The 111,782-nt window shown below is 49.9% G+C and overlaps 8 protein-coding genes across 20 annotated transcripts in view; 4 read left to right on the top strand and 4 right to left on the bottom strand.

Moving 5' to 3' along the window:
- Positions 1-880: 880 nt before the first annotated feature.
- Positions 881-18,435, top strand: Tlcd3b (TLC domain containing 3B). 3 transcript variants are annotated; one of them, XM_059266694.1, is made up of 7 exons: positions 881-1,140; positions 5,105-5,241; positions 8,433-8,563; positions 12,809-12,892; positions 15,348-15,582; positions 16,806-16,901; positions 17,417-18,435. In XM_059266694.1, exons 3-7 carry the CDS (start codon positions 8,439-8,441, stop codon positions 17,702-17,704), a joined length of 828 nt encoding a protein of 275 aa, XP_059122677.1. In that variant the 5' UTR covers positions 881-1,140; positions 5,105-5,241; positions 8,433-8,438; the 3' UTR covers positions 17,705-18,435. The 3 variants fall into 3 exon arrangements, with proteins under 3 accessions (XP_059122677.1, XP_059122685.1, XP_059122693.1); XM_059266702.1 differs by lacking the exons at positions 881-1,140; positions 5,105-5,241 and having other exon boundaries at positions 8,470-8,576; XM_059266710.1 differs by lacking the exons at positions 881-1,140; positions 5,105-5,241; positions 8,433-8,563 and adding an exon at positions 11,518-11,954.
- On the bottom strand, positions 18,184-20,659 carry C1H16orf92 (chromosome 1 C16orf92 homolog). 2 transcript variants are annotated; one of them, XM_059266727.1, is made up of 4 exons: positions 20,551-20,659; positions 19,052-19,210; positions 18,894-18,981; positions 18,184-18,804 (listed from the first exon to the last, which is right to left on the bottom strand). In XM_059266727.1, the coding sequence occupies exons 1-4, from the start codon at positions 20,585-20,587 to the stop codon at positions 18,783-18,785; spliced, it is 306 nt and encodes a 101-aa protein (XP_059122710.1). In that variant the 5' UTR covers positions 20,588-20,659; the 3' UTR covers positions 18,184-18,782. The 2 variants fall into 2 exon arrangements, with proteins under 2 accessions (XP_059122710.1, XP_059122705.1); XM_059266722.1 differs by lacking the exon at positions 20,551-20,659 and adding an exon at positions 19,695-19,782.
- Positions 20,660-27,773: 7,114 nt separating this feature from the next.
- Positions 27,774-32,411, top strand: Doc2a (double C2 domain alpha). Its single transcript, XM_059266672.1, has 10 exons — positions 27,774-28,096; positions 28,532-28,611; positions 28,777-28,851; positions 28,965-29,074; positions 30,408-30,534; positions 30,613-30,672; positions 30,752-30,915; positions 31,001-31,082; positions 31,173-31,269; positions 31,359-32,411. The coding sequence occupies exons 1-10, from the start codon at positions 27,829-27,831 to the stop codon at positions 31,493-31,495; spliced, it is 1,200 nt and encodes a 399-aa protein (XP_059122655.1). The 5' UTR covers positions 27,774-27,828; the 3' UTR covers positions 31,496-32,411.
- Ino80e (INO80 complex subunit E) lies at positions 32,341-41,822 on the bottom strand. Its single transcript, XM_059266683.1, has 8 exons — positions 41,635-41,822; positions 41,406-41,476; positions 41,160-41,212; positions 37,405-37,483; positions 37,205-37,316; positions 36,754-36,870; positions 32,962-33,053; positions 32,341-32,453 (listed from the first exon to the last, which is right to left on the bottom strand). Exons 1-7 carry the CDS (start codon positions 41,713-41,715, stop codon positions 32,982-32,984), a joined length of 585 nt encoding a protein of 194 aa, XP_059122666.1. The 5' UTR covers positions 41,716-41,822; the 3' UTR covers positions 32,341-32,453; positions 32,962-32,981.
- A 29-nt stretch (positions 41,823-41,851) lies between these two features.
- On the top strand, positions 41,852-44,760 carry Hirip3 (HIRA interacting protein 3). 2 transcript variants are annotated; one of them, XM_059266655.1, is made up of 6 exons: positions 41,852-42,624; positions 42,725-42,833; positions 43,061-43,938; positions 44,010-44,175; positions 44,253-44,351; positions 44,423-44,760. In XM_059266655.1, the coding sequence occupies exons 1-6, from the start codon at positions 42,619-42,621 to the stop codon at positions 44,584-44,586; spliced, it is 1,422 nt and encodes a 473-aa protein (XP_059122638.1). In that variant the 5' UTR covers positions 41,852-42,618; the 3' UTR covers positions 44,587-44,760. The 2 variants fall into 2 exon arrangements, with proteins under 2 accessions (XP_059122638.1, XP_059122646.1); XM_059266663.1 differs by having other exon boundaries at positions 42,181-42,373.
- A 778-nt stretch (positions 44,761-45,538) lies between these two features.
- Positions 45,539-64,488, bottom strand: Taok2 (TAO kinase 2). 6 transcript variants are annotated; one of them, XR_009380062.1, is made up of 20 exons: positions 63,479-64,485; positions 60,262-60,428; positions 59,999-60,070; positions 59,807-59,908; positions 59,147-59,192; positions 58,939-59,035; positions 58,706-58,819; positions 58,509-58,600; positions 55,913-56,006; positions 55,734-55,815; positions 54,569-54,736; positions 54,165-54,449; positions 53,814-53,972; positions 51,951-52,316; positions 51,657-51,860; positions 51,067-51,306; positions 47,812-48,024; positions 47,009-47,115; positions 46,691-46,873; positions 46,495-46,608 (listed from the first exon to the last, which is right to left on the bottom strand). XR_009380062.1 is itself a non-coding variant. In XM_059266642.1 (19 exons), exons 2-19 carry the CDS (start codon positions 60,391-60,393, stop codon positions 46,090-46,092), a joined length of 3,150 nt encoding a protein of 1,049 aa, XP_059122625.1. In that variant the 5' UTR covers positions 60,394-60,428; positions 63,479-64,488; the 3' UTR covers positions 45,539-46,089. The 6 variants fall into 6 exon arrangements, 5 of the variants coding, with proteins under 5 accessions (XP_059122625.1, XP_059122623.1, XP_059122634.1 ...); XM_059266642.1 differs by lacking the exon at positions 47,009-47,115 and having other exon boundaries at positions 45,539-46,608; positions 54,165-54,431; positions 63,479-64,488; XM_059266640.1 differs by lacking the exon at positions 47,009-47,115 and having other exon boundaries at positions 45,539-46,608; positions 63,479-64,487.
- Positions 64,489-65,678: 1,190 nt separating this feature from the next.
- Positions 65,679-75,902, bottom strand: Tmem219 (transmembrane protein 219). 4 transcript variants are annotated; one of them, XM_059266637.1, is made up of 6 exons: positions 75,805-75,902; positions 74,610-74,811; positions 74,335-74,524; positions 71,069-71,298; positions 69,065-69,234; positions 65,679-65,829 (listed from the first exon to the last, which is right to left on the bottom strand). In XM_059266637.1, exons 2-5 carry the CDS (start codon positions 74,772-74,774, stop codon positions 69,097-69,099), a joined length of 723 nt encoding a protein of 240 aa, XP_059122620.1. In that variant the 5' UTR covers positions 74,775-74,811; positions 75,805-75,902; the 3' UTR covers positions 65,679-65,829; positions 69,065-69,096. The 4 variants fall into 4 exon arrangements, with proteins under 4 accessions (XP_059122620.1, XP_059122619.1, XP_059122617.1 ...); XM_059266636.1 differs by having other exon boundaries at positions 74,610-74,808; positions 75,805-75,892; XM_059266634.1 differs by lacking the exon at positions 75,805-75,902 and having other exon boundaries at positions 74,610-75,798.
- Positions 75,903-104,277: 28,375 nt separating this feature from the next.
- Kctd13 (potassium channel tetramerization domain containing 13) overlaps positions 104,278-111,782 on the top strand; it is a 17,567-nt gene continuing 10,062 nt past the window's right edge. Inside the window, exons 1-2 of the mRNA XM_059266633.1 lie at positions 104,278-104,688; positions 106,238-106,407. Coding sequence (XP_059122616.1) covers positions 104,445-104,688; positions 106,238-106,407 — 414 coding nt within the window. The 5' untranslated portion in view covers positions 104,278-104,444. The remainder of the gene's footprint in view (positions 104,689-106,237; positions 106,408-111,782) is intronic.

Raw genomic sequence — 111,782 nt, 5'->3', positions numbered from 1 at the left:
CTCACAGGTCTGCAAGGGTGGGAGAGCCGTGCAGGGGTGGGAGACTTCCCTGGTGAGCCAGGCTGATGCAGGGAAGGACAGTTAGAAAAGTCACCTGAGGACCGACCACACAGCCTCTTCACAGGCTATGTCCAGTGGCTAAAAACCTTCCTGGTTGCAGTCCCAGGCTGGTGGCTGCTCCCAGAGACTTCTAGAACATGTGGACTGCAGCAGTGGGTGGAGGGTACCCCATCTTGAGTTTATGTTAGGTGGCATGCCAGTTCAGCAAGAACATACACACATACACTCCAAGACACACACACACACCCACACACCCACACACCCACACCCCACACACACGAAGACACACATTCCAAGACACACATGCCTGTTCAAATATAATATTTTTCTCCCAGTCTCCTTTCTATACTTTTGCTTGTTTAGGCCCTTTAAAAAAACAAAACAAAAAAACCCCCCACGTTATTGTTACCATGTAAGTGTATGATTTGTGTGCGTCAGTCAGTACAGGTGCGTGAGTAAAGGCAGAGGACTACTTCGGGGGGTCGATGCTCTTCCTTCACCTCGGTGTGGGATCTGGTGAGCAGGCAGTAGCTTCAGCAGCGAGCGCTTTCACCCACTGTGTGTCTCCCTGTCCTCTCCTTTCTTCTTGTTTTGAGACAGGGTCTTGCTATGTAGCCCGGAATGGTTTTGAATCCACACTGATCTTGTTCACTCAGCCTACCAAATGCTGGGGTTACAGGTGTGAGCCACCACACTGGCCCCTTTCCACACTTCTGCTGTAGCCAGGAAGAAGTTCCCCTTTTGTAGAGGAAAAATTAGTAGAATCATTGTATCTAGGGTAAACATTGGAATGAAATAGTTGTTTACACTGTATCCAGGGTAAACATCAGAATGAACAGTTGTTTCTTAGAAGTACTTTGACCTTAAAGAAATCATTGTAGAAAACGGATTGTTTTCTGTTATCTGTAGAGTTGTTTTTCTGAGGGAGTTTTACAGCCTTTGCATGACTTTGGTCACAGGACGATGAGGGCACCCCCGAGGGCACACCCGGAGGTCTTGCCTTGTCATCGGGCATTGCCAGCAGGACACAGTGAGGACTAAGGTTGCAGGGGTGTGATGTCTTCCTCCACAAACATACAGGTCAGCTCAGGGGCTTCGGTATGAGGACCTTGTTTTACCCCAAAACAACTTGTGTAATAGTCAATAAATACACCTTTGCACGCCCATTTGCAGTTCCGTTCATAGAAACTGTTCTCTGCTTCTGCCAGAGAGCCTAAAATCCATCTTAGAGTGACCCTCTTTCCTTGACCTCAGCAGCACCCTTTTACTGCCAGATCCAGATCCAGATCCAGATCCAGATCCAGATCCAGATCCAGATCCAGCCCCTTATCTTTTTTTTTTTTTTTTTTTTGGTTTTTCGAGACAGGGTTTCACTGTGTAGCCCTAGCTGTCCTGAAACTCACTCTGTAGACCAGGCTGGCCTCGAACTTGGAGATCTGCCTGCCTCTGCCTCCCAAATGCTGGGATTAAAGGTGTGCACCACCACTGCCCGGCTGTTTTCTTTTCTTTAGCTTCCAGATTAGAAAGTGCAGTGATGGGCTCTGGCCAGGACAGTCAAGTCCTGTCACTTACAATGTTTTTTTTTTTTGTTTTGTTTTTGGAACAGGGATTTTCTGTGTAGCCTTGGCTGTTCTGGAAATCTCTCTGTATACCAGGCTGGCCTTTAATTCATTTTTATGGTGTGGGTATTTTGCCCACATGTCTAATACTGCCTGGTACCCAGAGCCTGTGGAGGCCAGAAGAGGGAACGGGGTCCTTTGGAACTGCGGTTACAGGCAGTTGTAAGCTGCCACCGTGCAGATGTTGGGAACCAGGCCCTCTGAAGAGCAGCCAGTGCTCTAACCGCTGAGCCATCTCTCCAGCCTGTCATTCCATTTCACCAGGGTTAAAGCTTTCTCTTTGGAGGTTACAAGATGGTACTCTGGAATCCACAGCCTGAGGCTCAAGCTCCAGCTGTGAAGGCAGACCTGCTGGCACCCACGAGAGAGATCTGGAATTTACTAAATAGCAAGTTCAAGGCCAATCACAGACAGTTGCAACTTTGTCTCAAGGAAGAAAATGGTGGGGGTTCTGTTCCCAACCCCAGCATGGTGGCTCACAACCCCCCGTAACTGCAGTTCCCAGGGGTCTGGTGCCCTGTTCTGGCATCTATGGGCTCCCGCATGCACACATTCATGTGGTGCATAAAGACTTGCGCAGCGCGTGCGCACACACACACATACAATTTTTTTTATTTATTTATTTTTTTAAAAAGATTTTATTTATTTATTATGTATACAGTGTTCTGTCTGCACATATCCCTGCAGGCCAGAAGAGGGCGCCAGATCTCATTACAGATGGTTGTGAGCCATCATGTGGTTGCTGGGAATTGAACTCAGGACCTTTGGAAGAGCAAGCAGTGCTCTTAACCTCTGAGCCATCTCTCCAGCCCTTTTTTTTTTTTTTTTTTTTTTTGGAGACAGAGTTTCTCTGTGTAACAGCTCTGGCTGTCCTGGAACTCATTCTATAGATCAAGCTGGCCTCGAAGCCTGCCTCTCCCTCCCAAGAAATGTTTCTTTTTTAAATTATTTATTTATTTTATTTTTATTTTATGTGCATTGGTGTTTTGCCTGCATGTCTGTGTGAGGATGCCAAATCCCCTAGAACTGGAGTTACACACAGTTGTAAGCTGTCTTGTGAGTGCTGGGAATTGAACCCGGTTCCTCAGGAAGAGCAGCCAGTGCTCTTAACCACTGAGCCATCTCTCCAGCACCCACACAAATAAATCTTAAAAACAAAACAAAACAAAACAAAACAAACAAATAAAAAACAAAGACGGAGTGGTAAGTGTGGTAGTACATACTTTCAATCCCCCGGCACTGGGAAGCTGAGATGAGGCAGACTTCTATGAATTCCAGGCAGGAATTGTCTTAAAACAAAACAAAAATGAACAACCTCACCCAAACAAACAATAAATCCCAGCTATGCCAGGAACTACTTACTAGTAACAAACACACAACCTGGAGCACCTCACACAGCTTTTCTGTGCAGAGGATGGGGGGAGCATCTCTCTGGGGGAATTGTGAGGACAGTGGATACATATTTAAGAATTTTTTTAAAATTTGCATTGCTATTTTGCCTGCATGTATGTCTGTGTGAGGGTGTCAGATCTTGAGTTGGAGATAGTTATTAGCTGCCATGTGGGTGCTGGGAGTTGAATCCAGTCCTCTGGAAATGCAGTCAGTGCTCTTAACTACTGAGCCATCTCTCCAGCTCCCATTTTTTTTTTTTTTTTTCGAGACAGGGTTTCTCTGTGTAGTTTTGCGCCTTTCCTGGAACTCGCTTTGGAGACCAGGCTGGCCTCGAACTCACAGAGATCCGCCTGCCTCTGCCTCCCAAGTGCTGGGATTAAAGGCGTGCGCCACCACCGCCCGGCCAGCTCCCATATTTAAGAATTTAGATTATGCCTGGCATCCAGTAAAGGTTAAAAAGAGAGGGAGGAATAAAGCAAGTAAGCAAACAAACATCTTGGGTCCTGAGCCCTGGGATTAAAGTTGTGTGTTATTGCTCATTTCTTTGTTATTTACTTAGGAAGAGGACAGAGTCTCAATCTGCAGCACAGACTGACCTGGATCCCACTATGTCTCAAACAGAGGCCTGAAACTCATGACAATCCTCTTTCGTCAGCCTCCCCTGTGCTGGGGATATAAGCCACCCAGCTTGAACTGATATGGTCAGGACCATGTGTGGCTCAGAACCCGAGCGTCATGGTGGTGTCCTGTGTGTTTCAGTGGGCAGCACTGTCTCCGTGAAAAGGCACTGGTTTTTTACCGGCATGTACTCACTGTAGGTAGTGATGGGTTTCACAGGTATCTTCATGTCACTTAGAATATTTGGTCATATTCACCCTCGTTTACTCTCCCCCTTCCCCCTCCCTCTCTAGCTATTTTCTTTAGGTTCTTTTGTTGTTTTGTTTTGTTTTTTTTGGTTTTTTCCAGACAGGGTTTCTCTGTGTAGTTTTGGTGTCTGTCCTGGATCTCGCTCTGTAGACCAGGCTGGCCTTAAACTCACAGAGATTCACCTGCCTCTGCCTCCTGAGTGCTGGAATTAAAGGCGTGCGCCACCACCCAGTAGGTTCTTTTTAACAAATTTGCTTTTATTCATTATTACTGTGGACACTCATGCCATGGTGGCATCAGGGGACAACACTATGGGGTTACTTCTTTTCTTCTATTTAAATTGGTTCTGAGGATCAAATAAGGTCACGAGGTTTTCATGGCAAAACCGTTTTATCCACTGGGCCATCTCACTGGCCCTTGTTTCTGAGACAAGTTCTCACTATGTAACCCAGACTGGTATCAACCTTCCAATGCTCCTGTCTCAGTCTTCTGAGTGTTCCAAACTACAGTGATGAACCACCACACTCGGTGAAACTTGATTCTTAGTGTACAAAACAGCCTATTTAATCTTTTTTGAAGTACACACATACATATAAACAGATATACAATATACATATGCTTTTAAATTTTCCATGGGGCTGGAGAGATGGCTCAGCGGTTAAGAGCACTGGCTGCTCTTCTAAAGGACCCAGGTTCAATTCCCAGCACCCACATGGCAGTTCACAACTGTCTGAAACTCCAGTGACAGGGGCTCTGACACCCTCACACAGACACACATGCAGGCAAACACCCAGTGTACAGTAAATAAATAAGTCTTTTTAACAAATTTCCTTATAGGTATAGATTAGGGGAAAGTATGACAGGCGCCTTAGGGGTGTAGTTATGAAAAAGAAATGTTGAGGATTGCAATAAACCCAGATTTTCCTAAGTGGGTCATTACCCACTGGTAGGTTGCAAAATCATGAACTGTATTTGGCAAGGACTGTAGGAAAAAAAAAATCCCAGTACACTGCACAGAAGGGACATCAGTACTGTGAGAAAGTTAACTGGGTTGGGGGTAATTTGGCAGCAGAGCACATGGGTAGAGAACTGCATCATGAAACCTGTTTCTGTGGGTCACTGACACTGTAGTGAGCTTTTGTGTTCCCCTGTCTTTCACATCTCAGACACCGCTGTGCACCTGTGGGCTGTTCAGTGAAGACAAGAAGACTCTGACAATGAAAGAAAGAACTGTAGAAGAGTCTAGAAGGTTCCAGTGAAACTCAAGTTCTGACCATCCCAGCTTCTGGCCCCACATTTCAGGGTAAGCTACATGTCCGGAAGAAAACAGCTGTCCCAGGGCACTGAGACGGCCCTGTCGTGGGTTCAATCACCAGGACCCAAACATCAAAAACAAGCCAGCAAACAAAACCCCTTCCCATTCCTTCAGGACTCTGTCTTCTGCATCTGAGTAATATTATAGAAACCAACAAATCACTGGCTGTGGGGGAGCTCACCTTTAACCCCAGCACTTGGGAGGCTGAGGCAGGTGGATCTCTGTGAGTTCCAGGCCAGCCAGAGCTACATAGTGAGACTGTGTCTTGAAAAATCAGAAACAAACAAACAACAAAATGTTTAGTAGTGTCTAATCATACACCCACATGTACCCACTGCATTCCCACACTTCAGAGGGTTCTCTGGGATCTCCTATTCACACCTTTCCCCAAGCTAAATGCTCTTGTGGGTTTTACTCAGTTACATCACAATGACGAAGCCATGCAGCAGGCTGCTTACTACCTCCCCCTAACCCCCAACCCTGGTTGGTCTGGTTTGGCTTGAGGTTTTAGGGGGCAGGGTTACTCCGTAGCACAGGCTAGCCTAGAATTTGTGATCCGCTGCTTCAGCGCTCCAAGTTTTGGAACTACAGCAGTTGCAAGTGTTTTATTTGTTGGTTTTCTCCTTTGGTAGAGAGAACATAGAGTCTTACGAATGTTAGGAAGGGTTCTACCACTGAGTCACGTTCCCAGATCCTACTTTTACTTTGAGAGACAGGGTCTTGAGCATTGGAGATGTAGTTCAGTCATAACGTGCTTCGCCAGGCATGCGTTAAGCCCTGGGTTCTATGCCACCGCTGAATAAGGCCAGGTATAGTAATGTCCTTCGGTAATCTTAGCACTTGGGAGGTGGAAGCAAGAGGATCAGGAGTTCAAGGCCAGCTGGGTGGTGGTGGTTCAGGCCTTTAATCCCAGCACTCCGGAAGCAGAGACAGGCGGATCTCTGTGAGTTCTAGGCCAGCCTGGTCTACAGAGTGAGTTCCAGGACAGGTTCCAAAGCTATAGTGAGACTCTGTCTAGAAAAACAAAAACAAAAACAAAAACAAAACAAAACAAAAAAAAGTTCAAGTTTATCCTTAGCTATACAATGAGTTCGAGGCCAACCTGGGCTACATGAGCAACCATGTCTCAAAAAAAAAAAAAAATTGTGAGTATATGGGACTTGGGGCACACCACTCCACCACGTTACACATTTCTCTGATTACCTGTAGCATCTGATTTTGAGATGCAAACCCTCCCAACCCTGAAATTGTCAACTTTATCATGTGTTGCGGCTTTCCAAATTGGTGACTTACCTGGACCGGTCTCTGCTCTTGCTTTCTTGCTCCGCCCCTGAAATGTAACTGTCTATGAACTCATTAACAAATTCTAATTGATCAGTTCTACTTAAGGCACCAGAACGCTTCACCCCTTTCCTCAAGAACAGAAACAAATGATAGGGCACTGTGTCCGGAGACTGGCCAATGGAAGGGCCACAGAGGGACCAGCCCACCAATGGGAGGCTGTGTTCCTGCCTGGCTAATGGCCTCTGTGGGGCAATCTCGCACCTTCCTGCTGTGGTGGGAAGGAAGGTCCCTTAGAAGCCACTCAAAGGGTGCAGGATGGCAGGCTACAACGCCCTCCATGGCTCCCGGGCCTCCCCGACTCCTCTCCTCCTTGGAGTGGATGGGAGGAGAGGCATTTTCAGGCAAAAATAATATATAAAGATGTGCATTCCAGGGTTTCTGCTTCCTTTTTTATTTTTATGGGATAATAATCTTTCAAATTTTCTTTCTTTTCGTGTTGTTTTAAAATTTCAAGTATTTTGACAATCTGAACACCCCCTCCCTTCCTCTTTCCAAGCTTGTTGCTGAGGAGAAACATCAGCCTCTCCCCTGCCCTCCCACCTTCGTCCCAGAGAGGAGAGAGAGAGAGAGAGAGAGAGAGAGAGAGAGAGAGAGAGAGAGAGAGAGAGAGAGGGAGGGAGGGAGAGAGAGCACAGAACTGGGTGTGTATCTGCAGAGGCTGTGTTGGGCTAGAGCTGAGAAACGCGTGTACCGTTAGGATGAAGGGAAAGAGGGATTTGGTTGTAGAGTTTTCTTTTTCTTTTTTTCTTTTCCTTCCCTGCCTCACTTCCCACTTCCTCTCTGCTCTCCCCCTGTGTGTGTGTCCAAAAGATTGAACCTAGGGCTTCACACATGCTACATGCTAGACAAGTTCCCATTTTTTTTTTTTTAAGATTTATTAGCCAACCACCATAGTGGTGTAGGCCTTTAATCCGAGCACTGGGAGGCAGAGGCAGGTGGATCTCTGCGTAATTTCGAGGCCAGCCTGGTCTATGTAGTAAGTTCCAGGACATTTTATGTATTTGGGTGTGTTTTGCTTGCATGTACATGCAGTGCCCAAGGAGGCCAGAATAGGTCCCTTGTAACTGGAATTATAGCTGTTGTGAGCCACCAAATGGGTGCTGGGAATCAAACCCAGGTCCTGTGCAAGAGCAGCCAGTGCTCTTAACCACAACCATCTCTCTGGCCCTCTGTTTTGTTTCTGGGAACAGGGTCTTGCTGTGTAGGCCATGATGCTCCCCAACTTGTGATTCTTCTTCCTCAGCCCCCCACCCCACGAGTTCTGGGATTGCTGCTCTGTGTTACCATGAAAAGCTAAAATGTGATAAGTTCTGGGAGTATACACCAACTCCAGGGTTATAGGAAAAACTGAAATAATCTGAACTGGGCTTAAAGCAGTAAGGTGTGTTGATGCACACCTTAACGACAGCATCGAGGAGGTGGATGTGGAGTACAAGGAGTTCAAGACCAGCTTGGACTACATAGCAATTTCAGGGCTAGCCTGAGCTACACGAGACCCTATCTCCAAGGAACAAACACACAAATCAAACACGTAGTAGGTCCAGTTGCCCTGGATAAATGTGAAAGTACAGTAAAGGCCAAGAGTGGTGGCATAGATCTTAGGTAGCTGAGACAGGATGATCAGGAGTTCAAAGTCAGCCTACATGGAAAATCTTAGATAAAACAAAAAGTACACTAAGGGTCCAAAAGAAATTAGACTACAGGTATGCCTGGTGATTTAGTGACTACAGAGGAGCTCGACTCATGGGCCATTGTGTCTCTGCAGTGACCGTAGTTGGGGGGTCGGGGGACGTGTCTGGAGTATTGTTTTCATGGCCATATTTTCTGTCCTGCAGACAGGCATGGCTCTGCTCTTCCTGCTGGGGTGTGCTTTCTTCCCGCTGTGCTTTGCTGGCCTCTGTTGGGGGCTTCAGAACCAAACCAACTTTCAGATGGAGAGGCCAGAGGCTGTTTTGGTGGCGTCAAAGTAAGATGGGAAGGTGGGCTACCTTTCCTGGGGTCACCTCAGGGAGCTGGAGTGGACTCAGAGGAGGGTGCACGGAGTGTGGGTGGGGCCGGGTTAACGGACTCTTTTGCAATCACTGACTCTCCGAGGTTCAGGTCCCTCATTTGGAAATGGGTTTAACAACAGTTCTTTTTTCCACGGAGACATACCTGGATCATGTGAATGAGAGTCTAGGGGCCATGGACTCACAGGACACCCAGTGAAATCACAAGTGGCCTGGTTCCAGCAAAGCGTCACAGAGCCAACATGTGAGTCCAAGCCAGGCAGGAACCTGTGTGGGCCAGGCAGGCTCTACTGCCTGACTGCATCCCAGTCTTTTCTCCCTGAGATGTAGCTTCGCTTTGTAGCCCAACCCAGCCTCAGACCAGGGGTTTTCCTGTCTCCGTCTCCCAAGTGCTAGCAACCGAGTGTTTATGTGAAATCAGCTAATAGTTTTTATCTTCAGAGTTGTTTCCATTTAGTTGGAGGGGGTGCACACGCCACGGCTCATATGTGGAGGTCAGAGGACACCTTGCAGGATTTGGTTCTGTCCTTCCTCCATGTGGCTTCCAGGGACTGAACTCGGTCATCAAGCTTGACAACAAGCACCTTTACGTGCTGAGCCATCTCGCTGGGCTGAAATGGGTTGCCTTTTCACTGACAATTCATACTACAATTTAAGGAGATATTGTCTTCTGCCGGCAACACCATACTGGGCAAACGTGTTTGTGGGCTCAGGCTAGGCTAGGTCCATCTCTCATCTGACAGGATCTCCCTATGTAGCCCTGGCTAGCCTGGAAGCTGCTATATAGACCAGGTTGGCCTGGAACTCCCAGGCACCTGCCTGCCGCTGCCTCCTGTGTGCCGCTGTCTGTCTCTTCCTGGAGTGGAGCAAACAGAGGCTAGAAATCCCGCTTTACTAATGGGCAGAGCTGTGTCATCTTGGCAAGTTTGTTTTAAACTTCTAGGCTTTGGTTTCTCCTTCCTCAAGCCTAGAAGATCAAAGGAGCATGGACATAAATCTCCTTGTTCTGTGCCCAGACTGTAAAACCCAGGAGGGCGAGCCTCTTTCTCTTAGAGGAAATCTCCAGGTCTACACTTGTTTCAGACCCGGACTCCTCCGATGGCTGCCTGCCCCAAGACGTCCCTCAGCCATTCCCACAAACTGCCACTAGAGGGAAGCACAAAATAGCAAATCAGCCCTTCCTCTGGGGAGCACAGGGAGTAGGCTGTGGGCTAGGGAGGTCAGTTGTCAGTACTCAGGGCCAGCTGGAAACCCAAACTACAGTGTTGGGATGTCAGGCCCCATACTATACAAGTCTGAAGGACTGTTGGGTTTGGGAAAGGCAGAGCTCCAAGAAGGCCACGTATGAGTGAGGAGCAGCTGTGGGCTTAGGCCTAAGCTACCCTGGCCAAAGCGCTGGCTGTGCTTCCCCTTGGATTAAAGAGGGGGTTGAATCAACCAACTCCCAGGCTCTTCCTCACTCATAAGCAAGACTGTTCTGAGGAGTGGCCGAGGAAAGGGAGCCAAGGCAACAGGAGAAGAGAATCCAGGAGGCCATGCCGCCCAGTGAAGGGCGCCAGCTTCCGTGGAGCCACGTGGGTTTTCAAGGCAGCATCCTCTTCTTGAGGCCCTCTCTCCTTCCGCTGTCCCCGAGGTTGGCACTTCCTCTGTAGCCCAAGCTGGGCTTCCACATGTGACCCTCCTGCTTTCCATCTGCTGCCCGCCAGGACTCCACGATGAGCCACTGTGCCTTTTAGCCCAGGGCCAGTGCTCAAGCCCACGCTGTCAGGGGCTCTGACAGTGATCCTTCTTCCCCTGAGCCCTCGTACTATCATTCCTTAACTTTCTGACCCTGGGGATATCGGCTCACACCTCAGGACCATTTCCTGACCTCTAGAAAGTGGACGGTCATAGATGCTGTCACACGGCGAGGCAAGGACACAGGGCAGAGTGAGGTGGCGCTCATGGGAGGTGCCTGGTGCCTGTTAGTTTCCACTCCTCCTGACTGGTGAGGGGGGGGCCTCTGGGTCTGAAGGACACTGTGGGACGGTTTTGTTCCTATCCACACCTTCAGTGTTCCCTCCAGGGAAAGCAAGAGGCACCACCCACCGGGGCTGCCTTCCCCAGGGAATCTTCTCAGCTGGAGTGGGCACCCCTGAGCTGAGGTCCCTGCAGGCCACTGAGGGACACACATTAATGTTTATAAGCACTGGCAGAAGGAAATGCCAGACATTTTCAAAGTGCTCATGGGAAAGGGGGCTCAGAACCCCCTGTCAGCGGAAGGAGCCCCGGGGCTATTCTCCTTCCCAAGAGAAGAGCCGTCCCTCCCCTAGCCCTTGTCCCCAGCAGCCCCCCCCCCCCCGCGCTGCAGCTGCTGTCTCTTTAAGGGCCTCCCCCTCCCTCTTTCCCTGTCCCCCCCCATCTCTGTCGCAGCCGCTGCTGTGGCTCAGAGCTGCATGGGAGACAAAGCTGCTGCAGGTCCGGTTTCTTGGTGTCTGGTCCGTGCCATCATTTCCCTCCCCCTCTCCCACCCTCCCTAAGCTGGCGGCTTCCCCTCCCCCTCCCCCTCCTCACAGAGGGGGCAGGGGGCTGGGCACCAACTCTATAATGCCATGTGCAGTGTCTGCACAGGGCATCGGGGCTGTGGCAGCAGCAAGAGGAGGCGGTGGTGGCCTGTGGCGGCAGGAGGGCAGCGTTGACTGGTGACCTCTTGCCCAGCTGCTCCTCGGCTCGCCTCGGTCCTTCCCTCCCTCCCTTTCTTCAGGGCTGGCACCACCGTCCCCCACCCCGCCTCCTTGGGCCCTCCCAGCCTCTCCACGTAAGCCCCCCCACCTGCCGCGGCTCTCCCTCCCCTCCCCCAACTGCATCCTCCTCCTCCTCCTCCTCCTCCTCCTCCTCCTCCTCCTCCTCCTCCTCCTGCTGTCCCCTCTCCTTCTTGGTCCTCTCACACCAGGTCCTTCCTTGGTCATCCTTCCCATCCCTCTCACTGACGTTCTCCCCCCTCCCCTCTACTCTGCCTAGCTGGCTTTTCTTTCTGTGTCTCCAGCCTCATTGAAGTCCCTTTCTCCCTTGCCCTGGACTGGCCCCCGGTCCCATCCTGTCCCCGCCCTGGCCCCTTTGTGCCTCCCCTTCCCTCTCTCTCTCCTCCTCTGGCTTGGTATCCCTTCCCCACCTCTAACTCCCTCACTTTGGCCTTCTTGTCCTTTCTGGCCCCTCCGGTCTCCCTGCCTGGGTCCAAGTCACCATGCTCACCCCAATGGTGGCTGGGGGGGTGGTGTTCCCCGGACTCTTCCTCCTGTCCAAGAACACGCTCCAGAGGCTGCCCCAGCTGCGCTGGGAGGAGGCCGACGCAGTCATTGTCTCCGCCAGGTAAATGGCATGCCTTCCCTGAGTTCAGTCCCTCTCTCCCCAACAGGCTTCATGAGGAAGGGACCCCAGCACCTCCCTGGGCTCTGTAGCAGTGGGGAGGTGTATAATAAGCAAGCTTCCTTCCCTCCTTGGACCTCACCTTCCCCGGAGACCTCATTGAAACCCAGCCATCTGGTCTACTACTCAGCTTGATCTTCTTGCTTCCCCTTGTCACCCTCCCACCCTCTCGAGCAGGCCAGCATGTGACTAAACAGTCCCACAAGATGCCAGGGAGCAAGTCAGGGGCGAGAGCACGGTTTTCAGGGCCGGTGTTTGTATGCATGTCAAGGCCCAGAGAAATAGGTGGTGAGACTTGTGTATCCCTAGAATAGGGCCATCAGGAAGAGGTCTGTGGTGACAGCCAAGAAAACAGTGGGAAAATGGCGGGGGGAGCTTGGGGTCACCGTGGGGCCAGTTACTGTAGGTGTGAGCAGCATAGTGACTGGGTAGCCAAGGGTGCAGGAGCAACTGGGGACTCCCTTGGCCCTCGTGGGTCCCTTTCCTCCCTCCCCAGAGAAAGACCTCACTGTCAGCCATTCCCAGGACTGGCTCACCTCAGAATGGTCTCCCTGGTGTCCTGGAAGGAAGGAGACTCAACTGTCACAAACTAGGAAGGAAGGCTTGGAGAGGCAGGAACTGAGGGAATCGCAGCTAAGCCTGGCTTAGCTGAGAGCGGCAGTGGGGAAGCATGGCTTGGGCGGAAGCTGATGAGGAATGGTCCTCAGGAGTACAGGATCCAAAGCACAGTGACTGTAGTAGTAAGAAGAGAAATGGAGGTCCACACCTTATTTTCACCCCTTCCTCTCTCTCCCTAGGCTGGTGTCCTCTGTCCAAGCCATCATGGCCTCCACAGCTGGCTACATAGTCTCCACCTCCTGCAAGCACATCATTGATGACCAGTAAGTGTCCCAGGGCCATCTCTGCCCAGGCCCCAGCAGTGGGTGTGTGGGACCCAGGATCCCCCAGACCTGTAGTGGTCCCTGGACTTGGACCCAAGCAAGTTCATGTGATTACTGCAACTCAATACCAGGGATAAATTTATCCTACCCTGTCCTAAAGGTCAGAAGCAAGGGAGCAGGGGTGGGCCTCAAAGAAACGCCGCGGAGTGATTCCCGGTCAGCTTCCTGGCCTCTTGTCATGGGTTCTGAATGTCAACCAACTCTTGCAACCCTCAGACTCTGTTTCCATCCAGTACCTTGCTGAGTGTCTCCTCACCATGCCAGGCTCACCTCTCAACTCCTTCTGGAATCCAAGTGTCTAGCCTCAGCTTTTTGTCCAGGGGAGAGGGGACGACAAACAAGGCCACTGAGGGTCAAGCAGTGGGGGGTGTTGGTGAAGAGGCCAAAGTTTGGCACTGGCAGCCACTGCAGTGTTTGGTGCTTGCCAAAAAGGCCCAGGCCGGAGAGGTGGGGCAGGAGGCAGAGGGAGGGAACCCTGGCCCTGTCCGTGGTGCTGATCAGCCGGTGTTAGGCTGGCTGGGGGCTGCTGCAAGTTTGCTGTGTGCCCAGAGCACCCTTCACTCACAGCCTCTGGCTCTCCTGCCCTTGTGTGGTGTCCTTTGAGCCTCAGGGGACATTGTCTGGGTGACCCTGCTCTCCATCTGCCTTCTGCTGTCTATTTGTCTCTTCTTTTCCCGTAGTGAGTTCTCGCCTCCTAGGACCTAGAGTGAGGTCACATCCTTCCCCCCGAAGGGCTTCTGCATGGAGGGATTGAGTGTGTTAAGTGCCTAGGATGGGGTTCTTGACTCCATGAGGCAGGGATTTAATTCTCAGGATCCTTCTCCATGACCTGACTGCCCCTTGCCCTCTCTCAACCCCTTCCCTAGTCAGAGGGTCCAAAAGGAGCCTGGGCACCAGGCATTTCCTCCTTAACTAATCTTACCTTGAGGCCACCTTTTGGCTCTTGGATTCCCACCCCCTAGTCCGGTCTTGACCCTGTTCCCCCATTTAATCCTCAGGTAAGGTGGGAGGGTCAGGGCTAATCTGGGGGCAACAGCTGTTCTTGCTTCTGAGCACCTAATTGCTGACAGAATAGAGATGGGATCTGATACCTCGCTCGTCAGTCCAGGGGCCTGAGTTCCTCTGGTTCCCCCATGGCCCAGAGTCCTATGGGTACCATTCTTCCACCAAATCCCTAGGCAGATTCTGAGCCTTCTTTGAGGGTGGATGGGTCCTGTCTGTGTTTCTTTTCGCCATCTCTAGCCAGTGCCTCTCCCCTGTCCCTTCCTTTCTGAGTCCGGGCCACATCCCCTTACACCACTGCAATGTGGATCCCTTTGAGAGTGGGCTGCTTCTCCCCTTCCAGGCCAGTCAGCCTGGGAAAGCTGCTGCTGTCTCTGTGCTCACCCCATCCCCAGCTGGCCTGTACCCCCAGTTCTCCCCCCTCCCCTCCCCAGCACCCACACTGGTGTATGGTGGCCAGCTGGGTTGGCTTTTGCTCTGTTCCTTCTGGGCTTTTCTGTCTCCCACCCCCACCTCAGGCCTGCCTGAGGAGGATTCCTGGACTTGAGAAAGCCTCTCTGCTGACTCAGGGAAAAAAGCGCAGTGTGGCGTGTTCTGGTGCTTCCCGTATTTGTTTACTCCAAGTCTGCAGAACTTTCTCTGCTCTTGGCATCTTTGCTCAGCATTTTCTCTTTCCTGCTGGCCATACCTGAGCTAACAATAGACGCGCCACCTCAGAGCGAAGGCCAGCTGCAGTGACAGCCCCTCCACTTCACTGGGGACTGGCTCGAACCTTCTTGAGACAGTGGGGCTGATGGCAAGGACTTGTGTGGTTATTCCTTGACCACACTACTTAGCCTCTCCATGACACAGGGATTCATGGGAAGGGCACAAGTTGCTGCTGGGTGAAGAGTTAAGTAGCCCCATAGTGCCTGGCATGTGATGAGCTGTCACATCCACTGGTGCTGGGCCGCAGGACCTCTACAGTGCTTGGAAGTTCCTCACTGGTGCCTAACGGGGGGTGTCTTGGTACCCCTCCGCAGCTCACTTCCATCGCTGTTCATGATCTGCAGCGTTCTGGTCTCCTCTCCCTACAAGGGAGGATGGAGGGGTGGTTGGAGGGATGGGTGGCTGGAGGGGTGAGAGGTAGAGACACTTAGGGAGACAGAGACACTGTAGGTTGTGAGGTTTGCCTGGCTTGAATCCAGCCCCAAACCTCAGAAGCTGTGAGACTGTCTGGCCTTGGGTGGTTCCTCACACGCCACCCTTCAATTCTGGCATCCAAAACTCAAGACACAGGGTTGTTATGAGAGCCCCCTTGGGACCTAACTCATTCCCCTGGAGCATCCTGGCCTGGGGGCTGCTCGCCTAGGACCTGTCCACATCCTCCTTCTCCTCTCTCCCTTCCCTACAGGCACTGGCTCTCCTCGGCCTACACACAGTTTGCAGTTCCCTACTTCATCTATGACATCTACGCCATGTTCCTCTGCCACTGGCACAAGCACCAGGTTAAAGGGCATGGAGGGGAAGACGGGATGCCCAGAGCCCTGGGCGGCACCTGGGCCGTGGTGCGTGGCTACCTGCACAAGGAGTTCCTCATGGTACTCCACCATGCGGCCATGGTGCTGGTGTGCTTCCCGCTCTCAGTGGTGAGTCCTCCCTCCTGGAGTCAGGAGGGCGAGGGGTGGGTATGAAAAGCGGCTTCTCCCCAGCAAGCCAGCACTGCAGTGCGGAGGTCCTGGGCAGCGGGTCTTGGGGTGGGTTTCCAGAGCAGCATTCTACCCAAGAGGTACAAGTCAGTCTGGGGTGCTTTAGAGCACGGGGCATGTGTCTCTAGGCTGTCCTTCCTCTATAGTGTGAGGCATGCCTTCTTAATCTGAGGGACTGTAAAAGAGGCAGTACTCCTCTTTGGTGTCATGAGTACTCGGAACCCAGGACTAAGTGTGTCTCTGGTCAGAGGGTGTAGCTCAGCTGGTAGAATGTTTCCCCAGCATGTGTGGAGCCCTGGGTTTAATCCTCAGCACTTTGTAAGGCCAGAATGGTAGCACATTTGTAATCCTAGCACTTGAGATGGAAGCCAGAAGATATGAGGGTTAAAAATCATCCTCTGCTACACAGTGGGTTTGAAGCCAGTCTGGGTACATGAGACTCTTGTCTTTAAGAAAGGGGAAGGGGGAGGAAAAGCCGGGCAGTGGTGGTGCACACCTTAAATCACAGCTTAAATCCCAGCACTCGGGAGGTAGAGCAGGTAGATCTCTGAGTTCGAGGCCAGCCTGGTCTACATATTGAGTTCCAGTACAGTCTCTGGCTACACAGAGAAACCCTGTCTCAAAAAGGGGAGGGGGGTTGGGAATAGGGCCGGGGAGATGGCTCAGTTGATACAGTGCCTGGGAATAGGGCTGAGGAGATGGCTCAGTTGATACAGTGAGTGGGAATAGGGCCGGGGAGATGGCTCAGTTGATACAGTGACTGGGAATAGGGCTGAGGAGATGGCTCAGTTGATACAGTGCCTGGGAATAGGGTCGGAGAGACAGCTCAGTTGATACAGTAATTGCTCTGTAAGCACAAGTGCCTGGGTCTTCTTGAAAAGCTGGGCTGGGTGGTGTGTGCTTAATCCCAGCTCTGGGGAAGTGAAAGTAGAATTCCTGGGGCTCTCTGGCCAGTGCAGCCAAATGAGTGAGCTCCAGGTCAGTGAGAGATCCCGCCTAAAACCAATAAGATCAAGAGCAATTGAGGAAATTGACCTCTGGCCTTTACATGCACACACACACACACACACACACACACAGGGGTGGGGAGAGAAAACATCTCTGAAGGTGATGTGAGCAAGGCATGCAGACACAGCTCCTTAGGCTCTTGCCTTTTCCCTTAGGTGTGGCGACAGGGCAAGGGAGATTTCTTTCTAGGCTGCATGTTGATGGCCGAGGTCAGCACTCCCTTCGTCTGCCTGGGCAAGATCCTCATCCAGGTGAGAGTAGATCTGAGGGTCGACGGGCGTGTGGAAGTGGGGCAGACATGTCTGGGGCCTTTTGGGAATTCTTTAAAGACCATGCAACCTTTCAGCATGGTGGTGTGTGCCTAAAACACTAGCCCTGGGAAGGCTGAGGCAGGAGGATCAGGATTTTGAGACTAGCCTGGGCTACGTAGTGAGAATCTGTCACAAAAAGCAAGAATAAGGCCAGGTGGTGGTGGTGAACGCCTCTAATCCCAGCACTCGGGAGGCAGAAGCAGGCGGGTCTCTGTGAGTTCAAGGCCAGCCTGGTCTACAGAGTGAGTTTCAGGACAGCCAGGACTGTTGACACAGAGAAGCCCTGTCTCAAAAACAAAACAAAACAAAAAAGCAAAAATAAGAGAAAGAGCACTGGCCAGGTGCAGTGGTAGGTGTGGGAGGAACCACAGGCCGGGTGGCGGGCGGGGAGGCAGTTGTGGGAACCTGCGAGTCCCCGGGCCTGCCCCTGGCCTGCCACGCTGCTCTGTCCACAGTACAAGCAGCAGCACACGTTGCTGCACAAGGTGAACGGCGCCCTGATGCTGCTCAGCTTCCTCTGCTGCCGGGTGCTGCTCTTCCCCTACCTGTACTGGGCCTATGGGCGCCACGCTGGCCTGCCCCTGCTCTCAGTGCCCCTGGCCATCCCGGCCCACGTCAACCTGGGCGCCGCGCTGCTCCTGGCACCCCAGCTCTACTGGTTCTTCCTCATTTGCCGCGGGGCCTGCCGCCTCTTCCGACCCCGAGGTTCCCCACCGCCCTCTCCTTGTCAGACTCAGGACTGAGGCTGGGGCCTGGGAACCCCCCCTCCCCAGCCCCCGTGGAGACAGAGCTTTGGGGCCGGTGGGTGGGGGGTGAGAGCCAGGAGTCCCTTGCCTTGACAGCCCCAAGACAGAAGGACTCAGAACAGGGAGCAGCTAAACACCCTCAGGAGCTGAAGTCGGATGACTGGAAGGGCAGGGAGAGAGGGGACCCGGATGAAGAGCCTCTCCCGGCCTCTGTGCTAACAAAATGAAGGGAAGAGAGTGTGTCTGTCAGTGTGCTGAGGTCTGGAGAGCTGGGCTCAGTGGGACCAAGGAGTCGAGGGACACGGGGGTGGCCCTGCTGCCAAGGACATCCCAGCTCTGCTGCTGCAAGCCCCTCTCTGCTCCCCATCACCTGGGAGAAGGAAGACACCCTAACTCATCCCGTGTGGTTCATGAGAAGGCAGGTGACCCCCACAGCTCCTTCCTGTGGAGACCAATCTGAGGAACCTTATTTATTTATTTATTCGCCTATCTCTAATTTGTTGGGGTGTGGGGAGGGAGGTGATTGCTCCCCTACAACCCTCCCAGTGCTGAGCAACCCTGGGGGCAGGCACAGGCGCCAACCCCTTCTGTTAGGCTGCACATTTTGCCCTCGGGCCCTGGCTTGTCCCTGGTGCTACAGACCTCTCACGGCTTCCTCCAGTCTGGGGTCACAGACCCTGGGAGGTGCTTTTACAGACCGCTAATAAAGACGATCTTCGTGAACACCAGTGAGACCCTTGGGTCCAGTTTTTTGGGGGCTGGGAAGGGAGGAGGTAAGGGGATGGATGATTACATAGAGAGCCACTGAGCAGTGTGGGAGGAAGGGGGAGATGGGGGTGTGGGGTGGATGGCCACACAGAGGATCACTGGGCAGCCTAGGAGGAAGGGGAGGTGTGAATGGCCACACATAAGAGGGTCACTGGGCAGTCAAGGAAGGAGGAGGTGGTAGGGGGTGGATGGCCACATTGAGGGCCACTATGCAGTCAGGAAGGACGCAGGCACCGCGTTTTTTTCTCAACAGAAGACGTGGTAGATGTGTGGCACACAGCAGGGTCCAGGGCTCCTGTCCGGCTCCTTAGGCTCCTTTCTGGAAGCTCCTGAGGAGTGTGGAAATCAAATGAGGAAGGCCTATAGGAGACTTGGGTCCTCTGGAAGGGGCGGGGTAGCACATGGGGATGGGACTCACACGTGCATGCAGAACTGGAAAAGGAAGAGGAAAAAAGCCACCACCAATGCGCCCACTAGGATGTGCTGGAAGAGCCCAGGGCCAGAACCTGCCGGACAAGAGAACATTTCTTCCAGGCCCTGCCACGAGGGAGGTCCCTCCATCAAGCTGGTTCATACCTGTCTTAACAAAGGTCACAGGTTTCTCTCCAATAAACTGGGCCACAGCAGAAAGGCTAGCTTGGTCTGAGTCTGGGTAATCAAAGAAGTCAGGCCTGTCTACGAAGAGCCGGGAGTTGACTCCTGGTTTCGAGGCCTGGATGCCGTCTCTTCTGGGTGCTAGGAGCCAAAGTAAAGTGTGACCCAGAGCCCTGCTGACCCATTGCGCCCTCCCCAAGAGGCTGAGCAAACTCAGGGCTTGTTTTGTCCCCTAGGCTGGCTGAGCTGTCTGAGACAGGGAGGCTAGGACACGGAGGCAGAATGAGAGAGAAAGGCCAGCCAAAGTGCCTTGGCTCTAATTCTATCCCTTGGGAAGCGAAGGGTGCAAGTTTGAAGTCCGTTTGGGCTGCATAGTGAGCTTTCGTCAGCCTGGGTGACAGAGTGAGTGAAGCTTTGCCTGAAAACAATACAGTAAAATGAAATGGAGGGGAGGGAGGGAAGGGAAAAAGGAAAGGAGGTAAAAAGAGGGAGGGGAGGGGGATGAAGGGGAGAGGAGAGGAGGGGAGAAAGGTCTGGGGCTGGGCTGGCCTCCTGGTCACAGCCAAGCTTCCTCTTTGTTCTCAAGCGTCTTTTATTCCTACCATTCCTGAGCCCAGCTTCCCACCTGTTTCTATGGTCCCCAACCCAGCCATCCACATCCACACCCATACAGGCACCCACTGCCCCAGCTTCATAACCCCTTCGCTACTATGAATGTGTAGGATTCTATGATGTCACAGGCCAGAGCCATTCCGGGAGCCTGCCTGTGGGGGGTTTCCAGTTCCTGACACAGAAGAGGCCACTGAGCCCCATCCTCAGGGATGACACTGAAAATAACAGCAATAGTGGTGGGGTTCTAGGGGTGTAGCCCAGGGGTAGAGCTTTTGCTCAACATACACAAGGCCTTGGGTTCCGTCGATTGACCATTGTGTCCCAGAACGTAGCTGGGACTATGCGACAGTGCATTTGTGCAGCAGCTATATTTAGGAGGTGAAGTGGGCTACACATCTCCAGTTGTCCTTTGGCTCAACCACAACTGCTGTTTATTGAATGCTTATTAAAATGCCAAGAAATTTGCACAGATTGGCTTATGGAGTTTGCAGAAGCTCTAAGAGGGAGGAGCAACAATGTGCAGGGGGAGAGGTGCCCTGAGGCTCTCCACTTCCCAGGGGTGTGCATCTTTCCATCTGGGACTTCCCTTTGCACTCTGTCCCCAGATTCAGGGGTCTGCCTCCATCCATCTCCAGACTTGGTCTTTAGCAGAGACACGGAGCACGGAGAGGAGGAACAAGAGAAATAGCAGTCTTTTCCCACCAGGTGGCAGCAGTGTTCGTCCGACCGCGCCATCATCTCTCCCACAGGTCACACCGGGTGCGGCAGGCAGGCTCCTCTCTGGGGACTGGCGGTCGGGAGTCGTAGGAACTCCCCCAGCTTATTCCAAGGCTAGTCTTTGGGCCATTTAAAAAACCTAGTTTACTCACCGTAACTCAGTTTCGCCTTTGGGGGCACTGGTGGCATGTGTGCGCACCCAACACCACGCCACACCCCCACATCCCTGTCTCTCCCCTCTAGTTCCCACAGTCCTCCTGGTGTCACTTCCTAATTGCGACTTGCACTACACAGGCCCTATCTCGAGTTGTAAGAGGTAGCTCGCCTCTGATTGGCAGTTAGGCCTGTCTATCACAAATGTATTCCAGCCCACCCGGGCCAAGGACACTTCAGGGTCTCCTCGATTGCGCCGGTGCCTGCGCTTGTTATACAGACTCCTAGCTACTCTGTTACTCCGCTTGCCCCCTAGGTGGCACCTCCTTAAAGGATTCTCTCTTTCCCGCATCAACCCACCTGTTACCCACATAACAACAACCTTGCCACAATCGGCGTTTCTTTTCTTTCCTTTTTTATTTTTTATTTTATTTTATTTTGAGGCAGGGTCTCACCATGTAGCCCTGGCTGTCCTGGAACTCTCTCTGTAGACCAGACTGGCCTCGAACTCACAGAGATCCGCCTCTCAATGCCTCCTGAGTGCTGGGATTAAAGGTGTGTGCCACTACATCTGGCTCAGCTTTTATTTTCTGAACAAAAACACCTAGAGAACTAGGCAGGGGATGTACACCTCGAAATCCCAGGGCTCTGGAGGCTAGAGCAGGAGGGATACGGAGCAAGATCCCATCTGAAATAAACAAAACACGTATGAAAGGCTCTGCTTCAACAAAACCAGGCAGAAAATACCCTCTGGGTGTGGCTAGCACCCACACCTGGGCATATTTTTACCTCTGAGATTCTTCTTTGAGAAGCTCAAATACTCAGGTGTGTCCTTCTGCATTCTATTAAAACAGCTTTACCAACCCCCAACTCTGCTTAAGAAAGACAAGAAGCCAAAGGGAAGTCCTGAGGAAATGTACCTGTGGCCTCTATGCATGAGGCCCCACAAATATGTACACCCCACCCACATATACACAGAAAAATAACCAACAACAAAACTCACCCCTGGGGCTGGAGAGATGGCTCAGTGGTTAAGAGCACTGACTGCTCTTACAGAGGATCTGGGTTCAACTCCTAGGACCCACATGACAGCTCACAACTGTCTCTAACTCCAAGATCTGACACCCTCACACAGACATACATGCAGGCAAAATACCAATGCAGAAACAAAACAAAACAGAAAATGAAAAACCCACCCGCATTCTACCAGCCAACAGAGTAAGGCAGATGAGACCCTTTCCCCCTCAAGATCTCCCGTTCTTTCATCTGATATTAGAAAATGTATAGAGCTCCTGCTGTGTGCTGCATCAGACTCTGTTTATGGCTTAGATAGAGCATGATTTCCAGGATGTGGATAGAGCTAGGGGTGGGCTGAGTATTTGCGTAGCAGAAGGGTGAGGACCTGAATTCAAATACTCAGAACCACTGGGCATGGTAGCACACACCTTGGGGATAAAATCCCAGCACTCAGGAGGCAGAGGCAGAGGCAGATGGATCTCTGTGAGTTCCAGGACAGCCAGGGATACATAGTAAGACAATGCCTATCTCAAAAAACAAAACTAGCTGGGTGGTGGCGGCACAAGCCTTTAGTCCCAGCACTCAGGAGGCAGAAGCAGGAGGATCTCTGTGAGTTCGAGGCTAGCCTAGTCTACAGAGAGTTCCAGGACAGCCAAGGATACACAGAGAAACCCTGTCTCAAAAAAACAAACCAAGTCCCTAGAACCCATACAAAGCTGCACATGTGTAACCCAGCTCTCCTACTTGGAGATGAGAGGTGGAGATGAGAGGTGGGGACAGAAGACTTCTTGGAAGCTCTCTGGCCAACTGGGGAAAAATAAAGAAAGAGACCTTGTCTCAAGGCAGAAGGTGAGGAAGATCCATGAGGCTGCCCTTCCACATGCATCCCATGGCATACATGAACTCGTGCAGAGGGAGGAAGGGAGAGGAGAAGGGACAGAGGGAGGGGGGAGAGGAGGGAGGAAGAGAAGGAAGGAGGGAGGGAAGGAAGGACGGATGGATGGGTAATCTCTGCCTTCTGGGATCATGAGAAACAGCTCACAGGTGCGTGGTGGTTGGGAAGAGAGACATTGACAGGAGCCTGCACCTGCTGCCTGCACTCCCACAGCCCTCTGAGGGGCTTTGTCCCCTCCACTCTCCTCACTAGAGTCCCTTTGGTGATGTCCACCAGTGGGAGTTACTTCTTTTTCATTTGTGTCTCAGCAGGGTGCCCTGTCCCTCACTCCAACACCCCCCCCTCCCCAGTTTTCCAGACTCCTTGTTGCCTGGGCCTTGGCCTTCTCTTCTCATATATATTCCCTCTCCCTAGGTGATCTCATCCATTCTCGTGGCTTTAAATACCATCTATATGCTGATGACTCACAAATGTATATTTCTAGCCCAGACCTCTCCTCAGAGCTCCAGACTCCTATACCCAACTTCCTGCTTGATGTCTCCACGTCCAAAAACGTCTCCAGAGCAATAACCCTACAGGAAGCTCTCTGTTCTCTTACCCCAAACCTGCTCCCCCTCTTCATCTCACCCAATGCTTCCATGATTTTCCTAGATGTTCTACCAGGAACCTGAGGATCATCTCAGGTCTTTCTTCTTACCTGACAGTCCCCAAGTGAACATCTGCTGGTGCCATTTCCAACAGAAAGCTCGTCTGTCTGGATGTGGTACACAACTGTAATCCAAGTACAGTAGAGGCTGAGAATCAAGGATCCCAGTCAGCCTGGGATGTATACCAAGATCCTGTCTCAAAGAAGACAGGGAGGAGGATGAAGAGGAAGGGAAAGGAGGAGGGCGAGGTGAGGCAGAAATCTCAAGTGTGATCCCCTACCTCCCTCTCTAGGTTTCCCTCCTGTTCAAGCCAAGGCCCTTCATCTGTTGACTGCCACAGACTTTGGTCTGGTTGAGCCACACTGATTCCTGTCTCCTAAGACCCAGCTTCAGTCATTCAGCAAGAACCATTCAGACCCAACGACCTACATGAAAGCCTTCTGTATGAGAGCTCCCCGGCCAGCCTGTCTACCCTGCTCATCCCATTTCCCGTCCTCCAAGCTTTTAGCCACACTGGTTTCAGACCACTCTTCGTATTCTAGGTTCTTATCAATTGATTAATTTTTCTGAGATAGGATTATGTTTCCTAGCCCAGGCTGGCTTCAGGCTTGGGATCCTGCCTTTGCCTCCTGAGTGCGGGGATCACAGGCATGCCCTCCGTTCATACTGTTTATAAGGCTTTCTCAAGGTCCTGACTGCCTCCCAGATGCTCTCAGACCTTGCCTGAGCCGCTCCAGCTCCACTCTAGGCCCAGTTAATGCCTCATCTTGGCAATGTCAGTGAGAGACACGTTTCTTGTAGGAAGGGAGCCGTGAGGCACCCAGGCTGTGGGCCGTTCTTCACTCTCCCCGCCACCTCACTGCTGGAATCATCTGTGTGTCTGTCTTCCTACGGGGCCGTGAGGCTGGAGGTTGTTGCCTAGAAGGTACTCAAGAAATGATGGGGTAATGGGACGTAAGTATGTTGGGTATAGAGCTTTTCCCACTCTGAATTGGGAAGGCTTTGCAAGGCATGCTGGGATGGGTCCAAGCTGTGCACCATGAGAAGCCAGAAGAGGGGCATCCACAGATCACACTGCTCCCTTTACTGCCTCCCCCTGTTTCCAGGCCAACAGCACCCTTGCTCTGTAGTTCTGGTTGGTCTGGAACTTACTATGCAGGACAAGCTGGCCTAGAACTCACGGACAATCTTTCTGCCTCTGCCTCTGAAGTACTGGGATTGCAGGCATGTGCCAGCAGGCCTGGCTTCTTGCTTCCTTCCTTACCCCGGAGAGTTATGAAAGGAGCCTCATGGCTGCTTGAAAAACTTCCTGCTTTAGGCTGGGGGCTACGGCTCAGTGGAAGGATGCACACTTAGTCTATACAAGTCTGGTCTTGCACACACAAATGGACAAATTTAAAACTTTAATATGGCCGGGTGGTGGTGGTGGCGCACGCCTTTAATCCCAGCACTCGGGAGGCAGAGCCAGGTGGATCTCTGTGAGTTCGAGGCCAGCCTGGGCTACCAAGTGAGTTCCAGGAAAAGGCACAAAGCTATACAGAGAAACCCTGTCTCGAAAAACCAAAAAACAAAACAAACAAACAAACAAAAAAACAAAAAAAAAAAACCACAAAAAACACTTTAATATGTATTGATTTGTGTCTGTATGTACCAGCATGTGCCATGGCCCATGTGCAGAGGTCAGAGGACAACTGAAGAATTCTCTCCTTCCTTCAGCCTTGTGGGCTCCTGGAAGCAAACGCAAGCTTGTGTGGCGAATGCCATCATCACCTGAGTTATCGCACTCCCTCAAATGCATAAGATTTTAACTTTCTCTTTGGAAGAGGTGACATGCATGTGGCACGATTTAGAAGCATTCAGATGGCACATACTTTTAATCCCAGTGCTTGGAGGCAGAGGCAGACAGATATCTGAGGCCAGCCTGGTCTGCATAGTGAGTTCCAGGCCAGCCAGGGCTACATAGTGAGACCCTGACTCAACAAGAAAAAACACGCAGAAGGTTGCATGTTGGGGCTAAGTCTTTCCTGTGCTTGCCCTTCCCTGCTCCTCAGCAGCCTCACTCTCCAGCAGTCACCATAGTTACCACTTTCTTGTGCAGTCTTCTGGAAATAATATATGCCCAAATAAACATGTGTAAGGTCTTTCCCTCATTCAAATGGCAGCGTTCCATTGTGCTGCTCTGACTCTGCATCTTGGTCTAAGTAGGAATGAGACTGCGAAGATGATTCTGTATGTATATATGTATGTATGTGTCTATTTCTATCTATCTGTCTACCTAAAGCCTCCTTTTTCACGGCTGCATACTATTTTGATATGAGAAATTATGCCATAGCTGATTAATCAGTCTTTCTTGCATAGACATTTCATTTGTTTCCTTTTTAGAAGTTGTAGGTAAGAATTTTGTATGTCACCTGGTATATGTATAGGATAAAGTCAGAGAGCTGGGATTTCAGGGTCAAAGAATATGTGTATCCATTGGCATCCAGTGTCAGACCAGCTGCAGCAGACTGTCACTAATTTATTCACCCATAGTCTTAGTGTGCTAAGTGTGCTGACACTTTGAACTTTGCCCATTTGGTAGGTGACAGGTGTTGTGTTATATAATTTGACTTTATAGTACTCTTACTTTTAAAAAGTTTTAAAATACAAACACAACATTTCCAGATAGCATTTACCATGTTATCTTTTTTATTCGGTGCTGGGGAATCAAAGCCATTGCATGCTAAGCACACACTGTACCAGGGCCCCCAGCCCTTGACTGTCTTAATCAGTGTTCAGCATAGTCACATGTTGGGCAGCAGAATTTCTCTGTTGAGTCCCAATATTTAGGGAGGCTGATTTAATGTCAGGCCCAGTCTGGGGCACTTGGGACTCAGAGATGAATCAGCCCCTTTTCACTGCGACAATTCCCAGGCTGATAGGAGACAGAATGTAAACAGGCTGACACAACTGTCATCAGAGCTGAGTCTGAGGGATCTTCGGGCTAAAGGGATAAGGGGAAGGTAGTTGTCGGGGGTGCTCCCGAAGACTGCTAGGAACGGGTGACTTGGAATGACCTGGGAAGAGCAGTTCTCAGGAGCAGAGGACCTGAGCAAAGGCCCAGAGGCCTAGAGGTGGAGGCGAACTCTGAAACTGCAGATTAAGTGTTACCTTCCTGCGGTGGGCAGGGAGTCCCTGGCTCGAAGGGTCTCTCTGAGGATTTGGTCTTTCCCGGAGGTAAGTTTAGGACACAAGAAGATCAAAGGTTAGGGCTGAAGCCTCCAGCATCTCCAGTCTGTAATCCCAGTGAGGCAGGAGGTCCAAGAGTTCAAGGCCAATATGAGCTGCCCACCTAGACCTCATTCAAATAGTAAAAAACAAGACGGAGGCTACTGGGAAGCAGTGCGGCGCAGACTCTTCATGACTGCAGGTTCAAGCCCTGAGGTCCTCCCCCGCCTGAGGGACAGAACGGGGAACGGCAGAGGGTGGCAGGAGGTGTGGGTCTGGTAAAGAGACCCAGGTTCCGGGGGCTGGTTTGGGTCACAAGAAGGAAAGGGGTTTGGGGAAGCCATTCTCCTTCGAATGAGGTTCCTCGGAGCAGCAGGGGCCGCAAGCAGGTCCCTCCTTTGCTGGCGGGTCCCTAGGTCACTGCGGATCTCTAAGCCACGCCCACGGACACCGAGGGGTAGGACAGCTGCCCTCTTTCCTTCCCCCTTGGGTGCTTTGTGGGTTGGGGGGTGAGCGTGAGCACCAGCGTCGCTATGGCAACTAGGCCGGGTGGTCGGGCCCTGGAGCCCTGGGAGCCAGGGAAGGCGAGAGGCGGGGCAGCGGGAGGCGCCAGGGCTGCGCGGCGGGGCGGGGGCCTGGGTCTCCCGGGAGGAGCTGGGGAACACCGGGCGCCTCTCGCGGAGGTGCACGCCAAGTTCTCGGGTGAGTGTGCACGCGTGTGAGCCGGCCCGAGGAGCACGGGCGGGTGTGAGGGCGAGCACACGTGTCGGGTGTGCACTCGCGTGCGCTCTGGGGCCCTTGCCTGGCCCTCTGCGCCCCGCGCCCCTCCCGGCCGCCCGCGGCAGCTCCCGCCACTCCCGCCCCGCGCCGCCCGCCTCTCGCTCGGTCCTCGCCCGCCACGCCGCAGTCGCCGCCGCCGCCCAGCCTGCGCCCGCGGGCCGCCCGTGCCGGGCACCTGTTGGAGGCCCAGGGACAGGTGCGGGGGCCGGGCCGGCCAGGGGAGCGCGGGTGAGGGCGAGAGGAGGAGACAACCGAGGCAGGGGGTTCCCACTTTGGTAGAGCGATCGGCCCGGGTTAGGGACTAGGTAGGCAGGCAGAAGCTTGGGCTGAGTGAAGAGAAGCCTGGAGGGGTGGCTGACACCCTGGCCAGCCCCCGCGCCTGATGGAGAAGATGGCCAGAGCCCCAGAGCAGCAACGGAGGGGAGCTGTGGGGTCCCTGGAGGTTTGAGGGGATGGGAACAGAGGGGGAACCCAGGATGAGAGGAAAGTCCTGGAAAGGTGACAGAGGAACAGTGTACAGGCAGTGGGCAGGGTTAAGGGGAGTCACGACCTGTCTGCCAGGACTGATCTGGCAACTCAGCCAGCCCCTTGCGAAGCCAGGCCTCCTGTCTGCCCACCAGCTAGCACAGATCACCTCTCCCTTGACACCCAGGAAGGCAGGGCAGTGAGGTTCCTTCAGACCCCAGCCAGCCACTCCAGCTCTACATCCGTCTCCCAGCCAGAGGTGCTGCATGAGGGGCCGTAGGGGCGATCGCATGACCATCAACATCCAGGAGCACATGGCCATCAACGTGTGTCCTGGACCCATCAGGCCCATTCGCCAGATCTCGGACTACTTCCCTCGCAGGGGGCCAGGACCGGAGGCTGCTGGCGGCAGGGGCTGCGGGGAAGCCCCAGCTCATCTGGCCCCTCTGGCTCTGGCCCCCCCTGCGGCTCTCCTTGGGGCCACCACACCCGACGATGGAGCTGAGGTAGACAGCTACGACTCAGATGATACCAGTGAGTCTGGGGGCTCAGTGGGCTTGTGGGAGGGAGCAGCCTCCCGAGTGTGTGTGTGTGTGTGTGTGTGTGTGTGTGTGTGTGTGTGTGTGGAGGAGGGTGGGGAGGAGAGAGGACAGTCCTGCCACCACAGCTGCAGTCTGGGTGCAGATTACAGCTTCAGCAAGGCTCAATATTCAATATTTCTGCTGAGACACTCCACCACCCACACAGTCAGTTGCGGCCGAGCCAGGGACCTAGACGCAGACATGCACACAGCTGCTCAGCCTCTTGCACACACACACACACACACACACACACACACACACACACACACACACACACTGGCAGGCCAGTAGAGATGTGGACGCATTCTTCTAGCCACTAGGTCTCACATACTTGACTTGGACCAAAGACTCACTCTACCTTTTCCCTCTTCTCTTGCCTTTTCTGCAGCTGCCCTGGGCACGCTGGAATTTGACCTTCTCTATGATCAGGCTTCCTGCACTCTGCACTGTAGAATCCTCAGGGCCAAGGTGCATCCCTCCTTCCTGGGCTGCTACCCTAGGGTGGGGGCTCCATCGTCCCCCAACCAGAGAAGACTCCTGCATCTCTGGAACTGTACTCTGTGGGGCTCTAGTCCTGCAGGAGGAGGGAGGAAGGCTTGGGAGTCTAAAGCCCCCTTTGCACCTCTCCTCCAGGGCCTCAAGCCCATGGATTTCAATGGCCTGGCTGACCCCTACGTAAAGCTGCACCTCCTCCCTGGAGCCTGCAAGGTATGTCTCCTTCCAGGATTGGCTTGTCTTATGGGTCGTCCCTCCCAGCCCCCACCTTCAGCCTTTGGGGCCCCAGGGTCCATGCATCAGAGCCCTTTGTCCCCATGCCCCAGGCCAATAAGCTAAAAACTAAGACTCAGAGGAACACACTGAACCCTGTGTGGAACGAGGAGCTGACGTACAGCGGAATCACGGATGATGACATCACTCACAAGGTGCTCAGGTGAGGGCTTTTCCTCCAGCCCAGCACCTCTGGGATAGCTGTCATTGCAACCTTTGGCTGGTCCTTCTCCCTATGTCCCATTAAACCTGTTTAGCAACACTCCACAGGAGTCAGTGACTGCCAAGCCCTCTCAGCAGCAGGGCCAAACGTCCCCACTGGTCTTTAGCAGAGGACTATTGGTTTGGCAGCTGAAGGCCTTATCAGGGGTGCCGAATGTGCTCTTGGCTTCTTCTGCCCACCTCAATCTTTGATCGCAGGCTCAGCCCCAAACCTGCCTCTGGAAAGGTTTCTCTGCTCTCCAAGACCCCTCCTCAGAGCTGTTGCCTTCGGTTGTATCTACACACCTCAGGCTGCCCATCCTGTTCCATATCTACCTATCTTCTCCGAGGAGAAAAGTCTTCCCAGTCAGGGAACCTGCCCCGTCACCCTAGGTGTGAGAAGTACCCCCAAAAGGAATGCGGCCACTGAGTTCAGGTCCGGAGAGACCTCGTCCTTTGTTCTTGGGTAATAGGGAGCCACAGAGGGTTTCTTATCACAGGAGAAGTGTGGTTGTCAGAGCTGTGCTACAGAGCTCACCTTGGTGTCAGAGGTGGGAGACCAAGGCAGAAGCAGCAAAGTGGCCTCATGTTCCTCAGGGTAGACAATGAAGCCTCAGGGTTGCAGAGGGCAGTTTTTGTTTTGACAGGGGCAGCCCAGGCTAGCCTTGAACTCAGATCCTTCTGCCTCAGCCTTCTTAGCGCTAGGCCCACAGTGTGCCACCATAGCCTGTTATTAGGGAGCATTTCTTTGCTTTACCTCATGAGAGCTTTAGAAGGTGGATATGCTCTCACTTTGCAGATGGGCAGTTAGGTGACTTGCCCGAAGTCACACAGGTAATAGGCAGGGCTGGAATTTCAACACATCTTCATACCATAGCTACTCACCCCTTAACCCTGTACCACTGCGTCTGGACAGGCTGGCTCCCTGCTCCAGCAGGAAAGAACGGGGCACCCAAGTCAACCAGGAGTCCTTGGCTGTGTAAAGCAGCTAAACGCCCACTGGGGACTACCACTGTGTCTGTGGCCACACCCAGCCAGCCAGTCACACCTGTGGGGTTCAGTTGGCACCTGTCCCCAGGTGGGGAATGGAGTTCCAGAGCTGTGAGGGCCTCCTGTGCAGCTGGGTAATTCCTGATGGCTACAGGGCAGATCTAATAGCACTTCTCAAGCTTCCACCCCTTTACAGATGAGGTGGCAAATTTAGGGCAGAGCTGGGACTGGTCCGAGGACCTTTTTCTCCCTCCGGAGTGGGGCTCAGATACCCCAGGGGCCCTGACCCTGCAGTTCCCTGCCAGGATCTCTGTCTGTGATGAGGACAAGCTGAGCCACAATGAGTTTATCGGGGAGATCCGCGTGCCCCTTCGCCGCCTCAAGCCTTCACAGAAGAAGCATTTTAACATCTGCCTTGAGCGCCAGGTCCCGGTCCGTGTGTGGCTGATGGGTATGGGGGGAGGGGATCTGGAGAGGTCAGCTTGCCAGAACCTTTTCTTTGCCCCTCAGCTTCCTTCACCCTCTTCGATGTCTGCAGCGCTGAGGGGCATTTCCTGTTACCTGAAGGAGGTGAGGCACATCCTGAGAACTCTGTCTGGGTGGGAGAGGCCCTACACCGACCTCTGACCCCTGCATCCTTTTCTGGCAGCTAGAGCAGGCAGAGCAGGGACCTGGGCTGCTGGAAGAGCGCGGGCGCATCCTGCTGAGCCTCAGCTACAGCTCTAGGCGGCGTGGGCTGCTGGTGGGCATTGTTCGCTGTGCACACCTGGCTGCCATGGACGTTAACGGCTACTCTGACCCTTATGTGAAGACGTGAGCCCTTACCCAAGCCTGACCCCAGCCTAATTGCTCTGGGGCTTAGCCTGTGCCTAACTTCACGGTTCCCCTTCCTCCATAGGTACTTGAGACCAGATGTGGATAAGAAATCCAAGCATAAAACATGTGTAAAGAAGAAGACTTTAAACCCAGAATTTAATGAGGTAAACATGACAGGGAGCAGAAATAAAGATGGGCTGGGGACAGCCATGTGGTTAGAAGGCCTGACAAGGCACCATCTGCCTTGTTCTCAGGAATTCTTCTATGAGATGGAACTCTCCACTCTGGCAACCAAGACCCTGGAAGTCACAGTCTGGGACTACGACATTGGCAAATCCAATGACTTCATAGGCGAGTGGAGGGGCCCACCAGGTGCTGGGAGGGAAGTGAGGCAGGAGAATGGGCATTGATGGGCTCTGCCTGACTTGGGTGTTCTTCAGGTGGTGTGTCTCTGGGGCCAGGAGCCCGGGGAGAGGCGCAGAAGCACTGGAGTGACTGTCTCCATCAGCCGGACACAGCCCTGGAGCGCTGGCATACCCTGACCAGTGAGCTGCCCGGGGCTTTCCCTCTGGCCTGAGTAGACAGCAGCTGCCCAGCACAGGCCCTTTGGGCCGGGTCCAGTACCCAACCTTCGCACGAGTGTGTTGCACGTTTACATGGGGTGGGCTGCCCCCTGCCCCACACTACCTGTCTTATTTTTGTGAGTCTGTGACGTGGGTCTGTCTTCTTGTGAGGACTGTGGAGAGCTATATTCACATATGCAAACTTTCTCCTGCCTGACTTGCTGTTACCTGCAAATATGCAACCACCCCATGCACAGGACCATGTGGGAGTCTCCTGCCAGTGCCCCTACCCCACCCTGCTACTCCTCTCTTGGCCTCTCCAGGCTGCCCGACCCCCTGCTCCATAGGGAGAGGTCGGATTAGGGGAGATTAGAGGAGGACATTTCCAAAAGAGGAAAGGACAAGGAAAGAAAGAGCCAACCCTTTAATACAGAGCCTTCGTTAAAAAGTCCCAGCCCTGCTCAGCTGCTCTCCTAAAGGAGTGGCCTCCACAGGGTCTCTGCCTCCCTAAGGTGTGGCAGATCCTCTTGGCCACTCATTTAAATAACTGTCCCCTGGATGGGGCTGGGATGTGAGGGCAGGCCCCTGCCACCTTCCTCGGGGACATTTGTGCATGTTTACGCCTTTTCTGATTGTGTCAGTGGCCGAAGCATGGCAACTGGGCATCAATAAACATCTCTTGAGGAAGTGGGCTCCAGTGTGCTGGCATGGCAGGAACACCGTGCAGGCTTGGCTGGTAGCACTGGGTGGCTACTCTGGGATGTCGATTACCAGGTCATCGTCTCCGTCCAGGGCATCATCCCCGCTGCCTGTATCGCTGAACATCTGCTGAGGGACGGTGCTCAGGATCGTGTGTGGGGGCATCTTGGGAGGAGGCAGGGGGGTCAGGGCTGCCCCAACACTGGCCCCAGAACCCCTGGCAGGGAAGGCCAGTGGCCCACCCACAGGGCAGTCAGGGGGTCCTACAGCCATCTGCAGTGGGGGAGAAACACAAGGAGGCCTGTCAGATGCACTGGCACTAGGCACTTGCACAACGCCCACTGAAAGGCAGTTCAAGGGGTGGGGGAAGCCCCACCGCAGCCCCTCAGTCTCAAGCCATGAAGTGCCTGGGGTGAGGGGCAGTGATGGAGGCATGATGGGGATGGGGTGAGGGGAGGCTGACGGGAACCTGACAGAAAAGTTGGGCTCTTCCCTCGCTAGCAAGGCACCCTGGTTGCTCTGTGCCAGCTGTTAAAGCCACATTCAGGACTAGCTCAGAGTACTTTCGTCTTGCCTCTGGGCACCTTGGGTATCACCTGCCACCACCGGTCGGCTCTCCCTCCTCCTGTGGGATTCACTAGTTCATGGTAGGCATCACAGGCCATCTGAGCCAGAAGCCTCAGCAGCAGCTTTAGTCCCCAGCTTCTATGGCATTGTGGATGAGCCCCTCCTTGGGACCCCAGCAGCCACCAGCCTGGGCTAGGCCCTCCTCTCAGCTCACCTGGTCTAGGTACCAGCCTCCTAACTGGACTCCCTGCCTTCAGCCTCTCCCAGCTCCAGCTCCTCCTCCACACTGCGGCCAGAGTGGTCACTCTAGAATACAAACCTGAGCATGTCACTCCTCTGCCTGAGGGTCTGGGCCTGGCTGCCCTCAGGATGGTCAGTGCAATGTGCCTAACAGGCCAGCTCTAGTCGGCAAGGCCATGCTTTGTCCTCTGAGCTGACACATGGCCTCTGCTCTGCCAGGGCCTCACACATCCTCCCTCAGACTGCTCTCTGGGTACCATGACAACTCATGTGCCGTGGGCACAAACTGAACACCTACTATGGCCCAGGTAACTTCTACCAATAATCTCTACTTTATAGGACTATCCGTGTGGGAACGGAAGTTAAAGGAATCGAATGCTAGTCCTCACTGGGCAGCCCCCAAGGTGCCCCGGGACTGGGTCAGCAAACAACATCGATGTGTGTTTCCACCTGCTGGTCGCTTCTATGCCTGGCCCTGTGGCCTGCTCTCTGCTTCTCAAGGAGTCCCACCCTTACCTCTGCTTGCGCGGTGATGTGAGGGTGCGAGGGGAGGCAAAGCCTCAGGAAACATGGATGGCAGACTGGAGGATCAGCTCTGGGAAGAACCAGGACCCCTGTGCTGGTCTGAATGAGAATGCCCACCCCCACAGGCTCTTATGTTTGAATACTTGGTCCCCAGCTGGCCGAACTATAGATTTAAGAAGTCGGCCTTGTTGGAGGAGGTGTGTCACTGGGGTGGGCTCTGACTTTCCAGAACCCTTCACTCTTCTCAGATGCTCTCCTTCTCCCCACCTCTGCCTCATGGACGCTAGCCCTCTCAAATCATAAGCTCCAAATAAACACTAGATCGCCCTTGGTCCTAGTGTCACGGCAACAGAAAGGTAACCGAGACAACTCCCATGTGCACGGAGAAGCAGATGCATGCGCACATGACTAAGGAGGGCAGCTCCATGAGGACTAGGCCTCTGCTGGCTCCCCCTGCATCACCACCCTGCTCACTAGGAACTACCGTAACCAGGATTTCCTCAGTATGACCAAAACCAACCAATGTGGCTCTATAAGCTGCCAGGGCCCAGGCACTGGCTAGGCGATGTTCTCCATCCCTCACTCATTTTAGCCTCTCATGCCCTCCATGACTGAGACAGAGTTCAGTGACATGCCCAAGGTCACATGGTGAGTATGGGAAAGAGCTGGGATTCACACCCAGCTGAGGCTAAAGCTCCAGCATTTGTGTGCCTTGGCCTTCAATATCTTACCTCTGTTCCCACTTGCCACCCCCTGTATTTCCCACCAAGGACACCTGGATTCAGGCCCTTCAGTGGTGGGTGCCTTCTGACTAAGTCTGTGTCATCTGCCATCAGTGTCATACTGCAGCTTACCTCCCCATGTTCCTCTTTCCCCTCCCACTGCCACCTCAGCTGGGACTAGCCTGATCTTACTGACCCTGTGCTCTAACATTAGCCCTTCCCTGATCCTCCCCATGCCCCACCTAAAGCAGTTGACTCTAGTCTTTCTCTACTAACCCAGTCACCACGTCTAAACATGCCAAACCTCTTACCTGTCCTAAAGGCTAGAAGCAAAATCTCTCAGGAAAGACCCGTGTGTTCTACTGCTTCCCCTAGTGCTAGGGGTCAAACTTAGGGCCTTGAAAATGCCAGGCAAGAACTACTACTGAGCCACATGCCTAGTCCCCGGAGTTCATAATTAATCCCCAGGAGCTGGAGTACAGGAGGCTGTGAGCTGTTTGATGTGAGCTACTTAACTTGGGTCCCCTGGAAGAGCAGCAAACAATCTTAACCACTGGGTCTTTTCTCTAATCCCTGGAATTCATTCATTCATTCATTCACCCTTTCATTTATTTATTTTTTCTCTCCTTCCCCATCCCCTCTTTCTTTGAGGATATAGCCCTGGATGGCCTAGAACTTACTATGTAGACCAGGATAGCCTCAGACTCAGAGAGAGTCATCTGCCTCTGCCTCCAAGAGTTGGATTAAAGGTGTGCGCCACTATGCCAGCAGAAGTCACACTCCTAGCCACTCTAAGTACAATCTCTGACTCTGCTTGTGGTGTCAGAGTGCCCAGAGCTCTCAGCCTGGTCCCTACTCAACCTTGCTTCCCACCTGACGGTCATTCCCATCTTCTTTCATCTTTGGCTCACTTCTCACCACTCCTGGGGCTTCATGTTCAGCCTTCTTCCCTTCTCCAGCTGTGCAGTCCCACGAAGCCTCAGCTCACACGGCCCACTGTCTAGTTAGCACTTCCAAATGACCTCTTAACAAGTCCAAGGCCACTTCTCATCTCTCTTCTAAAATCAGCTTCTCCCATCATCCTCATCTCCAAAAAACTGCCACTCCACTTCTTCACAGCTCAGGGAACAGGCCTGGAATCCTCCTGGGTTCCCTCCTCCCTCTCACAGCCAAACTGGGTCTCTGAGGAGACGCTGCAGCCCGTCTTAGACATGGATCCCTGGGGCTCGCTACTGGGTTCCTGTAGTCACTTCCTTCCCACCATCCTGACTCCTCCAGCCCCTCTACCCAGGCCTGTCTACACAGTCATGTTGCCCATGTGTCTAAAATGCAAGCTGAACTAGACCCTGCCCTGCTCACCTTGCCCAAGTGGCTCTCACTCCATTCCAGAATAAGCCCTAGTCTCCTGTACCTTAAAGCCCTAAGTGCTTCCCTCAGTGGCTGAGATAAAGGGCAGCCAGCATGCTCTGTTCCTCCTTGTCTTTCAACAAGCATGCTACTAGACTGAAACTCTTTCCCAAACACCTCATGGCTTGCTTCCTGTATCCAGTCAACAGCACCCTAGATTATCCACCTCAAAAAATTCCATCACTCTCGCCGGGCGGTGGTGGCGCACGCCTTTAATCCCAGCACTCGGGAGGCAGAGCCAGGCAGATCTCTGTGAGTTCGAGTCCAGCCTGGTCTACAGAGTGAGATTCAAGGCAGGCACCAAAGCTACACAGAGAAACCCTGTCTATAAAATACAAACAAACAAACAAAAAACCCAACAAAAAAAATTCCATCACTCTCTTCATTTTCTCTACTAGGGTCAATCCATCTGATTTATCTTCTGCCAATTTTGCTAGAACAGGAGCTCTGTACAGGGTTTAGCTGCCTGTTTGTTATGAGCTGCAGCACTCCAGGTAGGTTCTCAACACAGGAGGTGTTGGTTTTACCCGGTCTGGTCACTTTAGGATACTTTCTCGAGGTCACACTGTTCTGAACTGGGGGAGCCTTGACTCCACACCACAGTCCCACCCCAATAGTACCCAGGACCTGCACCAACACGCTTCATTCCAGCCACGCTGCAGGGCCTGGTTGTAGAGCCAGGTTGTGAGGCATGACCTCAAGCAGCCTAACTTGGGAAGCCTTCCAAGACTGACTCTGCCACTGCCAGTGACCTTCCGTGCCCAGCCTTGGGCTGAGTCTTCTCATTTCAAACCAACCCTTCCAACTGTGGTATCGGCTGGGGATGCAGCCCAGCTGGTAGGGCGCTTGCCCAACAACACGCACGAAGTACCGGCCCCAACCCTCAGCACTGCGTAGAGCAGATGTGGTGGGCACGTGCCTGTAATCCTGGCACTTGGAGAGTGGAGGCAGGAGAACCAAGAGTTCAAGGTCATCCTACTAGCTCGTGCTACAAGAGGCCCTTTCTCTAACAGAACAAAACACCCAGTCTCTGTGCAGGCCTCATCTTAAGCTTCCTTTAGATGGATGTTCTGCCTTTGTGGCCCCTCCCTACAGTCCCCACATCAGGGTACCTTGAGTTTCCGGGGTAGGCGGGGCCGTTTCTCCAGCTTGGGCCTCAGGGGGCTGGGCTCAGGCAGCTGCAGGGCCAGGTAGTCAGAAGGGAATGGGGGGTAAGGGGGAGAAGCCAGCTGCAGGTAGGAGTAGGAAGATGGAGATGGGAAATGGAGCAGGTAAGGCGAGGGGTGAAGGGAAGAAATGCACACGGGAGAATGGAGAACAAAAGAGATGCTGATGAGTGTGGTTCCCAGGGCCCCTGAGAACGGGGAGGGGACAGCAGCAGGACTGTGTCCTGGGTCTGCCCCCAGCCTACACAGGACAGAAGCAGGCACCTGACTCACACCCTCCAAAGGCTGCTGGCTGCCACATGTGGACACGCTCTGAGACCTGCCCCTTCGCCCAAAGGATACCCACTGTATTCCCAGGCACGGAGCGCACTGCTTCCTGGTCTTGATCCCAACTCACCGAGCTCAGATATGGGGAGGGAGCTCCAGAGGGCTGCAGGGGAAATCCTGTTGAAGGAGGCAAGGAGAGGCTGGAAGGGGATGGGGTACCCCCCATTGGAGGGCTTCTCTTCCTAGAGAAGGGATAGGGAGAAGGGTCAGAGGCAGCTGGAAAGCCCAGATCTCCCACCCCTGCCCTGGAAAATGATGGCTCCTTCTTACCTCTTGGGGGCTGGTGTGTCAGACAACTTGGGTGTGCCCTCTGTCTCACTGTTATCTGAAGATGCAGTGGCATCTGAATCTGTGGGGAGGGCTGGTCAGTGGGGTTGTAGAGTCTCCCAGTCCACCTCAGAGGACTGTAAGCTCAACACTCCAGGAGGGTACTGGGGAAGGAGCCTTCCCAGTTGGCACACATGCAAGCATGTGATTCTGGGAAGTCCTTCGGTTCTCACACCTACTTCCTACTTAGGTACCTATGTCCATGGCACACGTGCCAACACATGCCATATGCCAGGCTCCTATACGTACTCCTGGTCTTTTTAAGCACAGAAAGGGGAAGGGATACACATCACCTCTGCTTTCCAGATGGCCTCACCACGCTCAGAAGGTATGTATGGAACCTGAACTCAGGTCTGTGGTTCTTTGACCATCTTAGGCCACTCCTTAATGTGCCTCTAAGTAACTTTCAGCTTCTCCTCCATTTCCCTCATTCAGGGACCCACTAAAACACACCTTAAAACTCTTACTTTCTTCCTCTCCTCCAGATGTCAACTGCCCCAAGTTCAGGCCACTAACATGTCAAAACCACCTGCTCACCCATCTCTGCACTGTCTACCAACTACTGTTCAACCCCGTGTACTAACTGTCCGCAGGCTTTAGCAGTGCTTCCTCCCTGTCTTCAGTCCACCTTAAGGAAGACTAAGGAAGGACTGGCCCCAGGGCCTCCCGCACTCTGGCTAATTGTGCACCTCAGAACTGCAATCATGGCCTCCAAGAGTACTCTTCACAGCAGCAGGCCCTCATTCTTCCAAAAGGAGATCTATTTCCTAGCTCAGTGTTCTTCCTAAGGCTTGCCTTTCACTTAGCAATCACTATATTACTCAAATCCTTGTTTTATATTTGAGACACAGTCTCAATATATGTCTATCCCTGGCTGGCCTCGAACTCAAGAGAGATCTTCCTGCTATTGTTTCCCTAATATAATACTTCTTTATTTAGGTGTTTGTGTGTGAGTGTATGTATGTGCACCATGTTCATGCCCAAGCCTGAGGGAGCCAGAAGAAGGCACTCAACCCCCTGGAATAGAGTGAGGTAGTTGTAAGCTGCCATGTAGGTGCTAGGAACCGAACCTAGGTCTTTTCCAAGAGCAGTAGGTGCTCTAAACCACAGAGCCATCTCTTTAGCTCTTTGGTTGCAATTTAAAGTTACTTGCTAAAAAATATTTAAGCTGGGCCGGGCACTGGTGGCGCACACCTTTAATCCCAGCACTCAGGAAGCAGAGGCAGGTGGATCTCTGAGTTTGAGGCCAGCCTGGTCTACAGAGTGAGTACTAGGACAGCAAGGACTACACAGAGAAACCCTGTCTTGAGAGAAAAAAAATGTTAAATTGGAAAAATAGTAACCCATGCTTCTTTCTGTCCCTTTGTGCACACCAGCCTGGAATAATCTCATCACATTTTCACCTAGAAAGCTCCAGCTCCTTCTTCCCAGGTCAACTGTTGCTTCAGTTCCTAAAAAGCCCTTAAAATGGCTTTTTTTCTCATTCTTACACAATCTAGACACTACATGCTTCTGTGTGATTTACAAGCTAGAATGACTTTAACACTTGGCTCGTTGTTATTTTTAGTCAGGATGTCTGTAATCCTGGATGGTCTGGAACTCGGTATGCAGACTAGGCTGGCTTCTAAATTGGTGATTCTCCTGCCTCAGCCTCCTAAATGCAAAAATACAGGCATGTTCCACTATGCCCAACTGGCTTTCATTTATTTGTTTTTTTGAGACAGAGTTTTACTTTGCAGCTCAAGTTGGCTTGGAACTTAGAGCTATCCTCCTGCCTCATCCTCACAGTGCTGAGATTATAGGTACAGGGCACCATGCCCAGGCGGCTTTTGCATTTGTAGCTTCTTACTTTTACTTATTTAGAAATGGGTATTATGTAGCTGAGGTTGGCCTTGAACTTCTGGTCCTCCTTCCTCTACCTCCCAAGGAGAGCTGGGATTAAAGGCCTGTACTACCACGTCTTGCTTTTCAACACCCCACACACTCGCCATTTTTGAAACATGGTCTCATTATATAGCCAGGTTGGAACTCATTTATCTTTTTTTTAAATTACACTTACTTATTTGTGTGTACATGGCGCACACAGGCAGAGAACAGCCTAAGGGAGCCATTCTCTCCTCCAGTGTGGGTCCTGGGGATCGACTCAAGTAATCAGGTTCAGTAGCAAGTGTCTTTGCTCAACAGGCCATCTCAAAAGACGCTGGGTGAGGGGTTGGAGGAAAGGCTCAATAGTTAAGAGCACTGGCTTCTCTTCCAAGTACTCCCCTCACTGACCACAAGCAATTATAGTTCCTTTTAAGAGAGCCAATGCCCTCTTCTGGCCTCCAGAGGGACTGCATGTACATGGTACACAGAGGTAGATGCAGGCAAAACACCCATACCCATAAAAATAAACGTCTTTTAAAAAACAAAGGAAGCTGCAGGGGCGTGGTGGTGCTGTGTGTGGGGGTCCAAGCACGGAATCCCAGCACTGGAGAGGATGAGGGGAAGAACTGTGAGTCTGGGGCCACTAAGTACAAAGGAAGAACACATTTCAAAAAAATGTGCAAACAATGAAGGCTATGAAACTATATAGAATTCAAAACGTAATGCTCACAAATAATGCTCTAATAAACACAGCCATTTGTTTATTAATATGCTGGCTATGGCTATTTTCACACGAGCAATGCAGTTTGCTTCAAAGATAGTATCTTACAAAACCAAAAACATTGACCCTTTGCAAAGGAAATTTATCAACTCCTGTTATACTATAATTACTACCATTTAATCCTGTTTAAAATTTCATCAAACTCTCAATATCACTTAGAATTCTAGTTTGTTTCTTAAAAAAAAGTTCAAGTGATTTTATTACATCACTGTTAGTGTTCGTGCATTGTTAGTGTGTTTGTGCGGATGCCCACAGGCTAGGGTAAGGGGTGTGAGCTTAGAGTTTTCTTCCTCCTTTGTAGGTTTTTTGTTTGTTTTTGTTTTTGTTTTTTGATTTTTCGAGACTGAGTTTCTCTGTGTAGTTTTTGGTGCCTGTCCTGGATCTCGCTCTGCAGATCAGCCTGGCCTTGAACTCACAGAGATCCGCCTGGCTCTGCCTCCAGAGTGCTGAGATCAAAGGTGTACGCCACCGCCCGGCTGTAGGTTTGTTTTTAAAGACCAGGTCTCACTCATGGACCTTATGCTTCTGCCTCTTGAGTGCTGGGATTACAGGCATGGGGTAGTACGCCTTTCTAGTTTATTTTTTTCACTTATTACACATTACAGGGATATAAATGACAAAAGGCCAGGGCTTCCTCCATTCTGCCAGCCTGTGCCAAGCACAGGGCCTGGGACACAGTGGATAAATAAATACTTAAGACTCTCTGGGCATGGTGGCATGTGCCTTTGATCCCAGTACTTGGGAGGCAGAGGCAGGTGGATTTCTGAGTTCGAGGCCAGCCTGGTCTACAGAGTGAATTCCAGGAAGTCCAGGGGTACACAGAGAATAGAAAGGAAAAAAAGAGGGGGTGGGGAAGTAAGGAGAGAGAGAGAAAGGAAGACAGGCAGACAAGCAGGCAGGGGCGGGCCGGTGAAGGCAAGCAACAAGGCTTAAGAACTATTGGAGGGGCTGCACCAGCATCCACATCCCAAGAGGATGGATGGACCCAGGAACGATTGTTTAAAGTGCCAGTATCTCATGTCTTCCTGCAAATGTTCATGACTTTGCTCACCGGAAGAATCTTCATCCACGTTCTCATACTGCAGAAGTCGATCTAGAAGGAAACTGGGAGAAGCGGGGAAACAGAATGATTATTCTCATTTTAGCAATGTTCTCTGTCTAGATATCTATCTAGTTCCTCCTAGAAGGCCCACTGGATCCTCCTAGGAGTGCATGCATTTGTGGTCCTATTCCAGGATGGAGAGAGAAGGAGGATTCCCTAGGTGTAGCATCGCCCGTGTCCCTCAACAAACCTTACCTCTTGTCCCGGGAAACCTTCAGCAATTTCCTCTGCGCCTTCCTGAGCTCCTCCTGGAAGCACTCGTGTTCCTGTATCGGACAGGGAGGGTGCTGAGCCAGGAGCAATCCGTAAAAGGCCCAGAACCCGGAGACATCTCTCCCTACCTACCCCCTTTACCACATGGGTAAACTGAGGTCCTCTCAGCTCTAGGCCTCACACTCCACAACTTCCCCACACCAGCACTCACGTAAATGAGGAACTTGAGTTTCCGCTTCAGATTCCTGTATTTCTTTTTGTAGTCCACTTCGCCGTCCGCTGGTCCGTTCATGACCCGCCTGGGAATATCGCCCCAGAGCACAGTCCCGCTACCCAGAGCCAAGTCGGCCCGGCCTCTTACACTTCCACTTCCGGAGACTTGGCAACGCCGTACGAAGCGGACTACAACTCCCGGCGTGCTCCGCGCGCAGGGAGCGTCTGCCGCCGCCCGCCTCCAGGGGCAGACCTGAAAGGAACGCTGCTTCCAGCGGCTTCGCGGTCCGTTGAGGTCACAGAGGAGCCGGACGCTGAAGGGCGGGCGCAGTTACTGGTTCTAAACTTACTTGGAGTCTTAAAAGAACCAGAAATTCAGTGTTGGCGAGGATTCGCTTCCCCTTCTGCCTTTCGAAACAACGGAGCCCTAACTTGGTGATCCTGACTACAGAGCAGTGTGAGGAGTTGATTACGTTACACCCAGAGATTTCCAGGGCGAGTCGGCTTCTAATGAGACTTTTAATAAGTAGTTTTAAGAGAGAGCAGAAACCTCGAGACCCACCAGCTGCTTAGGGGAAGCAAGATCTGGCCAAGTTCGCTGTCCAGGGCTCCAAGTCGGTGGCCCAACGGCCCCGCCCCTCCCAAAGCCGCCTCACTGCGCGTGCGCACTGAAGGCGGCCCGGAAGAAAAAAAGGCGGGAGCCACCAATCCCCGGCGGCGCAAAATGGCGCCGGGAGGTGAGATGCCTGAGTTCGGGCGCAGCTTCTTCCGAGGTTGCCCTGGCCTCAGGTGCATCGGGTGTTAGAGTCTGGGTTGGAAAGGGCAGGGGTTGGGCTGGGACTCTTGTCTTGGCACGTGTCTTTGTAGCACGGTTACGCACTCCATTGTGCGACTTAAATTTTTGAACCACGTGGGCCGGGATCACCCTGAACCTGAGGAGAAGCAGGCGTCGAAGCGGCTGGTAGAGGAAGAGCTGCTGAAGATGCAGGTGTGGGCGTGTGCCTGGGCCAGGCGAGACAGGGTTTGTTGCTGAGGGGTTGGGACAGGTCCCAACCTTGGTTCGGTTTGCCCTCATGCTGCACCCACAGGCGGATGCTGGCACCAGGGAAGGAAAGCTAGACTTTATCAAAGTGAAGAGGTCCCCTGCTCCCTGCAGTGACCCAGAGAGAAAAAGGTTCCGCTTCAATTCAGAGTCAGGTCAGTGCCTCCTCCCCTTCTCTGTGTGGTTGGTTTATTCAAAAGGCAGTGCGCATGTATTGCATTGCCAGGCAGTCGATGGGCCGGCACCGAGTCAGGAACCAGGTGGAGCCACAGCTCTGGGGCTTCCTGCTTTCCTTCACTCTTAGCTAGAGCAGAGCTAGCAGTACCCTATCCCCAATGTCAGGAACAGGAGCACCTAGCCCAGCCCCGTCCCCATGTTCCAGACTCCAGCTCTACACCACCCAGTCCAGACTGCTCAGGACCCCCAACGAAGAACAGCACAACCAAGAAGTCATGTTCCAGGAGAGCCCTAAAGAAAGCCGCTGAGAGCACAGATGAAGAGCGGCAGACAGACCGGGTTGCCAAGATGGGATTAGAGGGGAGCAGTGAGGAGGAAGGGGAGGGTCCTGTCAGAACAAGTAAGGTCCGGAAGGGAGAGAACACTGAGGAAGAGGATGCTGTGAAGAAAGCACAGAAGGGCAGGGCTAAAAAGCAAGCCGGGGCCAAGAACAAGCAAGCCCCTGGCAGAGTGGCAGCCAGGAAGCTGCAGGTCAGGGAAGAAAGTGAAAGCAGTGAGGAAGAGGCTGTGCAGGGGAGAGCCACGGCGGGGGGAGGCCCGGGTGCCGAACGCCACAGCGAAAGTGAAGACAGCGACGAGGAGCCCCTAGCCAAGAAGAGGGGGCCCCGGGAACCCAGACCGAGGGGCAGCCACGGGCAGAGGGTGAGCTACAAGCAGAAAACGGGAGGCTCGGGAGACAGTGAGGATGAGAAGCAGCGGGGGGCGGAAAGTAATGGGGACAGCAGTGGGGAGGAAGAAGGGAGCTCCCCCAGGAAAAGGAGCCAGGACAGGCCCCAGACTGCCAGCGGGAGAAGGCAGAGTGCGAGCAGTGAGGATGGGGGAAGCAGCCCACGGGAGCTAGCGGCTGCTCAAGGAACTACTAAGACAGGCACAGCAGACAGCGTTAACGGCGAGAGTGACGGCCAGGCAGGAGAGAGCACCAAAGAGAGGAAGAACCGCTCTTCCAAGAAGAGCTCCAAGAAAGGCAAGGCACGGAGTTCCTCTTCCTCATCAGATTCCAGTCCAGAGCCCACCAGCCAGAAGGTGAGAGGGCACGCCAGGTGGGTGGCCTCCTGGTGAAGAGGCTGGACCTTGAGCCGCACGTTCCTTCTTAGGCTGGGTCTCGTCGTGCAGAAGACCATCCAGCTGTGCTGAGACTAAAGCGTTATATTCGGGCTTGTGGTGCCCATCGAAACTACAAGAAGCTGCTGGGCTCCTGTCGCTCCCACAAGGAGCGCCTGAGTGTCCTCAGGGCTGAGCTGGAAGCGCTGGGCATGAGGGGTGAGACTGGTATGCCTGAGAGCTGCTGGAGGGCCTGGGCACTGGGGAAGAGAAGCTCACCAGCCACTTCTCTCCAGGCAGTCCTTCCCTGGAGAAGTGTCGGGCCCTGAAGGAGCAGCGAGAAGAGGCAGCTGAGGTGGCTTCCTTGGATGTTGCCAATATTATCAGCAGTTCAGGTAAGGAATTTCCTCTTCAGGAAAGGAAGAGGCCGGGGTCAGATAACTAATTTTCTTTCCCCACCTCCCAGGCCGATCACGAAGAAGTAATGCCTGGAACCCTTCAGGGGAAGGAATCCCTCCAGGGGAGCTTTATCGCCGAACCCTGGACTCAGAAGAGGAGCGACCACGCCAAGCACCTCCAGACTGGTCCCATATGCGGGGCATCATCAGCAGTGATGGTGAGAGCAGCTGAACTCCATGCCCCAAGGTGGACCTTGCCCTGTTATACAGAGAGCCTGTGGCCCTGAAGCAGCTTTTGAAGAGAGCTAAGTTGTTGGCACAGTACTCAATTTCTTGTTCTCTAAGGTTGCTTTGGGGGTTGGTTTTTTGTTTTGTTTAAGAGTTAATAAAGTAATGTTTGTAATTACTTCATCGCACCTGGTCCTCAACTCTCATGCCCTGTCCTTTGGGGCCAAGAAATCAGGAAGTTGCTCTTGCTACCAGCTGGTAGTCTAACTCTTTCTTATAGAGTCCCAGTAGCCCCAGTCCCTGGCCCGCCATCCAGTCCTCACCAGGCTGTGTCAGAGGACATGACTGTTCCTTCCAGTGTGACCAGGTGGTTTCTCTATCTAGTCAAACTGGCCTGAACAACGTGAAGCTTGAGACGGCTCCCCACCCCCCACCCCCATGCCCAGCTCAGCTCATCTTCCTAACCCACAGCCTCCAAAAGGTAGGTATAGTAGACCTGACTGACCAATCCGGGCATGGCGACTCTGCAGAATTCAGTGTCCAGGCAGGCGTCCAGTAAGATAAGACACGGGCTGCTGGGGAGTTTGCACCAAGGCTTTCTGAGAAGCTTCAAACCCAAAGCAAAGCAGAATTTGAGGGATCAACAAGCTGGTGACCTCCCAGTCATACATGCAGTAACTAAAATTACTAGGATTTTTCATCACATGACCCAGTGATCTACAAGGAACACTATGGCTTGCTCCTCGTCAATCCTTCACACACACCTTACACAGAAAGGGAGAAGTCCCGGGGTCTGTTAGAATAACCAACAGTTTATTCAAAGCTTGCCCTAGGGCTCTGTGCCAGCCCCGTAGCTGACAGGGGCTCCCACGGCTGCTCCCAGGCTTGGCAGCAACCCTTTCCAAGGTCCTTCCCTTGTCCCCCGCCCCAGCCCTGACCCCAATTTAAAAAAAAAAAAAAAAAAAAAAATGACAAGACGGCACAGGACGTCAGACAGAACAGGAGATTGGTGAAACCCAGGCGTCCTGACTTCAAGAGCCCCAGTCCTTCTGGAGGAAGGCCTCCTCCCATTCTTCTTGCCTTGGGCACCAGACCTGCTCTGCCATATCCAGATCTGGGGACCCTGTTGTCCCCAGATCACGGCCCCATCACAAGGGTTGTATAGTTCTCTGAATATAATATATCTAGACCCACCCTTCCCCTCCCCCAGGGGACCAGATGAATATTTGACACTCACAGTTCCCACCTTTTGTAGGTGGTGATGGAGAGAGACCCTGGCACCATGGTGGGGAGGCAGGGCTCCTGGTCAGCCTTGGGGCACCAATGCCCAAGCTGGCCTGGGCTCACTGGCCAGCCCCAAGAAGCTCATGAGATGTGGAGGTCTGATGGGGGAGCTGGAGACAACATCCTGTCCCGCCACCACTGGGTAGGCTTCAGCACACTGCCTGTAGGCTCCGGCACCACCCACTCCCACCTTGCCCTATTCCTCTGCTCACCACCCTACACTTCAGGAATAGAAGTGGGAGGAGCCGTTGAGGATGTGGGACGCAACACTGGTGCTTCGGCTCAGCGGCCCTGCTACTGCAGCAGGTGGGCCCACGTTCTCACTGCTGCTGCCCCCGGATGCCGCCCGCCTCAGGGGTTGAGGGCTGTTTCTTAGCAACAGCAGAGCCCCTCCACGGGGTGTTCCACTTTGTGTTGGGGGCCCTAGCCAATTTGGAGGCCCCGGGGGAGCCAACAGAGCTGGCTGACGCCAAGCTGGTGGGGGCATGCCTGGTGGAGGAGGGCCATGGCTCCAGTGGGCCCCTGAACGGGGAACTGGACGGGAGGGCCAGGCAGGGGCTGGGGGTGGAGCTGGATAGCCCTGGGCAGCAGCTTCGGCTGGAATGCCCCCTAGAGCCATGCTGGAGAAGCCCAGCCTCATGCTCTCAGCATCAAAGGCCTCAATCTCACGGGCCTGCCGCTCAAGCAAACTCCGGATTCGCTCAGAACGCCCCGTCTGCAGGGCCAGCAGCTCTTCTTCCACCTGGGACACCCAAAGCAGGGGTGAGAGTCCTGGAATGGAGACCCCTCTTTCCCTTTCCCATCTTGGGGGGCAAGCCCCTTACCCGTTGTTCTAGCAGTGCCCGCCTCAGTGCTACTCTCTGTTCCAGCTCCCTCAGCTCCCGTTCGTGCTGACTTTCCGTGCGGATCTTGATCTTGCTCTGGTAAGCATTGAGGAGCTCCAGCTCCTGCTGGAGCTGCTGCCGTAGGGCCTGAAACTCTGCCTCTTGGGTCTCATCAAGCCGGAGCTGGAGGACAGGGAGGAGAGGGTTTAGGGACCTCCTCCTCTATCCCCACCATCCTCCCCTGCCCCAGTAGGCCTGGGCCCTAAGGTGGCAAGGAGCGGCAGTCTCAACCTCTACCAGAATGGAAGATGGTCATACCCTGTGGTACAGCAATTACACTTGCAGGAATCTATCCCCCAGGTATACTTGCACATGTGCGCGAAGTGTTCACGGAAGCGTTGTGATAGCAAAATGCTGGAAACAACCTAAATGTCCACCAATAAGGGATGGGTTAAATAAATCACGGTACAGCCATTCCATGGAAAATTCTATACTGTATAAAAATGAGATGTGATATGTATACTGACATGGAATGATGTCCAAGAAATAACTGGGTGGAAAAGGAATGTCAGAAAACTATGTCAAGTCTGATTCTTTTGTGTTTAAAATGTTTACGTAATTTTCCAGATACTACAAAAGTTCATCACTACAAAATTACCTCTGAGAGGTGGCACTGAGTGGGAATGGGGCCCTCTAGCTCTGTGGACTCAATGTGCATTTGAAGCGGCCCACTCCAGTGCTGTGTACAGTTTCCCTAAGAGCAACCTTCCAGATTCCTGAAGTCTGAGTAAAAGGCCTGAGAGCCACTCACTGTAATCTGCTCCCCTGCTCCCTGTTCACACAAAGTAAACTCAGGTCCAGAAAAAAATGTTACAGCCATTATTTTCCTTGGTGTTTCTTGGCAGAGCAGGCAGGATGACTTTGTTAAGACATTAGGAAAATAGTAAGAGAAATAAGAAGACCACTGAGAAGAATATGAAATAAAACCACTAGGAAGTAAAAGAACACCCGAGTGTCCTAAGTCCAAAAGTTCTGTTCACACCTCCCACCTTCCTTTGCCACGACAAAGTTTAAAGCAAAGACCAGCCTCCATAGTCTCCCTCCCAGACCCCAGGCCTCACCGCCTGTGAGCTGAGCATCTCTGAAATGGACTGGTCGTACTGCTCGGCCAGGATCGCCAGCTTGCGCGTCTGTTCCTCCTTGAGCCGCTTAAGGAGGCTCTTGTGCTGAGCTTTGGGCGTGGTCTCCAGCAAGTGTGCTCGAAGAGCCTTGTATTGCCGCGTCTGGATCTTACACGTTTCCTGGAACTGCTTCTTGATCTGCAGCTCCTTTGACTGTGCAGTGAACGGATCGAGGGGAAATGGGGCAGGGGAGGAGGAGGAGGAGGAAGAGGAACAACGAGGGGAAGGAAGAAAAGGAGGAAGGAGACAGAAGCAGAGACAGGGAGAGGGAGAGAAACAGAAAACATGTTAGACAGAGGGGGCGGGGGGAGCTGTACACAGACAGACACGGAGAGATGGAGCTGTTGAGAGATCAAGAACATCTCCAGGGGCAAGGGAGGCGGAGAAACAAGAGGTTCTGAGAGTACGTCAGAGTTGCATGGATGTCACAGACAGGGAGCTGAGAATCTTCACAGAGGACTGCGTACACAAAAGCTCTGATCATGCAGAGGGAGGGAGAGAATAACACCCTGGGATAGAAGCATGTGATCAAATGTTTAGGAATGTCAAGACTGAGTGAGAGACCGAGGAACACACAACATTGACGAAAGGGCAATACAACTAAGGGCAGGCAGAGGAAGGCCTAGGTCCAGCACCTCAGGAAGGCAGGAAGAAGCACTGTGCTGAGGGATGGGTAAGAGGTCACCTCAATTAGGTCACAGAAGGGGAAGGGCAGCAGGGGTTGGCCAGAAAAGGTCTGAGAAGTTCCACTGGGAGCAGCTGCCACCCTGACAAGATCCACATATTAGCCCAGCCCAACATACTTCGTCCCCACTCCAAGTCCACAGCAATCCCAGGCCTCTAGTCTGCACATTCTACCTGGTCCCAACTCACCACCCTTGACTGTAGAGGGTCTGCTGTCCCAGCCCCCGACCCTGTAGACTAATGCCTGCCCCAGGTGACAGACGCAGCTCCAAATCATGTCGGCAATGGATTCACAGTAAAGGAAGGGCAAAGAAACCAACAGACTTTACCCTACGTATTGTCTGCACGGGTCTCACAATCGAGAACTGTGAGATCAGGAAGTTCTGTGGACGCTCACGGGCTCACAGCCCAGAGCTGGCTGTGGTCATGGTGCAATGACACTATGAAGGCAGAGGATGAGGCTGAGGAGTGAAAGGTGTGAAGACAACGGAGATGGGGTGAAGAGGTCATGGAGCTGAGGGCCAAGGGTCCAGATTCGGGGCAAACCAGGAGGCTAGGCGGCAGACAAAGCAGACAGAGGCAGCCTGGGCCAAAAGTATAGTTCCGCTCAGATATTTTATTTGTGTTTTTCTTTTCTTTTTTCTTTTTTTTCTTTTGGTGGAAGGGGAAGGGGACAGGTTGGAAGGGAGACAGAAAAACAAAATCAAAGAGGGGAAAAAAACCCATGACTTCCCTCCCTGCCACCCCTGGCCCCAGGCCTGAGCCAATGAGGGTGAGGATGAGCACACACACAGCGGGGAACAGCAATAACTTAGGGGACTGGGGGAACACAGAGTGTCATTTCTGGACTCCACAGTAGAGGAGGCTGCCTGTCTCGAGATCTCTGGGGCTGGGACTGGACCTGGGGAAACATACTGAGGAAGAAAGGTCAGGGGAGGAGAGACTGGGGGACTGGAGAAGCTTCACTGAGTCGTGGGAGATAAAGTGCTCAATGCCCTATATTTGGGTGGAGGGTGGAACTGGTTACCTCCAGGGAGGCAGGGCCCTGCGGGTCTGAGCTCTCCGCCCAGCCACAGTCCCTGGTGGTAGCTGTCGGGAAGCAGAGAGCCCAAGACGGCGCTGGCTGCGTGGTAGCAGCCGAGGGATACGACTGGGCCGTTCGCCTTTAAGCAGGCCCCAGCTGGCTAGTGTGTGAATAGCCCAGGGGGGTAAGCAAGAGGCTAATCTGTGGCTAGCCCGTGCTAGGCGCCAGTTCCAGCCCTTGCACAGAGCCCAAACTCTTGCCAACAGAGCTAGTGGGTGTTGAGTAGTGCGAGGATTTCCCTGACGGGGCCAAGGGACAGGTAGTCGGCTTTTAAAACCGTTCTTGTTGGTCTTAGGATACAGCGCAAACAACCCCCGGTCTCCCACGGCCCCACAGCCCTGTAGGGCCCGAAAGGCCATGGGTGACAGGCGTAGCAGAACCCGCAACCAAAGTCGAGAGATGCCTCGACGCATCTGGGGGCCTTGCTGCCGCACCCATTTGCCCCCAGCTGCCATAGCTGCCAGAGGTAGAGCCAGGCTGGGCCAAGCTAGGAGCCAGGCAGCCCCCAGGCCCAGAGGCACACCCAGAAGGCCTCGGCGCCAGCTCAGGCTAAGGACAGCTCCTAGTGCAGTGCCCTGAGCCAGGAGAAGGAAGAGGCTGGGGGGCAGGTGGAGGGCTGTACAAAGGAACAGGTAGGAGGCCCCCAGGCCCACTAGTCCTACCTCAAGGGCCAGCAGCGCTGCCTGCAGGCCGCCCCCACCCTGGGCTGCCAGCAGTGGGAGGAGCAGCAGCAGCAGGAGGGGCAGAAGGCCAGAGGAAGACCCCACTGCAAAGGAGAGGCCAGCCAGGAGGCCATGAGAAAGGAGTCCAGGGAGTTGGCTAGCAGGGCACTGTCTCAGATGTGATGGAGGTGGCTCTGGGGGGATATCTGGGGAAGGACAGCCATCTCCAGGGTCCCTGGGGGTTCCAATTGGAGCCCCTCCCTCCTCCTCCTCCTCCTCCTCCTCCTCCTCCTCCTCCTCCTCCTCAGGGACCGGAGTCAGAACAGGACCCTGGACCCAGTCAAGCTTGAACTCCACATCCACAAGGTTCCTACCCTCTTTCTTCCACAAACTCCATGCCCCAGCCTCTTCCTGGCCAATAATACTTCTCTCCTGGGATGCCGGTGATGGGACTCTAATCTCCTTCATCTCCTCAGATATATCCCAATCTTCCTCATTAACCAGACTCCTATGTTTTTGTGGGCTGGAACTAAAGGTTCCCATTTCTTCCCCCAGAATCCTCTGCTCCTCTGGCTCCAAGATGGTCCCTTCCTCTCCCAAAATCCTTCTCTCTGGCACTGCTTCCTCCTCCTCTCCCAGCATCCTTTGGTCCAGGACTGCCTCCTGGCCAGATGAGCAGGGCTGCTCTTCACTAGGGGTGCCTGTGCTGAGTGGTCCCAGAGCCCCAGTAGCAGGGAGGCCCATGGGTAGCTGGCCTGCACGTACTTTGAGGCTCTTGGGCTGCTGGCGAACCTGGGCCGCATGCTTCTGCCGCAGCTCCTGCTCCCGCCGCTTGTTGTACTCCAGCTGGTTGCCTAGCTCTGTCTGGTGCTGGAGGCGGGTGAGCTCAGCACGTGTGCGCTGGACAGCTTGCAGCTGCCGTAGCTCCAACTCTCGGGTGGCCTCATGTTGCCGCAACAGCAGAGCACACTCCAAGTCCTTCTGTGTCTGTTTCTTGTTCAAGTCCTGAGTCAGAAAAGAGGTGGGACCCACGGCCCAGTCAGGGAGCCTTCTTGGTATTGAAGAATTAAGAGTACAAGATTCCTCAGCCAAGAGTAGGGGAGGTGAGGAGTGTAAGCTCTTGGTTGGCCTAGGGAAGGGACACCTAAGGATATCCTAGCAGGGTCCAGTAGGGAGGAGAGCAGGGAGAATGCTGAAAAGAAGCCAAACCAAAACACTACAAGAGCAGAGGAGGAAGGGGACATTAGGGAGGTAAACGAGAGAAGGGAGGTGCTAGATCCCGGGCGGGGAGGAGGGCGGGCGGGGGGCGGGGAGGAGGGCGGGGGGGGGGGGGGGGGGGGCGGGGGCCAGCCCACCTCTCGAAGCAGGTCCTGGTCCAGGCTGTGTCGGGCCAGCAGCATCTTGCGCTTGTACTGGCGACACTGCAGTTCAAAGTACTGTCTCTGCCTCCGCAGCAGCCCGGCCTCCTCTTCCGCCTGGCACTGCTGCAGCTGCTCCTTCTGCCTCAGCAACCACTCGGCCTTCTCTCGTTTCGGTGTGCTAGGGTTCTCCTGGAGCTCCTGGCAGGGCAGTGGGGGAACGGGTCAGGGTCTGCCACTCTCTTGCCTACCTGATGGCCCTTGGCTCACCCAGGGAAGATGTGGCCAAACCTCCTTCAACTGCTCCTTCCGAAGCTTATAGGTTCGCTTCTGCGCCTCCAGCAGGGCAGCCAGCTCCTTCTTCTGCTGCCCCAGGATGTGCTGCTGGAACTTGCGCTCCTCGGCCTGAGCAGCCCGGGCCTCCTTTTCACCAATGGCCTGGTGCCTCCGGGCCAGCTTCTCAGCCTCAGTCCCAAAGCCAGCCCGTTGTGCCTCAAGTTCCCGCTGCAGCCGTCCACTGTGCTCCTCACGTTCACCCCTCAGACGGGACTCCAGGGCCAGCAGCTGCTTCTGGTGCTGACGCCGCATCCGCTTGTAGCCACTCAGTTGCTCCCGCAGAGCCGAGTCCTGCTCATGCTCCTGGATCTGACGGCTGACCTAGAGCAGCAGAAAGGATAAACAGTGGGACTCAGCCCTAGCCCCCATTTTACTTACACAGATATGGCGAAGAACGAGGTCCCCAGACTCGTGGTTTCATTGTTATTAGCTATCTTCCTTACACTTGAGCCCTCTGAATAATTATCTGCTTCGTGGGTCAGTTTAGTAGACTGAGATGGTAAACAGTGGTAAGTACAGGTTCAGGTACAAAAGTAGGTACAACTCAGATCAGTGCAAATCAGAAACACCTGGGCTCAGATCCCAGCTCTGCCCATTATTATTACTTAATCTCAGCCAGTTAACCCCTTAAACCACCACCTCTCATCTGTGACACAGGCCACCAACACCACTGCACAGACAAGTGTGATACACATAGAAAACAAGCCAGTGAGTGCTGGCTAGCACCCTCCCTTCAGCAAACACTGCTGAGGGTCTACCATGTTCCAGGAACTAAACTAGGGTCTGAGTCCTGATATGTTAGATCAAGATCTCTGGCTGCAACCTCTGGTCTCAACTGTTCTATCAGTGGCTCTTAGGCTCGTCCAGGTCGCCAAGGCCCAGAAAAATCAGCTCTCTCCACACAGTGTGACAAAGCAGCACCAGTAGCTTAAGAGTGCTCCTAGCAAACTCCAGAGCCACAGGCGAAAGCTTGAAAACACACCAGTGGCCTCTAGGGGAATTGTTGGTATGCAAATACAGCCCAAACTGGAATGTCACTTAAAGTTCTATCAAGAGCACGATCAGAAAGCTGTTTCATGAGAAGCCTGAACTTGCTGGGCATGGTAACACATGCCTATAAACCCCAGGACTTGGGAGTCTCATGCAGGAGGATCACAAGTTCAAGGCTGAGCTACTGCCAGAACCCATCTCAATAAGCAAACACACACTTTCCCCATGAATTGAGAAAAGTGAGATTGTAGAAGACTTAAGATCCTATTTACAGGAACAGAACCGCACCCAAAGGTGCCTGGGCAAGTATGTTGGGCAAACAGCCTCCCTAAGTCATAGGAGCCTCGATTTTTAAATGGGATCCAACGCTTTCCCTCCCAGGGAAAAGCAGGAAAGATTAGACCTAATCATGTGTGTGGGGGCCTGATAAGTCACTGACGTGAGGCAGATCCCTGAACCCCATCCCTGCCCTCGGAAGGAAGCACTAGATCCGGCAAACCTGCACATGTACCACAGCAGGGTAGACATGCCTGTCCAGACAGGTAAAGCACCTCAACAGTCAGAGGAGCCTGGGAAAGTCTCCACAAGCTGTTATTTCAACAAGGCCTTGAACACAGTTTGCTAGGCTGGGAATACCCAGATTAGGCAATGTGACTAAAACAGTCTGTTGAGAGAGGGGAGCAGGCAGAGACAGTAGTAAAGTGAGGGTAGAATCTTGACTTAAATCATGTGTCACAGGGAGAAAGTCATTTCTGGACTTCTGTCTGATGTATCCAGGTAACAGAGAAAAAAGACTATAAAAAGCTGAGTAACGATGGTCACACTTACCAGGGAGGCAGTACGGATGGTAGCAAAGTGGTCCCGGTTGCGGCAATAAGCCCGGCGGCGAGCAGAAGAGGTGGTGGAGGTAGGAGGGGCTGCAGGTGGTTGGAGTGGACCTGGGGTCATCTCTGGCTGGTAGGGATCATCATATAGGTTGTCTGAGCCCTAGAAAAAGGGAAGAAGGAAGGGATGCCCAAGGTTCAGGTGCCAGTGGACCCAAGGGAGTTACCTAAGGACTCGTCCAGGCTGAAATGAGGCGCAGTCACACCGGAGGAGAGCAGGGATCTAGGCAGTCCCTCGCAAATCAGCTCAGGCTTGGTCTCTTGTCTACTAAGCTGCTCAAGGAGCGTTGCATACCGGCAGTCTGTGGATGATGGAGCTGTGGGAAGTGACTGTATGCTCCCCCTCCTGCATCATGGCCATTTCTCGGGCTTCAGGGCCTTCTTCCTCCTCCTCTTCCTCCTCCTCTTCCTCTTCTTCCTCCTCCTCCTCATTGTCTGAGGCATCTGCTAGGCTGTTGACTGAGCTGCTTTGGCTGGAGGCGCTGATGGACATGCTGGGCACTGAGTGGCTACTCTCTAGACTGGTCAGTGTCCCTGCTCGGTGCATGTAGGGTTCTGCTTCCTGCGAACAGGGTGTGAGCTGTTGGGCAGGGAAAGGGAAGGACAAGGCTATAGAGCAGCACAAGGAAAGAAGTTGAAGACAGGTGGGGAAGAAGGGCCAAGCCCAGTATGGGGAGGTGTGAGGGAAAGCTAGGTTACCTCCTCCTCCTCTGGGGCCTCCGCACCAGGGCCATTGGGTGCTTCTTGGAACAGTATCTTCTTCATCTTCCGGTACTGCAGGTTATCCAGTTCCCGTACAGCATCCTTGGTCCTCTGGATTAGGTCCATGATGACTGTGGGTGGCCGCTCCCGGAGCACAAAGCGGTGCTAGGGAAGCACAACACCTGAGCTCTGCTGTCAGCTCTCCCCTATCCCCTCTAGACCCCATGCCTCTCAGTATCTCCTGGCCTGAGGCCCATGCCCACCACAGCTGGATGCTCACCTTTATCTTATCCCTGTTTCTCACAATAACTGTCTTTACTACCCAGACAGCCTCATTTCTTCAGGCATCGCTGATAGGTAAGGATTTCAGGAGATGCCAATCCAGCTTTGCTTAGCAAAGGCTAAGTGCTTTCGGATGTATCACTAGACCTTTTCAGGCCCTCAAAAGTTACCCTTTAAAAACCAGGAGGTCTGCCGGGCGGTGGTGGCGCACGCCTTTAATCCCAGCACTCGGGAGGCAGAGCCAGGCGGATCTCTGTGAGTTTGAGGCCAGCCTGGTCTCCAAAGTGAGTTCCAGGAAAGGCACAAAGCTACACAGAGAAACACTGTCTCGAAAAACCAAAAAAAAAAAAAAAAAAAAAAAAACCCAGGAGGTTGGCTGGGCGGCAGTGGCACACACCTTTAATCCCAGCACTTGGGGAGGCAGAGCCAGGCGGATCTCTGTGAGTTCGAGGCCAGCCTGGTCTATAAAGAAGATCCAGGATAGGCACCAAAACTACAAGGAGAAACCCTGTCTCAAAAAAAAAAAAAAAATCCAGGAGGTCAATCTAGCAGTCTGTTAGTCCCAACTAGGGCTTCTTAGAGTACATTTTGGGTCTGTGAAGGGAATGAGGTTCCCCAGTTTGGAAAACTTAAAAACATCTCAGGGAGATCATAGTTTATCCATGATCTTTGACTAAGAAAAATGTGAAAACAAATTACTACTTAAATTAAGATAGTATGGCAGATAAAATTTAGCAAAACACTGAGGCAGTGAGGCATCAGGGCCCAGGGCAAAATTCATAAAGGAAGCTTCCTGGATGAAGAATTGGAGATCACTGATCTGAATTTTCTGTGGCTCTACCAGCTACAGTTCTAGACCACTAGGCCAGAGAGTACTCACCTTCAGAAGAACCTCTGAGGTTGGTCTATCTTGAGGGATTTTCTGAAGACAGGAGTCAACAAAATTCCGGAAGTACTCAGACCTGACGTCCCAGGAAGTATGAGACAGAAGGAGAAGGCATGAGCCAGGCAGCTAGGCCCCATGACCTAACCCCTTGACCCAAGAAGCCCAGTCCTCACCAGTGTCCTGACTGGAGCGCAGGGGACTCATTCTGTGCAATGTGGTATAAGGCACTCATTGCATTCATGTTAAACAGTGGTGGCTTCCGCTCAGCTACAGAAAGGACAAAGAAAGAAGGTGAGAAGAGGTAGATGATCAGAAACTAGAAGGGAACTCAAAATAGCTTGAGTTCAAATCCCATATCCCTGGATTCCCGATCCTGCTGAGTCTTAATTTCCTCTCAGTAAAATGTAGTGCCCATTCTATTTGCTACACGTGGGCAGAGTAGGCATTAAAGAAAATGGCAAAAAGGCATAAGAAGCACTCTCAAGTCATCGGTTCAACTAGTACTCATGAGAGCCAAATGAGACCAAACCTGCCAGTGTGGGAAAGACAAAAACAGAAACAAAAAACAAGAAACATGTTCTGTGTTCAAGAAACTTCTTTCTGGTCTAAAATGAACTAAACTAAATAAGTAACATTAGACAGAGCTGGGGATGTGGCTTAGTGGTAGATACTTGCTTAGCATGTGCCGGACTTAGATTTGATCCCCAATACCATCAAAACAAAACCAGTGACACAAGTTCAAGTTGTTAATTGGGGTAAGAGGGGAACAGGTAAATGGCTAGGAAACTAAGGAGAGGTTGTTTCGAAAAGAGAACGCTGGCGGGAGCTCTAAGAGTGTTGAGCCAGAAACTCCTGGTGGCTCAGAGAAATGTTTTTTGAGACAGGGTTTCTCTGTGTAGCCCTGGCTATCCTAGAACTAGCTCTGTAGACCAGGCTGGCCTCAAAATCAGATATGGTAAAATGGAGTCTCTATTCCTATATAACAATGAGCGGGAACTATACAACAGTGGTCCCTACAGTAACGGTGGCCTCCAGCTCGCCCTGCCTTCCCCGAACACTGATCCCCTCACATGGAGTACTGGCTGCCATTTCTTTTCTTTCTTTTTTTTAATAATTTGTTTTTATTTTATGTGCATTGGTGTTTTGCCTGCATATATGTCTGTGTGAGGATGCCAGATCCTCTGGAGCAGGAGTTACAGGACAGTTGTGAGCTACCATGTGGTTGCTGGGAATTGAATCTGGGCCTCTGGAAGAGCAGCCAGTGCTCTTAACCAGTGAGCCATCCCTCCAGCCCCATTGTCTGCCAGTCTGATTGTCTAATCAGGCTTTCCCATAGTGGAGAACTACTGGAAACTTTGTCTGTGCATCCAGATCCCTACAAAATTTAGGAATACAATAGACAGCTCTTGTCTATGTCCTGCTCCATACATTTGACCACCTGTCTGGCCATGGCCTCAGATGGGAAATGCAGTACATATGGAGACAGAGGGCAAGAATACAACTAACTCTCTGATAGCAGGCACAGGCCCCTAACAGCTCCACATGGGCAGAGCCCATGACGGAAAGAGGAAGCAGAGGCTCGAGCCTGCTCTAAGACAGCTTTGGTTTAGAAGGCAACAGGAAGACCGCGATGGCTCTGAGCCGGTAGTAAAATGACTGCACCGAGCTTAGGCAGACCCCTCTGGCATGAGTACATCAGAGAGACCATAAAGAAGAGAATGGTTGCCAGTTGGTGGTGGCACACACCTCTGACCTCTGAGTGTGAGGTCAGCCTGGGGTGGGGTGGGGGTGGACGAATATTAGAGGAAAGGTCTCTGCAGGAAGCTGTCAGTAAGACCATTTACTCCATGCCTGGTGATGTGCTGGAGGTCTTACAAGCACTACCGCATTAGACAACTGCTTCAGTAGTACAGACTGGCAGAGAGAGCACCAACATGGCTCCCAGGCCTCAGGAACTCACTTGGGCCTGGCTTTTGGGACTTGTCAATTCACTCCTCTGCATCAAACATGTAGTTCCAAAAGCTAGTGTCAGGTCCTCAGGTCTGCTCTTAACCTCTAAACTCCTGCAGTGCTGCTTTCTGTCTGGAATGGTCTACCCCGCGTCTTTCTAGCAGCTCTTTGTCTTGCAGGTTTGTTTAAACATCTCCATTACACACAGGGCTTCCTTAGCCCCTAAACTAGGTCAAGTTCAGCTCTGCGCCACTCCCAGAGCCTCTCCACTCCTAGCCCATTGATGGAAAACATGCCTAACTCCCCCACTTAAATGCAGTTTTAATGAAGGCAGGAATTTTACCACTGTACCCCCAGAACCTAGCACACTGGGCACATAAAACAGATCTGAAACCCAGGTAACGGACAAGAAACAATAACTGCTATAAAATCTTTAGGTATAAGAATTGAGAAAAAAAAAGAAAAAAGAAAAAAGGGGTTGGGGATTTAGCTCAGGGGTAGAGGGCTTGCCTAGCAAGCACAAGGCCTTGGGTTCAGTGTGGTGGTGCACACACCAGGAGGCGGCAGAGGGAGGTGGATCTCTGAGTCTGAGACCAGTCTGATCGACAGGGCCAGTTCCAGAACAGCCAGGGTTACACAGAAAAACCTTTTCTCTAAAAACAACAGCAAAAAGGTAGGGTTTGACAATTGATTGTATAAAAAAAGCTCCGGGGTAGTCAAAATGGACAGGAACTCTGAGGCCTACAGTTCATGGGATGGGATGGGGAGAGGGACAGACACAGGGGAGAATAATCGGAGGAGGCAGAGGGGACATCTTACCCAACTCAATACAGGTTATCCCCAAGGACCAGACATCCACTTTGCCATCATACTGCCCCTCATCCATGGCTAAGATCACCTCTGGAGCCATCCTGGGAGGACAGTAGGAAAGAAATGCTAACCACTGAACCCAGGCCCACACTTCTTTCCAACATCTTGGGAATCTCTTCACCTACCACCTCTCCTCTCCTACTCACCAGTATGGAGTGCCCACAAAGGAGTTGGCAGGTGCCATGATAGATGCGGAGCCAAAGTCCCCCAATTTTACCAAGCCTGGTTCAGACAGCAAGATGTTTCCAGCCTTTACATCCCTGACAGGCAAAGGGGAAAGATAAAAAATACATCTCAGAAAAGATGTGTAGGGGCTTTAGCAAAACAAGGACTGGTATAAAATGCACCCCACTCTCAGCCACAGCTGGTACCATCATACCTATGGATCATGTTGTGTGAGTGTAGATATGCCAGGCCCTGAAGCGCCCCATGGGTCACAGCTGCAATCTCCACCTCCTGAAGGGGCTTCTTGTGCACTGCGGGGGGAGGCAAAGTAACAAACTGAGGCAGCCACAGGGGTGGAGTAAGTTACTTCCTCCTACAGCTTTCCTGCTTATCTTCCTCACCCCATTTTCTGATGTACTTACCTTCTAAAAGATCAGAAGCTGAGCCCAGGCAATACTCCATCACCAGCTAAGGAAGGGTCAAGTGTTAGAGATCAGCAGATTCTGGCCACCCCTGGCCCAGCTCCCTTGAGCAGAAACTCAAAACAGAACTTTCTTGTTTATCTTCCACTCAGGCAATGCCAAAAGGGTAATGACAGAGAGGAAGGACAGCTAGAGAAAACAAGAGGTGGTAGGAGAGTCTCTGGATTCAAGGCCTCCCTGAGAATGATTCCAAGCCGCCTACCATCGCCCCATCCAGATCCCTTTAAAGTCCCCTTCAATCATCTCCTCCTAAAGAACACAGGTCCCTGCAACTTGTTAATTGTCTAGGTCACTCTGGGTCAGCCTCTCCTGTACCTATACAAATGCTTATATTTTTGTTTGTTTTTCTTTTTGATACAGGATCTCACTGTGTAGCCCTAGCTGGCCCAGAACTCAGTATGTAGACCAGGCTGGCCTTAAATTCACAGAGCTCTACCTGTGCTTGTCTCCTCAGTGCTGGGATTAGAGGTGTGTGCCACCATGCCTGGCTCATGGGGTTTTCTGAGGACTAATGTGGTCAGGAGAGACTGCCCACTTAGGAGGCTGGACTAGGAAAAGATGGATCTGAGTAAAACTTGTGGCAGTTGTGGGACAACTCACCCAAGCTGTGTGCTCCCTCAGGTAACAGCCCCGGTACTGAATGGTATTGGGATGTCGTAGCTTCTGTAAGAACCGCACCTCCTTGATGATGTCCTGCCATTTCTAGGAGGTCAAGAGAAGAGGAATTACCCACCTCTGTTGAGACTAAGGCCCTCTGCCCTCCACAACCTCATCTTAAGGAACCTGACTCACCTCATTTGACTGCTTCCCACTGTAGGACATCTTCTTGATGGCCACCACTTCACTGCTTCGGACATCCCGGGCCTAGAGGGCCAGATCGGAAGGTGGGAAAGACTACTTTGGGCATGGGGTGGAGGAGGAGCCGCTGAGCCAGGAGGAGAAGGTGGGAAGGGCTACTGTGGCGGAGCGGTGCCAAAGGCCTGAATGGAGACCCACAGGTCTAAACAGACCCCACCCACCCTTGCTTGCTTTACCCTCTTTACGACCCAACTCACAAAGTACACAGCGCCAAAGCTGCCATGGCCAATTTCCCGGAGGTCAGAGAAAAGCTTCTCAGGGTCATCCTTGAAGAAGAGCTCAGCTACATCAGGGTCCTTCAGGCTCCCTGCCCGGCCCCCAGCTGGCATGATGGCCCCTGGGGGCCCTGAGATTGGGACCTTGCCTGGGAAAAGTAGATAGGACTATTAGAGCAAGGACAGTGTCCTGAGGGAGTTAAAGGGCCTCCCTCAAGTTTCTGCCGTCTCCTCCCCTCACATACTGATGAGAGGGAAGCACAGCTGAGGAAGGGCAGGGACTATTAGTTAACAACATCAAAGCTGTAAAAAAAAGTTACCCTGGGTGTGTGTGGGGTGTCCCTGAGTCCTTCAAATTGCCAGGAAGACAATCCTGGGAAGCTAAGCATCCTCAAGTCCCTCAGCCTTCAACAATTTCCCAGTTCCCTATACACAGCCATTCCCTTCCAGCAGAAGTTTCTGCCTCCCAGCCAGAGCTTCATATCCCACATGTCCTGTCCCACAAGTTCTCATAGTCCAGTGATTTCCAGGCACCTTCCTGTCCCCCTTGGTGTTGAGGCTACCTCCTCCTTCAAGCTCTCACACACTGGATGAGAACAGGAAACAGTGAGGCCGGATGTGGTGGAAATCCGGCCATTGTTACAAGTGGGTACTGGCCTAAAGGGACCAGGAGACTCATTTTCAAAAAACATAGGGACACTGTGGCAGGGAGGACATCTAGAATGGGAACAGCAGGGACTGGCACCTGACTCTGAGGACCTGTGTTCTGGGTTGTCTTACTTATTCAGTCAACTGCTAAGCAGCATACCTGAGCATGAAATGTTGTGGGTCACAAATAACATTCATTGAGCATGGACATTTGAGCATCTCACATGCGTCACCTCTCATTGGGCTCCTACAACCTTATGGATAAACAATATTGTCACCTTTATCCTTTATAGATAAGTAAACAGGCTCAGAAAGGTCAAATGATCTGCCCAAAGCTACTTTGACACCACTAGGCATCCAGAATCACCATTTTCCAGACAGAGTCACTGAGGCCGAGAGGAAAAAGGGCTTTCTTCCCAAGGTCACAGAACAGGACCTTTCCTGTCTGGTCAGGACAGCATTGTTAGGGGGGCAACTAAGCCTAGCCTCCCGTTAGAGAAAACCACTCAGGTCATTCTAGCCCCTAGGGGGTGGGGCACTCCAGGCCAAATTCAGAGAGAAAGTTGCCAAAAGGTACCGGAACCAGAACACACAGGGACTCTAAGATAGGCCTTTTTAAGGACTAGTGGGGGAATGTAGACACAAAGAGCCCTCAGCAGAGTTGGACTCCCAAGGCAGAGTTCTAGTTACTTAGAAGTACCTAACAATCTCAGCATATAATTATATTCTGTGGTGCATTGTTTCCTGTCCATGTTGTTAATTTTGTCTCCTCAGCTCCACTGGAAGCTGGAGGGCAGGGAGGGAGCCTGAGTCTTTGGTGGGCCCCCAGGGTGTGAAAGGCTCAGAATAGCTTGTGAGATTGATTGATTGATTGATTGATTGCCCTCAGCAACTCCAAGTCTGCTCACGGCAGGCTGATTCTCCTGGAGCAACAGTGGAACCCCCCTTCACCACATCCACATCCCACACAAGGGCAGGTGCTCACAACCTGCCAAGGGAACCGTCATGACTTCTGCACCGCTAACAAGCCCAAGATTGCCAACCTAGAACCTCAGGCCACATGAAAGAAGGCCAGCCATTAGAAAACATTATACAGGCCCCCTTCTTTACAATAACATTTGAGCAATTACCAAGGTCTGGGCTAAAGCATAATCACCTTCTAAAATCCATGTTTCAAAAGAGTCCCTAAATTATCTTACCAGTACATCCCATCTGCAACATATAGCAACAGAGCTTCAGGGAAGTTCCTGATACTTCTCTTTGGTTAAATGGATTACAGAATGAGACTCTGAGATCTCACACTCAGAACACTTTGTAGACACTAAACAAACGGCTTTTCCTCTCCGGTTCTAGGGTTGCCACAAGGCTTAATCCTGGGGGTTGGAGTAGCGAGGGGCTCATTCTAACTCAACAGCTAAGAGAAGCCACTACAGCCATCATGTGTCAGAAGAGAGAGCTCTGTCTGGAACCCAGGCCAAAATCTGGGATCAGGGTAAAAATGAAGGTCACATTAGAAAGACCCATGAAGCAGAAACACAAGCAGAGCTTCCTCTCAGGAAAAGCTCAAGTATAACCTTTCTTGAAAGGAAGATCATTACACCCTAATTTTTACATCTCATCCTGATAGTCTCCTGTCGATCCCTGATCAAACCCAGGCTCAGAAGAAATGGATGGCAAGAAAAAGGTACAAGTCAGGGACAAGACTTGGGTTAAAATCCTGATTCTGCCACTTGGTGACCTTGAACAACCTCTCTGGGCATCAATGTTCTCAACTGTAAAATGGGAAGACAATAATAAAAGAATTCCCATGGGTTGAGCAGGTCTGAGTGTGGCATGAGAAAAATGTATGCTAAAGTACTTTGTAAAGGGTAGGTCACTTGGCAAATGTATGAGATTATTTACACCGTCACAGCAAGAGACAGGTGGGTAAATGCAGCTGGAGGAAAATATTACCAAGTGTATACACACACACACACACACAGAGCTTTGAAAGGACAAAAATTCCAACTAGACCAAGCCAGAAAAGAATATAAAGCAGCCAGTGTGGTGCCTTGCACCTCTAGCCAAAGCAGTGGAGAGGTTAAGGCAGGGCTGCCTCCAGTTTAAGAACTGATCGACCAGCCAGGGCTACAGAAAGGCTGTCTCAACCAAAATAAATAAATTAATAAAAAGATAAGCCCATGTACATGGGAATCAACACCCTAGAGCAGTCCAGAAAGAAAAGAGTATAATAAAATCATGTAGAAGAGGTGGTTATGAGGGCAAACATAATAAGGCAGAAGACTAGAGGTGGAAACCCTTTTGATTAGCTAAGCATCCTAGGGCGTGACCCTTAGTGACATGACAGGCCCTGTCACCTGAGGTCCCCCTTCAACCAGACACAATGAAGGGAAGAGGAAGGGAGAAAGAAGTGGCAACAGAAGGCAAGGCTGGCCAGAAACTGACCATGGGCCCAGCAGGGCTTCCCCATCCTGAGGAGAGGGCTTGTCCAGCCCCAGCTTCTCAGAAAGGAACTGGCCACAGGGACTCATGCCATGCACCCGTGTCTCACCTGGTAGGGGTCACTATGGTGCCCCAGCGCCTCCGCTTCCGCCTGGGGTACTCCAGTTGCTCTGACAAGCAGGGAGAGGGGCAAGGAGATCTTCCCCCTTGCCACCTCTTCCTCAGCTTTCGCCCTTTCTGAGGGGCGGGCCCGGGAAGCCTCCCCTGGAGGGGAGGGGGTGACAACCTGATCTGACCTCGCGGTCCAGTCCTCCCCCAACTCGAGGGCGACAGTTGCTGAATCCCGGATTTCCGATTGTGGGGTCTGAGCCCCGTATATTTGCAAGGACCAAAAATGAATCCGATATTTGGACGCCTGGAGAATGAACCCCGGATACTGGTGCACGAAAGAGACGGAATCCCAGGTATTTTAAATTGTATAAAACAGAGACCCAGGTTGGTAAAGGTTGGGACTCGAGTCCCAGATATCTGATATATGAGGGCTCGATACCAGGGTATTTAAGAAACGAGGGACCAAGCCCCAAAATTTGGGACCCAGGGGCCTGAGCCCCAGGTCTTCGGCCACCGACACGGGGCCCACCCCGAGGACGCCCGGCTGCACGGCCCCTCTCAGGCTGGGGTCCGAGAGTTGACAGCCCCCACTCCAGCCCTGGCCTCCTCCCTTTCCCGTCCTCTCTCTCCGGAACAGCTGAAAGACTGTAGCTGAGGCGCTGCTGATCGTCCCTGCGCCCTCACTCCCTTTCCTCTTCGTCTCAGCTGCTCACCGCACCACAGCCCTGCTCTCGTCCCGGCCTCCCTCTCCCTCTTCCTCCCAATTCCAAGATGGAGACCGGGCGGGAGCGCGCAGGCGCCGTAGGGACGCCAGGCCAAAGGGGGTGGGGCCCCAAAGGAAATAGCCCCGCCCCTCGCCTCTAGCTGCCGCGGCCGAGAAGAGACGCTGCCCTCGAGCCCCAGTGCGCGCGCGCCCCGCCACGCGGATCCTGGGTGGGAAGAGGAGAGGAGAAAGGCTGGGCTTGCTTGGGGAGGAGCCCAAGCGCGCTGTCCGAGGACTGCCGGTGGAGAGAGCTGTGGCGCATGCGCCCGCCCAGCTTTCGCGCTGCGACTGAGCTTGTTGCTAGGGGAAGCTCTGAGGGGGCGCGCAAGGAAGGAAAGCTGTGGTCTGCGCCTGCGTGCAGGATAAAGGCTGAGCAGAGTAAAGCAAGGGTGCTAGCAGCTGCGCGGAAAAGGCGGGAAAACGGGCCATTAAGATGTTCCTAAGTCTCTAAACTAGACCTTGGCTCCCAAGTGCGAGGATGATGTACCAGAGTTGGGGAAACCCGTCCAGTACAGTTGTATGACTTGACAGAAGTCATGATGCATTTCTGTCAAGGCATTTCCACTATCTGAAAGCCCCTACCTAAACAGAACCAGCAATTTAAGTTGCTGGGAGAAAACAAGCGATCAAGTATGTTTTGGGGAGTCACAGTACGCCTAAAAGGTATAGTGGCGGCTTAATTCCAGCACTCAGCGGGCTGTCTGAAGCCGGAGAATACAAGTTCCACAGCAGCCTGTAACCTAACGGAATCACGCTATCAAAAAACAAAACAAAAAACCAAGTTGGGCGTGGAGGCCTCGCTTTTGACCCCAGCACTTAGGAGGCAGTGGCAGGCAGAGCTCTGTGAGTTGGAGGCTAGCCTGGTCTACAAATCGAGTTCCAGGACAGCCAGGGCTGTTACACAGAGAAACACTGTCTCGGAAAAAAACAAACAAACAAACAAACCCACAAATAAGAAAATAAAGCAAGCAGCAGGATGGCTCAGGTGTTTCATCCCAGCACCTGGAAGGCAGAGGCAGGCCGATCTGGGAGTTTGAGGACAGCCTGGTCTACAGAGTGAGTTCCAGGCTAAGCAGGGCTATATAGTGAGATCCTGTCTCAAAAAAAAAAAAAATAAATAAATAAAATAAAATAAAATAAAACCAGGCTGGAGATATAGTTTAGTGAGAGCGTAGCATGCTTGCCTAGCATATCTGAGGCCCTATGTTCAATCCACAGCACCACAAAACGGACAGGATCAAAACAGCTAAAGCTGGTGCTTGCTGTGAAAGTCTGGCAACCTGAGTTCAATCCCCTGAACCCACAGAAGGGCTGAAGAAGAGAACACAAGCATCGTTCTTGTGATCTCCACCTATATGCCATGGCACACACATACATCACGAGTGTGTGCACACACAATAAGAAAAGGAAAATCCTTTAAGTCAACAAGGAAAAGTACCCCCAAAAGGCAAACTTTAATCCAATCCCCAGTAAGTACCTTACACAACAGTGGTCAAAAAGCCATTTATTTCCCCACATTCCAGTTCTTTGTTTTTTTGTAACAGGTCTTCTAAACTCAGAAGTAGGCCCAAGAGTTTGATCTTCACCTGGAGAAAAAGAAAAACAGAACAGGTAAGAAAGCCCCTGGAAGAAGCTCTGCATGGATGCAGAAACTGAAGAAGGAACAGCGGGAGGGACATCTTGAGACAGGTTCTGGCACTTAATCCCACAGGGGTAGCCTCGAAACCGTAGGATCAACCGGTGGGCAAAAAGCTGAAAGCCTTTTCCTACTCCTGAATTTAACGAGCTCCACTGTTTCCTATTCTAATTCTAGAAGGTGGGACAGTGAGATCTAGCTTAAGGAAAATTAACAAAGTTATCTGGGGCTTCCGGTTCCTCTGGGCTGGAGCAGTTCCCCACTCCAGGCTGTTTCCACTCTCCCACAGTACTTTCCTAGTCCACAAAGGCCAGAAAAACCTAGGGAAGGCTTAAGAGCTGGATACCTAACACTTTCAGATGGAATGGAACCCTCCCAACAAGGTGAAGATCTCTTTTGGGTTGTTTTTTTCACTCAATCAAAGAACATGAATTAGTGGTATTAATAGTAGTCGGCCATCCTTTGCTACATTTGCCAAGCTCATTCCCTCCAAAAATCTAGTTAGCAGAGAAAACTACTTTCTAAATGCAATGAAGAAGACAACATATATACATTGCTTGGGTAGAGTATATGTCCAGTTAATAGGCATCACCATTAATTAGATTCTTTGGAGCTGTCTGAGTAGAATTCCAGGAGGGACAGCAAGATGGCTTTGTCACCAGCCTAACAACTTGAGTTTGATTCCTAGGACCCACAGGATGAAAAAAGAGAACAAGCCGGGCGGTGGTGGCACACGCCTTTAGTCCCAGCACGCGGGAGGCAGAGGCAGGCGGACCTTTGTGAGTTCGAGGCCAGCCTGGTCTACAGCGCGAGATCCAGGAAAGGCACAAAGCTACACAGAGAAACCCTGTCTCCAAAAAACAAAACAAAAAAAAAAAAAACAGAAAAAAGAGAACAGACTGCTGGACACTGTCCCCTGACCTCCATATGGACATTGTTGCATGCACACATATATGTGGCTCCCCTAAAGTAAATAAATATCATAATTTAAAAAAATAATAATTTTGCCAGGCGGCGGTGGCACACACCTTTAATCCCAGCACTTGGGAGGCAGAGGCAGGCAGATCTCAGTGAGTTCAAGAACAGCCTGGTCTACAAAGCGAGTTCCAGGACAGCCAGGACTGTTACACAGAGAAACCCTGTTTTGAAACAACAACAACAACAATAATAATAATTTTGCCAGGGATAGTGGTATATGCCTTTAATCCCAGCACTCAGAAGGCTGAGGCAGGTGAATCTCTGTGACTCTGGGTCCAGTCTGGCTTACACAGCAAGATTCTGGTCATCCAGGGCTACATAGTGAGATCTTATATCAAAATGAATAAATAAATATTAAATAAATTTCAGGAAAAAAGCAAGACTATATATTTAAAACAGATCATCAAACTTGAACCCTCTTAATTCATCAACACTGCCGTAGGGTAGGTGTGAAGTGCAGCTCCAGTAAGTCTTACAATCAGAACATTTCTTGGAAGACAGAAGTCACAGAGGATATGTACGAAAGCATATCAGGTTAAAAAATAAGGCTCCAGTGTGGCATAAGTCTTTAACCCCAGCACTCAGAAGGCAGAGGCAGGTGGATCTCTGTGAATTTGAGGCCAACCTGGTGGTCTACTTAGTGAGTACCAAACCAGCCAGAGCTACTCAGTGAGGTTTTTATCTCAAAAACAAACAAGAAAACACCTTTAATCTCAGCACTCAGGAGACAAAGGCAGGCAGATCTCTGTTAGTTTGAGGCTAGCCTGGGCTAACAGTATGTGTCAGATGGCTGGAGCTACCAATGACCCTGTCTCAAAACAAACAAAAAAAGTAAAATAAGGGGCTGGTGGCTCAGTGATTAAGAGCACTTACTGCTCTTAAAGAGAACTGGGGTTTGGTTCCCAGCACCCACATTTAGCAGCTCAAAACTACTTGTATCTCCAGCTCCAGGGGATCCGCCACCCTTTCTGGCCTCCTTGAGATCCTGTGTACATATGCGCATAAACTCATGCGGGCACACATATATACACATAAATAAAAACAAATAAATAAATTTTTAAACGTAAGGGTAGGGCCTTAGGGGGTTAAAATAAATAAATAAATAAAATCAAACCACATCCACACCTGGGGAAAGTTTTCATTTAAATAACCACACCTCCAAAAACCTTCACCGGCTGCAATCCTGTCACTCACTAATCACACACTTGGAACGCATCACTGTATAAAACTGGAAAACATTATAGCAGGGGCTTGCTTATAGGGAGAGCGAGAGCAACGTCAGGAAGGAAGCGGAGGAGGAGGGGTCTTTTTTTTTTAAAGACAAGAGTTCTCTGTTTAGCCCTGGCTGTCCTGGAACTCACTCTGTAGACCAGGCTGGCCTCCAACTCACAGAGATCTGCCTGCCTCTGCCTCCTAAGTGCTGGGATTAAAGGCGTGCGATGCCACTGCCACTACCCAGCTTAGGGGAGGCATCTGAATTGCTGCTGATAATAGTCTTTCTCCCAGGGTGGTATTTACAACTGTCCACTTTATAATAATTTGTCAAAATGTACTTTCATGGTTTTTCTTTTTACATGAAAGTTACTTATTTCACAGTAAAAACATGGTTAAGCAAGATGTCTCAGCAGGTAAAGGATCTTGCCATGAAAGCAAGCCTGTGACCTGAGTTTAGTTCTCTTGACCCTATATAACTGTGGAGGGAGAGAATCAACTCCACAAGGTGGTTCTCTGACCTCCACATGCACACCATGGCATATGCATGGCCACACACACACACACACACACACACACACACACACACACACACACAAAGAAAAAACTAGAAATAATAAAAACATTGTATGTTTATGGAGAAAACAGTTCTCAGTTCTCATAAGGAGATAGCTGAATAGGACTCTCTGGGGCACACAGGAAGCAGTATTTAAGGATGGATTCTTTTTTCCCCCCTTTTTCTTTTTAAAGACTTATATATTTATTATGTATACAGCATGTATGACTGCAGGCCAGAAGAGGGCACCAGATCTCATTACAGATGGTTGGGAGACACCATGTGGTTGCTGGGAATTGAACTCAGGACCTCTGGAAGAGCATCCAGTGTGCTTAACCTCTGAGCCATCTCTCCAGCTCCTTGAGGATAGATTCTAAGGGTCAACTTTACCAAGGTACAACTGCCATCCCTTCCCCACCCCATTCCCCCAGAATCTCACCTGAGAAGAGAGTAAGGAGCAGGCTGGTGCCCTCAAAGCCTTGTTCTAGACCAGTGGAACTCTGGGCGCGGATGGAAACACACAGCCGTGACACAGCAGAGAAAAGCACAGAAGAGAAGCAGGACCGAGCCCAGGACCAGCAGTCTGGTGCCACACAGAGCTAGCTCCTCCTAGTGGTAGGGACAGGGAGGGAAGGGAGATGACAGACAGGGTTGGGAACCTTCCAGTGGGAAGATATCTTGTCCCATACCCTGAAAAACAGAGACAAGCCTCCATGAGGCAGAGTCCTCCTGACACCTAGGAAGCAGCTCTGAGGCATCAGCTGAAAGATACCATTTGTCCTAATGGGTTCCAGACTGCTTCCTTGCCCGATCATCCACTGAACTCCCAGAATGACTCCCCAGGAGTCACTATTCTTGACATTCCACCAATCTTTCTTTTTCTTTTTCATGAAACAAGGTCTTATTATGCAGCTCAGGCTGGCCTCAACCCTCTTGTTCCTCCTGCCTTGAGCCTTCTGAGTGCTGGGGTGATAGGTGTTTACCATCACATCCAGGCATGGTCCTTTTTAGATATTTTTATATGTATGTTTGTATTATGGGTGTTTTGTCTGCATACGTATCTGTGCACCACTTGCATGTAGTCCTGCAGAGTCCAGAAGAGGGTACCAGGTCTCCTCGAACTAAGGTCATAAATAGTTGTAAACTATTATGTGGGTGCTGGGAATTGAACCCAGGTACTCTGGAGGGGCAGCCTGTGCTCTTAACCTCTGTGCCACCTCTCCAGTCAGCCATAAAACTTTTGTTGCCAGCAGGGTAGTGATGTTGGTGCATACCTTTAATCCCAGCACTCAGGAGGCAGTCAGGCAAATCTCTGTGAGTTCGAGGCCAGCCTGGTCTACAGAGTGAGTTCCAGGACAGGCTCCAAAGCTACACAGAGAAACCCTGTCTCGAAAAAACCAAAACCAAACCAAAACAAACTTTTATTGCCAGCAAATGGCTTTACCTGCTTAAAGACTGTACAATTAGAGGCAGATTCTGCTTCCCCTAATGGCCTTTTTTGTTTGTTGAGACAGGGTTTTTCTGTGTAGCCCTGGCTGTCCTGGAACTCGCTCAGTAGATCAGACTAGCCTCTGCCTCCTGACTGTTGGAATTAAAGGCGTGGGACACCACTGCCTGGCACAAACAACCTTTTTAAATATGGGGCATGAGAGTGTAGCAGCCCTTTACCCACTCTCCTCCCACTCAGTCCAGCTCCTCCACCCTGCAGAGTGAGAGCCTCTTTCTGTTCCCAAAGAGCTCTAGATGGCTCCTACTTCAGAGTCAAACTATAACATTTAGCCTAACATTCACAGCAACTCAGGAATCGGCTGAGACTGAGATTTCTCCTTCTTCCTTCTATATCATTCCTAAGCACCTCATGTGAATCCCAAAAGGCTGGGCTGCACTCATTTCTTCCTTGAAGGATCATTTTACCAGGGAAAAGGGGCTGGACCCCTACTAGGTCTCACCAGCTAGTCCTGGTTGTTCTAGAACTTCCTACCTAAGCAAACAGCAAATGGCTGCTGTCCCTGACCAAATCTGCTTCGTCAGGTACTGTGCTGAGTACTTTACGGTCATCTTACTCAGTCCTTAGGTACTGGAATTTGTAGATAACATCACAGTTATCTTTTGCAGATGAGAAAGCTGAGTCTTAGAGAGGTTCCGATGCTTGCCCTAGACCACACTGTCTCTAACCTCTAACCTAAGGCGGGGTTATAAAAACCTATGCTTGTTCACACTTGCTCTTCTTTCTTAATGAACTGTCATTATGAAGTCCAGACTGGCCTTGATCTTTCCATCCTCCAGCCTCAGACCCTGGAGTACCAGGGTTGGAAGACAGCATGGCACCACACCCGATCAAGCCCATTCCTCCTCTGCTAGGTGACGCTGCCTCCTTAACCCTTCCAGGCAGTGTTCCACGTGACAATCTAGGAAGCCTTGGAGATCAGCCTGAGGCACTCACCGAAGTCAGGAGCTTGGTGAGCACAAAGCGTTCGTGGATCCAAACCCTGACGCACTCTTCACCCATCACAGGGCTCAGGGTAGCATTTCCAGCTCCCTCCTCGGAGCAGGATATAGGTGGCTGGCTAGAGGGCAGGATTTCTGGATCAGCACTGAAATAGAGGCAGGTCTCTGGAATCTTTCCTGAGGCCACTCTGGCTGTGACAAGGATAGACTCTCCTGCAGCGGACCCTGCAAGAGGCACAAGACAAGAGGTAGAAAACTGAGTGGACAGCCAGAGAGACAGCCAGCAGCAAAGAGCACTCACAGGCTGTTCTTCCAGAGGACCTAAGTTAAGTTCCCAGCACCCACTGCTAGAGGCTTCTAACTGCCTGCAAGTCCAGCTCCAAGGGATCTGATCCCCTCTGCAGGTCTCCTCTGGTAAACAAACAAACACACACACATACACACATGCAAACCAGGCGTGGTTAATCCCACCATTCAGGAGGCAGAGGCAGGTGGAGTTCTGAGTTTGAATTCAGCCTGGTCTACAGAGCAAGTTCCAGGACAGCCAGGGCTACACAGAGAAACCAAGCCAAATTAAAAACAAAAACACAAACAAACAAAGAACAAAGAACCAAAAATTAAATCTTTGCAATAAATAAATATTGAAAAGTTAACTTCTCCTTTTAAAGAAAGCCGTTATCCACTGGGCACCAAAATCCATGAAAGGTCCACACCCTATTTCAAATGACTGGATAAAGATGGCTTACTCAGTAAGTAGCTTTGGGGCCATTTTCATCAGAAAAAATAGAGTTAGACTGTCATCTCACTGTATAGGTAGCCCAGATGTAGTAAAGAACATACCAACCAAGGAAAGCTTTCAGAAGGGATTAAAGAAAATACAGGTTATATTCCAGTGTTGAAGGCATTTCTACAAGACACAAAACCAAAATTGTGTTGTTTGCTTGGAGCCCAGAGTAGCCCAGTAACCCTTATCTAGCCACGTTGGCCTAGAACTCATGGCGATCCTCCTACTCAACCTCCCAGCTGTTGGGATTATAGACATCAGCTATCATCCAACTTCTATCATCAGTTTAGACGAGCAGAAAGGATGCTCACCAAACTGTTGGTGAGCTTACATTCGCTCTGTCTAGCTGTGTGGTCTGAATTTCTCCATGGCTGGGGATGCAGCCCCGTCGGTAAAGCGCCTGTGGCCCACGAAGCGGCAGAGATTAAGAGTGGTACCACAATCTGTAATCCCACCACGGGGATGGTGGAAGCAAGCAGGCAGACAGATCACGAGTTCAACGCCATTTCTGGCAACACAGTGAGTTTGAGGCTAACCTTGGCTAAATGAGACCCTGTCACAAACTAACCAACACCAAAAAAGCAAATGTACAGTATTAAAGAAGGAAGAAAGGGGACAGATAAGATGGCTCTGCCTCGAAAAGTCCTTGCCTTGTAAGTCTGAGGACTGACATTTGGTACCCAGAAGCCAGGTAAAGGTGGAAGGAAAGAACTAACTACACAAAGGTGTCCTGACTACCCCCTTACACCAATAATAAATTAAAATGAACTTTAAAAAAAAGAAAGAAAAGGGGTTGGGGATTTAGCTCAGTGGTAGAGCGCTTACTTAGCAAGCGCAAGGCCCTGGGTTTGGTCCTCAGCTCCGGAAATTAAAAAAAAAAAAAGAAAAGAAAAGAAAAAGGCCTACATCCTTTGATTCATTTATATTACTGATAGAAACTAATGCTAAGGAAAGGACTTTAAGAAAATGCAAGTATGTTAAGAGCTAGGGGTGTCGCTCAATGGCAGAGCATATGCATAGTATATATGAAACCCTTGGGCTCATTCTTTTGTTTTTTTTCACGGTTTCTCTGTGTAGTTTTGGTGCCTGTCCTGCATCTCACTCTGTAGACCAGGCTGGCCTCAAACTCACAGAGATCCACCTGGCTCTGGCTTCCAAGTGCTGAAATTAAAGGCATGCCCTACCCTACCCCACCCCACCCAACCCCGGGTTTTGGGCTCATTCTTAAGCAGCAGCAAAAGAAAAAACACAAACAACATACATTAAGATGTTTGCTTTGCTTTTATCAAGTACAAAAAATTTGGAAACAACAGTGTTATTTACTGGAGAAAACAAAAAATGATGGCTTAATCATTTAATGGATCAATTTACAGCAATCAAAATAATAGACCAGGGCCAGGCAGTGGCGGTGGTGGTGGTGGTGGTGGTGGTGGTGGGCCTTTGATCCCAGCACTCGGGAGGCAGAGGCAGGCAGGTCTCTGTGAGTTCGAGGCCAGCCTGGTCTACAGAGTGAGATCCAGGAAAGGCGCAAAGCTACACAGAGAAACCCTGTCTCGAAAAACCAAAACAAAATAAGATTAACCACAGGGATACCCTATATTCCACTTGTGCCCTGTACTCTCCATAGTACTAAAATGCATGTCCACACGGAAACTAGTGCTTAAGAACAGCATAAGTTCTTCCTTCCTTTTTTTTTTTTTTTTTTTTTTTTGACAGGTTCTCATTATGTAGCCTTGGCTGGCCTGGAGCTTGCTACGTAGATTAGGCTGGCCCAGAATTTGTAGAGATCTGCCTGCCCACCTTGTTCTCCCCAATGCAGAGATTAAAAGTATGCAGCGCCATGAAGAACCTTAAAAATCTTAAGTCACAAAGGACTGCATGTTGTAACAAAGTCCAGAAGAGGCAGACCACCAGAGACAGAAAGTAGACTTGTGGGGGCCTGGGAACCCGGAGGAAAGGGGACAAGGACAGCCAAGGTACAGATCCACTCATGATTAAAGAAAAAAAAAAAGATCTAAAATGGATTTCAAGGTACTCCACAGCTGTGTAAACAGACTAAAAGTAACTCGCTTGTATACTTTAAATGGGTGAACTACACATTGGCATGTGACTCATACTTCAAAGCTGTCATATATATGCATGTGAGGTGGTTTCAGAACTCACTATGTAACCCAGGCAGAACAGGCATGCATGAGCTCTGTCTCCATCTCTCTCTACATATACCTAGTGGGGAGGAGTATTTGGTTTTAAACCTAAGGCTCCTGGGGCATTCTAGGACAGAACTGAAGAAATTTGGAACTGGAACAGCAAAGCCAAAACACAGAGCCTATACTGTGGACAACATTCACTGCGAGTATCTTATCCTATCTAGTTGTATTACAGTAGGAGTAACTAAGAGGCACAGATGTGCCCACGGTCACCAGTCTGGCCCAACCCTAAGTGTTCTGATGCTGGACCCTATGCTCCCCAGATCTCACCTTTCAATCCTATCTGACTACCATGGATCTTGGCTTGGAATGTTTGGGTTTTGTTCCTATCTGGACCATCTCCGAAGTTCAAAGTAGTCAGCAAGCCCACGACGTGAGGCTCTCGCCACTTCCCTGTGACTGTCCCATTCACGGGGCACAGGCTGAGCTGGCCAAAAGACCTCAGGAAGGAAACCCAATCCTGTGTGCAAAGGAGAATGAGAGAGAAGTGAGATTAGCAGCGGGGGGCAGGCACACACCAGAAGGGTGAGCACCCGGGTACTTACCTGGGGAATGTCAGGGCTACGTAGGCCAGATGTATGGGTGAGGAGGAAGCCGCCAAGGCCCAGGCCGGAGAGGCCAAGGAGCAGCAGGATCAAAGTGGCACAGACCAGAGGTGGGTGATGAGCCAGGCAGAGATGCAGGTTGTGCCCTGCCTGGCAGCTGCCCATGGGGAGCAGAGGGGTCTGGGCCTCCGTGGAGTGCCTGCTGGAGGACAGTGAGGGAGAACTGGACAAGAGCCTGCAGGTCAGAAGGCCCTCACCCATGTTATGCAAAGGCAAGCCAAAGCTAGAAGACAATAAATTTGCTCAAGGCCACACATTAGGTGGCAAAGCCGGGACCAAAATCCAAGATTCTGTACTCAAAACGTGCATCTCCTTAGAGCATGTAAGAAATGCTTGCTCTATTTCGTTTCTGAAATAACCAAGGGAGAAGCAGGGAACAGCATTCTGTACTAGCAAAGGGGATGTGAAAAGAATTCTCAGCTGGAAAAGAGGAAGTAGTTGATCTGGGGCTAGGAGTTTGGCAGACAAACAGTCCAACCAGAATCCAGACCGGAAGCGTCTGGGTTCAAAGTTCCTACTGTGGAGCTAAACTAACCAGTTAGGTAGGAATGAATCTCTCTCGCTGCTCACTAAGTGAAGTTAAGATGTGAAATGGGAGTTCTAAGAACACCAAGTAATGAGGATTCGAAGGGGCAGCAGTTTGCTCGGTAAACATGACCATGCAGGAATTCAACAGACGTCCATCTCCTTTCTTTTTATTGGTGTCATACTGATCCTTAAGACCAGAAGAAGCCAGTAGACGAAATACTGTGGCTCAGGGACTTTTTAACACAGACGTGGTAGGGCTAAGGTTTGAAATCCGCCTCCAACTTCCGAGTACCCTATTCCAGGCAAGAAGCGATAGACTGATGAAAATAAACATCTGGAAGGCAGGAGATCAGCATGAGGAGTGGGAGGAGAGAGTGGAAGCCACCGAGAAAACGCAGGTGTCACATATGCTCGGTCCCTGCGCGGCCCCACGTCCCGGCTTTTCTGCAAGGGGTAGGGTAGGAGGAGGGCGGGCAGAGTCTGAAGGGCAGTAGCGGCTGGTGCATCTCGACCTCCCGTCCTCCCCAAAGCCCCCTCCAGAAGGATCTCGACACCCGCATCCCTTCCCGATCCAGCGGCTTCAGGTCCGACCGCCGATAGCTCTCACCGCTTGCAGCCGGGCGGAGGCCGGCGCCCCGTGACGTCAGGGACGGCGCGGCGGAGGGGCGGGGCCCATGCTGACCGACACCCGCTCCGGCCCCTCCCCAACTCCGTCCGGACGCGCTTGCGCGGTGGCCACGCGGGCTCTTGCGGGCTTCTCCCCGGACTGGGTCAGGCCAAACCAAAAGGAAATTTGCACTAGGGGCCAAGTAAAGGAAATAACTCGCGGGGAGGTGAGGAAACCAGAAACAGGCTAGGGAGTCCGTGCTAGCCGTCGTGGACACCTCAGGTTTCCCTCCCGAGGAGGGTTTCGGCGGAACCTCACCAAAGTCACTTTTCTGTTGCTTGCCCGCGACCTGTGCCATTCGCACAGCCCGGCCGCGCCCAAGTTTCCGGGAAGGATTTGGGGTCCTCTGGGAAGGACGGGGGCGGGGCTCCACTCCTCCGCTCTACGAGTGGTAGTTTGCTTCTGCTCTTCTCTGCCCTCGCGGATACCTAAGGTCTGCACCTTGGCTTGGCCTTTGGCTCTTAGTGGCTCCTAAATGCACAGGACCCTAGACTTGCAAGTCTGCTCGACAGGGAGAGTCTCACCTCACTCTGCACGCCTTTTAGAGGGGGAGATCGTCTTACCTCAAACAGCATAAGACGGAGCCGGGAATTCAGGTTCAAATCCTCACTCTGGCCGGTGTGGCGGCGCAGTCCCGTAACCCCAGCACTCGAGGTGGAGGCTGGAGGGTCAGGAGTTAAAGGTCAGTTGAGTGCAGCCTAGGATCCCCCTAAAACTAAACCCAAATAACAAAATGAATAATTCTGCATAAGCCACAATAATCATGTCCCGGGGATAAGATTGTCCCCCCCCCCATTTTTTTCTTTTCTTTTCTTTTCTTTTCTTTTCTTTTCTTTTCTTTTTTTTTTTTTTTTTGTTGTTGTTGTTGTTGTTGTTGTTGTTTCCAGACAGGGTTTCTCTGTGTAGCTTTGCACTTTTCCTGGAACTCGCTTTGTAGACCAGGCCGGCCTCGAACTCACAGAGATCCGCCTGCCTCTGCCTCCTGAGTGCTGGGATTAAAGGCGTGTGCTACCACCTACCGGCTTTATGGGCTTTTAAGACATGGTCTTGTGTAGTACAGGGTGGCTTCAAATTTGTTATGAGGTTGGCCTTGAACTCTTGATCTTCCTGCCCCTGCAGGCACCAAAACTACACGGAGAAACCCTGTTTGGGGGGGTGGGGAGGAGAAAGAAAGAGAGAGAGAGAAAGAAAAACATAAAACAGTTGGGGGTGGTGCACGCCTTTAATCCCAGCACTCAGGAGGCAGAGGCAGGCGGATCTCTGTGAGTTCGAGGCCAGCCTGATCAACAGCTCGATTTCCAGGACAAGCTCCAAAGATACACAGTAAAGCCTTGTCTCGAAAAACAAAACAAAAGAAACATAGAACAAAAATTGCTGTTGAGAGATGACTCAGTAGTTAAAAATACAAGCTTGAGTGCTATCCCCAGAACCCATGCTGGAAGGAGAGAACAGACTTCTGAAAGTTGTCCTCTGAGCTCCACAGCACACATGGACCTGCACACACACACACACACACACACACACACACACACACACACCACACTAAATAAAGATTTAGAAAAGAAAAGAACAAAGTTATGATATTTTCAGGAAAATAAATACAGCTAGTGATAATCATATTTAGTGAATTAAGTCAGCCTTAGAAAGATAAATATGTGTTTGGTTCTAGGATTTTATATAGATACAGGAAATTGAGAGAGAGAGTGTGTGTATATGCACACATAAAAAACCACACACACACACACACACACACACACACACACAAAATAGAAGTAGAACTGACTCACCCAAAATAGTGTAATCCAGGGACTCATGGGAAGGGTGAGAGTGAGAACAGACGGGAAGGAAGTTTGGGAGGGAAATTATAGGTGTATTTATTTATCCACACATACTAAGGGACATTTAGTTATAGGTGTATTTATCCACACATACTAAGGGACATTTAGTTATAGGTGTATTTATCCACACATACTAAGGGACATTTAGTTATAGGAGGTGTATTTATCCACATATACTTAGGGACATTTAGTTATAGGTGTATTTATCCACACATACTAAGGGACATTTAGTGTATTGTATAACCATACTAAGGTATATTTAGTTTCAAATTTTCAAAATAATTTTTTTAATTGAAAGATAATAGTTTTCTGTTGCCAAAAAGCATTTTGCCATAGGAAAAATATAACCTGCCATAAAAGGAACCCTCCAGAGTTAGGGCTGGGGCAAAGTTTTGGTTTTATCTTTCCAGGAGAATAAAAGCATCCAACTAAAGAATCCAGAGACCACTGGACAAATGAAACATCTGAAGAAAAAGGGTGAATCAAGAGAACATGTCCTAAGAAGAAGAGTCAGTTGGCCAAATGGTATCACCCACCTCCAGCTGACCGACCTCAAATCCTGGCTCGGAGCCCAGACTAGCACACATGCCACCGTCTTGCCCAAGTGGCTGCCCCTTCCCACTGGACAACCACCTAATGATTCCAGGTAACCGAGATGCACAAGAAAATAGCATGTCATCCCACTTATATGAGGTAAACAAGACAATAGCATATTCTAGCAAAATGAGATGCACCAGAAAATGTTGAATTATTCCACCGATATGAAATGCAAAAGATAACATGTAAATTACACCTCTGTGAGATTCACAATACAACAGCCTGTGATTCTGTGGACATGAACTGCATACAGTGATAATGTATGGTTCCACCTGTATGAAATACACAGGCAGTAGTATGTGATTGCAGCAAAAGAAGATGCACAAGAAAACAGCAGATGATTCCACCCCCATGAGTCACAAAGACAGTAGGAAATGACTGTACCTGTAAGCAATAGAAAAGAAAACAGCATATGACTCCAGTGACATAAGATGCACAAAACAATAGAGAATGATTCCTCCTATAAGAGACACAGAAAACAAGTGATTCCACCTAGTGAGATGCACTAGAAAACAGCATATGATTCCACCGTTATGAGAGACAGAAGACAATAGAAAATTGCACGTGTGTCCAACATGTCTTGCACAACATAACAGCATATTATCTCACTGTCGTGAGATGCAGACCAGCTCAGAGACAGAAAATGATAGCTGCCAGGGACTGGAAAGAGCAGAAGATAGGGAATGGTTGTTTAATGGATTCAAAGTTATGTGTTTGCCGGGCAGAGGCAAAGGCAGGTGAATGTCTGTGTTTTTGAGGCCAGTCTGGTCTACATAGCAAGTTCCAGGCCAGCCAAGGCAATATGCCAAGGCCTTGTCTCAAAATAAAATAAAGAAAAAACAAAAGTTTTCGTTTTGCACAGTGAAACATCTTGAACATGGGTGGTGGAACTGTCTATGATCACCAGCAAGTGAATGCCCTTAATACTCCTGGATGGTACACTTAAAGTGGTGAAAGCAATATTTTGGGTGAGTTGGTGTGTGCCTTTAGGCTTAGCCTCTGGAGGTTGAGGCAGGAGGGTTGCACAAGTTCAGAGCCAAGCCTGAGCTACATAGCAAGATCCTGTCTCAAAAAGGGGTGGGGGGAGTATGGCTAGAGAGATGGCTCAGGGGTTTAAGTGCATGTACTGCTCCTCCTGAGGACCTGAATTTGATTCCAGCACCCACATCAGGCACCTCACAACCTCCTGTAATTTCAGTTATAAGGGATCTGACACCTTTGCCCTCTGTGGCCCCTCACCTACAAAAACCCACACAGAGACACAGACACACACACACATACACATAATTAAAAACAATTAAAAATATATAACAGTAATAATTTTTGTGTATATTTTATTACAATATTAAATTATTGTATGTGTGGATAAATACACCTATAACTAAATGTATCTTAGTATCTAATATTAAAAATAATAGGGCTGGAGAGATGGCTCAGCCATCAAGAGGACTTGTTGCTCTTGCAGAGAACCTGGGTTCAGTTCCAAGCACCCACATGGCAGCTCACACTCACCTGCAAGTTCCAGGCCAGCCACAGCTACATAGTGAGGCTCTGGTCTCAAAAGTGGGGTGGCTGGAGGGACGGCTTAGTGGTTAAGAGCATTTGGTTCCTACACAGTGGTTCAAAACTTTTCTAACTCAAGTTCCAGGGGATCTGAAGCTTTTTTCTGGCCTCCATGGATGCCAGGCATGAAAAACACTCATAGGTATAAAATAAAAATAAATCTGAAAAAATATTTCAAGGAGCTATTGAAAAATCTGCATCAGTCAACAGACAGTTTGGGGATGCCTGCTGTGTGCCATGCATTGCTCATGTTGGGGTCTCAAGGTGGAACATGATGGCTGGATCTCTGACTTCAATGTTCCTCCTCTTGTCAACACTTCATGTTTAGAACAGAGCTGATGGTATGACACTGTAAAGGGCAGAGTGGGAACCCTCTACAGCCTTTCTCCCCAGCTCTGCATAGAAAACTCTAAGAATCAATTCATCAGAGCTCTAGAAGTCTGCAGCAATAAAAGTACCCGAGGAAGCACAAGATTTGGGGCTCTGGGTTTACCAAACAAAAACTTAAAATCAACTACTTATAATGTCCTTGAAAAAATAAAGGAAATCACAGACAAAGAAGTGAAAGAAACCGGAAGAACAGTGTCTCAATCATTGAGAAGGCTGGGAATGTACTCCAGTTGGCAGAAGGAAATCATAGCACCACAGAATCTGGACATGGGGCACAACCCTGTAATCCCAGCTCTTGAGTTGGAAGCAAGATCAGCAGTTTTGGATGGTGTTTGTTTTGAGACAAGGTTTCACTATATAGCTCTGGCTGTCCTAGAACTCACTATTAACCAGGCTGGCCTCAAACTCAGAGACCTACCTGCCTCTGCCTCCTGAGTGCTGGGATTAAAGACATGTGTCACCATGCCCAGTCTAGGAGCAGGTGTTTAAGGTCATCCTCAGCTATATATCAAGGCCAGTTTGGAGTATATGAGACCCTTTCTCACAAATTAATTAATTAATTAACTAATTAAATAAAAGTTATAGAAAGAACCAAAGATGGGCTTGCTAGCATACAGTCCCCACATCCACACACACATGGAGGGAGGGAGGGATAGAGAAAAAATTCTCAGCAAAATACAAAGAAACAAAGCAGTGTATTAAAGAGATTGCAAACCATGGCATAACAGACTCCTTTAATCCTAGCAATTGGGAGGCAGAGCCAGGCTGATCTCCATGAGTTCCAGGCCAGCCTGGTCTACATACTGAGTTCTAGGCCATCAAGGCTACATCATGAGATCCTGTCTCAAAAACAGCAACAACAACAACAACAAAAATCAACGCATGCAATACAGCAGATTACTAGAATGAAGGAGAAGAAACAATCATTTCAGTTAATGAAAAAAATCTTTGCTGGATATAGATGTGGTGGCACAAACCTGTAACCCCAGCCAGCATCAGAAGCTGCTGGTTGGAGGGTCAGGTGTTCAAGGCCAGCTCCAGGGGATCCAACATTCTCCTCTGACTTCCACGGTCAGCAGGCAAACACATGGTACACATACATGCATGCAGGCAAAACACATAACATTTTAAAAAATAATAAAAATTGATGAAGGAGAAGAAAGGCCTTTATAAGGGGCTGGAGAGACAGCTCAGAGGTTAAAAGCACTGATTGCTATTCCAGATGACCCAGGTTCAGTTCCCAGCACCCAAACAGTGGCTTACAAGATCTTTCACTCTCGTTTCAGGGACCAGATGCCCTCTTCTGGCATCTTCGGGTACTGCATGCATGTAGTACACAGACATACCTGCAGACAAAACACTCATACACATACCAAAAAAAGAAAGGGGGGAAAAAGCCCTTTTCATGATAAAATTCTCAATAACCTAGAAATGGAAGAGAACTTTCTCAAAGAAATAAAGACCACTAATGAGAACCTCACAGCCACACACCCAATAGTGAGGGAATGAAAACATAGCACCAAAGGGTTCATACATTATCCATATATGAAGAAACCCAGCAAGTGAAGTACGAAGCAAAGCCTTTACCAAGTGGCCGCCAAAGAACATATACTGGTCTGAACTGATGTTCCCAGGGAAAGCCACACCTATGTTAAAGATTCTGCATGGCTGATTAACATAATTTTGCGATTATGGAGAGTTGGCATGGGGCAGATCCACAGGCAAATTCTCTTGGGCTGTCTTTAGTCCCCTTAATAGCCAATATTTGTCCACCTCTGTATCTGGCCTTACATCCTTCTGTTTGTCATGTAAAACTTTCGGGACATATTACCTAAACAGACTCAGCTTCCACCAACCCCCAGAGCTAAGGTAACATCCAGTGTTGACACTGGAGCCAAACTCCGCAGACATAGAGACTGTACAATACCTTTAGCGATGCTTCATACTCCTTAGCATCAGAGAATCCATAGGAAAGAAGACCTATAAAGGTGAAGAATATGCAAGGCCTTTAATCAAATCCCAGTCCTTCTTGAGGCTCAGGAAATTCAATTTAGTAGGAGCTTGTGTGTGGAATTCTCTGGGGTGGTGGAGTGGGGAGCTCATTCAAGTGTGCAGACCTGAGAAGAGCAGGGATCTGGACTGAAGAACAGGATACAAACGTAGAGAAGAGAAAAATCTCTGCTCAGCCCCTGCTCAAGGCACCAGGGGGATGGGATGCATTTTCCCCCAGATGGTGGCAAAACCCTGAACTGTTGTTGCTCATCACTTATTGGCCTTCTTTAGCTGATGTTGTGGAGAAAATACTCCAACCTAGGAATCAGAGTGGCTCAGTTGACTTGTCTCAGAAAGGCTAGAGATTTGTTAGGAATTCAAGTGTATTCCGTCACTACACTGTTAAAAATCTCATGAGGCACAACCCTTAGGTCACCATGTCAGAATCTCGGCTGTTTCCACAATGCTCTTAGGCTGGAAAACTGCATTTAGATTAAGGGAAAGCCTTAAAGGTTTAAGTAAATAACAATGCTGGTTAGAAGTGGGAGGAGAGCCGGGCAGTGGTAGCGCAAGCCTTTAATCCCAGAGTTCAGGAGGCAGAGGCAGGCGGATCTCTGTGAGTTTGAGGCCAGCTTGGTCTACAGAGGGAGTTCCAGAACAGCCAAGGCTACACAGAGAAACCCTGTCTCAAAAAACCAACAAAACAACGGGGCTGGAGAGATGGCCCAGTGGTTGAGAGCACTGTCTTCTTTTCCAGAGGACCTAGGTTCAATTCCCAGCACCCACATGGCAGCTCACAACTGTCTGTGACTCCAGTTCAAGGGGATCTAACATTCTCATGAATACAGGCAAAACATCAATGCACATGAAATAAAAATAGTTAAACAACAAAAACAAAAAGATAACCATAGAATTGTTAGATAATCCAGCAGCTTTCCTGCTAAACACTCAACATCAAATCTGAAAACAGGTGTTCAAAGGAAAGAGCCTGTGTGCTAGCACAGGAGTCCTAACCTGTAACAGTGAAAAGGAGGACCAACCCTGTGTCCCCAGTAGATGAACGGACAAATAAAGTACGCTATACCGTACAACACTGTGTCATTCACCCTTAAGAAAGGCAACGCAGAGCCGGGCGGTGGTGGTGGCGGCGGCGGCGGCAGCAGCAGCAGCAGCAGCGGCGGCAGCAGCAGCAGCAGCAGCGGCGGCGGCGCACGCCTTTAATCCCAGCACTCGGGAGGCAGAGGCAGGTGGATCTTTGTGAGTTCCAGGCCAGCCTAGTCTACAGAGCGAGATCCAGGAAAAGGCGCAAAGCTACACAGAGAAACCCTGTCTCAAAAAACCAAAAAAAAAAAAAAAAAAAAAAAAAAAGAAAGAAAGGCAACGCAGGGCCTGGGGAGATGGGGAGTTAAGAAAGAGCACTGGCTGCTCTTCCAGAGAGCCAGGAGTTCAGTTCCCAGCACCCATATGGAGGGCGGGCATGGTTAAAACCTGCTGCAACTCCAGCTCCAGAAGATGAGGCATCTTCTGGCCTCTGAAGGCCCCGCTCCCGCCCACACACATGTGATGTAAATTCACACAGATGCACACATATATACGCTATTAAATATATATACATATATATACATATTTTATTTAATAAAGGAAGCTGGGTGACATGCCGTAGCCTGAAGAGGATTTGTGGACGTGATTTTAAGTGAGATATACCAGGTACAAACAAAGAAACAAGCACTCTGTGCTCCCACATATCCAGACACCCAAAGGAGTGCAGCTCCTAGAATCAGATAGTAGAGTGAAGAGTGGTTGCCTGGGGTTGGCAGGAGGGGAAACGCTTAATTTGCTTCCATTTAAGACGATGTGTAAGTGCTGGAGATGGATGGGGGTTGTGGTTGCCTCTGGGCTTGTACATTCAAAAATAGTTAAAAGAGTACATTTTATTTTGTGTGTGTTTTGCCAAATATAAAGTGGAAACAAGGAAAAAGAATAGTAACTGCGTCCACCGCAGGTGTCTCCACCCACCCTGTCTCCCAAGCAGGAACTCTCTCAGTCAAACTTGACTGCGCCCTCTACCGCTCCCCCACACACCGTGTCTATCATCAGAGTTGCCCTGGAGCCGCCCCCCCCCCCCCGCCCCCTTTTGGCTGGCACCACTGATTTCAGGCTCTCACTATCTCGGGTCGGGACTGCTGCAGCTGTGCCTCACCCTCCTCTCTGCCTCCAGCTTCCCCCACCTCATGCCACCCCGTCCCCACCACTCCTCTACACTGCCTTCTGTATCCTTTTCCTAAAACAGCATGTCAAGGCTAGGCTGCTTTTGCTAAGGACCGCTGCGGACCGCTTCCGCCGAGGCTGGTCCCTTCCGTATGCTAGGGTACTTACTTTCCCTCTCCTCCATCGTCTTTCTCTCATTTTCCACCTTCATCCATTTACAAATATTTATGGAGCAACTCTAGACGGCTAGATGCTGGGATTATAGTGAGAAATTAGTTAGAGAATGTTCCAGGCATCATCAAGCCTCTCTTTTTTTCACCGAGAAAGAGGATTAACATGAGATTTTTGAAGTGTATATGAGGGAAATGAATATGAGGATTCCAGGGCGCCTTAAGTAGCGAAGCCAAGGGCGGTTTGAGCTGATTCCAGTGCCGATGAATACACTCAGGCACTCAGGAAGGTCTGTGAGGCCGAGGTGCAGACAGAAGGAAGAACGGTACAAGCAGAGGCAAGAGTGGCTTGTTGGGCAGATGCCCGGAGCTCTGGCTGGAGCTGGAGAAGAGGCTAGATTACTAGTCTGCGGCTCCAGCCTACTAACAAGCCATGGTGGAGACCCCAGGCTACTACTACAATGTCAACAGAGGGTTCTATTGAATTTATTTTATTTTTATATACATGTTTTGCCTCCATGCATGTAAGTAAGTGCCCCTTGCCTACCTGGTGACCAAAGAATTCAGAAGATAGAACCCTGTCTTCTGATTCTCTGAAACTGGAGTTACAGGTGGCTGTGAGCCACCACGTGGGTCCTGTGGAAGAGCAGAGCCATCTCTCCAGTCTGCAACAGAGATTTTTTTTTCCTTTTTTTTTTTTAAAGGAAAATGAAGCTGGGCGTGACTGCAGTCCCAGAATTTGGGAGGTGGAAGCAGGAAATCAAGAGTTCAAGGTCATCTTCAACTATACCGAGAACTTCAGGCAAGTCTGGGCTATACGTGATCCTATCTTAGGAAAAAAAGGGGCTGGAGAGATGGCTCAGAGGTTAAGAGCACTGGCTGCTCTTCCAGAGGTCCTGAGTCCTATTCCCAGCAACCACATGGTGGCTCACAGCCATCTATAATGAGATCTGGTGCCCTCTTCTGGCATACAGGCAGAACACTGTATACATAATAAATAAATCTTTAGAAAAAGTAACCTAAGGTGTGCTTTTTAAAATTTTGTGTGGTGTGTGTGTGTGTCAGAGAGAGGTATGTTTGTTTGTATTCATACATATGTACAAGGACATATATATCTATGTATGGGTACATGTGACTGCTGAGTCCAGAGGTCCGAATCGTTGGGCCTTCTCCAGTCACTCTGTCTTATCTTCTGGGACAGGGTCACTGATTAGGCTAGACTGACTGGCTGTGAGCTCCAGGGATCCTCCTGCCTCTGCCTCCTCAGCATTAGGATTACATGTGTTTGCCACCACACTAGGCTTTTTTGTTTTGTTTGAGACAGTTTCTGTATGTATTTCTGGTGGGCCAAGAACTCCCTATGTAGACCAGGCTGGCCTTGAACTCTTGGGAATCTCCCTGCTTCCCCCGTTGAATGTGAGCCAGTGTGCCTGGCCACATTCCGCTTTTCCCGAGGATGCTGGGGATCAGCAAGTGTTTCACCTCTTGAGACGGTCCAGCCCAGTTTCCCATTTTAAAAAGGTGTGATGCCGGGCAGTGGTGCATATACCTTTAATCCCAGTGCTGGGGAGGCACATCTCTGTGAGTTCAAAGCCATCCTGGTCTACAGAGCTAGTTCCAGGACAGCCAAGGCCTCACAGAGAAACCCTGTCTCCAAAAACCAAAATAGAAAAAAAAAGACATCTAGGTGTGCATAGAATCTGGGAAGCTAGGGCAGGAAGATTTTGAGTTTGAGGCAAGCCTGAGATTACATAGTAAAATTCTTGTCTTAAAAAAGAAAAATGGGAGGCAGAGGCAAGTGGATCTCTGTGAATTCGAGGCTAGCCTGGTCTATAGAGCGAGTTCCAGGACAGGCTCCAAAGCTACACAGAGAAACCCTGTCTTGGAAAAAAAAAAAAAAAAAAAAAAAAAGAAAGAGAGAAAAAGAGGGGAAAAAAAGGTACTCTAGAGCTCTAGAGCCAACTTTGGTGGCCCATGGCACACACTTCTTAGCCCAGCATTTAGGAACCAGAGGCAAAAAGATCAGGCATTCAAGGGCAGTCTCAGTAACAGTGAGTTTGAGGCTAGTCTGGGCTGCACGAAACTTTATCTTAAGCCAGGCAGCGGTGGCACACACCTTTAATCCCAGCAGCACTTGGGAGGCAGAGCCAGGCGGATCTCTGAGTATTTGAGGCCAGCCTGGTCTACAGAGCAAGATCCAGGACAGGCACCAAAACTACACAGAGAAACCCTGTCTCAAAAAAAAAAAAAAAAGAAAGAAAGAAACTATCTTAAAATAAAGACAAAAACACTCAATTGTAATATAAAAAGTGTGCTAAAGGGGATCAAAGTATGAGAGGGAAAAGTAATTAAAGTAATTAAGACCAACTCCCAGAAGACAGAGACGTGTGATGGGAGAAGATTGGGGTCATCACAGTGGAGTTAGAGACAGTGGATAAACCAAGATACCTCATGGAGGCAGAACCAGAAGCGGGTGGCAAGGAGAAATCAGATTCCTTCCTACAGTTTCCTTTCCCTCCACACACGGACAATCTGCACCCATGGTCTTATCTATCCCCGAGGTCTAACACTAAGAGCCCCAGTACCGCAAGCCTGAACTGTTCAGGAGCACCCCTGATTTCCAGACACTGGCGGCTCCAGGAGCATTTGTAGCTCAGAGACTGAGAGCAGGGCTCAGCACAAGTGCTGCTGTACTACATGTGCTTCTGCTCCGCTCTATCCCGGTGTTCCGCTTGCATGACACCGCTCTCGGGACACACACCGCTCCCGGCACCCACAACCGCTCCCGGCACCCACAACCGCTCCTGGCACCCACACCGCTGTCGGGACCCACACCCAACCGGCACCCACACCCTACCGGCACCCACACTGCCACAACCCAGGGCTCACCCTTGCTGCTTCTTCCCTCAGCCCCTGGGATAGAATCTGTCCCCAAAACTTTCTGCCTACAGACATTTCTCAAATCTCATCCTCTACTTCCCACACGTTTATGCCTTCCAGTTTTTGTCCGTCTGTCTATCTATCTATCTATCTATCTATCATCTATCTATCATCTATCATCTATCATCTATCTATCTATCTATCTATCTATCTATCTATCTATCTATCTATCTATCTACTGAGACTGGTCTTGCTATATATCCAGGCTGGTCCCCCACTTCCTTTTTCTTCCTCCTCCTCCTTTTTTGGAGAGCCAGTCTCTTGTTACCTAGGCTGGCCTTGAACTTGCCATGTAGCCAAAGATGGTCTTGACTTCCTTATCCTCCTGCTTCCACATTCCACAGACTTGCACCATGCCCAGCTAGCCTTGAACTTGTGACCCCCACCCCCAGCCTCAGTCTCTGGGATTATGGGTTCAGCATCTTTCTTGTTTGGATAGTTTAAATCATCTCAAACTTACTTCCCTGAATTTCTTCTCGCAGAGGTAGGAAGATCATTTTAAACTCAGCACCTGTTGCTTTTACAGCAAATGTGGTTGTCACAGGTCCCAGGGGGCCTCTTCCTTCCCCTCTGCAGCAGCATGCACTCTGCATCCTCCTTGGCTTTGAGCTCAACTGGGAGCTGGACACTAACTCCCCAGGCATAAACTGTGGTCTCACCTGTGTAGGCCCCTGCACAGCATCCATCGCTCAGCCTAGGCATGCCTGCCAAACTCCTCCTTATTCTCACACTGAATTTGTTCTGCATCTCAAAGACCAACCTCACATATTTCACAGCTACTTGGCATCTCCACATGGGTGTCAAATAGAGAGCCCTGAAGCTTATCATATCGTGGATTTTTTTTTTTTTACATTTTATTTATTTTACATGTGATTCCACAAAGGTGTCCTCTGACCTCCACTGGCCTGGAGCTCACAGAGATCCTCCTGCCTCTGCTTCCAGAGTGCTGGGATTAAAGGTGTGTGCCACTACACTTGGCTGATACATTACACATGTATGACTATTTTAGTGGGAAAAAAGTGAAACCACATCGAGATCAAAAGCCTGGAAACATGTGGTGGTAGAAACGAGTGTTAAACCGGATGAGGGAAACCCACTCATAATGGTGTTGGCAAGGGTGGGACCAGGTATGGTGGTACACACTTTTAAAGCCATCTACTCATAACCTCGACAAAAGCTTGAAATGACTCCTGCTTTCTTAAGGATAGGTTGAGAGTCACTGAAGCTAAATGCAACCTTTGATTCAGCCATTCTCCTTTTAGGAGTTTATCTTTTCCTTTTTAGCTGGAGATGGAAGCCAAGGCCTGAACATATAGACATGCATTCTACCCCTGAGAGACATCCCCTACCTTTAGGAGTCTCTCTGGCAAGCCCACTCATGTGTTAGAAGTTTGACAAAGATGCTTATTACAGCCCCGTTTATAACAGACCTGAAACAACCTAGTTGATCCGTCAGTGGAACCTTTAGCAAACCACGGTATATCCACAATAGAGTGCCACACAGCCACTAAATAGGATGAGACACATCTGCACATTCCAATGTAAAATAAGCGTATTCAAAAGTGAAATAAGCCTGAGACACAGTAAGTGGAATCAACACATAAAGAAACATATACAGTATGCCAGCATTTGTGCTGAATAAAAAGGAGATTAAATCTAAGGAGATACTTATATATATGTAGAATGTTTTAGAAAGAAATTCTGATCGGTGGTTGCCTGTGGAGAGGATAAATAGACTATTAGGTTAGAAAATAGGGGAAGACCTTATTGAACACTGAATATTCTTCTTTCTTAACATTTTCAACAATTACTAACATTTTTTAAGCAATAAAAGAAGCCAGGTATGGTGGTACACACCTTTAAAGCCAGCAGAGGATTTAATCCAGCAGTGTGAAGCCAGCCTGGCTCACACAGTGAATTCTAGGCCAGCCAGGGCTACACAGGGAGATCCTGTCTCAGAAACAAATAAACAAAACAACAACTATGAAACAGAAGAGTCAGGCTGGAGATGTGTCTTGGGTGGGCAAAGTGTAGCCCGCTCTTCCCTACGCGGTCCTGCTGTGTGGACTCAGTTCCCACAGAACCTTGTTTACTCCCCTGGGAGGGATGCAGTGTAGGGCACTCAAGGGCATTACGCAAACAGCCCACGTGGGCACCTTCTGTGTCCTGAGCACATCTGGGGAAAAAGATGAGAGATACTCTGTGGGTTTTTCACTGTTTTTCTGGGCCTGCTTTGGAACCCTGAGCTATCATGGAATAAAGGCTTCAGAGAAGCCCGGCAAAGGATTCTTCTCAGTATCGTCTAGGGTCCCCCCTGGTTCTGTTGAATCTCAAAATGGACTCTGTTCCTCAGCAACTGGCAGGTCTTCACAGGTAAAGTGTAAGTTTATTGTGTGGGGGCCCTGAGTTCAATCCCAGCACTACACAGAAAAAAAGAGATAGTAACGAGATAATGAAAGAATCCTTAATTAAAAATCCAAAAGAGGATTTAGTCCTCTTTATGGTTAACATAAACTGTCAAATCTTTTGTAGCAGCCTCCGTATTTCCTGTTCCTCTCCCTCATATCTACATATGGCATGGGGTGGAGGCTGTATATTATGTTTGCTTGTTTTTCTTGGCAATTTCTTTCAAAATGGGCATCTTGGCCAGGTATGCTGGGAACCCAGGTGAACTGGCAGTAGGGGCAGAGGAGACAGCCAGACTGGAGCTGGAGGCCTGGATTGTGACCTTGATCCTCTTTGTGGACACGTGGACACGGTCCAATGGACTATGTTCAGAGAAACTTGATTGGAAGTGTTGTTAAGAGCTGCATGGATGGTTGAAGATGTCGCTCAGGGGGAAGTGCTTGCCCCAGGTGGACAGGACCCTGAGTCCAATCCCTAGCCCTGTGATATCTAGACATGTAATTACAGGCCTGTAATCCCAGCACAGACAGGACCCTGAGTCCAATCCCGAACCCAGTGATATCTAGACATGTAGTTACAGGCCTGTAATCCCAGCATGGACAGGACCCTGAGTCCAATCCCTAGCCCTGTGATATCTAGACATGTAGTTACAGGCCTGTAATCCCAGCACAGACAGGACCCTGAGTTCAATCCCGAACCCAGTGATATCTAGACATGTAGTTACAGGCCTGTAATCCCAGCACTTGAAATGTGGAAGCAGGAGGATCAACCTCATCCTCAGCCGTGCATCAGGCTGGAGGCCAGCCTGGCCTACATGACATGTTTTCTCAAAGAAACAAGCAAACAAGATCCACATAGTGTGTCGGTGGCAGCCAAAGCCCCCTGAGAGTGACTCCATTCCAAACGGTAGTTCTAGGTAATCCCTTTCTTCTTCAGCAGAGCCCAGCCTGGCACGGTGAGCACGACAAGATGGTCCTGACCAGGCACCTTTAGGCTAACGAGTCAGGACCATTCCCCAATCCTAAAGAACCTGTGGTGTTAGGCCAGGCCCACAGAGCAGAAGAAGGGGAAGTGGAGGTCTGGAGGGCCTATGGTTTTCCAGGACTTACCTGGTGCTCAGAGGAAGACGAAATTCAAGGAGTTTTTGGAGAACAGAGTGAAGGATATATCATCAGGGATGCAGAAAAGTGGCTTAGTGAGCAGGAGAGCCATCATCTAGCCTGAGGCCTTTCTGTTCCTCCCTAAGGAACCACACAGGCCTAAGCAGCCATCACAGAACTGGGAATGTTCTTAGCCGTGGAGCACTTGTCTAGCAGCACCAGAAACAACAGAGAAGAACTGGTGTCCTTGCTCCTGGTTGCAAGGCTGGATTTCCTAGCCAATACTCCTGGTGATGGTAGAATTGCTTCTAGACTCCAAACTGGTCTACACATTAGCAGACCAGCAGAGCTCTTAGCCACCTGGGACCTGGTACACAAGATCCCTCTACTGCTCTCTCCTCAGGAAAAGCAAGCCCTGAAGAACTCTGCCTACATGCCTGGCCCAAGTCCCAGGCCCCAGTAAAAGCCCTTACCTGAGATAGCTCCACTTTCTCCTCCACAGGCGGCACGATGCTGCCAGGTCTGGAGAGCCCCCGGATTCCTCTGTGGTCAGGCCAGCTGTATTAAAATGAACTTTGCTCCCTACGGATTTGTTCATGGAGGTGTTATTGTGTACTTGACTGCAGTTCCCATGGCTACAGGCTCCAGTGAGAAGGGAATGGGTATACACCAGCGGTTTCTGTAAAATAGGAATCTGACCTCGTTTATAGTCAAACGCACAGCGGGAACTCTTGCAGATGGCCTGGCTTGAATAGAGTTCAGAGTTCGGAGTGACAGTCAGAAAGATACGTGTGGAAGTATGGAATCTATCCCTGGTTCACCAAGGTGCATGAAAGCTTTGGATTCTTCATCAAAAGATTAAGCTCCACTCACCTGGAAGGCTGTGTAGTGATAGCCAGGGTCAAATCTAACTCGTTTTGGTCATAGTAATTAAAAATTTGTTTTGGGAACCAGGTGTGGTGGTGCAAACCTTTAATCCTAGCACTAGGGAGGCAGGTGGATCATTATGAATTCTTGGTCTACATAACGCATTCCAAGCTAGCCAGGGCTACATAGTGAGACCCTGACTCAAAAAAAAAAAAATCATCTGTATTTTGGATCAGTGAGCTGGATCAGTAGAGAAAGCACTTGTTGCCAAGGCCGATGCCCCGAGTTCAGTCCCCGTGACTCATGTGGTAACAGGAGAGAACTAACACCCGAAAGTTGTTCTTGTGATTCTCAGACCTTCACACAGTGCATGTGCATGCACTCACACACTTGCAAGCATGCAAGTACACACACACACACACACACACACACACACACACACACACGAGAGAGAGAGAGAGAGAGAGAGAGAGAGAGAGAGAGAGAGAGACAGGGAGAGGGACAGGGAGAGGGAGAGAGGCGGGGGTGGGGTGGGAATCAGAAGTTCAAGGTCATCCTCAGCTACATAGTTTGAGGCTAGCCTGGGCTATGTAAGACCCAGTCTCAATCAATGACAAAGCAAACAAACTGCTAACACTGTCTCGTGGAGGGCCACATGGAGTACACCAGACATTGAACCCGGGAAGCGATGGTTGTGACTGCTAAGAGAGAAACGCACACAATCAAAGGAAGTACGAGGCCCAGCAGAGGACGAGGGTCAACTCACCACAGGACTTGTTGTGTTGGGTTTCTAGGAGAGATCTGGACAGGGTTTTGCTCTGCTGTCAGGAGGCAGGGATAATTTTATACTCAAGGTAGCTTTGCTTTTGTTTTTTGAGATGGGGTTTCTCTATGTAGCTCTGTAGACCAGGCTGGCCTTGAACTCACGGAGATCCGCCTGCCTCTGCCTCCCGAGTGCTGGGGTTAAAAGCGTGCACCACCACTGCCCGGCTGATAGCGGACACCGTCCATCTGAAAGAAGAGCGACAGGCCAGGTCAGGCTGCCACTCTCGGGCAGATGGACCAGCACCTCATCTCCCAGCCTCGTCTTCAAGATTTTGCTAATCAGAAATTGTCCAGCTAACATTTGCAGTTGGACTAAGATTAACATCCCCTCCTTTTGCTGCGGGACACCCTCCAGCAGGACAAAGGCTGTTCTGTAGCATTTGGCACTAGTCAGAGAGCATCAACAAAGACATCGTACATGGTCTCAAGAAATAAAAATAGTTATGAATCCTAAAAACAGGGCCCCAGATGGGCATTGTGGCGCACGCTTTTAATCCCAGCACTCGGGAGGCAGAGGCAGGCGGATCTCTGTGAGTTCGAGGCCAGCCTGGTCTACAGAGCGAGTTCCAGGACAGTCAGGGCTGTTATACATAGAAACCCTGTTTTGAAAAACAAAACAAAACACCAACAACAAAACAGGGTCCCGAAGCCAGTCTGTCTGTCTGTTTTGTGCAGGAGCTAGGAGTTGAATGGGGCTTCCTCTGGTGAGGCGAGCCCTGGCACACAGCTGCAGCCCAGGTCTGTCTCTTAAAAAGTGACTTTGTCTTTGCTTTTACTTTTATTTAAGATTTATTATTTTTGTGTATGCACATGTGTGTTTGGGTCCCCTTGGAGGCCAGAGGAGAGTTTTGGAACTTCTGGAGCTGGAGTTATAGATGGTTTTGAGCCACCCACCTTGGGTGCCAGGGAAGGAACTCCCTTCCCTGCTGAACCAGCCCTCCAGCCTGGAGACTCTTCTGCTTGAGCTGCACTACAAATGCAGGCACAGCAGGGGGCGTCTGCATCTGCTGCAGGGCGCATCTGCTGCAGGGTGCATTTCCTTCCGTCAATGAATGGAAATGGAAGTCGGTTTTGAGCTTCTGAGTAAAAGGTGTGTTCTTTGGTTTGCCTGCTGAGCTAGGGATGAGTATTGGGTCACCTTTTTCAGTAACATCATCCCTATTTGGAGAAGTTTAGCCCACATGGTGTGCATGATAAGGGACTCAAGCATCCCCCTGAGAGACATCATGACTTGCCTCATTTTACAGATTTCTGGGTATCATTTTCAGGAAAACATGACCTACTGGAGAAGAAGTCACTTAAAAAGAGTCTTACAACCACCGCAAACACACATGTCCATATACAGCAGGAAAGAAAAGAGCCTGATGTCTGTCAACAAGGAGGACCAAGTAGGGCACAGGCTCTATTGGGTGGGGGTCTACGTGGCACTCATCACAAAAGGCATGGGCAGTTCTCATCTCTTGCAGTGGACACATTTGGTGGCCGAAGTTACACCATTCCCACATGGGGACTTAGAAGTCAGGCTTGGTATCATTCACCTGTAATCCTAGTCTTTAAGAGGATAAACTGAGCCAGGCGGTAGTGGCCCATGCTTTTAATCCCAGCACTCGGGAGGCAGAGGCAAGCAGATGCCCGTGAGTTCCAATTGGTCTACACAGAGAGATCCTGGCCTACATCGCAAGAACCTGTGTGTGCATTGGCGGGTATATGTGGAGGGACAGGACAGGATGGGACACACTGGAAAACAGAGCTCTGTAGCAACGAGAGCCCAGATATTATATTAGTTCCCATTCCTGACAAGCCAGCTTTTATTTGCTTACTATTTATTTTTTTTGGAGAGGGTTTCTCTGTAGTCCTGTCTGTCCTGGAAATCTCTCTGGCCTTGAACTCAGAGATCCGCCTACCTCTGCCTCCCAAGAGCTGGGATTAAAAGCATGCATTGCCAAGCCATGCCCAGGCTAGATTGTATAAGTAGGGTTATAATGATCTCAGCAGAAGCATTTTGCTCAGGTCCAATTTTTACAAGACCAAAGCTTGTAAGTAAATGTGTAAGAAAACTTAAGAAGGAACCTATGGAAGGGTTCTACGTTTTGAAGCATTTGAAGCTTTTAGATTGCTTGTCTGCAAGATTGGGGGGGGGGGCAACAGAGCCAGCGCTTTATTAAATTCAGAGAAGCAGTTGAGGTCTGAAAATTCTACACCGGTTAGGGTTTCTATTGCTGTGACCAAAAAACAAGTTGGGGAGGAAAGGGTTTATTTGTCTTACACTTCCATATCATTGTTCGTCATGGAAGGAAGTCAGGACAGGAACTAAAACAGGGCAGGAACCTGGAGGCAGGAGCTGGTGCAGACACCATGGACAGGTGCTACTTATTGGCTTCTTCCCGATGCTTGCTCCACCTGCTTTCTTATAGAACCCAGGACCACCAGCCCAGGGATGGCACCACCCACAATGGGCTACCCCCCCCCACACACACATAGATTACTAATTAAGAAAAGGCCTTACAGCTGGATCTTATGGTGGCGTTTCCTCAATTGAGTTTCCTTCCTTGCAGTTGACTCTAGTTTGTGTGTCAAGTTGACAGAAGACCAGTCAGCACACGTATTTTTATTTATTTATTTGTTTATTTTGGTATTGAGTAGCAAAAGAGCATAAAAAGAGAAAAAGTAACACGATGGAGGCTGGGGCATAGCTCTGTTGGTGGAGTGTTGCCTCTCACACAGAAACCCTGGATCCGATCCCCAGAATCGAATAAACTGGGAATGGTGACACACACTTGTTATCCCAGCACTTGAAAGGAGAGATAGAGATAGAAGGATCAGATCATTTCTGGCTACGTAGTACATTTGAAGCTACAAATGTACTGGGATACAGAAGACCCTATTTTGAGAGGCTGGAGGGATGGCTCAGTGATTAAGAGCACTGGCTGCTCTTCCTGAGGACCCAGGTTCAGTGTCCAGCATCTACATGGCAGCTCACAACTGGCTGTAATACCAGTCCCAGAGAATCAGGCGTATGTACCACAAAGCACCCATAGACATACAATTTTTTAAAGACCCTGTCTCAAGACCAAACAAACAAACAAGTAATATAATAAAGGTTAAAAAAAGCATATTGGAAAACTTAGCCAGGGGCTGGGAATCTGGCCTAGTGGGTAAAGTGTCTGCTGTGCAGACGTGAGGACCCTGTGGTGAAACAGCCTGTAACCCATCGGAGCTTCGGTGAGCTCAGACTCAGTGACACACGCTGTGATGGCTATTCTTGGTTGTCAGCTTGACTATATCCGAATGAACTACAGTCCAGAAATGGAGGGTACACTTTGTGATCCCGATCTTGAGGCCGTAAGACACAGGCTTTTCATCCAGATCATGAAGCAGAAGGTGCACCTTTAATCTGGGCCACACCTTCTGCTGGGAAGGACGATGGAAGAAGGAAGGGCCATTCGCTCTTCCTCCTCCTGGTCCCTGCCTAGTCAGCACATCCATTCCTTCACTGACTGGAGCCTGCTACTTCAGGACTCCAGCACGTACAGAAGACCAGCTGAGACCACCAGCCTCGTGGGACTGAGCAACTACTGGATTCTTGGACGTCCCATTGATTGATAGTCACTGCTGGACACAGCCTGTAAGTCATTCCAGTAAATTCCCATATATATATATATATATGGGAATTTATATATATATATACATTCTATATGTTGTGTGACTCTAGAGAACACTGGCTAATACACGCTCTGTCCCCCCTCTCTCCCAAAAAAAGGAAGGTGGAGAATGCCCCCGGTTTCTAAGTGTGCACATATGGGCACATGCACTCACACATACACATACAGATACACACATGAATGAATACACATGTGGTGGGGGATCTTAGCTAAAAGAGGTATTAAAGACAACACTAGGGGCTGGAGAGATGGCTCACAGGTTAAGAATACCATCTACACTCTTCCAGCAATTCCCAGCAACCACATGGTGGATCACAGCCATTTATAATAAGATCTGGTGCCCTCTTCTGGCCTGCAGACATTCATGCAGGCAGAATGTTGTATACATAATAAATAAATAAAATTTTTTAAGCATAAATATTTATTTGTTACAAAGGAGTTTGTGTGCAGTGTTGAAGATCTACAACTTCTTGTTAGATTCACATTTGCACTTCTCCTTTTTAAACCAACATTTATGATCATTATTTTATACAGATATAGATATGTAAATACATCAAGTTCAGTGGTCCTTCAGCATTTTCCACTTAAATGTTTTGTTTTTTTTTTTTTTAACACAAAAACAGGTTGTAATTCCAAAGTCCAGAGTTATTTGAAACTGGAAAATATTTTCTCTGTAGAAAATAGTAAAAATGATAACATTTCCCAATAAGCCCTTTTAAACCAAATAATAGCTGAATTATACATATAAATATTGATTAGATTCTGGGATACAGAAGAAACCTACCTTTATCTGTTTAGAGAGCTGTGTTTTTTTTAAGTTGTGTAAGTGAGATTCCTATTCATCTTCCCCTTCACTGTTTGATTTACGGCAGACATTTTTCTATAGGCTAATCCATAATCTAAAAAGATTTTAGCTGCATTATTATTCTTTTAGTAGCATACAACTATATATGTTTTCCTTTGATGTAAGCAATATGTGAAAGCTATGTCTTTTTATTTTTTTGTTTCTGTTGTTGTTGTTTGTTTGTTTTTTGAGACAGGGTTTCTCTGTGTAGCTTTGGAGTCTGTCCTGGAATTCACTCTGTAGAGAAGGCTGGCTGGAACTCACAGAGATCCGTCTGCCTCTGCCTCCTGAGTGCTGGGGTTAAAGGTGTGTGCCACCACCGCCTGACTTTTGTGTGTGTGTGTGGTTGCTATGTGTCTTAATCCCTTTTGTGTTGCTATAAGAGCATACAACATTAGGTAAATTACAATGAAGAGAGAGCATTTGGGATAGGATTTGCCATTCTATCATCCTCTGGTGGAAGGGCAAGAGAAGGAGGAAGGGGCCAAATTCACTTTGCTCACAAACCTACTCCTTAATCCATTCATGAGGATGGAGCTTTTGTGACTGAGTCACTTCAAGTCTGTCCTTGAAGGCTGATTGTTGCGTGAATGCCTTTAATCCCAGCACTTGGGAGACAAGACAGGTGGGTCTGTGATGCCACCAGCCAGTACTACAGAGTATGACTCATCCCACCTCTCTCTCTCTCTCTCTCTCTCTCTCTCTCTCTCTCTCTCTCACACACACACACACACACACACACACACACACAGTGTCACCTCTCAACTCTGTTGCCTTGGGGATTAAGTCTCTAACAGGTAAACTCTGAGGGATACACTGATAGTTTGTTTACTTAACAAATAAGATAAATACAAAAATTGAGAAGGTTTAAAGGATAGAAAATTAATTTTGATATTTATAAATAAATATATTGTACTGACACTATTTTTTATTTTATTTTATTATTATTTTTGTTTTTGTTTTTTCAAGACAGGGTTTCTCTGTGTAGTTTTGGTGCCTGTTCTGAATCTCGCTCTGTAGACCAGGCTGGCCTCAAATTCACAGAGATCTGCCTGGCTCTGCCCCCTGAGTGCTGGGATTAAAGGTGTACGCCACCACCGCCCAACTGTACTGACATTATTTTTATATGTGATTTAAATTGAAAAAAAATCTATTGCCAGGCATAGTGGTACACATCTGCAATCCCAGGACATGGAAAACAAAGACAGAGAATTGCTTCAAGTTCAAGGCCAGCTGGCTTCAAAAAAATAAAATTAAATTAAAAGAACTAGATAATGCCAAGAACTATTTTTTTTTTTTTTCCAGAACTGAGGACTGAACCCAGGGCCTGGTGCTTGCTAGGCAAGCGCTCTACCACTGAGCTAAATCCCCAACCCTCTATTTCTTTTTTTTTTAACCTCCACAAGTTAAGACCTTTCTTATCTTGTAACTAGAATAACAAAAGCTAGTACAGGACCCACAAAGGACACATCTACATTTAATAACGTTTTATTTCTTTTAGACATTTTTGACTGTTTAATTGGACTAGATTTCTCTAGAATATTCATATACAATTGAACACTTTTTTCATGAGTTTATTTTGAAAGCTTTCAAAAAGAGGATGATGAGAGAAGAGGGAAGCAAGAATGAGAAGTGGACACTTCAGGAAAGGTGAGGTCATCACCCTCAAAGGCTAAACCATCTTCCTTCTTCAAGGACAGGAAGCCAATTTGAATGTCAAAACAACAACAACAACAACAACAAAACTCCAAAAACAACAACAACCCCCCCCAAATTTTAATACACTAAGGGACACTGCATTATTATTACAATATATAATAATATCATGATGACATTTATTTATTTTTGTGATGCTGGGGCTATACCCTACAGACTTGCACATGCTAAGCAAGTCTCTTCTCCCTGTGGGTAGCTCAGTGGTGCAACTGCTTAGCATGTGCAAGACCCAGGATTCTATCCCCAGCACCACAAAACCAAACCAAACAGTAACTCAGAACTTTGCATTTAATGAAGACCCAGACTAAAAAAGGCACTGTTATGCCAGGCACAGTGCCGCAGGCCTACGACCCCAGCACTTGCCAAGGAGAAGCGGACATCAGGAAACCAAGGCTAGTGTGTGCCACACGCTGAGTTCAAAGCCAGCCTGGGTTACACAAAGCCCTGTCTCAAAAACCAAAATGCAAACACAAAAGAAGCCAGCATTCGTTAATGTTCAAATGAAAAGTTAACCGTGTTAAACAAAGTATCTCTGCTTTTGACAATTTAGACAATCTCCTTACATCCCTTCCCTTTTTGGTTTGGGGTGTTTCTCAAACAAATTATCTTGTTCTTATCAAAAGTTCCCCCGAGTGGCCACTGGAATTCCAAATTGTCCCTGGTGAAAATCTGCAGTGGGAGAGGTTAGGACACAAGGTAATACAATCGTGAGAAATGTGTAGGAACACTGAGACTGATACAGAGGCCTGAAATCCTAGCTTCTTGGGAGGATGAGGCAGGAGGATCAAAAGTTCACGGTCTGCCTAGAGTGAGTTCAAGAACAACCTGAGCAATTCAGTGAGGGCCTATGTCAAAATGAAAAGTATAGAGCGGGACTGTGAATTTAGTCCAAAGACAGAGCACTTGCCTAGCACATAGGAGACTTCAGTACAAAGAAAGAAAAAGAAGAAACAACAGCATGAAGGAGCAGGTCTTCGCCCACTGTCGTGTGAGATGAGGACCCATAAAGATGGTGTCCAACCTTGCATTTCCACGACCTGCTAAAGACTCAGAATCATTCATCATGGCCACAAAAAAAAAAAAAAAAAAAAAAAAGATTCTGAATAGGTGAAATGAAATAAATGGGTATGCAGAGACACAGTCAAAACTAGGAATTCCTTAAGGTTTGAAATAGTAGCCTGAGCAAAGCTATCCAAACCAAACCAAACCAAACAAACAACAACAACAACAAAAAAACTGCCCTAAATATATTCTTGCCTAGCAGTGGTGGCGCATGCCTGTAATCCCAGCACTCGGGAGGCAGAGGCAGGTGGATCTCTGTGAGTTTGAGGCCAGCCTGGTCTACACAGCAAGTTCTAGGACAGCCAAGGCTACATAGGGAAACCCTGTCTCAAAAACAACAACAACAACAAAAAAGCCAAAAAAACAAAACAAAACAAGAAGAATATATTCTCAGTTGTACAGCCTGTGGAGGTGGTTGTGGGACTCACTAACCCTTGGTTGATGGAGAGATGTGCCTGAAAAAAAAGGGGGGGTGGGGGTGGAGAGATGGCACTGACTGCTCTTCCAGAGGACTCAGGTTCAAGTCCCAGAATCTACACGGCATCTGTAACTCCAGGTCTAGGGGATCTGATGCCCTCTTCTGGCCTCCTAAGGCACTGCATGCATGTGGTGCATATACAGACATGCAGACAAAACACACATAAAATTATAAAATTATATATATGTGTGTGTGTGTGTGTGTGTGTGTGTGTGTATACACATCACCATCATAAACACACACTATATATGGTGGTTTGAATAAAAATGGTCCCCATAAGCTCATATATTTGCATGCCTAGTTCTCAGTTGATGAACTGTTTGGAAAGGATTAGGAGTGTGGCCTTGTTAGAGGAGGTGTGTCACTGGGAATGGGCTTTTGAGGTGTCTCTCTCTGCCTGCTGCCAGCGAATCAGAATGTAGAACTCTCAGCTACCTCTCCAGCACAATCCTGCTCATGTGCCTGCTACCTGGTCCCCACCATGATGATAATGGACAAAACCTCTGAAACTGTAAGCACATCCCCAATTAAATGCTTTCTTCTGTAAGCTTGCTGCCTTGGTCATAGTCTCTTCATAGCAATAGAGCACTAGGCACTTCCTGTCCCGCCACCCCCCCATCCGCACCTCGGGGGGGGGGGTGTTTTTCTGAGATATTACCTAGTTGTCTGTTCCTACCCAGGCAGTGTGCCCAACGGTTTGCAGTACTAGGGATTGAATTTAAGGCCTTGAATATTCTAAACAAGTGTTGTTACACTGAGAGACACCTGCATTCTTAATTTCGTTTTTATTTTTGAGACAAACTTGACCAGGTTGGCCTTGAGTTCGTTATGTATAGCCCAGGCAGGCCTTGAATTTAAGAAACACCCCCCCCCCCATTGTGGAAGAAAATACTTGTTTAACTATGTAAAGTGTGTTGCATTTGTTTGTGTTGCAGAATAATTGTTTAACTATGTAAAGATGTGTTACTTTTGTTTATGCTGCATTTGTTTAACTATGTAAAGATAGGTTGCTGTTTCACTTTTCCTGCCTAAGGCACCTGATTGGCCAATAGCTAGGCAGAGGAGGGATAGGAGGGACTGGCAGGCAGAGAGAAAAGGGTGGTGAGCCAGCCGGTGGCCAGACAGATAGATACGGATGGAGGAAGCAGAAAAGCAGGATGGACAGTATGTAGATGAGGTAAATGAGCCTTGAGGCAGCACATAGATGAATAGAAATGGGTTATTTTAAGTTAAAAATAAAAAGCTAGCTGGAAACAAGCCTAAGCTAAGGCCAAGCATTCATAACTAATAATAAGTCTCCATGTCATGATTTGGGGGCTGGCAGTCCAAGAAAGCCAGCTACATCCCCCTGTCTCAGTCTCCCAAGTACCTGGGATTGCAGACATGCACCGCCACGGCTGAACAGCCTTCAATTTCTTGGAGGGACAAGTAGAGTTCAGTCACCAGAGATAAAGCACTTACGATGCTTTTAGGCACACCTTGGATGCCTTACATGAGAACAGCAAGAAGACAGCCATTAGGAACTGGCATAGAAGGCCAGAAGATAGTCTCACCAAGGAAAGAGCAAAGTCTGATAAAAACCAAAGGCTCAGGGAGACCTTATTCCAAGAGACAAAAGCAAAAAATGAAACATACATTTTGTTTATGGATCCTGACAAAATGTCAAAATCCAATTCAGCAAGAACTTACCTCCTAGTCGTGAGAAGAATGGTGCCCCCAAAGAGAAACACAAAAGGTTTCAGCAGTATCCACTATGACTAAAACTGAGGGTCCCCATCCCGGGTAGTGAGGGCTTCTGGTGAACCTCTGTGGACCTCTGTTTCTGGCAATGCTCTGTAAACAAAGGCCATTAAGATCAAACCACAGTGTTTCGGGATAAGTAGCAAGAGGTTTCAAAACAAAAAAGAAAATAAAGAGAGCACCATGGGGACTCCTATCTCGGCCAAGCACATGTTCAGGAGAACTTCTTATAGGATTTGGGGCTTGTTATTTGGCCTCATAGTAGGTTTCAAGAAAGGAAGGACTTATGATAGATTGTATACTGGCAGGAAGTAGTTTTTTTGTTTTGTTTTGTGAAGCAGGTTTTCTCTATGCAGCCCTGGCTGTCCTGGAACTCACTCTGTAGACCAGGCTGGCCTCGAACTCATAGAGCTCTGCCTGGCTCTGCCTCAAGTGCTAGGATCAAAGGTGTGCACCACCACTGCCCAGCAAGGGAATACTTTTCTAATTAACTAATTTATGTGTATGGGGGTTTTTGCCTCCATAAATGTCTGTGCACCACAGTGGGCAGCAGAAGAGTGTGATGGATCCCTTGGAACTGGAGTTACAAACATAAAATTAAATAGTTGCTACTTCATAACTGTAATTTTGCTGTTATGAATCATAATGTAAATATGTTTTCTAATGGTCTTAGGTGACCCCTGTGAAAGGGTCATTTAACCCCAAGGGGGTCAAGACCCACAGGTTGAGAACTACTGCTTCTCTGTGAGAACAAAGACCCCAGTAGTCAGTAGAAACATTGTAGGAGATGGTTGCGTTCGGTCACTTTTGTGTTTTGTGTTCAGACGTGATTATGGAAAAGTCTTTTTATCCACCGGAGTGTGACTTTGTCTGAAATTGGTGTTTTGTGAAATTGTGCTGAACCAGACAAGACCACAGGCTCCCTCTTGGTGCCAGGCTGGTTCGCGGCAACACCAAGGCTTCAGGAAGGAGGATGCAAGCCAGCTGCCGGCTGTCAGGAACTGCTTTTTCTTTTTTCATTACCACACTTGAGGGGGACCCCCTTTTGTCAGGACACGAAGCCCCTTCGTTACCCTTCTCTCTAATACCCTCTAACAGGTCCGCTCTGCTTCCCACACTTCTCCCTGTCCGTGGTGAGACAAGAGAGAGGAGGCTTTGCCCAGGTCTTCCGGTTAGTGACAGGGTGGAAACTAGAACGCTGACTTTGGTTTTTCATCCAGCAAAACCCGCTTCCAGACATGAGGGCAGGCTGTTAAACCGCTGAGGTGCCAGCTTAAACAAAAACCTTCTCTTGTCCACAGTGCGCTCTACTTTCTTCTCTTTTGGGATTCAACGGTAGGTCTCATGACAGCTAGGATTCTAAGATCTTCACTAGCCTGTCCAGCCATATGTTTCCAATCTCCATGTTCCTGCCTAATGGTTCTCCTTTTGTTTTGAGGCAGGTATGACTAGACTAAGTAGCCCAGGCTGGCCTGGAACTCACCATCTTCCTGCCTCAGCCTCCAGGTCTGAAATGACAGTTACATATGGCTCAGGTTTCTATCTACCCTTCTCCCTGCCTGCAACTGTCTCCATTAGACACTTCACCAACACCTCCTCCGTTAGGCCTTCCAACCTGGGCGTCCTAGTTCCACTTCCCCTGGGAGCCTTACGGCCTCCTTGGAGAACTTTCTCTGGTTTCTGTTGACGGTTCTTCATTCAAGTGCACTGCGCTGGGGTAGGGAAAACCATGCCCAACGCCCAGTCCTCTGAGCCTGTTTCCTTCCACGCGAATGAAGCGCTCCGCGAGCTGAGACCATCACGGGCTGCGGTCTTCTCTGCCCACACGCACAAGGAGCAAAGCGACCGGGTGCTTTGCCAGCTAGGCTCCCGAGTCCCCTAGAACCACTCTCCCCACGCCCGCACTCCAGACCGCCACGGCACCCGCAGACTGCGCTTGCTCCAGCCCTTGGCCCCGCCCCCGGGACCCGGCCCCCGGCCTGGCCGCGCCTGCGCAGCTGCCCGCGCCGGCTTCCGGGTGGAGAGAGCGCGATGGGGCGGAGGGTGGACGTCGAGGAGTAGCGGCGGCGAGTGGGCGTGTGCTCCGAGCCGTCCGGCGCCGGCGCTGGAGTCGCGGGGTCTCTGAGAGCCGCTCCGGGACGCGGAGAGAGCCTGCGGCTGCCACCTGCGCCCGCTCCCTGGCATGTCGGCCGAGGCCTCTGGCCCGGCGCCGGCTGCGGCCGGATGCCTGGAGTCCCCTAAGCCCTCGGGTGTGGAGCCTGGCTCCCCCTCGTACAGTCTGAAGCCCCTGACCCCGAACAGCAAGTATGTGAAGCTGAACGTGGGCGGCTCGCTGCACTACACCACGCTGCGCACCCTCACTGGGCAGGACACCATGCTCAAGGCCATGTTCAGCGGCCGCGTGGAGGTGCTCACAGACGCCGGAGGTATGCGTGTCGCTGGTACACGTGCTGCCCTCCAGCCCCCGGTTCGGTCCCGGCTCCCCACGTCCCATCTTATCTTTTCCTTATTCAAAGTCTCCCTCCTTCCCCGGTCCTTTACTTCCAGCAGTAATCTCTGCCAAATGCTCCATTGCGAGTCTCTTCTCCCCTTAGTTGAGAAAGCCTAGGACGCAGCCCTGCTGCAAGCAGCACCCCCAGACAACCTTTACCACCCCTTCCTACTGCCCAGCCTTTTGTTTGCCTCTCTGCGGTAGAACCGCCAACAGGCAGCCTGGAGAACTGAAAGATCTTGTGTGTCTGTCTCTAACACATGCCCCTGCACTCTCTAGGAATCATCTGTAAATGCAGATTGTAGAAGGAGAAGGCTGCTTTGGGTTTACCAGGGTCCTGAGTGAAGGGTGCAGATTTCCTTGGCAGGTGAACCTTAACCTTCTCGGAATGTTGCCTTTAAATTTGGGACCCACATGCTATATAATGTAACCTTAAAGAGAAGGGGTTAACAAAGATTATGAAGGCAAATGCTTAGGAGGTGAAGTTCAGCTTTCAAATACTGAAGATGAAGAAATCAGTTATTTGATAAGTTTTGTGAAGCGCCAATTAGTGCTAGAGAAGGTTTGGTAAAGGGATCTGATGAGTCTTATGGAGTTAACCACCCCACCCCATCCCCCCCAGTGGGGGACGATCGGATAGGGCATTGAGTGGGAATGACCAGTAATCAAGAAAATCACATGTAATCACAGAGTAAGTTCTTTGAATAATGTTGCCATTATTTTATTATTGTGGTGAACTGCAGGGTTGAGGTGGACATTTTCATTTAAATGAATTGGTTAAAATTAATAGAAGGGGTTAAGTTTATTGGTATAGTAATTCGGTGAGAATTTTCCCATGGTAAGCCGGGCTTGGTGGCGCGTGCCTATAATGCTCCCACGCAGTCTGGGCTGCATAGTGAGGTCCTGCCTTAAATACAACTTTCTCAACGGGCACTGGTCTGTGGTGGCGCAAGCCTTTAATCCCAGCACTGGAGATGCAGAGGCAGGCGGATCTCTGTGAGTTTGAGAACATCCTGGTCTACAGAGTGAGTCCAGGACAGCCAAGACTTCACAGAGAAACCCTGTCTCAAAAAACAAAACAAGAGCAGGTATTTCTGACGACGACGACGACGACAGTCCTGACACCAGGTGAAGCGTCAGGGAGGCTTCGGAGGACTGCACCCCCAAATCCTAAGAGCCTGGGGTTATGACCAGTCTGAGGCAGGCTCTCTAGGCCATCTCTCTCTTCCTTCTGTTGTAACAACAAAAGATTTGCCCATGGTGAGAGCCTTCTGTCTGTCCAGCAGAGTTGGGAGGGAGTTATTCTGTGGCAGGTGTGTGTATGACTCACTGGAGATGTTTGAAAGAGTTCTTGGATGTGGCAGAGGTTTGAAACAGATAAGTATTTAGGTTTTCTTTTGGCTTTGGAATTCATTTTCTAAAAACGTGTTAACATCAGTCTCCCACCAAACTATCCTTCCTTTTGCCTTTTCCCACCCCACCAGGTTGGGTGCTGATTGACCGGAGTGGCCGCCACTTTGGTACAATCCTCAACTACCTACGAGATGGGTCGGTCCCACTGCCTGAGAGTACCAGAGAACTCGGGGAGCTGCTGGGTGAAGCCCGGTACTACCTGGTCCAGGGCCTGATTGAAGACTGTCAGCAGGCATTACAGGTGAGAGTCCCTCCCCAACTCGCATTCTTGAGAGAGCTATCCAGTAGTTAGCTGTTACAACAGAAGGAAGAGAGAGATGGCCTAGAGAGCCTGCCTCAGACTGGTCATAACCCCAGGCTCTTAGGATTTGGGGGTGCAGTCCTCCGAAGCCTCCCTGACGCTTCACCTGGTGTCAGGACTGTCGTCGTCAGAAATACCTGCTCTGTGCCTGCAGCTGTCCCTAGCATACCCTACCACCCGAGTGACGTCACTGAACGCAACCCCAGCTCAGCCTCTCCTTTGCTCTGAGGTCTTAAGTAGCTCTCTAGGCTAGTGGGGGAGGGGGATATCAATTTATATCATTTAAAACTTTGATTTCTGTGTGTGTGTTGGCGCGCGTGTGGAGGTCAGTCACAGGACAGCTCTCTGCCAGTTTTCTCTTTTTCACCATGTGCATTCTGGGAATGAGAATGAATGGTCATCAGGTTTGGCCACTGAACCATTTCACCAGCCTGCTCCCACCACATCTCAGTTTAAGTTGGAATGTAATAACCTCCGTGATCTGGTCCTGCCCTAGGAGGCAGCACATCCCCCTACCCCACCCCGTGCCTTCCAACCCTTCAGGGCTTTTTTATTTTTAATTTTTTTCAATTCTGAAATTCTTTCCCCAAATGAAGTGTCATAGAAGTGGAGCCACACTCCATAAACAGGGCTGGGGATTCCAGGCCCTCTCCACCTGCTCTATTTCTAGGGTCCCCTCAGGATCCAGGCCATCTCTGCCATACCTGGTAACCTTGAGCCTGTCAGTTCCTGCCTCTAGCATTCTGTTCTCATGTTCCAAAAGATAAGAAAGAAAAATAAATACAATGTAGTAAGTTTCAATCAACCTTTTGTATTGCTCAGGGTTTTTGTAATAATACAGTAGTAGATTGTAAGTTGTGTGTCTTGAATGCCTGTTGTAAATTAAAAAGTGGAGACTGAACTACTTTTCTTTCAGGAATGCTTATTGCTTTTAACTTTTTATTTATTTATTGTGGGTGTGGGTACACCATAGCATGTATGTGAAGGTCAGAGGACTTCTCCCTTCTTCCTCCTTTACCTCCAGCAATAACCAGTCAATGATATATGCCAGATGCTTTCTTCCTGCCATGTAGGTCCCGGGGATTGAACTCAGGCCTTCAGGCTGGGTGGCAAGCTGCTTTGCCCACCGAGCCACCTCACTGGCCTGCTTATTGATTCTTGAAATCCAAAAGTAGAGAATTCTTTTGGACAGTATACGTATTTTTCCAACTTTTTATCTGTAGCCCATAGGGGGAAAAAATGATTTTGTACTTGTATAAGTTCAAAGCATTTTGTGAAGAGGTGCTGTTAATAAAATGTCCCTTGGGCGCTGGAGAGATGGCTCAGAGGTTAAGAGCACTGCTTACTCTTCCAAAGGTCCTGAGTTCAATTCCCAGCAACCACATGGTGGCTCACAACCATCTGTAATGAGATCTGATGCCCTCTTCTGGCCTGCAGGGATATGTGCAGACAGAACACTGTGTACATAATAAATAAATAAATCCTTTAAAAAAATAAAAATTAAAAAAAAAAATGTCCCTTAATATATCGCTTCCTTCACTCACCCCCTTCCCTATCTCTCTAATGTTTGAGACCTGTTATACTTATTTTATGACCCATTAAAGAGTTACCATGTAGCAGTTTGAACAATACTGAATTAGATCTTTTTAAAAATATATTCTTTGGGGAGTTGCATGTGCCTCATCTAATGTGTGGAGACCAAAGGGCAGCTTTGGAGAACGAATTCTCTTCTACCTTGTGGGACCTGGGGAGGGGGAGAGCAAATTCAGGTTGTCAGGTTCTGCCTCCTTTCCCCTCGGAGGCACCTGGCTGGCCCTGACCTAGATCTTGGAAGTACAGTCCTGCTCAACTACTTTATCTTACTTTTTTGTCCTGCTCAGTTACTTTATCTTACTTTTTAAAAAAATTTACTTATTTTTATTTTATGTACATTGGTGTTCTGCCTGTATGCATGTCTGTGTGAGGATGTCAGATCTTGTAGTTACAGACAGTTGCTAGCTGCCATGTGGGTGGGTGCTGGGAATTGAACTCATGATCTCTGAAAGAGCAGTCAGTGCTCTTAACCGCTGAGCCATCTCTTCAGTCCCTTATCTTACATTCTAAGACAGGGTCTAGCTGTGTGGCCCAGGTTGGCCTTGATCTCAGGATCCTCCTGCTTCGGCCTCTTGAGTGCTGGGGTTACAGGTGTGTGTGCCTAGCTCTGCTCTGTAATTGAAATAGAGCTAATGTCATCCCACACCCACTGTGTCAGGAGGGATTTTGCTGTCTGCCTGTTGGTACATCCTGTACCCTTGGTTAACCTACATGGATACAAAGAAACATTAGGGATGCATTCAAAGCCAGTGTGTTCAGTTGAGTGTGGCACTTCCTTTCCATGCTCCAGCAGCTTCTTCCCACCCATCCCCCAGCTCCATGTGGTCCTCAGGGCATGCCAGAGCATCACTGGTCTAGCAAATCTTTGCTCTTTCATTCCCAATCCCTTGTCCATTTTCCCTCACTCCTATCCCTGTCCAATCCTAATGTATTCATACATATGCTTGGATTATATATCTTCCCTCGAAAAACTAAAGCATTTCTGTGTGCATGCTTTGGGTGTATGTATGTTTACATAAATGTCGCTTAGCTGCGGATCTTGCCATTTTTCACTCACCACTTCTCGCAGGATCTAGTCACACTGTATGGACTGCTGTGCAGGAATCCATGCTGTTGGCTCACCGAATTCATACATTCTCGAGTTTGGTGCTTGCTTTTTCCTTCCTGCCTCCACAAACAGTGCCACCTTGGGCATCCTGAATGTGTCCCCTTCTGGTCCTGTTCAAATTCTATAGCTGAGCCGGGCAGTGGTGGCGCACGCCTTTAATCCCAGCACTCGGGAGGCAGAGGCAGGCGGATCTCTGTGAGTTCGAGGCCAGCCTGGGCTACCAAGTGAGTTCCAGGAAAGGCACAAAGCTACACAGAGAAACCCTGTCTCAAAAAACCAAAAAAAAAAAAAAAAATTCTATAGCTGGAGAATTACTAGGCCATTGGACACATGCAAGCCAGAATTCATTTTCTCAGATGCTTACATTGCTTTATCCTCCTGATAAAAGTGTATAAAAAACCTCATTCCAGTAATTCTCTGTAATCCTCACCATCCTCCATCTTTGTAATTTTACCATGCTGATAGGTGTGGAGTGATCTCATTGACCTCCACAAGCTTCTCATTACTAATGAGGTTGAGTATCTTTCTCATACACACTCGCCTTTTCAGAGTCTCCTTCTGTGATTGCTTTACATAGTTACTCAATTTTCTCCCCAGTTTCTTGTCTTCTTGTTCCTTAATGGGAGATCCTTGACTATTTTAGTTTAGTTCCTAGGAGAATTAAGTCATATTATATAAGAGCATTATTACATATCCTCTAAAGCATGTGTTAATATGAAAAAATTGGCTTTTCTCTTAAGCATCAATGATGCTGTATACCTACCATGCTTGGGACCATGGTGGCACATGCCTGCAATCCCAATAGTCAGGAGGAAAAGGCAGTAGGATTGTAAACTCAAGGCCCATAACAGTTACATAGGAGTTGGGCATAGTGGATCTCTGAATTTGAGGACAGGATAGCCAGAGCTACGCAAAGAAACACTGTCTTTTTTTTTTTTTTTTTAAGAGTTACATAGGGAAGCTGGGGGATGGTAGTGTGTACCTTTAATCCTAGCACTTGGGAGGCAGAGACAGGAGGATCTCTGCGAGTTGGAGGCCAGCGTGGTCTACAGAGTGAGTTTCAGGACAGCCAGAGCTACACAAAGAAACAAACAAACAAACAAAAACTTTCAAATTTTTCTGGCTTTCAAGGGTTAGGTTTAAATATTGCCAGTATTTTCTCTTAGAATGTCACTTGCCTGTGGAATAGAGGTGTGTGTGTGTGTGTGTGTGTGTGTGTGTGTGTGTGTGTGTGTTTTATTAAATTGTATTCAGTCTTGTATGTGGGTATGTGTGTGCCACACTGCATGTAGGATTCAGTTCTCTCCAGTCAACATGTGTGCCCTCAGGACCAGACTCAGGTTGTCAGGCTTGATGACATTCATCTTTATGTGCTGAGCCATTTTGCTGGCCCGAGATCCTTAAATTTTTAAATTACAAATAGCCATCTATTTATGTATGTAAATGTGTTATGTGTGTATGGGGGTGTGCGAGTTTGTGTGGATATGTACACATGTGTGCATAAGTGTGGTGGCCAGAGCTTAGCATCAGTGTCTTCCTCGGTCACTTTCCACATTATTTCTTGTTTTTATATTTTTTTTTATTTGAGACAGGGTCTTACTTTGTTGCTCTGCTTGGCCTGGCCTTGCTGCGTAGGCCAGACTGGCCTCACACCCACAGAGACCTGCGTCCGGCTTCCTCTTTGAGACAGGGACTCCGTGAAACTGGAGCTCACTGACTTGCCTGGGCTTTCTGGCCAGTGAGCTCCAGGGACTTGCCTGTCCCCACTTCCTCAGCTGTGGAGTCAGATGTCTGTCCTGGGATCTTTAGGTGGGTGCTAGGACTCTGAACTCGGTGCTCATGGTTGTATGACAAGTAATTTATTGACTGAACCATCTCTCCAGCCCCAACACCTGTTATTTTTAAAGCAGTATTATCAACTATAGAAGTTTAGGAAATGGATCACCAGAAAGATGAAGCTCCAAATTTTTTCTGCTTTTGTGTGTGTGTGTGTGTGCATGTGTATATGTCTGTTCACTAAAATATGGCCATGTTGTATGTACTGTTTTGTATACTGCTTTTATTTTTTGACATTGTTAATAATTGACAACTTTCTATATCAATAAAGTTAATCTAACATCCAGGGCAAATGCTCCAGTTTCTCCAGTTCTGCCTGAAATGTGTTAAGCAGTTCATTTAAACCAAGAACTATAGTCAAGAGCATCACATTGTGTCTGGCGATGTTCTGTAAGTCTCTTCCAATCTGGAACAGATTGTTCGGTTGTTTTTTCTTGTTTTCCTTATAAAGCTGAGTTGTTAAAGATACTGCCTATACAGTGGTCTGCTCACCAGATTTGCCTGATCGTTCAGTCCTGGTGTCATTTGGTACAAACCCTGATATATTCCTATAAATTAGACGTAAATGTAAAGGTTTGATGTGAATTTGGTTAGAGTACATTCTAGGAGGTATAGGTTTTCATACTGTATTACATCAAGATACCCATGATGTGGCTGATATGACTAACATGCTCAGAACTGGTCCCTAAATTCAGATGAAGTTGAGTCCTCCACTGCAGTTATATTTCCTTGTTGCCAACTATAAATTCATCTGTGTGGTATTAATCTGGGCATCGTG

Source organism: Peromyscus eremicus, chromosome 1, assembly GCF_949786415.1.
Source record: "Peromyscus eremicus chromosome 1, PerEre_H2_v1, whole genome shotgun sequence".
NCBI lineage: Eukaryota > Metazoa > Chordata > Mammalia > Rodentia > Cricetidae > Peromyscus > Peromyscus eremicus.
The sequence above is the reverse complement of the archived record's forward strand: the minus strand, read 5'-3'. Positions and strand labels throughout refer to the sequence as shown.

What these genes read in the sequence shown, in the direction of transcription:
- Tlcd3b (XM_059266694.1), top strand. Translation starts at nt 8,439, where the DNA reads ATGGCTCTGCTCTTCCTGCTGGGGTGTGCTTTCTTCCCGCTGTGCTTT. An exon ending in AAGCACATCATTGATGACCA is followed by an intron (nt 12,893 to 15,347) that starts GTAAGTGTCCCA and finishes CCTTCCCTACAG; the next exon opens with GCACTGGCTCTCCTCGGCCT. An exon ending in TGGGCAAGATCCTCATCCAG is followed by an intron (nt 16,902 to 17,416) that starts GTGAGAGTAGAT and finishes CTCTGTCCACAG; the next exon opens with TACAAGCAGCAGCACACGTT.
- C1H16orf92 (XM_059266722.1), bottom strand. Translation starts at nt 19,764, where the DNA reads ATGAAGCTGGGGCAGTGGGTGCCTGTATGGGTGTGGATGTGGATGGCT. An exon ending in GTTGGGGACCATAGAAACAG is followed by an intron (nt 19,211 to 19,694) that starts GTGGGAAGCTGG and finishes TTTGGCTCCTAG; the next exon opens with CACCCAGAAGAGACGGCATC. An exon ending in TGTGACCTTTGTTAAGACAG is followed by an intron (nt 18,982 to 19,051) that starts GTATGAACCAGC and finishes CTTGTCCGGCAG; the next exon opens with GTTCTGGCCCTGGGCTCTTC.
- Doc2a (XM_059266672.1), top strand. Translation starts at nt 27,829, where the DNA reads ATGAGGGGCCGTAGGGGCGATCGCATGACCATCAACATCCAGGAGCAC. An exon ending in TTTCCTGTTACCTGAAGGAG is followed by an intron (nt 30,673 to 30,751) that starts GTGAGGCACATC and finishes CTTTTCTGGCAG; the next exon opens with CTAGAGCAGGCAGAGCAGGG. An exon ending in TCTGACCCTTATGTGAAGAC is followed by an intron (nt 30,916 to 31,000) that starts GTGAGCCCTTAC and finishes CTTCCTCCATAG; the next exon opens with GTACTTGAGACCAGATGTGG.
- Ino80e (XM_059266683.1), bottom strand. Translation starts at nt 41,715, where the DNA reads ATGAACGGACCAGCGGACGGCGAAGTGGACTACAAAAAGAAATACAGG. An exon ending in AACTCAAGTTCCTCATTTAC is followed by an intron (nt 41,477 to 41,634) that starts GTGAGTGCTGGT and finishes TGTCCGATACAG; the next exon opens with GAACACGAGTGCTTCCAGGA. An exon ending in AAGGTTTCCCGGGACAAGAG is followed by an intron (nt 41,213 to 41,405) that starts GTAAGGTTTGTT and finishes CGCTTCTCCCAG; the next exon opens with TTTCCTTCTAGATCGACTTC.
- Hirip3 (XM_059266655.1), top strand. An exon ending in CCGCTTCAATTCAGAGTCAG is followed by an intron (nt 42,834 to 43,060) that starts GTCAGTGCCTCC and finishes CCCATGTTCCAG; the next exon opens with ACTCCAGCTCTACACCACCC. An exon ending in CAATATTATCAGCAGTTCAG is followed by an intron (nt 44,352 to 44,422) that starts GTAAGGAATTTC and finishes CCCACCTCCCAG; the next exon opens with GCCGATCACGAAGAAGTAAT.
- Taok2 (XM_059266638.1), bottom strand. Translation starts at nt 60,393, where the DNA reads ATGCCAGCTGGGGGCCGGGCAGGGAGCCTGAAGGACCCTGATGTAGCT. An exon ending in GATAACCTGTATTGAGTTGG is followed by an intron (nt 56,007 to 58,508) that starts GTAAGATGTCCC and finishes TCCTTTCTGTAG; the next exon opens with CTGAGCGGAAGCCACCACTG. An exon ending in CCATCATCCACAGACTGCCG is followed by an intron (nt 53,973 to 54,164) that starts GTATGCAACGCT and finishes CCCTTTTTCTAG; the next exon opens with GGCTCAGACAACCTATATGA.
- Tmem219 (XM_059266634.1), bottom strand. Translation starts at nt 74,870, where the DNA reads ATGGGTGAGGGCCTTCTGACCTGCAGGCTCTTGTCCAGTTCTCCCTCA. An exon ending in TAGTCAGATAGGATTGAAAG is followed by an intron (nt 71,299 to 74,334) that starts GTGAGATCTGGG and finishes TGCCTCTTGCAG; the next exon opens with GGTCCGCTGCAGGAGAGTCT. An exon ending in TCACCAAGCTCCTGACTTCG is followed by an intron (nt 69,235 to 71,068) that starts GTGAGTGCCTCA and finishes CCCTACCACTAG; the next exon opens with GAGGAGCTAGCTCTGTGTGG.